At 35.1% G+C, this 144,179-nt stretch overlaps 4 protein-coding genes and 1 long non-coding RNA gene across 12 annotated transcripts; 1 reads left to right on the top strand and 4 right to left on the bottom strand.

Annotated features, from left to right (window-relative positions):
* Nucleotides 1-49,531: 49,531 nt before the first annotated feature.
* On the bottom strand, nucleotides 49,532-53,450 carry LOC115982383. 5 transcript variants are annotated; one of them, XR_004089608.1, is made up of 7 exons: nucleotides 53,222-53,450; nucleotides 52,104-52,220; nucleotides 51,775-51,940; nucleotides 51,508-51,652; nucleotides 50,780-50,892; nucleotides 50,593-50,698; nucleotides 49,532-49,817 (listed from the first exon to the last, which is right to left on the bottom strand). It is a non-coding gene; the product is annotated as an uncharacterized LOC115982383 (long non-coding RNA). The 5 variants fall into 5 exon arrangements; XR_004089611.1 differs by lacking the exon at nucleotides 52,104-52,220 and having other exon boundaries at nucleotides 53,222-53,449; XR_004089609.1 differs by lacking the exon at nucleotides 53,222-53,450 and having other exon boundaries at nucleotides 51,770-51,940; nucleotides 52,104-53,207.
* Nucleotides 53,451-57,837: 4,387 nt separating this feature from the next.
* On the bottom strand, nucleotides 57,838-82,029 carry LOC115980124. Of its 2 annotated transcripts, XM_031102406.1 has the most exons (15): nucleotides 81,688-82,029; nucleotides 80,636-80,709; nucleotides 70,607-70,684; nucleotides 66,694-66,769; nucleotides 66,094-66,158; nucleotides 65,565-65,666; nucleotides 60,749-60,838; nucleotides 60,583-60,657; nucleotides 60,433-60,465; nucleotides 60,222-60,302; nucleotides 59,858-59,920; nucleotides 59,628-59,690; nucleotides 59,102-59,170; nucleotides 58,505-58,543; nucleotides 57,838-58,422 (listed from the first exon to the last, which is right to left on the bottom strand). In XM_031102406.1, the coding sequence occupies exons 1-15, from the start codon at nucleotides 81,728-81,730 to the stop codon at nucleotides 58,213-58,215; spliced, it is 1,161 nt and encodes a 386-aa protein (XP_030958266.1). In that variant the 5' UTR covers nucleotides 81,731-82,029; the 3' UTR covers nucleotides 57,838-58,212. The 2 variants fall into 2 exon arrangements, with proteins under 2 accessions (XP_030958266.1, XP_030958267.1); XM_031102407.1 differs by lacking the exon at nucleotides 59,102-59,170.
* A 2,265-nt stretch (nucleotides 82,030-84,294) lies between these two features.
* Nucleotides 84,295-94,117, bottom strand: LOC115980123 (bifunctional TH2 protein, mitochondrial-like). 3 transcript variants are annotated; one of them, XM_031102404.1, is made up of 7 exons: nucleotides 93,671-94,117; nucleotides 91,174-91,282; nucleotides 89,023-89,313; nucleotides 88,460-88,874; nucleotides 87,715-87,981; nucleotides 84,637-85,254; nucleotides 84,295-84,536 (listed from the first exon to the last, which is right to left on the bottom strand). In XM_031102404.1, the coding sequence occupies exons 1-6, from the start codon at nucleotides 93,988-93,990 to the stop codon at nucleotides 84,839-84,841; spliced, it is 1,818 nt and encodes a 605-aa protein (XP_030958264.1). In that variant the 5' UTR covers nucleotides 93,991-94,117; the 3' UTR covers nucleotides 84,295-84,536; nucleotides 84,637-84,838. The 3 variants fall into 3 exon arrangements, with proteins under 3 accessions (XP_030958264.1, XP_030958263.1, XP_030958265.1); XM_031102403.1 differs by having other exon boundaries at nucleotides 84,295-84,523; XM_031102405.1 differs by having other exon boundaries at nucleotides 84,295-84,523; nucleotides 84,637-85,251; nucleotides 93,671-94,116.
* A 6,989-nt stretch (nucleotides 94,118-101,106) lies between these two features.
* Nucleotides 101,107-109,134, bottom strand: LOC115981937 (putative GPI-anchor transamidase). The gene is made up of 10 exons (XM_031104375.1): nucleotides 108,833-109,134; nucleotides 107,805-107,846; nucleotides 107,568-107,712; nucleotides 106,288-106,517; nucleotides 105,874-105,931; nucleotides 104,288-104,365; nucleotides 104,027-104,115; nucleotides 102,692-102,773; nucleotides 101,788-101,976; nucleotides 101,107-101,699 (listed from the first exon to the last, which is right to left on the bottom strand). Exons 1-10 carry the CDS (start codon nucleotides 108,985-108,987, stop codon nucleotides 101,559-101,561), a joined length of 1,209 nt encoding a protein of 402 aa, XP_030960235.1. The 5' UTR covers nucleotides 108,988-109,134; the 3' UTR covers nucleotides 101,107-101,558.
* A 28,009-nt stretch (nucleotides 109,135-137,143) lies between these two features.
* LOC115982289 (F-box protein At5g03970) lies at nucleotides 137,144-140,824 on the top strand. The gene is made up of 2 exons (XM_031104852.1): nucleotides 137,144-137,446; nucleotides 139,384-140,824. Exon 2 carries the CDS (start codon nucleotides 139,401-139,403, stop codon nucleotides 140,616-140,618), a length of 1,218 nt encoding a protein of 405 aa, XP_030960712.1. The 5' UTR covers nucleotides 137,144-137,446; nucleotides 139,384-139,400; the 3' UTR covers nucleotides 140,619-140,824.
* The last annotated feature ends 3,355 nt before the right edge of the window (nucleotides 140,825-144,179 follow it).

The raw sequence follows: 144,179 nt of genomic DNA, 5'->3' as shown, positions 1-144,179 counted from the left end.
TGGGGGTAAAGGAGGTAGCAAGGTCTGAGTCGTACTTGGGATTACCGACTTTGATTGGTCGATCCAAATATCAAACTTTCTCCTTTCTCAAGGATAGAGTTTGGAAGAAGCTTTAGGGATAGAAGGGCAAAATATTGTCAAGGGCGAGGAAGGAAGTTTTGATCAAAGCCGTAGCTCAATCTATTCCCACATACACTATGAGAGTTTTCCAATTGCCTGTGAAGCTGTGTAATGAACTTAACACCATGTGTGCTAGATTTTGGTGGGGTCAGGTGGGTGATGAAAGGAAGATCCATTGGAAGAGTTGGGAGTCAATGGCTAAACCTAAGAAGGATGGAGGCATGGGGTTTAGGGACATTCGGTGTTTCAACTTGGCAATGCTTGCCAAACAGGGTTGGAGGCTAATTCAGGACACAGGTTCACTGGTACACACGTGCTTCAAGGCTAAGTATTTCCCAAGGAGTAGATTCTTGGAGGCAAAGGATGTCCCAAACAGTTCGTATGTTTGGAAAAGCATTCTAGCCGCCCAAGAAGTCCTGAAACGTGGTTGTTGTTGGAGTGTGGGAATTGGTTCTGATATTAGGGTCTTGACTAATAAGTGGATACCGAGTCACCCTAGTAACATGGTGATTTATCAACCACAGGAGGTAGAATGGGAATGGAGGGTGGTGGAACTTATTGACTGGAATGTTGGAGTATGGGATAGACACTTGATAGAAATGAAATTCCAGAAGGAAGATGTCGTGGCCATTCTCAGAATTCCACTCAGTAGAAGAATGGTGGCTGACTCTCTTTTTTGGCTTCTAAATAGAGATGGGGTCTATTCTGTTAAATCAGGGTATAGGGTGGCTTGTAAAATCATGAAGGAAGCTAGCATGCAAGGGGAAAGCTCAATGGCAATGGCTGGTGAGTTGGTATGGGGTAAGCTATGGCAGATGCACATTCCCAATAAAATAAAAGTGTTTGCGTGGCGGGCTTGTCATGGGATTTTGCCAACCCATGACAACTTGCTTCGAAAACATGTGGTGGAAGACAGTGTTTGTGAACTCTGTAAAAGAACAAGTGAAACAAAGTTGCACGCGTTGTGGGATTGCAGCGTGGCCCAGGACGTATGGGCTAGGAGCATGAGGAAGTTGCAGAAAAGTAAGGGCGGCCAACTTGATTTTCTGCACTTGGTGGAGGAGTTAACGTTGAAGCTATCTCGAGAGGAATTGGAGTTTTTTTTTTTCGTGCAAGCTTGGCTCATATGGACACAGCGCAATGCAGTTATCTTTGGTGAAGTGATACAGGACCCGTCTCGGCTAGTAAAGAGAGCTAGTGAATTTTTGGATGAGTTCAAACAGTCCCAAGTTCAGTTGGCTGTTTCGACGGTCAATGCGAGAAGTTCAAATTGGTCTCCTCTGTCGAGATCGAACTTCAAACTTAACTTCGATGCGGCAATCTTTCAGGACTGTAAGGCGACAGGGTTTGGGGCGGTGATCTGGAACAATGAGGGGGAGGTTATGGCAGCTCTATCAGCAAGAGGACCACTGGTTCAAGATAGCGAGGAAGCAGAAGTGCTGGCTTGCAAGAAAGCACTGGAATTTTCAGTTGATGTAGGCTTCACTGATATTGTGCTTGAAGCGGACAACTCAGTTGTTATGGCGGCCATCTCAAGTTCACGCCTGATTCACTCTCAGCTGGGTCATTTGTATGCAGATATTCACTGCCTGGCTACAGGTCTACAAGTTCAGTCAATGTCGTGTGTTGCTCGGACAGCCAACTCCGTTGCCCATTCTCTACCCTGTTTTGCTAATTGTATTAATGATGAGATTATTTGGTTAGAGGAATCCCCTCAACCGGCCTTAGAAGCTCTGTATTTTGATGCTCGTTAATTTTTAATACAAAGTGGCATTTTCAAAAAAACTACAAAAACTTGCAATTTAAACAATTTATTGATGACATAACTATTGATCTTTAATTTTTTAGAAATTTTACACGTATGGAGGTTATAAGAAAAAGATGTAATCCAATGGTGGATTTGTTAAAATTCACTTCTAATAAAAAAAATATTGAGTAAGGTTGTAACCTTAAATTACAACCAATTTTATAGCTAAACTTTGTCTTTAATGGTTTATAGGATTTTTTTTTTTTTCTATTTAGAAAATGGTTTATAGGAACATGGATGTGAATTTTTTTTTTTTTTTGGATAAATACAAATAATAACACAAAAATAAAGAGCTAATTAAATCTTTTTTTTTTTGGCCATAAACAATTGCAAATTAAACAGATAAAATAATCAAAGATCATATTATATAAACTGAAGCAAAAACTTTATCCATTAAAATTATTTTGTTTAAAATTAATAAGCTTACCTTATCCCCGTCTTCTCAAAGAATTTAATCATTAAAAACTCAACTAAAAATTAAGCAGCCTAATGGAAAAAGTTAAATAAATTCAAATTATGACTGAAAATCCTAATAATATTAGCACCATCCATGCCTTGATACCTTTCTGGGTAGGAGCTCTTTGCTCTTCTTCATTGCCTTCTCTTTGCAAGGTACAATTTTCTAATGCAATCGAATTAGTGGGTAACAAAAATAAGCATATCCTTTAACTATAGCCATTTGTGTGTGCCAAGGTGAGCTAAAGGATATTGGGCCTAGACAAAAGTCTGAGAAGGCCCAGCTGAACATTCATATGGAGTATCTAGGTTTAAATAGTCTAAGGAAGGGGGTAGTCCAAAGAAGAAATTAGTCTAAGGAAAGATTGAATCAAGGAGGACAAAGAAATGATAAGCCATACCAAGGGTGTTAGCCGAAGAAAGTAGCAGTGGCCCATCCGAACAAAAGTTAAGGGAAGCTTCCTAACGAAGCCATCATCCCCTCCACATTAAATGCTTTGCAGTAAACAAACATGCCGTATTAATGGCTGAATGACACCTGAATAGTTTCTAAACAATCTGTTACCTACTTAACACAACCTCAAAGGAAGGGAGAAGAGAGATGAGACAAGTATCTTGCTTGAAGGATCATATCCACCCTATAGGTTGTAACGCTCTCACCCCAACTATGAAGATAATGTCCGTTTTGGAGCCCATATACCTCACGGTTTTGTTCTCTCCAAAGCACACAGCAGTGGAGAAAAAGGCCTCTACAGTGAGATTTCATGGATTACAAGACCCCCCCCCCTTTTGGGTCTCTACAATCCACCCTCCTAATGGGCACGCGTAGATATTGTTTGCTTTGGAGCCCATACACCTCACAATTTTGTTCTCTCCCAAAACACACAGCAATGGGGAAAATGTAATTACACATTAAAGGGAGGTCATTCCTTATAAACACATTCTCATGTGCTTCCCTAGGCGATGTGGGATTCCATGGAATGCAAGACCCCCCTTTTGGGTCACTATAATCCACCCTCCTTACGGGCACACACGTTCCCACATGTGGGACCCACCGTGTGTGGGGCCCACACTTCTGGCTAAGGCATAGCTCTGATACCATTTGTAATGACCCCGCCCTAGTTATGTAGATATTGTCTACTTTGGAGCCCATACCCCCTCACAGTTTTGTTCTCACTCAAAGCACACAATAGTGAGGGAAAAAGACCTCTATACATTAAAAGGAGGTCATTCCTTATAAGTGATGTGGGATTCCATGGATTGCAAGACCTCCCTTTTGGGTTGCTACAACAAGTGGATGGCAAGGATTGGAGCAATAGAGCTATAAATAGGGAAAGATCCCCCATGTACAAAGATCTAATGCAGAAACAGAGAGAAAGAGAGAGAGACAAACTCTGTAATATTGAATATAGTTGAACCTTGTATCCCTGTCTTGGAAAAAATACTCCTCGGACTTTCCGAGGAAGGTAAAACAATCAAGAATCGATCCCATATTTTATAAAGTTTGACTTGTGTTATATTGTCTTTTCCTTTCTCCACGTTGAATTATTGTTTCAACTCAACTGTTAGTCCAAACACCTATCTCTTATAAACAAATTACTAATTGTTTTGAACAAAGGCCCAACCAATCAACCAGGGTCTTTGGTTTTTAACCATACACCATTTATTCATTTTAATTTAAGTTTATAATCCTAAATACAATATCAAACCTACTACTTCCTTAAAAATCTACTAACTACAAGAAAGTTCAACATACCATGGACAACATTAAGTCTTAAAGAGCTTGGTTTTGAAGAAATATCACGAAAGTTCCTTGATTCACGAACCATGTTAGATTCCACATAATGAGTCTGTTTGGATTGAACTTATTGTTGCTGAAACTGAAAACTGAAAACTAAAAACACTGTAGCAAAATAATTTTTAAATGTGTGAATAGTACCGTGGGATCCATTTTTAGTATTTTTTAATGTATGAACAGTGTTGCTACAGTGATGAACAGTACGTGAACAATGACAGAACAGTGTGTGAACAGTAAAATTTGTCTCATGAACAGTAAATTTTGCTCCCTTAAACGCGTGAAAGCAAAAAGAAAAGGAAAAAAAAAAAAAATGGAAAACGTGAGACACGAGATTCAGCGGAAACGCTGAATCCAAACGCTCACAATAAATCTGCCCACCATCGTATACAAATTATTAATAACAATTAACACAAAAAAGAATGCAAAAGGTGCTTTGAAAATAAAGCATCTACTCTACCAAGAAAAAATCCTATTGACATATGAAGCACATGTATCTTATTTAACCAAAAAAAAAAAAAAATGAAGCAAATATCTTTATACTAATAACCAAAAAAAAAGTGGGTTTCAATTAGTTCAACTGGTAAAATCTCTGATGGTTAAATAAGAGATTTGAGGTTCAATCTCCGCCTACACAAAAAACCGATTGATATTTTGGTCTGATAATAAATAGATATTATCAGAAACGGACACTATAAGTTGAAAGTTGAAATTCTCTTAATAACCAAAAAAAAAAAAAAAATCATAATAGTCAATTCACCAATTAATATATATATATATATATATATATAGAGAGAGAGAGAGAGAGAGAGAGAGAGAGAGAGAGAGAGAGGGGATTTGAAGCATCATGTAGCTTATTAATTCGAGGATATTATCAGAAACGAACACTATAGGTTGAAAGTTAAAACTCTCTTAATACCCAAAAAAAAAAAAATCATAATAGTCAATTCACCAATTTATATATATATATATATATATAGAGAGAGAGAGAGAGAGAGAGAGAAAAGGTTTGAAGCATCGTGCAGCTTATTAATTCGCTGCTACCTTATGCATAACTCCTTAAGTTCATGAGTTACATATATACTTCGCCTCTTCATTGCATGGGAGGCGTTAGCATGTTTAGGGATGTTAAAAGACATGTCATTTATTTTTTTATACTTAGTGTATCTTTGGATAGTGCTGAAAAGCACTTGCGCCTATGTTTCACGTTTTTTTTTTTTTTTTTTTTTTTTGAGAAGAGCATTTCACGTTTTCAGATGTGGGACCCATGGCTACAGTGCAGGAAGAGAAAGCAAAATTATGCTTTTCCAGTGGGTCTCGTGCACTGGTCACGGAACCTGCAAGTACTTTATTCAGGGGAAAAAAAAAAACTTTAAAACTGGGTCCCACAGTACTATTCTTATATTTAAAAATTATTTTACTACAGTGTTTTCAATTTTCAGCAAAATAAGTGGTTTCTAAATAGACATTTATTGTACTTAAAAATAGGTAGTAATACCTTTTAGAGTTGTAGTCATCCTTCTTCCGAAAATAAAAAATAGAAAATTATAACATACATTAACTAAATTGAAAGATGCGGCTTTAAGTTTAAAATCCAAAGGTCTACTATCATGTATATGGACAACAATTTCCCTTCGATGTAACTAAATATTTATAATAATGGTTAGTAAATGTTTATCATTACGAGATCTAAGTGGGAGATAGAAAAAAAAAATTTGATGAAGAATTTAAAGGGGCTTATAGTGGTTTTTTATTAAAATAGTAGAATGATCATTAAGATTTATTTATTGGTAACATATTGCAAAAAGATTGACATGTATCTGCAGTTGTCTGCCATCTAGTGTTATTTTTCCATATCATACCTAATAGATAGAAGAAGTTACAAAAGATGATATACCTAATAGATAGAAGAAGTTACAAAAGATGATATGTGTCATTATTTTATACATTACCAAAGAGACACGTGTCACTATTTTGTGTATCCACTAGTTGTAAGGATTCAACTTTTATAACATAGATAGATAGTTTATATATTGCCAAAGAGACACGTGTGACCATTTTGTGTATTCACCAGTTGTAAGAATTCAACTTTTATAATATAGATAGATTGATTGTTTGCCATGTGATGTTATTTTTCCATATCATACCTAATAAATAGAGGAAGTTATAAAAAAAGATACGTGTCATTGTTTTATACATTGCCAAAGAGACATATGCCACCATTTTATGTATCCACCAAACTGATTCAATTTTATAATATAGATAGATATTGTGGTTTCTTTTTTCTCCCGAAAAATCGTGCAAAGTGGAGTTTATGTATAGGTGCACTATAGAGTTTAAATGATGGTCTAAACCTAATACAAGAAGGATTTGGAAACAGAGTTGAAAAACAATATTCTACAATTTCACTCAAGCAAATGTCGTGTAAGGGTCAAGTGAGATTAATGACTTCCTCGAGTAGGGTCACTCTAATTATAATAGTCTTGGACTTTATTCTCGTTGGTTATGTGAAACTTTCTTGCCCTATGGTAGCATAGTTAAATCCTTATGTCTGATTTGACTTAAAGTCCTTTTATTCTTCATAGCAAACTTCCACTTTGGAGTTTGGACTAACTTTCATCTTCCAATGCTTAATCATAACACTTTAGTTCACCATAGTCGGATTTCAACTAGCAGAGCAAGAAGGAGAATACTACCGTGTAGTGCTAGCTAGAGACTCTAGAGGATTGTCTGTGTAGACTTGTCCTGTTCATTGAGCTACAATCTATGGAATGTCCGAATTAGCCTAAACTTTATTCTACATATCACTCTTAAAGTTCCCTTCTGACTCAATATATTTATGTTTTCAGTATTAGTATCTACATTCTTGACTGTGAAATTGATATTTTTTATAAACATTTTTGTTGAATATAACGTTAATTACTTTTAATATTGTTTCGCTTTTGATCATCCTAAAATCGATAACCAAACTTATTAATGTTATAATCAATAAAAATGAATTTAGTAGACTCTAAATCTAATCTATATTTATACATCACCTTTTCATTGAAATGAAAAGAAAAAAGAATTAAAAACTATATGCACGTACAAAACACATCCAATCATTTTCACATCTGAAAGATTTACCTCTTTTCCACTCCAAGCCTACTCTAGTAATTAAGTTCCCATCCAAGGAACAGATAGGTAGTAATGTTGATTGCATCAACCCAGGAGATCTGGGGTGAATTGAAACGGATTTTCATGCTTATAGCTGTTCATTGAAACGGATTTTGCATGCGTTTTGTGATGCTATTCTTTCGAAGTGTATTCTAAACTTTTTTCATCTATTCTGATTCCATTAACAACATAGGATTTTTTGAATCTCTGATTGTCAAACACTTTATTTTCAAACATGTAATTTCTCGTTCACCATCATGGACCCATGGTTTTGTTCGTCTTTCTTACTTTTCTTGTTGCTTTTATCAATTCGAGTAAGCACTCACTCATTTGTATGAACCAACTCTACTGCTTCAATTCCCAAAAGCTCCCTTACAGAAACTAAAGTCTATAAATTTTATATCTGAAAGTTGTCCCCTTGACAAGACTATCTACATCCTTTTCTCACTCGTGACTCGTGAGTTGTGACCACACGGACTAGACTCTCCACTCACTTATATCAACAAATGCAATAGTATTTTTACTATTTTGCTGTCATATAGTGTAACACCTTGTACCCATTACGACATAAATCCTTGGTCAAGCAAATATAATATAGAACTCAAAATATTTTCAAAAATATGAAAAACCCTTTGGAACCCTAGTTTTGCGTACACAGACTAGTAAGCTTTACTTACGCTAGCAAGGTTCGGTAAGCGACATATGGAAATTTTCTCTTGAAAATTTGAGGCAAGGCCACATTGTTGGTAGTAGGCCTTGCATTAAAAAATTCTCCTATAAAAAGGCCCTATAGGCATACATTGTAAAATACAAGAATATATTCCGAGAAATACATGCTCATCAAATCACTAGAAAAGTGATTCAAGAGGGAGTTTTTATGAAATTCCTTGAGTTTAATATTTATTACTTGATCAAGACCTGTATTGTCCTAGGGTCCCTCTAGTTAAAGGTTTACTAATTCCTTTTAGTTTGTATGATAGATTGACTAATTAAGGAGAATAGTCAAAATCAAGTTTTGGCTTCTCTCATTTGAGGTAGGCTTTCTTTTATTTCTTTGAGGTCTTGTTTTAATTCTCCTTTTACTTTAGTTTTTATTGCTTTAGTAGTTTGTAGTTTTAATTTATAAGTTTAGGATAAATTTAGTTGCCTTTCAGATAGGTTAGAATATATGCTTAGGATAGGTTAGTTTTAAATTTTGGGGTTTCCGCCTCAGGGTGAGTGCGTAGACTCAACCCTACGTGCACAACTTAAGGAGCCTACGTATGTAGCCTTAGTCGTGCATACGTATGCTCACTCAAAAACATGAATTTTCATTTTTGTTCGATGTGCGCTTGATTTTTAGCTTTCAATTCCAAAGTAAAATGCTTGGGACTCTTCTAACATCCAAGAAACATGATTGAGGTATTTCAATTGATTAGAAATCTGATTAGGTTTTTTTAATTAAAATCATTAGTAGGGTTTTGAATGATGAACCTGATTACTTTGATAGATGTAATCATGAATATGATTCTATTTGGTTGTGTTTGAATGTTGTAATTTTAATTTACATGCATGATTAGGATAGCCTATTAAGTGGTCCTTATTAGAAGTAGGCTATGGAATATGTGAGTGGAGGTTGTCCCATTTAGTTAGGCGGAATTGAATGCCTAACACATTTTCAATCATGTATCCTAACTCCAACTCAATGATTGGTTCGTAGACCTTTGCATAAAGGTTAATTTGTTTCTTGGACCTAAATTAGGTGGCGACTCCCAATATTTCTCCATTCAATCTCCTTAGTGACATCATGCTCACACTATGGCGGTCAAAATTAATTTTTAATTTAATATAGTTTTATTTTTAGAATTTTATGTAGTCATTTTAATGCATTTAATGCAACATTAAACATTTACATCTATATTCTATATTATGTTAGTTACATAAATGGATTGATAAAAATTAAAAGCTTACACAATTATTTAAATAAATTAAATCGACTTAGCTAACATTCAATTTGAAACTTAACATATGCTTGCTCAACATATTCACAACTCAAATCCTAACAATCCAACATGGTTAAGACTTACTAGTATTACTTTTACTTTTTCATGTAGAGTAGACTAAACTTTAATAATAATAATAATAATAAAATGTTTTATCACAAAGACAAAGAAGACCAACTTATTTTTGCATGAGAGAGTGCGCTTTCTGTTATGGCCACCAACAACGCCATATCAAAAGTGGAGCTTCTAGGGCCTGCCAAATGGTTCAATGGAAAAAAAAAATGAATAATACCATCCTCCATTAAAAGCACTTTTGAGGAAAACCATAGATTAGGATTCCAATGTCTCTAAAATTCTAAAAACCCCACCTCAACTCAACTGCTTAAATAACTAACATATGTTTTAGCCGTACAAGGATGACCGCAAAGGATCCAACAAAGAGAGAAAATAAAATCCAAATCATAGATGTCAATCTTGCCACTTAAAACTAAGATTCCAAGTCAAAACCATAAGCAAAATATTAATAAAATGGAAGCAACATAATTTTATTAGATAAGTGGATGAGTATCTCAATTCGTATATATTTGCTTCTATGATTCTGAATCTTTTTTCCACTTTTGGTAACTGTCATTAATCTTATCAACCATTTTTTCCTCTTAGTTTATATTTAGCTTTTGTCAATTAGTCCTAGATGAGTCATTAGGGAATAAAAAAAGGTTACTTGATCGATTAGTTGTGTGTCATTTTCACTAAAGCAATACACATGAAAACTAATTCAGATTAATCGAAAAGGCAAATTGACATGATGAAAGTTGAGACTTTAGTGGTTCATCATCCTTATCCTAAAGTATGGTTGATTACAGCTATTATTTTTTACTTGTCGTACATATAGAAAGTTAAAAATCTTATAGTAGAGAAAAGTTGGACAAAAGATTCCATTGTCCCACTGAACTTCCATGGATATATATCTCCCATTTCAAGTTATTTTAAATTACTCATGCATTTTTGCATATATGTGTGGTGTATAATTGATTAGAGATGCTTAAAATATAGTAAATTCTACAACACTAGAGTGGGGTAATAATTAGAGAGAGCGCGGTATCAAAAAAGAGAAACCATGTTGATCATAAAAAAAATTGGGGCTGCTACCTTGGTGAAACTGGAACTAAGAAAGTGACAAATAAAAATGTTATTTTAGGCCACTACAAACTCAGGACTAGGGACTAGGGTCTAGGGTCTAGGGGCGTGATTCTTACTGGACCTTGCAATCACGCCATTAATTTGTGGGATTCAATCTTTTGTTGAGAGAGAAATTGAAAACTGTAATTTGAAAGATCAAAGTATTGTTGCCACCATTTTCTACTGAACAATACACCAAATCACCAACGCTCACTAACGTTTATCTAGAAATAACATGTGTTTGGTTTGATGAAAAATTTCAGAAAAGAAAATACTTTTTTTAAGAATTTGGTTGTATTCTTAAAAATGTTCAAAAATATGTTTTCAAGTGTTTGGTTGTGTTTCTCTTAAATGCAATGAAAAATATAGTTTCTACTATTTTTCCACATTTTCTCATATTCTAAGCTCATATATAATTTTTTTTTAAAATGAGAATTTTAGATTAAAAAAAATCATGATTGGTGACCGCTGATGGTAGAGATTGGCGACTAGGGACTAGGGATGTTAGTGGGGGGTAGTGATTGGGTGGCTGACAGTTGGGGGTGGTAGGTGGAGGTTCGGTTGGGTGAGACATAAAATGAAAGGACCACAAATGAAAGTGCAAAACATTTTCAATAAGAAGTGCATTTATCTTATGGTTAACCAGAAGATAATTTCATATTGACAAACAATTTCAGTTGCTGCAAAAACCCCAAAAATGCAAAAAATATTTTCTGAAAATGAATTTTTGTTGAAACAAACACAACCTAAGTTATATTATGAATAGTGTGATACTTCAAATTGGGTGAATTTGATTGGATTGGATTGTTTGGAGTGTGTGTTGTGTTGGCGTGTACTAAGTCCCATACTGAGTACTCACCTAGTGAATCTTGGGTTTATAAGTGATTGGGAGAAGCTCTAATTGGGGTTTGTTGGACCATAAGTTGTGCCATTTCACCTCAAAATTAATTGGTAATGAGGGAGAACACTCAAGTCTTTTATGACATTTGACATAGTATCCCGCAGGCTTGTTTTTAGAGAGGTTGTGATGAGTCTAATTGTGGTCCCTCCAAACAATCCCCCTCACAATGATGCTCCCGCGACTCAAACCCATAACATTGGCTTTGATACCACTTATTGGATTGTGAGTTTTGTCACTCTACCTTAAAACCAATTAGTGATGGAGACACACTCAAATCTTTTATGACATTTGACATCATTCCTTATAGGTCTGTTTTTAGAGTTGTTGTAGGGAGTCAAATTGTGCCCCCCCCCCCCCCCCCACAACACCCACACACACACACACATAGAGTCAAATCTTTTATTTACTAGTTCTTTTCCTTGGGTTGTTAAAAATGGTATCAAATCAAAGCTGGTAACACCGTGTGACTTGAGGGAACTACAGTACAACGTGATTGCAAGAAGCCCTAATTGAAACTCAACCAGTTCTTTTCGAGTGTTAGTGTATATGTGGTTAGTGCTTTCCTTAGATCATTACAAATAGTATTAGAGCCATCCTAGTAACCTTGTGTGAGCTTAGATTACCCTGCAAATTTGACCCTTATAAGGACATCAAGAATTTAAGTGGGGAAGATTGTGATATACCTCATATTGTGTGGATTTAATTGGATTAGATTGTTTGAGTATGCGTTATGTGGATGTATGTTAAGTCCCACATTTGGTGTTTACTAGGTAGATGTTGAATTTATAAGTGATTACAAAGAGTTTCAATTGTAACTTAACTAATTATTTTGAGATATAAGTGTAGATGTGACTAACGTTATTCTCAAGTTGTTATGAATGGAGCCCCAATCCCAATAGGTCTAAGATATAAAAAATCCCAAGTATATATATCCCTTCCATCTAATAATAGGTAACCCACTACTATAGTTTTTATTTATTTTTGAGGAAAACCCCACTACTAGCTACAATTAAACTAAGATAAGATGATAGTGAATTGGTAGGGAGGGGAATGAGAAATCCTGTTCCACTTGAATTTAACTCATTAGCTTTGCCGGGTTATTGTTTATGTTTATATAAATTTATTGTAAATATTAATGTTACTTTGCTAATCTCTTTTACTTAATCTTTTTTACTGAATCAAGCCTTTCATAAACAACTTGGACTTGGCTTGAAAAAAAGCTCGTTTATATCTGTTTTTCAAGGTTCTAAAAGTTTAGAACAATAGGCAAATCGTGACCACAAACTTATCTAAATATAACTTGTCTAGATATAGATCTTAGAATCTATAGGGTTTATTAGACAATGCTCAATGTGCTACAAGTCAGAATACAAGAAAAATTTAAGAAAGCTGTAGGTTTAGGAATTCGAAACATGTTAGGTTCGACCAATCGAGATGCATTTCTATAGAATTTAATTGAAGCCCAATAGCTCATTAAACCCATTAGGTCATTAGAGTTTCAGATCTAATTCTCATAGTATTTAAAGCAAACCCTAAGGCACGTTTTAAAGGGGTTTTTAGAGAAAGAATAGTGCTTCTTGTGCCTCCTATTGTAGATCTAGGGTTTTTGAACCCAAAGCTTTGTAAAATCTTCTACCGGCAATATTCTTTGAAGAAACTCAAGATCCAATGTTGTAGAAGTTGCTGCATACAAGATCAGCTATTGCTAATGATCTAAAGTTTTGAGTGGGATCTCAAAGTCACAGACGTGGGTGTTTGTGTTCAACAGATTCAGATAGAAGAGTCTGTGGATTCGGAGTCACGTGTAGTCATGTGAGTAAGTACTACAGAGGTAGCTTTAGATTTAGGAAAAAATCTATTGTAAAACTTTCATTCTATCATAGTGAATTTGTTGCCTTGATGATAGTTTAGGTTAAATCCTCCTTAGGTTTTTTACCTTGAAACTGGACGGTTTCATTGGTTTTCCTAGGTTATCATATCACTTGTCTTCTTTACTTTTCCGCACTTTGTGATATGATTGTTTGTATTTAACCTAGATCTGAATAATAAACCTAAGTATCAACTTGGTTAATTAAAAACAATCTGAGTGAACTAGGGTCTAAATAATCTAACATGTTTATTTAAAAATAAGCCAGTCTTGAGTCTTAGTTTTAGGCTTGTTCAATAAACAAGCTGAGCCCAAGCAAAAACATTTGTTCATGAAACAAGCTTGTGAGCTATATGGCTTAATGTATAACAAGTCGAGCATAGACTCATTTATAGTCTTAGTATGTGTTTGCTAAATAAATTCATTACACATACTTTAATAATGACATGACTCATATGGGACCACTAGCCATTATCTTAATTTGTCTATTTCCTCTAAACTAACCAAGCATCACTTTAGACTTTAGTTACATTTATATATATATAGTGGGCCACCTATGGACCTTCCCCATCCACCATTTAAAGTAAAGTTATGAAACATGTTAGTCATGCCCCATTCACAATTGTATTTTGAACAAATGTTGAAGCTATAGACAAGGAATGATGAAGAGATGGATTTAATTATGTAAAGTTGTAATTTGAACAATGGCTAATCATAGGTGGGACTAGAAGTATGATAAATGAGTATGTTATTTTCTCATTTTTGGAGATTTAAGTATTTGATAATGTAATTTTGTTAAATCTCAAGCTCAAAAGCTTGGCTTGAGCTCGAGTCTGAGCTTGATATTAAGCTTGCACTTGACATGACTAATTAATCAAACCAAGCCAAGCCAAACTCAAGTATTTTGGCTTTCTCATGAACTCAAGCTCAAACATAATTTTAGGCTTGTCTCGAGCTCAAGCCAAGCTTGAGCTTTTAACTTTTATTGATGAACCAAACTTAAACATGCACAACTCAGCAAAAACCAGCTCATTTACAGCCCTATTTTTGTGATACTCTTATTTGACTAGGATACATACTTTTTTTTTTTTTTTTTTTGTCTCCATTGTATACTTAGCTTTCCTAAACTTTTTTTAAAAATTTTTTTTTTATTATTTTTTTTATCTTAATTTACTTTGTAAATACATCTAGACCATTTTATTATTTTGTAGGATATATTCATTTAATCATGTTGCACTCTTTGAATCTCTTAGGGGTTGTTTCGATTTGTTATTTTCCATCACCTATCACTCTGTTTTTATCACCCATAATAACTCAAAACTGGTGGGTCCCACAGCAGAAGAGTTTGTTTGGATTTGTTTTTAGTTTTTGTTTCCATCACTTAATTTTTTTATTTTTGAGTGATGAGTTATGGAAATTGAAAACATATTTTAAGTGTTTTCAAGTTACGGAAACAAAGTTATAATGACAATATGGTAATTTCATTCCACTTATGGGACCCACAGATTTGTCTTGTTATGTCATGCCAGCTTGCACCCAACGACTCTCTCTTTCTCGGACTCTCTTTTCTCTCTTTTTAGTTTTCTATCTTTCTATTCTCCTCATCTCTTCATTCCGAATTTTTTCTTCAACACAGAGCCTTCATTTCTTCATTCTTTCTTTCATTTTTTCTGACTCGAGCGAAACAAACTTTTCGATTCAAACAATACCCACAAACTTTTCAATTCAAACAATCTCCAAAATCTCTGACCCACCACTGTGTTTTTCTCTCTCTTTCAATTTTAGATTTTTCATCTATGGCATCTATAGATGTCAAATTCCAATGCTTCGTCGGAGGGCTCGCCTGGGCCACCGATGACCAAGACTTGGAGTGTGCTTTCTCATTGTATGGCAATATCCTTGAATCGAAGGTCCGTTGATGAGAATACTATAGTTTAGAGGTTGATGATCCATAATTAAAATTCCCATAAACAATCCTCAACCCAAAACAAACACAACCCTAACTGTACAAAAATCAATCCGAATGAAACCAATCAACCCAGAATTAACCCATAAATTCCGATCTACGAGCACATCAAACTTGTCAATCCACCGTCACCACCACCAACATCAGAAGCACGAAAGAGAAGAAATAGAGATAGAATCAAACAGGGCAAGAAGCTACACCACCAGACCACTAGCACCCCTAAATCCACGACCAAACAATCATACCCAAATGACCTTTCATTTTACGAACCCCAAACCCAAAATCGACAAACTTCGGAACCCAAATTGGGGTTACCCAATCACAAAATCAGTCCAAAGAGCAAAGATGAAAACAAGAACAACAAGTTGCAGAGATGTAGAGAGAGAGAGAGGTCCTTGGAGAAGGAAACTAGGAAAGTGATAAGCTTTTTTTTATTAATACCATGAACATTAGGAAATATTTGACCAAGTGCTCGGGTATGGGTCTCACAAACAGTAAAAATATTTAAGTGATGAGAAACTGAAAACAGTATGCCAAATGTGCCGGATTTAGGAAATTAGGGTATTTTAAGTGATGAGTGATGAAAATTGAGTGAGAAGTGATGAGTGATGAGTGATGGTTTTTTAAAAACCAAACAACCCCTTATTATTGCTTCTGAGTGCTCTACGATCTAACTGCCTCCATTAAGGAAAAGTTATTTCTTTCCCTATATTTCCAAATTCTTTTTTTACATCATTTTTCATCTTATTTTACTTAATAAATATTTTATTTTATTATTAAATGAGAAGCACAATGGTAATGACCAATAGGTGATTATTAGCAAGAGTTTTGGGCTCAACTATCTCTCCGATTCTCACTAATGTGACTTCTATATCACAATCTATATAAATATACATATATATATATATATATATATATATATTTTAACAATTATAATATTAACTACTAGTAATTGGTCTAGGCATTAGACCTAGCTAGTTTGCAATTCATTTTTCATTTTTTTAGTAGGCTGTTAATGTTTTAATTTCCAAGTTCAATATTGGTTCTTTGGCACTTACAATATAACCTTGCACCATTTGAGCCCCCAATGAGTTTTATTGGTTCATTGGCTGTCTCCAGCCACTTGATCCTTTTTTCTTTTTTTTTAAATAAAAAAAACCATTAAATATAGCAAATTACGAAGATAATTCTAAGACATTACAAATTGTGGTGATTTGTAATCCAAAAAACAAATAGATCAGTATAAATTAATCTCGGTCGTCGGTAAGTTGCACAATTAGTCAGAGGCCGAGACACAAAATCTCCCTTGGGATATTGGAGTATAGATCAAGGTGAAAATTCCAATTCATAAATTTAAAGAGAGTCAGTACATCATTGCCAACTTATTTGAAGGTTTTCAAACACTTTAGAAGAAGTTGTCATGTCATGTCCCTCGTGTTTATTTTTATTAATAAAAAAGAGCACACAATAGTAACAAATCCAAATTAAGCTAAAAAAAAATTTATTAATGTGTGTCCTAAGGGCACACAATAGTAAACCAATTTTGGAAAAAGTTTATCGGAAATTGAAAAAATTTTGACAATTTTTTCAATTCCCAATAAAACTTTTCTAAAAATGAATTTGTTAATGTGTGCCCTAAGGACACATATTAACTAGACCCCAAAAAAATTAAAGGCCCGTTTGGTAGGTGTGTTTAAATAACAATTTTTAATTTTTTTAGAAATACGTGTGGGTAAAAAAGTATGTGGAAATACGTGTAATGTTATTTAAAAACTGAAAATATATGTTTAAACACATATACCAAACGAGCACTAAAGCTCAACTTTTTTTACAAATATAGTTTCAAACACATCAAATCTTAATATTCTATACTACGAAGAAGTCAGATTATTCAAGGTGGGGGAAAAAAACAATTTCTTCAAATTGTATGCGAATCATGAGAATAGTCTAACTTTCTAACTTTGTATTTAAGCAAGATATAGAACTTAACAATAATAAATAAAAGAGAGAGAGAGAGAGAGAGAGAGAACATGGGAAAAAAAGATGAAGAAAATAAGGTGTTTGATGATAGGTGTGACTTTGTGAGGGGGACCAGTAGTGTTTTACGTTGGAGGGGCCAATTCATATGGAATCAAAGCCAATCTGTATTTTCGTTGTAAGAAAATTGTGCCTTCAACACACCCACCCATATATTTGACCCCTCAACCTCAATTCTACAATGGGGGTTTTTCTTTCTTTTTCTTTTTCCTGGTGGGGGCAGTGTGTCTAGCAATATCACATTTGACACACTTGTAGCTAAGGGGTCTTACTCTTGCAACAATTTCACTAACAATGATTTCATTTGGTACAATTTTTTCCCTTTTTTTTTCTAAGGCATGGGTACAATATATCAATATGTAGATTGCTTTATCCTAACTTCTAGGAGTCGCATTACACAGCTCCTGATTGGCTTTTCTCCATTCTGGCAACTTCCAATTAAATAGGAAGACATTGAATCTCTTTTGGGTGTAAATAAAGATGTATGTTGGTATTGGAAATCACATGGTCTAGCCTAGTCTATTCTTTAATTGGAGCATGAGATTTAATTTGCCCAAGTCACAATCACTAATTATAGATGTCAATACCGCAAATAGAGAAAACTTATATAATTGGTTCACAGAACTAGCTAGCTCTCACACTGCCTTATTCTTTTTGCTCAGAATGATAGAATTGCATTGAAAATACAAAGGGAAAAAAAGTGATAGTACTAACGAATAGAGATATCTTGAGATTTGATTCTATCCAATAGGCATAATCACCAAAACAAACTAGTTACAAAATCATATTAAGAGACTCCATTCATGTCCTAGCTCGTTTGAAAGTTAGATTTGCCTCAACTATTTGTCTCTTGCCTTCGGCTTTTCACAACGACATTCACTTATACAGTAACGGTATTTAATTATAAAGATGTTTTCAATAGAGTATCCAGAATTCAAATCCTCATTTTCTTGTTGTAACTATCAAATTTTGTAAACCAATTATATACAAATTGCTCAAACTGCCTTCTTGTACTAAATGATATAGGGATTACTAATAGTATAAAAGAAAGAAAACAAATTGCAAATTATTCACACTATCTTGTTGTACTAAATGAAATAGGGATGACTAAAATTGCTTCATTGTACTAAAGAAAGAAATTATATTATATTAGTTTGTAATTTGGGGTATTTGTAGGTCCTATTGCTTGATAGAGGTTTGAACCTTAATATCATTATGATTTTTATGCAGTTCACAAAGCTTTTGATATTATTCAAACAACAAATGAGTTTCCATTCCATTTTCCGTTCAACCTAGAGTACTGCGATTGGCATGACCAACATGAACGACATCTAATTAATCTACAACAATATAAATTATGGAAAAACATGCATATACACTCAAGGAAAAATTGTTAAGATAGTAAATCAATTGATTTCAATCCCTTAAAATGAACCCAACATGCGAGCTAGAAATTTCACCTTCCAACCAAACAACTACGAGAGTTATTTTTGTACATACAAGAAAATGATTCATTTATTCATCCAAAAGAATAAATTAGAAGTAATTTAATGAACAAATCTAAGTTGAAAGACTAAGAATACCATTAATATTATAAAGTTACAACAAGAAACAAAAAAGACTACTATCAAGAGCCTTGTAGCTCAGTGATCACACTACCCAGTCTCCTCTATGAGAGAACTAGATTGTGAATCCCCCTCCCCTAGTGAGAAAAAGAAAGCAAAACAAAACACTAGCTGTGTTTTACATGGATGTTTTTGTTATAGTGTTGAAAAACACAGAGGACGCAAGAAGAAAAAGATTTAACTTTGTCTGGTTGCACACCAAGAAATAGCAAAAGTAGAGAAATTCTGGAATCTAACATGGAATCAAAGATTCCAAATTTCTAGCTCCTTCGATTTTCTTGGCAAGCAGCAAACATAAAAAGAAGAAGAAAAAAAAAAGAAAAAGAAAAAAGAGGAATGAAAGAGTAGGAGTTCTTAAGCCAAGCATTAGACTTGCCTAGAGGTTACATTTCCTCAAGTTCAGCTTCTTTGTAGTGATAAATTAGGCCATGGCTGAAAAGCAAATCCATATCCACCAAAGGAACCTTGAAACATGGCAGCAAGAAGATATTGAAATCTTGTTCTTAACTTTGAGCTGGTCATATTGATCTCCTTTCAAACACCAAAGATGTTTTCAATAGAATCAATACCCAAAAGCTAAATTCTTCATAAGAAGAAGAAGCAACAGCTAGCTGGAGAAGAAAATAGAGAGAGAGAGAGAGAGAGATGCAAAATAGTTTGGAGTTGTTGGTTATATTTATAATAAAATAGGGGGGTATGTCCATATTTCTGATTTAAGTCTTGGTTGGGGAGACGGATAAAACAAAGAGCAAAGATAAAAATACTTAGGCCACGTACATGTGGAGGCCTACTTCACATGTTTGTATATGTTAAGTTAGTAGTAAAGGGAATATGCAAATAAAATAAAGTGGCTCTTATATGTTTTAGAGTGGGAATCTGATGTGAACCATTAATTTGGGTCCATTTAGAATAATACAACAAAGTTAATATATATAAATAAATAAATATAAATAATAAAGTGATCATGGGTCCATTAGGGCTTAATAATTGTAAGCGTGGCCAGAAATCACCACTATCGACTTCATTGCCTTCATTGGCTACAAACTCCGTAACTCAGCTGAATTGACCATCGATACGTGGTCAGTTTGCTACTGTTCTGCAAGTGCATGTGCACAAACCTAATTATATATATATATATATATTCAAAGTAGATTTTGTATTAACTTGAGATTAATTCATTCAGTGCACCGAAAATTTTACCATCGAAATTTTTTCCAAAACAACGATAACAACAACAAAGTTCTAGTTTCAAATTTTATGATATAGGTTATGAATTTTCAATAAATTAGTTAGGGTCAACATATATTCTTTTCTTGCATTATATATATATATATATATATGTATATTCCAAGGTAGATTTTGTATTAGCTAGCTTGAAATTAATTCTAATTCATGACGTGTACCGAAACTTTTTTATCAAAACAACAACGACAACAACAAAATTCTAATTCCAAATTTTTTAGGGTTGGCATATATTTTTTTCTCCATTTTATTTTATCTAAAGTTATACTATGTCACTTCATTAATCAATATATAATTTTTTTTACTACTTTTATTATTATTATATTTTTGTCTTTCTCTAGTATTTTTGTTCGCTCAACTCAAATGAACCTATTCTTTCTTATTGGCACATTGTTCGCTCTTCTCTAAACATGGATGAACCATCTCAAATGACTCTCACTCATCTTTTCATCAATATGGGTCGCTCATATTTTTATGTTGATTTCCACATTCTGAATCTCATATTCCCATGTACTTTTACTTGTCCATCTTAATATTCTTATTTTAAGAAAGAATATTAAGATAAGAATTGATATTTAAAGATATCATTGGTCTTACAGTACGTAGTCTAACAAAATTTTCTTTTAATTTGATAGGTATTCTTAATGCACTTCTCCACTTCATCCATTATGCTCTTATCCTATGATTCACTGCCTTTTCAATTTATTAAAAAATATTTATAAATGATACATATATAAATATATATATATATATATATATATATGAATAAATCCAAATCCAAATCAAAGAATTTATTATAATTTGTCTAAAAGTACCAAACCTAATTTAATAAGTTGTTTTCTATCTTCAAATAAAATAATGAGTACTCTTTATTACTTTTCACAAAAATGAAAATTAGTATATATATTCGATTAAACAGATTGCTCCAATTGATCTTAAAATTTATGAGTTTTCAAAATTTTATGTAACAATAAAAGGAAGAAAAATTGATAAATCAAAAGGTTCCATTATATATATATATATATATATATATATATATGATGTTTAATAACGAAATGACAGGGAAAAAGGAAAATTAATGCAGCTCTCAGAACTTTAGTTGAATATGAACATGCTCATCAAACAGGAAACAAATAAAAGCACTTAGACGTATTTAAGTAATAAGTCGGAATCAGAAATCAGAGATAATGAAAGATTCTACCACCAGAAAAGAAAAAAAAAAAGAATCTACACATCATCATCGATCATAAGAATGATGATTATAATGATATATTGGTCAAACTCCAACACACATTCTTTTGCTCCACTTTGGTTACTAGATCTCAATAGTTTATACGTACGGCAATGACTAGCTGACAAATTATATCAGGGCTGAAAGTGAAAACAAATCTGTTAGTGCCATAGGCAGCGCTACTTAATTATATACATTTTTTTATATCTCAATATAAGTCATCATATGTGTCACTACTTAAACTATCTTTTACTTCTTTATAAATATTGGGAAAAGAATTGACATTTAACTTTTAATTTTGATAATTTTTTTCTCCCAATTCATGCCATTCATATACATATTCATAATCTCTCTCTCTCTCTCTCTCTCTCTCTCTCTCTTTTCTCTATATATATATATATATATAGAGAGAGAGAGAGAGAGAGAGAGAAACAAAAACAAAAAGATTAAGCAGTCCTACTTTTTGTGAATTAGAGAAAAATTATAATAATTAGGGCGGAAAAAGAAGACAACATAATAGGGGAGAAAAAGGTTTTATTCAAATGTTGATCATATTTTTGGTATTGGAGGAGAGGAATGTTTAAAAATAAAGAGTAGGAAAAAAAAAAAGGAATTGAAAAAGGAATTATGTATAAAAGTAGGAAGTCAATTAAATATCTTTTTAAAACAGGAATTATAACAAAAGAATACAAAATAAAATAAAAATTTTCAGGGTAAATAAACAGCCTCAAACCGTCATCAGTTCCTTCTTATCTATCAAGTCCTAAAATAAAAAAGAAGTTTATCTTAGAAAAATAAAAATAAAAACTTATGAAAACAAATGAACTCTAGTTGGCAGCAGAGGAAATCCATACAGTCCAAACTCACCGAGGACGAAGTTCTAACTGGGTGGCGGTGGTGGGTTTCCAGAAGAATTTCTATTCCATGTTGTTTAACACAATCAAAAATATAGGCGACAAAGGTATGAAAGTGAATATGCTAATAAGGGTGAGTTCAATGATCTCATACTACCCCAAAGAATATAATTATAGACTGAAACCTGAAGTACATAGTACATGTTAATAAGGGGGAGTACAATGATTTCATTCTATAAACCCCATAGAATATATTTATAGGATGAAGTACAAAGTACATATGATCCCGACTAATGATGGTTGTAACTAAATTGTTACTGACACAAGCATATGTATCCTTTATCTTCAGGTTCATCAGCATGTAAATGTTTTCTTTTTCATTGTTAGATTATAAAGAACCATATATAAATTCTAGAATCTTGAATTATCAAGATATCACAACTATACAAATTAATTATAAAGCTTACCTTGATCCATTGCTGAAAGTTTCTTTAGATCAAATCTTAGTATAAAAGACACTTAATTATTATAGATTGGTTTCTCTCTCTTGACCCTCTTTTCTCTTTAATTATTCAATGTATGTGATAGGGTAGTTGAATGTCTCTTTTATAGGTAGAAAGATAACCAAATTCCTTATACATATAACCTCCACTTGCCCATCAAAGTTTGAGTTACTTAGGAAACTTATTTCTCCATTAACCAATGTTTTAAGGACATGTAACTCTTATTAAACTATATAACATATATGAAGTTATCAAATGGGACAATTTATTCTTACATTCTCCCACTTGGCCCATATGATAACTTACGTCAAGGCTTAATAAGATTAACTATTAGGTGCACAATGGTACATATCCTTTTACTTTAAATTGGTCATCATAATACTATAATTAAACAACCCACTAATGCGAGTCATGGTAGTTCCATATCAATTATACGGCATAGTTCCTTCCATGTACTACAACACTAGCTTAATATAGCCAATCAATGAGAAGTGACTTAAAAGGTCCAACAATAATGTTTCTTTTGTTAGAGACTATTCTTGTTATTATTCATTTATCATCATATATGTATGTACATAAAATAAAACAGGAATAATCAGAAACACATTTAATGAGATCTCTAAGTGTCAAAAGCATAAAGTAACATTAAAATAACAACCATCATGTTTTACGTCCAAGACCCATTCGATCAACATGTTCCTTAAATTTCTTAGGAGGTAACCCTTTTGTCAGTGGATCTGCAATCATAAGCTGTGTGCTTATGTGTTCTATTAACACTCATTGTTTCTGAACTTCTTCCTTAACAGTAAGGTATTTCTATTCCATGTGTTTCGCACCATTAGAATACTTATCTTTTTTAGAGAAAAACACAGTTGCAGAATTATCACGTTGCTTGAAAATAGAGTTAACAATTCCAAGTCCTGAGATAAAATTCCGCAACCACAATCCATGAACTGTGGCCTCAAAGCATGCCACAAATTCAACTTCCATAGTGGATGTAGTAGTGATAGTTTGCATTAAACTTTTCCATGATATTGCTCCTCCAGCTAACATGAACAAATAACCAAAAGTGGACTTTCTACCATCAACACATCCAGTAAAATCTGAATCTGAGTAACCAATGATCTCAAGATTATCATATTTCTTAAATGTGAGCATGTAATCCTTTGTGCCTTGCAAGTACCTTATCCCTTTCTTTCCAACTTTCCTATGATCCAATCTTGGATTACTTTGGTCTGCAAAGCTAATGTTGAGCCTTGTGCATGTTTGGGCATACATTAAACTTTCTACTATAGAAGCATGAGGAATTCCTTTCATTTGTTTCCATTCCCATTCATTTTGTGGGCATTGCATAAGGCTGAATTTGTTCCCCTTTTGAATTGGGGCCCGAGCAAAACATTTCTCCATATTGAATCTTTCTAGAACTCTTTCAATATATGCTTTTTGAGACAACCCTAACAGTCCACGTGATCTATCTCGAAATATTTCAATTCCTATCACATAAGTTGCATCACCCATATCTTTCATTTCGAAGTTCTTGGAGAGAAATTTATTGGTTTCATGCAATAAGCCAAGATCACTACTAGCAAGCAAAATATCGTCAACATACAAAATTAAAAATATAAACTTACTTCGACTAACCTTCAAATAAATACACCGATCAACAGTGTTTTCCTTAAATCCAAAAAATGTAATGGTATCATTAAACTTAAGATACCATTGTCGGGAAGCTTGTTTAAGTCCATATATTGACTTCTTAAGTTTGCAAGCTAAGTATTCCTTACCTTTAATGGAGAAACCTTCAAGTTGATCCATATAGAAATTATCTTCTAAAGTCCCATTCAAGAAAGTAGTTTTCACATCCATTTGGTGCAACTTCAAATCATAATGAGCTACTAATGCAATGCCAAAATGATTCTAAGTGGGTCCTTCTTGGATACAGGGGAGAAAATCTCTTGGTAATCAATGCCTTTTTTCTGAGTGATACCTTTGGCCACAAGTCTAGCTTTAAATCGTTCGATATTGCCCTTAGTGTCACGCTTGGTCTTAAAAACCCACTTACTACCAACTTTCTTGTATCCTTTAGGCAATTTTACAAGATCTCATATTTTATTTTGGTCCATTGATTTGATTTCATCTTTCATGGCATCCATCCATTTAATAGAATCAACACTTTTTAGGACTTGTGAAAACGAAATCGGATCCTTAATTGTTCCTATATCAAAATCAGATTCATGTAGATAAACCATATAATCATCAGAAATAGAAAACTTTCGTTCTCTTTGAGATCTTCTTAATGCTACTTCTTGTGGTTCTTCTACCACCTATTCATTAGTGAGCATCTCATTATGGAGTAGTGGTTCATTAATTTTTTGTTCAACATTGTTTGGTTGTTCAACACTTGTTGGAAAAACAATTTCATTTGAAGTTATAGGTAGTGGAACTTGTACCCTAACTTCTTGAACATCGACATTTCATAGATTATCACTCCCACTGATTTCACAATTTTCAATGAATCTGGTATTACCGGTTTCCACAAAGGTATGAAAGTGAATATGCTAATAAGGGTGAGTTCAATGATCTCATACTACCCCAAAGAATATATTTATAGACTGAAACCTGAAGTACATAGTACATGTTAATAAGGGGGAGTTCAATGATTTCATACTATAAACCCCAAAGAACATGTATATAGGATGAAGTACATAGTACAAAGTACATGTGATCCTGACTAATGATGGTTGTAACTAAATTGTTATTGACACAAGCATATGTATCCTTTATCTTCAGGTTCATCAACATGTAAATGTTTTCTTTTTCATTGTTAGATTATAAACAACCATATATAAATTCTAGGATCTTGAATTATCATTATATCACAACTACACAAATTAATTATAAAGCTTACCTTGATCCATTGCTGATATTTTCTTAAGATCAATTCTTAGTATAAAAGACACGTAATTCTTATAGAATTGGTTTCTCTATCTTGACCCTCTTTTCTCTTTAACTATTAAGTGTATGTGATGGAGTAGCTAAATGTCTCTTTTATAGGTAGAAAGAGGACCAAATTTCTTGTGCCTATAACCTCCACTTGCCCATCAAAGTTTGAGTTACTTAGAAAACTTACTTCTCCATTAACCAATGTTTTAAGGACTTGTAATTTCTTATTAAACCATAAAATATATGAATTTATCAAATGGATACGTTATCAAATGAGGGAATTTATTCTTACAAAACATGGTAAGACTGTGTATGTATTGTTATATAATTTCTGTTAGAATTATGGTTAAGTGATTAAACTCACAATTTCCTAATAATTTAAACTTTTGGGACAATTAGTAGTTTAACATGATATCAGAGCAGGAGATCCTAAGTTTGATCCCTGTCTTCACTCTACCTCCCATTTAAAATTTTAAATTCCCACTTGTTGGGCCCTCACTTATTAAGGGGAGTTTTAGGCCCAGAAGTGAGGGAGAGTGTTAGAATTATGGTTAAATGATTAAACTCATCATTTCCTAATAGTTTAAACTTTTAGGACAATCGATAGTTTAACAATTTCTATGCAAAAAATTTGATTGAATGTCACCTTCTATTTGTTTGCTAGTGAAAATCTGATAGAGTTCCGATGTTTGGTGTGCTATGGTCTCATGCCAGTGTGGGCAACATACATCGACAATGTTTGGTGTTTAGAACCCTATAGTACCATATTGGTAATACAGTTTTGGGATCAAAAACATTTTTTTTTTTTATACCCTAGTCAAGTTGCAATTAGTGCTTCTCATAATCCTTTATGAATCCAAAATTCATATGGTAAACACCTGATGTGGGATTTAAATGTGTAACTTGGTACAAAACCCTTAGTCTTGACCATGAGAACAACTTGGATCTTCAAAGGACACCAAATGTGTAACTCGATACAAAACCCTTCATGCATAAACGTCGCAGTAGCTTCTCCAACTTTCACAATATTCTCTCTTTTGTTATGATGACAAAAGAAGGGCTTTAAATGTCTTGGAACCCTAGTGCACGGATTCCAAGGTCATTTAGTCCTCATGGATTGCAGACTAAAAAAACTATAAAATCAAAGCTCGACTGATCGACTAGAGTTGAGGCTTAATGAACCTCTCCTACAGTCGAGACAACAAAACCTCTTCTTATTGAGTAATTTCTTGAGTTATTTTTTTGTGCCTTCAATGTAGAACTTCAACCACTATTTAGGCACTAAAATATTACAATTCAATCACATTGAAAAAGAGTTTAGAATACGTATTTGCTAACACTTAACACAATTGACCAATAAAAAATAAAAATAAATGTGCAGCGTTCTCGAGTTAAATTAAAATATTTTTTTTATATCAAATTGTGTTAACCATCATAAGACGAATATTGTGTGATAGCTAACACAGTTTCGTCATATAACCCAACCCTCAAATCTATAATTTTAGTTCAATACATTTACCGCCACCAAGCTCATGACCTCACCTAAGTAGGATGATCATATTTTAAAATTCCGATAAGTGGTGATAATTTACCGAAGGATCGATTCTAAATAAGTATAGACAATATAAACCATTTTTTTTACTTTAAAATAAATAAATCTAAATGTCACTTTTTAACAAGAAAAGGAAACACTTCGGGAAGTAAGGTTTCAGTGTAAGGGAAAATTTAAAAAATAAAATGAAGCAAAATCAACTGAAGTCCTATAGGTAAACCATCACTTGAGATGTGAACCGCACTTCATTGTAGCCCTAGCTAGCTCACATGAAATGTGTTTCATAAAAATAAAAATAAACAAGTAAAAAAAACCCTGTTATTCTGTCTTTTCCCCTTGATTCCCAACGTCCTTTATCCTAACATGATATTTCAGGTCAATGCATGTTTCCTTGGTGCTTTGAGTGGTTAACAGACTGTCTTTACTCCAAAATAGAAAAGACTATATCAGATGACTTTGTACCCTTTTTCTTTTAGATATACATACATGCATCTCATGATATTTGAATCTATTATCGCACCCTTCATCTTACTTTTTTACAAGTTCGAATTTTTCATCTCACCCTTCATCTTTTGTTTATATATATATATATATATATATATATATGTGTGTGTTATTTTTATATAAAAGGTTAAATTTTTCAATATATGAATTAGAGTTTATTGACATTGGGCAACCTTTATAAATAATTCAAGGCATATTTATGTCTATGAAATCGCATTATGACTAAACATTCTAAAATCTGCTTCTGCCATGTGGGTATTTTTTTTTTTTTTTTTTTTTGGTCAAGTTAAAGATGGACAAAATTCTTGATAAGATGTAAATACGTGACAAATGTTTAGTATATGTTCACATCTTAACAGATCCAGTGTATAGAAATATTAGACTTTCTATTAAAGACCAAACCTTCATTCAAATGATGGAGTATTTGTTTTGATTATGTATTAATTGTAATATAAATTCTTTAAATTTGTGGAGATCAACAAGGTAAATTTTTTTTTTCTTGATATATAGCAGAGACTGAGAATGAATTTACATTCAAATAAGTGATGAAAAGGTTTAAGAAAAAAGGAAAGCTATACAGATCGAGGACCGAAAGTACTAATTTGTACAACTTTTAAAATATCGAAAGTTAAGCAGTAGTGGCACTTAGGAAACACCGATTCTTTTTCCACTGAAAATTTATGTAAGCACAGAAAAATAAAAAGAGAGAGAGAGATTGATTTGACAACCAGAGTCGGCAAGCCCTAAAGTCCGAAATGTGCAAATACTAAAGGTAGACTGTATAATTTCATGGACCACTTCTTTTGCATAGTTAATATGGAAAATTAAAGAATATTAATTAAAGACCACGGAAAGTCTTTGATTTCTTCAACAAAAAAAAAAAAAAAAGCAATTATTAAAGATGCAATTTAGAAGTTATTAATAAAGTCTCTGCATCAATTGTATAAAATTTTACATAAAAAATATGGTGAATCTCTTGTAAACCACTCTTTATAAAATTGTATTTCGGTATCCCTATACCGACACATTTTTATAATAATATGTGATTTAATTTAAGGATTTTATATTTAAAATATTTTTTTTTAGATATTATTGAGGTAATGTTGTTTTTATAATAGTGACTTCATGGATATAATAAATTTTATTATATAAACCTTATAAGTTGGTGAGCTAATTTTTTTTTTTTATATATATATATATATATATTTATTATATTGGTGATTTGATATCAACTAAAAAAAAATCTATCAACATCTATGTTGTATCACATATTTTATTCATATTTGGCATTAAGCCTAAAATAGAGAGGGGGCTTATAGTAGGTAGCATTCATTATTGATGGGAAGAGGACACCTAAAGGAGACTCTAATGTAGGATTTCATTACTCAACTAACCACAATACTTAGTATTTGTAAGGGGGTGGGCTGTGTTAGTGGTGTTGGGCTGCCTCCTACTGCACTAAACCCAAGTTTTTTGGATAAGAGAATCGGGACCGGCCCAGCTTCAGCTTAAGTTGGTCCAGCTTGTGCGCAAACTAGGCCAAATCTGACAGGGACGTGCTCATGGCAGGCAAAACTATTTCAGACAAATTGTGGCAGACAAACATAATAATAATTAAACAAACAGAAAATATCTAGCCACTTTAATGGGGAATTGACCAAATAGCCCTTAACATCAATTACAATAACAATACTATTTGTTTTCTTTTTACGGAAGAGAAAGAAAAAGAATAACAGAGAACGTCAAATGTTTATAATCATGGGTTAATCGGAACACTAGAGGAATTCGATCGGAAATTCAATCCGCGGGAGCAGAACCACAAAGGGGAGAACGTCCCTCCTTAAAGCAGTCAATCTCTCAGGAAAGAGTTCTGTCATAGAGGTTAACAGCTCTGAGGGAAACGGGCCTGAGTGGTTTTCTGCGTAGGTGTTTTCGAGTTTTTTCTTACAAAGGACCGGATTTCATAAGGGAGAGAAATGATTAATCTACCGGTGCATGCCCATCTTTCTAATTCTCACTATTTCTTTCTTTCTTCTCACTTTGTTTTCTTTGTTATTTCTTTTAAGTTTTCTATTTCCTTCTCCGAGTTCCGTTACCCCCCTCCCTTCTGTTCACGGCAAGACCCTCCTTTTATAGTGTCTGTCATGACCCGATTTTACTGTTTTGACCCTTAACTTCCTTTGTCTGGTCTGAGTGTACTAGCCGACCATCACTATTCCGCCTGTGTGTCGTCCTCCCATCGCCAAACAAGGAAGTGTATTTTGTTTGCTAGTCTGCCATGGCACCCTTTCCTGCCACGGTTTGGGTTATTTCTCTCTCCCTATCCCTCATGGCATGCACCTAATGGTTCCAACTCAGCTTGTCTCTTTTGGGTAATAAGCCATCCCAGCAGGACACCTCCCCGAAAGGGCCTGAGTCGGAACAATAAAAATAGATTTTCCCCTCTCCCCACCACCAAACCATGCCCTCTGATCCTCTGACCCCCCGACCTCACCATGCTCTGTATTGGCTGGATACAGGCTGGTGGTGCCTAGGTCTTGCGCGTGCCTTCATTCCATATGTGTCCAAAACTTGCCTGCTGCCCATCCGTCTGTCGTGGTCTGGAGGCTCGCCATCCATGTTTTTTGACCTCTTATGTAGACTGTTCTTTGTTTTTCCCACTCCATTCAAGAGCTGGGCTTTGTCTAATGATGGGTCTTACATTTTTTTGGCCCATTCCTTGGTTTCCTTTATTTCTTACAATGTCATACTGTTATTCCTGCCGTAATAACTTAATCCTGCTAGGCCTCTTTTAGGCCAGCCGTTTATTCCTTCTCTCAGTGGCTTGGCATGGCTACTAGTTTGCTTTTATTTATGGGCTCCTATGTCCCTTTTGACTTTCCTTTGGGCATCCTTGGCCCGTTTGCTTTCTTTGGGTTTCCTCAGCCCTTTTGCTAATTCCACACTCCCATGGGTTTTTTACTAATTTCATTGGGTTTCCCTGGCCCAATAACTTTATTCTCATCCTTGGGATTTATGGACCTGCCATAAACCTCTTACTTTCTTAGTTTGCATTACCTTGGGCCTGCGGCGGCCCTTTCTCGCTTTTCTACCTCATACACTGCCCATGGGATGCTATTTCTTTCTTTCCGGGCTTCTTTGAGCCCACTTGCCTCTTCAAGACCCATTTGTTTATTTCTTGGACCTGTGATCCATTATTCCTGCCGCTTGGGCCTAATGGTTTTGCTATCTGCTTTGCCAATTCTTTGTTGCCCTTGTTATTGGGCTTTCTTTCTTTCTACCTGGATTCTTACAAATGGCTCTCAACAGTATTTACACATGAATATTCCAACAAATCCCCCCCTTTACATAGGTGATCAATAAGTTCCCCTTTCAAATGGAAGCTTTTTTCTTAACATGTGGTAAGTGTTAGCAAATGCAGTAAGAAACTATAAGGGACTTAGAGCCCAATATTCGAGTGACATATGGAAAAGGGTGGGCACCCAGTGTCTTAGTCTCTCTCCTTCTCCCCTCCTTCACTTCTCTCTCAAACGAGGAGGTGAGGGACCTAATTGTAGGCAAAATGGAAGAGATCCAATGGTTGGTCAATGTGACATTTGCCACAAGATGCATTGCATCACCACATGTAAAGTCACAATTAGAGTGCGGTTTAAGGCACTAAGCCTTAAGGAGTCAACTCTGCGATGAAGCCTTTGCTTCAATCCCTCCAAACCACCATTCTCATGATGTTACCTGTGAAAGCAGTGCCAAAACCACCTTGATTTTGCCTAAGGTTAGGCAAGCACAATTATTTATCCTGTGATGTGAAATGTACAGCGCTAACATCTTTGTAGGTGACTCTAGAGTTAGGTGACATCCAGGGTTAAGTGACACCTTAAATTCGGTGATGTGCTTAGTTCGATGACATTCGGGTTAAATGATCATAGGTTACGTATGTTTTATACATAAACAACTGAGTTTGTAAATTTTGTTATAGTAAATACTGTACTAGCTAGTTCTAACATTTTTCATTTTATAAACTCTCCATCTTATATATGATTTTATTTATTCTTTTCTTCTTCTTTTCCTTAGAATCTTGCCAAGTAGTTATATATGATTTTATTTATTCTTTTCTTCTTCTTTTCCTTAGAATCTTGCCAAGTAGACGGTCAACACTTTTAACCAGATCCACCCAATGAAAGCTTTTGAAAGGCAGTGAATCCCAATTGACAAAAGATGACACGTGAATTCCCTGTTATTTTAAGCCATTGAAACATTGGTAAATGCATAACCCCAAAAGTTTATCAATCACTTCTATAAGTCTTGACTCATGAGAGGACATTCAGCGGTTACGGGGAAAAAAAAAACAGTTGTGGGATGATATTAGAGATAATAGTTTTATAGATCGTGGAACCTAATTGGTTTCTTCAGAAACAGAAAAATACTTTAAAAAAAAATAGCTTATAATTACTAATAATAAGAATCTACATTGTAATAAAATTTGCATTAGTAATAGGGTCATTCTAGAGTCAACAATTCTTTACCAATCGCATCCCTCCACTTACACCCAAAGTTTTCAAACCCGGACCGTTCATTGAACCGTAAAAGGGAGAGGTTTAAGGTTTTTGAGGTCGAACCGAGGTCGAACCGGGGTCAAACCGTGATGATGTCATAATTAATTTAATAATTAATTAAAACCTAAATATAGATATTAAATTTATAAAACTAGCAAAATTGACAATATATCTATATATGTGAGGGAAATTTAATGATTTTTAAGCATATATTTAATAATTAAATAAGAAAGTTAATAAAATAAAATAATAACAATAAAAACATTAAAATTTATGATTAATTTTTGAAGTAAAGTTGAATATCTTTGAAGGATTTTAATTATAATTTTTTTTATTCATTGTAAGAGATGGATAATTTAATTAAGTAGAATAAAATTGTGTTAAGTTTTTTTTTTTTTTTTTTTAAATTACTAAGGGGTTGGACCGCACGGTTCTCACCGGTTCGTACAGTCCACCCTCAGTTTTAGCGGTTCACGGAATTAACAAAAAATCCAGTTCTTTATGCTTAAAAAACCGGTTTTCATCCCGGTTTTCGGTTTTCATGGTCTGACCTCCCGATCCGGTCCGGTTCTGAAAACTATGCTTACACCTCTTTACAATAAATACTATTTGAATGTCTTATGATATATTATAATTTATAAATTGTTAATGGTCAACACTTTTAACCAAATCCACGCAGTGAGGCATTTGAAAGATGTGAATCTCAGAATCTTATTCGAAAAAAATAATTTTTCAAAACATTTTTCACAGCGTACGTTATTGTGATTGTTATATAATAAAAGTGATATCAACTATGGTGCCTATTAGGACATATACGGAACTTGTTAGAACATATGTCATGTAGAATTGGCTAATCTTTTGATAAAACACATTTTACTTATAATTGCGTAAATTTAGGATGTGTTTAATACTTCAAGGAACAAGAGTTATAGTCTAGTATTAAAATCATGCAAGTCTGTCCAAAAAATAAGTAAAGAAGTACTGTTCATTAAAACTCGACAGATTATCTATCAAGATTTAATGTTCAATTCTCGACAATTCTCGACAAAAGCCATATCTATCGAGAATTACGAAATTCAGATTTCCAAATCTGTTTTTCACGCATATCCAAGTTATTTGTGTAGGGTTTCTTTTCTCACAACCCTAAGCATATATAAGGACTATTTTAAGGGCCGTCAAATATGATGCAACTTGATGCAAAGTGATTATTCACTCAAATTGTGACCGGAGACAATTTGTCCTAGTTCATCTTTCTCTTGAAGAAGCTGATGCATTTGTGCGCCAAGGGTTTTGTAATCAAGGAGTTTCTTGATCTTCATCGTCTAAATGAACTGAAGAACTTTACAACCAACATCTTTCTCAAGTTGGTGTGTTAGTCACGTACTGCGATTCATGCATCAATTGGTTAGTCACGTATTGAGAGCTGTGCATTGAAATGAGAGATTGGCACTACATCACAAGTCCAATTGGGTCCAATTGGGTATTGGGATAAGGGTTCAACTGTAAGTTGGTATTAGGTACTGGAATTCCTTTTACTTGAAACCGCTTGTTTTGATAATAATGGATTTTCGGGAGTAGTGACATTAAATTCACCCTGTGAGATTTTGCCTCAATAATTTTCTTCATTCATAAACAAATCACCTGTGTCAAATTTATTTTCTGTTGCATTTAACTTAGTTGGTGATTTATTTGTACTACCACGCTTATTGCATGAAATTGAATCTAATTAATTTCACTTGGCTAATTAATTGACTAATTTACCAAAGGGGTCAATACATTCTTGGCCAATCAGTGTTGTATAAAAGTTATGTTACTCCACAGAGGTGGCTCTAAAAACTTTTGTAAGCTCACTAGCAGCTCCAAGTTAGAGTCAGGGTGGTCACAGGACCACCCTAGCTTGGAAAAAAAGTCATTATTATATATAAAATTTAAAAATGTTATGATTTTTTTACCCTAAAAAAAATGTGTGACCACCCTAAATTTTTTTAGGTCCAATATAATTAAACTTTGGACAAAATTTAGCAACAAACTTGGTTGTAGATTAAGGTTACAACTCCACTCAAAAAAAAAAAATTTTATTAGATATGAATTTTAACAATTCCACAATTAGATTACATTTTTTTTCTTATATCCTTTACGCTTACAAAACTTCTAGAAGATTAAAGATAAATAGCTTATGTCATCAATCAAATGTTTAATTTTTGAGTTTTTATAGTCTAAAATTATACATAAAAAATAAGTTAATAGATCAAATAGTAAATAACATCCAATTGATATGAAACTTGACATGTGTTTTAAAAACATAAAAAATATACAATTCAACTGTTAGATTTTTAAAATATGTAGTCATGTTAATTTTTTTAGTGAAAGTTGTATTTTAGGCTATAACTAAGTTTGTAGTCAAACTTTGTTCCTTTTAACAATATATTGGGCCTTTACAAAAAAAAAAAAATATATATATATATATATATTTAACTAAAATTTTGAAAGAGATATAGCCTGCAGTATTAATAATGAAATATAACTATCTTTTTTATTAAATATTGTACAATTTAAGTTTCTTAATGACCACCCTGGAAAAAATTCCTGGAACCGCCACTGTGTAAGGTAGTTATTAAAAAACTTAAATTGCACAAAATTTAATTAAAAAAATTTAAATATATCAAAATCACTCAAAAATATATATTAAGCAAATACATGAAATTTTACAATTTTTGTCTACTAACAAAATGAAAAAGCAAAAAGAGACTAGTGGGAGATAAAGTAATAAATAAGAATATGCTAAGATGCTAAGTTGCATGGATACCAACACGAGTACGGGTACGAGAATACAACATTTATTAATAAACTAGGGTACAACATGTCTGAGGTACTGGAATTAATTAATTCATAAATATATATTTTTAGGTATATTTTAAATATCTTTGGAAATAATTTATATTTATTTAGGTTTTAAAATTAGGAAAAGTTTTTTCTCCAAACTAAAGTTTGGAGAAAAACCCTTCAAACTCCTCTTATATCTTTTTATTAGATGTGAATTTTGAAAATTTAATCATTGGGTTGTATGTTCTTATTATATTCTCCATTCTTGTAAAATTTCATCAAGAAGACCAAATATCAATAGCTATGCTATCAATCAAATATTTAAATTTCAAGTTTTTGTAGTCTTATTATGCATAACAAATAATTTTATCGATTAAATAGTAAATAACATCCGATTTAAATGAAATTTGACATGTATGTTAAGAACCAAAAAAAAATGCAATTCAACGACTAGATTTTAAAAATTCACATCAAACAAGAAAATATATGAGGAATTTAAAGGATTTCTCTCTAAACTAGTCTAGAGAGAAAAATTGTTCTTAAAATTAGGTAACAACAACAAAATGCTTGAAAACATATATGAAAATATAATTTATTTTTATTTCAATTTAATAAATAAAAGATTACCATATTGTGGGGGCCGGTTAGTCACTAAAATTATTAAAGTCAAGTTAATTGGGCCTGTGGCCCATCCGAGGATGCAAATCTGTCCGAGGAGGCCCATATCAGGTTGTAGAGGTAACCAAACGAAAGGAAGAGTGAATATCACGAAAGGTGAGTTCAGTATTCGTCCGAGGACAAAATCCTTCTCGACAATATGAGTCCGAGGACGAACAGAATGCCACCTTATTACAAACGTACTTCGAAGCTACGTTACCACTAAAGGTGGGATAAGGGACCAAGGGTAAGAAAGAGAAGGCAAACAAATATCTATAACAACAGCTGCCTCCGCATTAATTGCCTCTCAACCAACTCTCTGGCCGCATTAATATTGAGGTGATGCCTGAACAGTGATGAAGCAGCCTTACAGCTGCTAGTAGGAGGTTCCAGAAGGTGTTAGATGAGACAGAAAGAAATCCCCTGAACCCAATCTACACGTGTGTGGGGAAAATGATATGAAGAGGGCAGTATATAACATGAAAGGAAAGCATGTAAAAAGGGGATCGGAACATAAAAAAAGACACAAAGAACACTCAAGAAAAAAGCTTAGAAACCAAAGAACTGTACTTGTTTCAAAGAAAGACCAATTGTTACATCGGTGCTAATCCATCTATAAACGTGAGGTTGAATCGTTTTACTTTGAAAAGTGAATCTAGTTCTTGAACACCCACGCTCTACAAATTTTATTGTTTGGGCCCTTAACGTACGAACCCAAGAACAGTTTGGGATCGTTATAAATTGAGTCCTTACAATTGGCGCCGTCTTTGGGAAGAGCTTGATTTAACTTAAAAGAACTCCGATGCAACGTTTATAATGGAGGAAGCAGGTCCACATCACTACGTGGCGGGACCACATCAGGAAGAGGCCAACCCGCACCAGGCAAAGTCGAGGGGCTCCCAGCATGGTAATCCCCATCGGAGTTCCGAGCGAAGAGAAGGCCGTGAGGGGAGTGTACGCACAACTCATACCACCAAAAGTCACTCTCGTGGGAAGAGTCATGTCTCCCATGCAAAGCATGACGGGAACCTGCAACATGAGATTGCCGATTTGAAGAGAGAGTTGCGTCATGCCCGGCGAGAACGCTCCCCACCTTGCTCCGAAACATCATCCGAGGAATCGGATGGAGCTAGTTATAGGCGGAGGTCAAGAACTCCGCCTAGTGAGACTTTCTCTTATGAAGAGGAGCACGGCCATCGACATAGGCATAAGAGCCCACCTAGCAGGGGCTTGGGTAACAATGCCATGAACAAAGCATTGAGCCAAGTTTCCAAATCACCCTTCACGAGGAACATAGAAGATGCAGTTCTTCCTCGGCGATTCCACCAGCCTACATTCGCCCTGTATAATGGCCGGTCAGACCCAGTAGAACATGTTAGTCATTTTAGCCAGAAAATGGCTATCTACTCTAGGGATGAGGCCTTAATGTGCAAGGTTTTTCCATCAAGTTTGGGTCCGGTGGCGATGAGATGGTTCAACAGCTTAAGGGCCAATTCTATTGAGTCCTTCAAAAAGCTGACCCGGGCTTTTGGCACTCACTTTATCACATGCAGCAGGGTTCCTCGACCTTTGGGATCCTTGCTGACTATGTCCATGCAAGAGGGCGAGACTCTCAAAACTTATTCAAATAGGTACTGAGAAATGTTTAATGAAATAGAATGAAAGCATGATGATGTGGCCATAAGTACTTTCAAAGCTGGCCTCCTCGCCGATCACGATTTAAGGAAATCCCTGACGGGTAAACCTGTTACCAGTGTACACCAGTTGATGGACAGGATTGATAAGTACAGAAGACTAGAGGAGGATCAACTTCAAGGAAAAGGAAAGGCCAAGGTAATCCCTCAGGAGATGAGAGATTTCAGGTCAGACCGTTATAATAGTAACCGACCCCGGAAAGACTTCGTCGGGCAGTCGGGTTCTGCAGACACCCAGGTGGTTAATGTAGTGTTTCGAGAGCCGGTGCAGCAGGTTTTGGAGAAGATAAAGAATGAACCCTTTTTCAAATGGCCGAACAAGATGGCGGGAGAGCGTAGGAAATGCAACCCGAGCCTATATTGCCACTATCATCAGAATCATGGGCACACAACAGAAAATTGTAGGAATTTATGGGACCATTTGGAACAGTTGGTCCGAGAAGGGAAATTAAAGCAACTCTTGCATCATTCCAGTGGTAGGGCAAGTCAAGCAGGCTCAGAGATGCGTGGGGACGCTTCTTCAAGACTTCCCCTTGGTACGATCAACGTTATTTTTGCTGCCCCAGGGAGGACTAGATCTTGCCCTTCCAGGGTACTGTCGGTGTTCCGACCTCTGGCCGAGGATCATTCCCAAGCGTCGAAGAGAGCCAGAGTGGATGTCCCCCTGATTCTGGGCTTTTCAGATGATGACAAGGTTGGAACTATACAGCCATATGATGATGCTTTGGTGGTCACGCTGAGAATTGGTGGGTACGATGTCAAAAGGGTGATGGTAGATCAAGGTAGCGCTGTGGATATAATGTATCCAGACTTGTATAAGGGGCTAGGTCTGAAGCCAGAGGATTTAGCAACCTACAGCTCCCCTCTAGTAAGTTTTGAGGGAAGGATGGTCGCTCCCAAAGGATTGATCAGACTACCTGTGCAAGCCAGTATGGATGTGGTGGAGGTGGACTTTATCGTCGTAGACGTTTTCTCTCCATACACGGCTATTATGGGCAGACCTTGGCTTCATACCCTAAGAGCGGTCTCGTCTACTCTGCATCAAAAAGTGAAGTACCCATCCGGAGGCCAAATATTGGAGATAGTAGGAAGCCAAGTGGCAGCTCGGCAATACCTCGTAGCTGCTATACAACATCGGCCAGAGGCAGAGACCTCAACTACGGCCGATAATGAATTATAGCAATTAAAACCCCCAGTATTACCCATAGATATATCAGCCGACAAGGTAAAGTGTGAAGATTTGGAGAGGGTAACTGTTAATGATGATCCGGAAAAATTCTTCCAGGTCGGGGCTAAATTGCCTTTGCAAGAGAAGGAGAGGTTGCTGGAGTTCCTCCGAGAAAATGTAGACGTGTTTGCATGGAATCCGTATGAAGCCCCAGGTGTGGACCCGAATTTTATTTGTCATCGACTCAACGTGAATCCTGCCGTTATTCCCAAGAGACAGCCTCATCGGCGACCATCGAAGGAGCACGCCGAGGCTGTTAGAAGCGAGGTGGCCAAGCTCAAACAGGCTGGGGCTATCAAGGAAGTTTTTTATCCTCAATGGTTGGCCAATACGGTGGTGGTAAAAAAGAAGACAGGAAAGTGGCGAGCGTGCGTGGACTTCACGGACCTCAATAAGGCTTGTCCCAAGGATCCATTTCCCATGCCGAAGATAGACCAGTTGGTGGATGCAACCGTGGGTCATCCTAGGATGAGTTTCTTGGATGTCTTCCAAGGATATCACCAAATACCGCTGGCCGCGGACGATCAGGAGAAGACTGCTTTTGTCACCCCTTTTGGAAACTACCATTACAAAGTGATGCCCTTCGGTTTGAAAAACGCCGGATCTACCTACCAACGGATGATGACTAAAATGTTCGAACCACAACTTGATAGAAGTATTGAAGTTTATATCGATGACATGATTGTGAAGAGTAAAGTGGTGTCCGAGCATGTGGAAGATCTCACGAATATCTTCGGGATACTGAGAAAACATAAGTTACGCTTGAATGCTTCGAAGTGCTCCTTTGGTGTAGGCTCCGGGAAGTTCTTGGGGTACATGGTGACTCATAGAGGAATTGAAGTGAACCCAGATCAGATTAAGGCCATTAACGATTTACAAGCACCTCGGAATCCAAAAGAAGTGCAGAAACTGACTGGAATGACAGCTGCTTTGAACTAATTTATTTCCAGATCAGCCGAGAGGTGTCGTCCCTTTTTCCGTCTACTGCATAAGTGGCAAGGGTTTGAATGGACCAAGGAGTGTGCTGTGGCATTCCAGCAGCTGAAGGAGTACCTATCCAGGCCGCCTATCATGTCTAGTCCTGAGGTGGATGAGGTATTGTTTGCTTATCTGGCAGTTGCCCCCCATGTAGTTAGTTTTGTCTTAATACGAGAGGATAGTGGCGTCCAAAGACCAATTTACTACGTAAGCAAGTCCCTTCATGAGGCCGAGGTGAGATACTTGTCATTGGAAAAGGCCATCTTGGCGGTGGTCCATGCAACACGCAAACTTCCGCACTACTTTCAGGCCCATACTGTGGTTATCTTGACCCAGCTACCTCTCAAGTCCATACTAAGAAGTGCAGACTACACTGGAAGAATTGCTAAGTGGGGCACGATTCTAGTTGCTTTCGATATCAAGATATGCCTCGCACCTCTATGAAAGGCCAAGCCCTTGCCGATCTTGTAGCCGAGTTCACTAAATGCCCAGAAGAAGCTAATATGAAGCAAGACAACATGGATGAAAAATCGGTTGGTCTAATATCCACACAAGGCAGATCCTTCTAGAGGGTATATGTGGACGGGGCAGCAAACCAACGGGGGGCAGGATTGGGGCTAGTTTTAATATCCCCTGAAGAGATCATCGTTGAGAAGTCCTTAAGGTTGGGATTCTCGGCTACTAACAACGACGCAGAGTACGAAGCTTTGTTGATGGAAATAAATATGGTCCAGAAAATGGGCGGAAAGGTAGCAGAATTATTCTCGGATTCAAAATTGGTAGTCGGACAAGTGAAAGGAGAGCTGGAGGCCCGAAATCCAAGAATGCAGGGGTATTTGAGCCAAGTTAGGCGTATGCAAACGAAGTTTGAGTCTTTCGACTTGTCACATATTCCCCGAGGTGAAAATACTCACGCCAATTCCTTGGCAACCCTTGCCACCTCCTCGGTACGGAATTTTCCGTGGCTGATCATCGTTGAAGATTTGCCTACCCCCACCTCTCCAAAAAATGACGTTTGCCAGGTTTATCAAGCCAATCTAGCGCCAAGCTGGATGGATCCCATATTGAAATTCCTTGAAAGTGACATCTTGCCCGAAGAGAAAGTAGAAGCTAAGAAAATACGGAGGAAAGCTCCTCAGTACTGGTTATCTGAGGACAAAAAGTTATACAAATGGTCCTTCTCTGGGCCGTACCTGGTCTGTGTACATCCTGAGACATCAGAGTCAATCCTAGAAGAGCTGCATGAAGGTATTTGTGGAAGTCATACAAGGGGAAGGTCCCTATCACACCAGGCCATCACACAAGGATATTGGTGGCCAAACATGCAGAAGGAAGCACTGGAGTATGTTAGAAAATGTGACCAGTGCCAAAGATTCGCTCCAAACATCCACCAACCAGGAGGAATTTTTAACCCTCTCTCTAGCCCTTGGCCTTTTGCTTAATGGGGGCTGGACATTGTCGGCCCTTTTCCTAAAACCCTAGGAAACAAAAAGTATCTGTTGGTCAACATAGATTACTTTACTAAATGGGTCGAGACTGAATCCTTGGCCAACATCAAAGACGTAGATGTTAAGAAGTTTATTTGGAGGAATATTGTCACGCGATTTGGAACTCCACGCACTCTTGTCTCGGATAACAGACTTCAATTTGATAGCAAAGTCTTTAGGCAATACTGTTCAGACTTGGGTATAAGAAACAGATATTCTACTCTGGCTTATCCTCAAGGGAATGGGCAAGCTGAAGCTGTTAACAAAGTAATAGTCAATGAGCTTAAGAAGAGGCTGGATGATGCAAAAGGAAAATGGGTAGAAGAATTGCCACATGTTCTCTGGACATATCGAACAACGCCTCGACGTTCAACGGGGGAGACTCCCTTTTCCATGACCTATGGAGCCGAGGCCGTCATCCCTTTGGAAACTGGATTCCCAACGTTAAGGACCAGTACGTTTTCCTCGGATAATAACGATGGGATGTTGGAGAAAAGTTTGGACTTAATCGAAGAGCGAAGGGAGAGTGCGATGGTCCAATTGGCTTACTACCAGCATAAGCTCAAGCAAGGCTATGATAGTAATGTGAAGCTGAGGCCGTTAGCCGTAGGAGATCTGGTGCTGAGGAAAGTTCTAGGGACCACCAAGAATCCAAATTGGGGAAAATTGGGGCCTAATTAGGAAGGGCCTTATCGGATTATTTCAGTAGCCGGAATAGGAGCCTATTATCTAGAAGACCTAGATGAAAAAGCTGTACTTCATCCTTGGAATGTAAATAATCTCAAGAGGTATTATTATTAATGAAAGTAGTGCAGTTTGAGTTTTTCTTTTAATTTATGTTAACCATGCATCCTGTGTTCCTACAACCTGTAACGCGTATTGAAGTGTTAAACAGAAACTAAGTTATGTCAGGTCCTCGGATCGCATACTTAGTGGAAATTAACACCCTATGATATGTATTGAAGTGTTGAACAGAAACTAAGTTATGTCAGGTCCTCGGATCACAAATTTAGTAGAAATTAACACCCTATGATATGTATTGAAGTGTTGAACAGAAACTAAGTTATGTCAGGTCCTCGGATCGCATACTTAGTGGAAATTAACACCTTATGATATGTACTGAAGTGTTGAACAGAAACTAAGTTATGTCAGGTCCTCGGATCACAAACTTAGTGGAAATTAACACCCTATGATATGTACTGAAGTGTTGAACAGAAACTAAGTTTTAACACCCTATGATATGTGTTGAAGTGTTGAACAGAAACTAAGTTATGTCAGGTCCTCGGATTGCATACTTAGTGGAAATTAACACCCTATGATATGTGTTGAAGTGTTAAACAGAAACTAGGTTATGTCAGGTCCTCGGATCGCATACTTAGTGGAAATTAACACCCTATGATATGTACTAAAGTGTTAAACAGAAACTAAGTTATGTCAGGTCCTCGGATCACAAACCTAGTGAAAATTAATGCCCTACAGTATCTACTGAAGCCTTAAATAGGAATCTACGAATATCATTTAATGTACGATCGAAGTACTAAAGGCCCAACTTCATTCAACCTTTGAACTTTCCATAAAATTTCAATTGGCTAGAACGGATACGTATGTGTCTAAAATGTCTCCCTGAGACTTCGAAGTATTAATGCTTATCACCCACTTTTAATCGCCAATTAGTGATATTTATGGGTAGTACTTCCCCATGTAAACAAAAGATAGTCAAAATAAATCCATCCAAATTACCATAACGCAGTGAACAAGTACAAAAATGACCTAAAGCAGCGATAGCGGTAAGCAAGTAAACATAAGAATCCGAGTAAAATTTCTAATCAGATTACAAAACAAGTCCTATTTTTTCAATTTAATTTGGATTTTTGGAGCTTGGCTGGCTGGTTTGTCTACCTCCGCAGTGGTGACTTCCCCTTTATCCTTAGCAGCTCCCCCAGCTGGCAAGACTGTGGAAGCCAAATCCTGTTGAAAACTTTGGGAGGCCATCTCTACCTCAGAAGCCGCTGTAGTCTTGTCCGAGGAGGCTCCTGGAGGGCCAGTATCCTCTTTAGCTGGTTCCGGCTGGCCAGGAGGGGGAAGACTTGGAGGAAAAACCTCCTCATTGGGATTAACAGTTGAGGGAATGGTTTCAGCTTGAGGGGTTGGAGTATCTGAGGGGCGGATTGCTTCAGGATAGAATACATTCTCTGGCCTCCTCAATTCGGACGAAGCCTCAACCCCAGCTCGGTTAAGGGCTTCATCCCAAGTTTTGGCACAGTAGATGTGGCACACCACTGGAACCTCGGCTCTCAAAACCTCCTCAGTCTCAGCTATACCGACCTCATAGCCTCTCTGCTCAGCTTCATTCATTGCTCGTTCGGTCTCGGCCTTTGCTTTCTCGGCTTCCTCCCTGGACTTTTCAGCTTGCTCCCTCAGCTTTTGGGTTTCCTCCAAATGCTTCCTAAGGGCTACAGCCTGTTCCCGAGCCTTCTTCAGTTCGGCATTCGCCTCGCGCAAGCGGTTCCCCTGGTCCTCGACCTGCTTTTGATAGCCTTCTAGGGCCGACTCAGCACTCTTGCGAGCTTGTTCCTCAGCCAGTAACTTTTTCTTCGCATCGACCAAGTCCTGTTCGGATTCGGACAAAGTCTGTACAGCCATTGCCCGTTTCTTCCTTTCATCATCTAACTGATCAGAGCAGATATTGAACATCTCATCCAGCTTGAAAGTATTTTGGATAATCTGTAAGGAAGAGGTTAACACTATAGTCAGTAAAAAGTACATATTAGCGAATAATGATCACAGAAAGAAAAAAGAAAAGAGTCAGCCTCTTACCATGTCCAAGTATCTTTTATTGTTGAAGATAAGTTTATTCTTCCTCACATTTTTCATTTCGGCCATATCTTTTGGGAGCAACAAGGCCTCCTCTATGGCCGAGGCTATGTGACACCCTATGCCGCCGTTGAAGTCCCTTATAGATGCATCATCTCGTAGGAGCTCCCCACCGTGCATAGGTGCTGGCAACCATGCTTGTGGCTCAGGAAGTTGGGTATCAGACCTCTCCTAGCCTCGCGGAGCTTGGTGTCTGATTTTTTGCTGCTTTACAGCTCGTTGGGCATCCTCTTCGTGAGAAGGGCGAGACCTGCCAATGTCTACCACCTCCTTACCCTTCTGCTCCCTGCGCCTTTTTAACTCGGCAGCATCAAGACGGGCTGGCAGGGGAGGTTGATGAGAAGGCTGGTGAGGAGCAGGAAGAGGAGACCTAGTGGGAAGAGATGGAGTCTGGGATTGTGTTGATTTTGCCGGTGCACTTTTCCCGGGCTGACCTTCCATCAACTCCATCAAACTTCTTTGGGGCTTCCTCTGTATCCCCATCTTGTCAGGATCTTCTTCGGAGCGTATGGATTGGTCAAAAATCCCAAAGTCGTCCGAGGAGTCAGAAAGTTCTACAACTTCTTCCTCTTCTTCTCTCTTTTCTACTTCCTCTTCTCTGAGGGTAAGTTGGGATGAAGAGACTCCTGCCGAGACGTCGGCCATGAAAAGGGGCTCGATACGGGATGTATCTTTGGGAAGGGGAATACCCTCTGGAACAATGAACCCTTTGAAGGCGACACTGATACGGTGAAGCCAAGGATCGCGGGCTCTGATCACGCACTTAGGCGCCTAGAAAGCAAATGATAAGAGGGTATAGCCGAGGATTAAATATGCTGCCTAGAGTTGGCCATCAGCTTCGTTCACGTATATCTCGGCTTTCAATACCTTATCCAAGCTCGCCTAATTGACTAACCTAAGGTTGGGCTTTATGTAACGTCTATCTGCAAAACCATTGAATTGGAGTGAAGCATTGTTAGAGATAGGAATACCAAGACTCAAAATAAAAAATAAAAAATAAAGATGTACTTATAGACCAAATGTTATGAATCTATGAATACACTCCCACCTGGTACTCCTTCCACCATGGGGCATGGCAGACCATCGTGCCATTCCCTAGAGAAAATAAGGAAATCCTCTTTTAGGTTCTTGTTCGAAGTAGGAAGACACTGAATCAGCCTCACCTCGGGATATCTTGACTTGAGATAATACCCCTGACCCTTCAAGTGGTGGAGATTATACACCCAATTCACGTCATGATGGGTCAATTTTAGGTCCATCCTCTCGTTCAAAGCATCTATACTTCCCAGTACCCTAAACATATTTGGGGCACACTGGGTAAGGGATAACCTAAAGAACCTAAGGTAGCTCCTAGTAATACTACCCATGGGGATGGTCATCCCGCCTTCTATGAAGGCAATCATGGGAATAACCACTTCCCCTGATTGTCTAGCGTCGGCCCATTCCCCTTGGGCTGCATACCTCATACCCACCGTAGAGGGGATCCTATACTTAGAGCGGAAATTTCTGATTCCTTCCTCGGACTCAACTAGACATCGAAACGTACTCTTCTTTTTCCTCATTTCTCTAAAGGATCTAGTAAAGAAATTAACGAGTTTAAGATAAAAGTGGTAACGATTTTGAAAAGACTTACAGGTTTGAAAGAGGGACCTCGGGCAAGATTTGAGTATTTGTAGACGCCAGGAAAATGACGAAAAAGGAGAAAGGTAGGTTCAATGTATGAGCTCTAGAACTGTGTGATTACTGAAGGTAAGAAAGAGATTTGATTTGAGAACGCCTTTATAGTTGTGTAGAAATTATGAGCGGTAAAATTCCCGCTCGCGAAGCGAGATAGTCCCCCTACCGTTCGATTTACATCTTACCGTTGAACGTGGGAGACAAGGGCGTCGCCAAAATTTAATGCTGTCAAGATCAGGATGCTGAAGCGTTAGAAGCATGCCCCAAAACATGAATGGGTATGGACTTATGACATCAAAATCCATCTTTTCTCCCAAGGACTCGAAAAGCAAGATTTTGAGGGGCTATTGTGGGGGCCGATTAGTCACTAAAATTATTAAAGTCAAGTTAATTGGGCCTGTGGCCCATCCGAGGATGCAAATCTGTCCGAGGAGGCCCATATCAGGTTGTAGGGGTAATCAAACAAAAGGAAGAGTGAATATCACGAAAGGTGAGTTCAGTATTCGTCTAAGGACAAAATCCTTCTCGGCAATATGAGTTCGAGGACGAACAGAACGCCACCTTGTTACAAACGTACTTCAGAGCTACGTCACCACTAAAGGTGAGATAAGGGACCAAGGGTAAGAAAGAGAAGGCAAACAAATATCTATAACAACAGCTGCCTCCGCATTAATTGCCTCTCAACCAACTCTCTGGCCGCATTAATGTGAAGGTGATACCTGAACAGTGATGAAGCAGCCTTACAGCTGCTAGTAGGAGGTTCTAGAAGGTGTTAGATGGGACAAAAAGAAATCCCCTGAACCCAACCTACACATGTGTGGTGAAGATGATATGAAGAGGGCAATATATAACATGAAAGGAAAGCATGCAGAAAGGGGATCGGAACATAAAAAAAGACACAAAGAACACTCAAGAAAAAAGCTTAGAAACCAAAGAACTGTACTTGTTTCAAAGAAAGACTAATTGTTACATCGGTGCTAATCCATCTATAAACGTGAGGTTGAATCGTTTTACTTTGAAAAGTGAATCTAGTTCTTGAACACCCACGCTCTACAAATTTTATTGTTTGAGCCCTTAACGTACGAACTCAAGACCAGTTTGGGATCGTTATAAATTGAGTCCTTACACATATAATAATATCATTCATCAAAAACAAAAGCATTGAGGAGTATAAGGCTAACCAAATAAATTACCAAATACTATAGAAGAAAATAAATAAATGCTCTCTCTCTCTCTATATATATATAGATTAAATGCATTTTTTCTACTTTAATATAAAAATTTTGCATTGTTAAGTTTTTTTTTTTTTTAAAAGGATAATGAATGCTTTCTTTAAAGATAAATAAATAAAAACAGAGGGATGGTTAAGACTTCGGTCACGCGGCGTGTTGGATAGGTGGGAGGTTTGAAAAGCTATTTTCAAACTTATAAAACTTATCAAAAACTCGTGGTGGAGGCTGACAAAATGTAAAGGTGAATCCAACTCAGGGTTTTACTGGATACTTGTGTAAACTTAAACTTATAACTTATTGCTATGAACGTAACATTACTTTATTTTTGTTGAATCCAACGTCGTGATATTCTAAAGTTAGGGTATTTAATAACTTTTTGTTGGGCATGCAAAACAAGTTAGTTTAAAATTAATTATATATTTGCAAGTATATTTCTTTTTGTAAGTCAGGTTGTTGAATACGCAGAGTTGCATGTGGCACAGCCATTGTTGCTCCAATTACAATTTACAGTGAATTCTCTATTCTTTTGAATCCTTTAAACATTGGTGATATCATCACTACCCAAAAATTGATCCATCGCTTCTAGAACACTTAATATAATCCTGTTTTAAGTTATGGACAAACAAATTGGTAAACAGACAGTGGCAATGGTTGAATGTATCCTATTGTTTAAATAATAGATCAAGCATGCAAATTAAGGTTACTTTTATTAACTGGTGCAAAGTGATTGGATTTGATTTACAAAGTAGGGGATTCTCAGAAATATATATATTTACAAAGTAGGGGCGGTCCCTAACAAAATTTAGGTCACATCCATTAATATTCCAAGTGCTGATCCAACTAAGTTTTGATTCACGTCCGTTTCTTTAATCTTTAAATTTAGACTATAAACGATATTCCGCATCTCAACTCTCAACCATAGCAGAATGACATTTCTCTGCCTTATTAACAATGGCTGCGGCCTCTCTCTCTCTCTCTCTATATATATGTGTGTGGGTGCGCGCATACGCACGCACTTATTGCCATCTTGAATTGTGTGGTTAACGATTCTGTTTGACGTTATAAGGGCATGTATCGTGCTTAAGTCTCATGTGGTGTTACACACACACACACGTGAAATAGTTTATTGTAGAGACAGGTTAAACGAAGCACGCCTTTGATAAATGATGTGATTGAAGTGATATTGGTGTGGTGTTGACTAAAACCTCTCTAATGTTAAAGTTAAAAAAAGCTTTTATTTTAAGATAAACTCACATATTTTGAAAGAATTCACTTCCATACATCAATGTATGCATGCGATCTGATTTATATTAGGCTTTGGTGGCATTATGATGCCCCAAATCGATTGGATATTGAATTGAATTAATTGAGTGTGTGTTATGTGGTGTGTGTTAAATCCCATGTCGAACGAATACTGAGTTGATCTAGGATTTATAAATAACTATAACAAGCTTAGATTGTTTCTAAATTAGTCATTTTGGAGTACTATAGTGTAGATGTGACTAATGTTTTTCCTTCAATCATTACAAATGGTATCAAAGCCATCTTGGTAACCCTGTGTCATCTCGGAAACATTACCCCACATCATGAGCCCTAAAAAAGGTGTTAGAGATTTAAGTGGGAGAAATCGTGATGCCTTGGATTGTTTGGATATTGAATTGAATTAATTAGTTGAGTGTGTGTTCTATGAGTGTGTGCTAAGTCCTACATCCGGCATGTACTAGTTCAATCTGGAAGTTATAAGCAGCTATAAGGAGCCTCAATTAGTCCTTTTAGGGTATAGTATAGATGTAGCCAGTGCTTTTTCTTGAGTCATTACAAGCATGATTTTTTAAGTCAACATTTTGAAATTATGTAAAATTAAAGGAAAAATAGAAATGAGTGACCATAATATATGCCACAAATTTTTTAATTATAACGGCTAGCATTTTCTAAAATGCCAATATTTACAAAACTCATACTGTGAGTTTGAGTTCGTATCAGAGAAATACTTTGTGGCAAAAATAAAGAACTTTGTTATAATAGTTTGAAGACTTACAAGAGTATGAAAACATTAACTTTTATGATGTTTTACTATTCAATTAGATTTGGAAACATGTACGAGCTCATTGAGGATGAACAAATGAGAACCAAAATCTAAACCCCATCAAAAAAATGTTTAGTGCTTATAACAATGATTTAAAAAACCTTTAAAGATCATAATGGTAACACCGTCACTACAACAAATTTGACCTTTTTCAAGGGTCAAAACCCTTAAAAAAAGTATTAAAAACCGTTGAAAAAAATTATTTTAAGAGTCCAATTGACCCTTGAGAACCTTCGAAATATATACTGTCGAAAAAGAAATTTTAACGGCCTTCGTGACCCTTAAAATAAGTGCTCTAATCTTATTTTGAGGGTCAAGAGACCCTTAAATAACCTTTTACCAAGGTTTAAAAAAATTATATCTACAACCCTTGATAAATAAGGTTATTTAAGGGGTCTCTTGACCCTCAAAACAAGATTTTATTTTATTTAATAAAAAAATAAAAAAAAACCACAATCATGCACAAACATATATATATATATATATATACATACACATACACAAAAATTCATAATTGTATGAATTTATATGATACCAAAAGTCAAATTAACCCGATCAATATTTATATGATCTAATTCAATAGTCAACAGGGGCAAGAGTTTTAAATTGTAAAAACAAGGTTCTTTGCACAATCTATCATGGTAGTAGTTGAACAGAACAAATCCTAATACATCCTATATAAGGCCAAAGTTGATGAAAGGAAATAAAAATCGGTTACATGCACAGCTTTATATACATGTCCCTTCCCAAATTCTAAATTCTTCACATGTTTCCTTATATCAGCAACCCAAATTAACAGCAAAGCCACCTGAAAAAAACAAAAATGAAAATTTCACAATCAGACTAAAGGAACAGAATATCACATAGCAAACTAGTACCAACAGCTCAACAAGTCATTCCAAATTTATCCAATAGTACTAAAACAATGACTAGCTTGAGATGATCTTCATACCTTAGTGATCACTACTAGATTGGGCTGATAGTGAGGTGATACAACTCAACAGAGCAACTAAAATTTGTAATGATAAAAGCAATAATGAACTAATCCATAGTAGCTTTTAGGCTAACCCATTAACTATATTCTCACACTACCAAGAAAATTATTATAGATCAAGTGCATAAAATTTGAAAAGTGGAGACGAAAGCTATATTCTTTCAAATAGCAAGAGCTCAAAGTTTTCCTTGAGTTATTTCTATAAATCAAAAATCTGTAAAATACAAGTTTAGGTTATGAAATTTAATCATTGTCTATTAGGTGACAACATGTTGGTTCCACTTTCTTATTAATATCACTTAGTACAATGAGGAAACAAATTCAGTTGGAACAATATTTCACGGAAGCTTTCAAAAGGGAGAACAACATGTAGCATGTGCAGGTATTTTTGTATGAAACACACTAATAAAGAAGTTCGGGAAAAAACACATTAAGAGAGAAATTGGAATACAACCTTTGCAGATGAAACACAAGTAAATCTACTAGCCAACCAGAACAAAGATAAATCTCAATGCAGCAAAAGATGTATAATTCACAACAACCTTATATAATGGCACTAATAGTGAAAAGACAAAAAAGAAATTATTACCCCAAATTGATGTCAACATAGTCACGAAAAGGTTCCACTCTCTTTGCAGCCTCTAACAAATGTCTGGATCATTTGCACAAAATTGGACAAACAATGGCTGATCCTCCTGCAATTAATTAAAAAAAAAAAAAAAAAAAAAGAGTATAAATTTACGAAGGTAAATTGATAAAATATTAGTTTTAAATACCTTGCAAGTGGTAAATTCCTGGTCACAGTACTTTTCAGTCTCGGTAAAAATGCGAGAGTGCAACATGGGCGTATAAGCTGCCTCAGTAATGGCCAAGGACACCACTATCTTGCCTAATACCACAACAGAAAAAATAACTGATATTAGGACTATTATGTGTTCCATGCAAGTGGAATACCACCAAAACTTATCTTACACTGTTTGGCAAGCTTGAACCAAGACAGAGAAAATTTTGAAGCATGATTCGTAATAAAATTGACATCAAGAGGCAGAAAATTCAAACATTGTATTAAACTTCTTGAACTCATTCTCTGGTAGGGAAGGTATGACATTCAAAGGGGGGTCTTTTTTGTAGATGGAATAACCTTTGGCTGGCCATAAAATGCAAAGTATACATATTAACTAGATTAATACACCCATACAGAGTAAACAACAACAACCACGATGCAGATCATAATTGGCAACCGATAGAGAGTAAATTTTAGATTTACGTTGATAAAAAGGGAAAAGGACAATTTTCCAAAATTTATGACACGACATGCCTCCAATAGTTTTTGTTGCTTGTGCCCCAAAGGTTTGAAGGAATTGTTATTTCGTCACTATGATAATACATTCTCATAATCTAATCTAGACACTTTAGAACTCCCTCAAAACTAATTTTGGTGGTGCAATCTTCCATTCCAGAAAAATATGCTATAGTACATACTTAAACTCAACCAGTAAATTACCTTATCTTTAGGAGTTTTTCCAATTGCATTGCGTAGGATCTGTAGTGCAGCCTTGAGATTTAACTGCCGGATCTCAAATTGAGTAGCTAAAAGCCATATTTTTGTGAAATAGAATTTCTAATGATGAATGAGCTTCAGACTCTCCCTAAAAAAATTATAATTTAATATCATAAGTACAATCAAATAACTTAAGAAAACATGCACAATAACTTATAAAGAGAAATAGAATGCATATAAATCTACTTGCACTGAAATAGCTTACGTAACTGTATTATCCGATTTGAATTGTCTTCTTAATGAGAAATCAATGTATCCATTGGGGAAACCTATATTACAGCTGATCCTTAATGAGAAATAGATTTGGTTCCAACTAAGTAGTACCTCCTCCATGTGCTTGAGACAAGAGGGTTTGTACAAGCTTGGATGCTCCCATCTGGAAACCAATGGATTGACTCAAATGAATTAAACAGGACTTCATTCAGCCAAATCACCAGTGCAGTATGGTAGAGTGAAAAACCTGAGTTGCACATTATATATTACAATAGACATGATAGATATTGTATTTTTTAAATTCCTAGTGCAATATGAATTCTTACTACTATAACACAAGCAGTAAGTTATTGTTCCTCTCCCAATGCCTCTTAGTCCTTTATGATCAATCAAGCGAATGGCCTTCAAGCCCCGCAGGTTCTTTTTGCATAAATGGTTTGAACCTCCACATGAAAAAGGCATTGCAAACACAATCAAAGACATTACTAATAGCACATTGGCAATACAAAGCACATGAATTCTCACATCAAGTCACTGAAGTATAAATAACATCAATCTAATCTGAAGAATCTGGCTATAAAGAACAGTACCGAAAGATCTTTTTATCATCCTTAAAAGATTCAAAATTCACAATCTAAAGCCCTGAATACTTCCATTTTGAACTATCATTAAAACCCAAAATCATCATCGAGTGAGTAGATCTGAATAATGCAATAAATCCTTAGCTATAGAAATTCAAGATCTAGATCAAATTCCAGGACTTAATCTTTCCACATAGAACCTAAAAATTCAAGCTTTACTTACTATTTTTCATCCAAAATCCAATAGCAAAATCAACCAATAATTTAAGCTCAAATCAAACCAGAATGTACAAGATAACCGAGTTCAAAATCCAACACAAAGTAACAATTTAAGCTAGAAATTTAAGCAATTGAATATATACACACACACAAAGCCAATTCAATCCCAAAATCCTCTCCAATACATCATTCTTTTCCTACAATTTTTAGACAACCAAATAGATTCTCGAATGAATCAAAGAAATTTAATAGAACTCAAATTTCAGCACAAGTTAACGGTTAGGGATTCGAGCTAGAAAATTTACCAATTGAAAACACCAACAATAAAATTATAAAAATTAAAAAAAATTAAAAAACTAAAAATTTTCAACAAAAAAAATCTCAACAAAACCGATACAATATAAACTCATTTATTTTCCTACGATTTCTCAACAACCAAACAGATTCTAAACGAGTCCAAAGAAATTTAATCGAGCTCAAATTCCACCACAAAGCTAACGAATTGAGCTAGAATTTCAAAGTAATTGAAATAAATATAACTTTTTAAATAAATAAAAACTCAAACAAAGCCTATTCATTGCAAACAATTTCTCTGAGTAAATCTATAGAAATGCAATGAAATGAAAAGCCGTAGAAGATCGTACCTATAGAATCGGATATAAGTCTCTGAGTGATTGAGAGAGAAAAGCTTGTTGTGGAAGCTGATTCAGATTCCGATATTCAAAGTACAAAAGCAATGGAAGTTTGTGAGAGAGTGAATTTTCTGATATTTGAGTTTCTGAGAGAGTTTTCTGAACGAAAATGGAAAATGACTACAGTGTGAGAGAGAGAACGAAAATGTGTGTTTATACCTCTCTATCTTTTTTTTTTTTTTAAAATGGGAAATGGGAATATACCTCTCTATCTATCTCAAGGGATGAAATTATTTTAGATATCTATTTTAAGGGTTGGGTTAGGGTTGCGTTGAAAAAAGGTAGATACTTGAAGCCAGCTCACGCGGGAGAGCAAAAACTGCCTGCTTTTATTTAAAATATCGGTGGTATGGAGTAGTTTATTTCAAGGATTCTTCTAAAAATTTGTGACCCACAAAATAAGGTTGCTTTAAATCAGGCCTGGCACATTAATTAGCATTTATTTCCATGGTGTTTTGTGAACCCTCGAAAAATGTGGGTCGAAACAAATCAAGTTTCTTGTAGTGCGTGCTCCTAAAGCTATAGAAATATAATGGATCTTGTACAAACACACAAAAGTCCCCACATATCATGGTTTCCACCAAACAAGATGTTCTTTTACACCTAACACTAACAATTTTTCAAGAAATTTGTTTCAAGACAAAGAACTTTAATTTACCACAAAGCACTATAAAGTTTGAAAGTAGGAATGGTTGTTATAAAAAAAATTTAAAAAAAAAAAAAAAAAATCTTCCAAAAAAAGCTTTACTTTTGCTCATTTTTGTCCATGTTTACTTTGGCTTTTAGCGGGCACTAAAGACATAATGTGGGACACAACTCAGAAGTAAAAAATCCATGTCTGAATGAACGCACAAATTGGTAGTCAACATGGCATGCCTTCTGGTTTATCCATTAATTAAATTACTACTTTATATTCTAGTTTTAGTGCATGTAATCTGTAAGCTAAATTTTCTTGAAGACAAACTTATGATGGCTTAAGAAAGTGATTCTTATTCTAATGACTTGACAATGATGTTGCACTAAGACTGGCTGCTCGATAACATTGATCTGGGACACACTATATATCAAGCCACCCCTGGGATTAGATAAAAGTCTTTGCTCTTTTTTGGGGTTAGCGAATGAATTTTACGCAAGAACCGGAACAATTAATCACATCAAGAAGACAAACACCTGAAGCAACTTTATGTCTCTAATGGGTAGTTTTTAGAGGGATTATTATTTATTATTAGAATCCTTAGTATAAAATTTCTAAAATCTTATCAATCTATTTTAAAATTAATGAGTAGATTAGATTTTATCATATCTTCAATAATTTATATAAATGGTGATAATAAATGTTTTTTTTTTTTAAATGTTGATGACAAGTAAAATCTCTAGTCATTTCAAAATAAATGAATAAGATTTAAGAATTTTACTATTGGATTTACCTAAGAACTCTAGAGGCTTAATCCTTTTTAAAGTGATTTTAGCTAATGAGTAGTTTTTACTTTAGGTAAGAGTTTCTAAAATTTTATCCATCCAATTTGAAATGAGTGGATTATAATTTTTTTTACATCATCAGTAATTTATAGATACCAAAATGAGAATGTTTAGCATTTAATTTAAAGGTAAATGATGTGGCAAAATCCACTCTACTCATTTTAAATTGGATGGATAGAATTTTAGAAAGTTTATAATAGAAAAAACCCTAATAACTATAGAGGATCATAGTTTAATAGGTAATGAGGAAAACCATTAATCCCACTCGTAATAATTTTTTATTACTTATGAAATATTGGTTGTGCTTTTCTCAGTGCTGTTTATCTGCTCCCCTTTGAGCTCTCATGTGATACTATGGCATTTGAAGACATCATTTATAGTAAGTTAAAACCTACCCCAGCTCTATACTTCTAGCTATCCCACTTCTTTACTGCGTCGGCTTGGCACAATTACATATGATTTTACATATCCAATAATGAAAACTAGACTAAAAAAATTTCATCGTGATGTATGTAAAAAGGCATGTAAAACTATTGAATATTTGGGGAGCAACAGGCGTGCACGGCTCACTGATGTGGACTTTAGAAACGTAATCAAACTCAGTAGCTCATCAGCATCATCATTGGAAGAATTTGGCAGTGGCGTCTATAACATCAAACATGTTCAACTTTAGGAGTTCAAAAAAAGAGGATTTGTAGTTTTGGTTTTCCTTTTGTATCGGATAATTCTACATGTACTACACCAGACAAAGCTTATCCCACTATTAATAAACTTTATATAAACCAAGCTTATGCTTGATATTTTGAACCCATGATGAATATATGTATCAAGCTGAACCTTTAAGTTTTTAGTTTAAACCCCAAAAATCTAGAAAAACTAATGGTCTAAGGAAAGAAGAACTTGCCCTGGAACCTGTTCTATTATTCCTGGGAGAAGATGAATTAAAGCTTTGGACCAATACTAGGGGGCTTACTTCTGAATATTTTGGTCTAAGAGAAAGGTACTGTAACTCCAATTGGGTCATGGAGCCAATGCATAATTTAAAAGCGGAAGTGCAATGCTTTCACAAGCAGTTAGGTTTAAGGTTTACTTCAACTCAAACCACATTGTTTATGTCTCTGCTTGCCATAGTGTATACCCGCTAGAATCATTGATAAGAAAAGTAGTCCAAAAGAAAACTGCAATAAACCAAAATAATATCCTTTTTTTTTCTTTTTTTTCTTTTTTGGTTGAGGAAGATCAATATAATATCTAAAAACTATAACTTAGTATTTATTGCTGTTACGTTCATGTTAAGCCACAGTATTAACATAGCATTTCTTCAATTTGGTTCATTTTCAATCCAATTTGGTCCATTTCAATCCAATTCGGTCCATTTTGGACTAATTGAACCCTAAATTAATTCTTTTTATAGGTTGTCTTTTCAATTTAGAACTTAAAAATAAATAAATAATTCTCTTAATTTTTGGGGTTGAAAAGTATGAAAATTTATTTTATTTGGGCGAAACTTTTTAGTTTTGGGCTTAAAAAATACAAACAAAATAGATATTAGAAATTAGAGATATGGTATCTCAAAAAAAGAAAATTAAAGATATGGTATCTCCAAAAAAAAAAATTAGAGATATGGGTCTTAAAAAGCACTAAAAATGATAATTATTCACAATTACCTTAAAATTCAAGTTTCACTAATATATGCATTATACTTATATTTGGAAATTTAAAATTAAAAATAAAATAAAATAAAAACTACAAGTCTAAACTTATTTAATAATTTAAATTTAATGTAACATGTTACATGTGTTCCACGAGATAGGGATATACATTTTTTTTTTTAATATTCTTTTATATGTTCAAACTAATCAATTGATTATGGTATAGTTTAAAAAAAAAATGTCCTTTTAATAACATCTTCATTTATAATTTTATATAAAACAATATTATAATTTTGTAATTTAAAATTTTTTTTATTAAATTACGTTTTTCATGTATATATTACTATGTATTGTTGTTGAATACAATATATTACATGTTCCAATACATAAAACTTATAAAAATAGAAAATGATTTTAAATAATACATGTTATGAAGGACCAAAGGGAAAAGCAATTCTGGAGTCCCACATCGGTTGGGGAAGCACATAGAGATGTGCTTATAAGAAGCAATCTCCCTTTAATGTATAGCAACCTTAGGAGGAGAATAAAACTGTGAGGGTCTAGGACCCAGACTTGATAATATCTATTGTTACACATGTACTATTTAGGCAACAATTTTAATGAAAATACATATTTTCTTTTCTTTTAATGTTTATGCGGACAAATGTACAACGAATTAGTCAAATTATGTAAGGTTGAATTTAGTTTGTGATCTCCAATCCGTCTCTAATTTCACTCAAATCAATTTTTCTAATTGTTGTAAGTGTTGGTGCAGATGTCTTCACATGAACACTTGACCTTCAGTGACCAGAAAGCAGCTCAGTACAAAACTTTTAAGGGGCACAAGGTCACAATAGCTTCACGAAATGTACAATGTTCTTCCATTTTGATGAAGGCAATAAAATAAGGTTTTTATACCTTTTGGGAACCTTAGTGCACAAATTCCAATTTCGAAGTCAGCCAAGTATTCATGGACTGCAGTCAAATATTCAAAAAAACTTCTCTCTTAATCAATTGAGCGGTCAGATTCATTGGAATCAAGTGTTAAGTTTGACAAAATTTAGCATTGAAAGACCAATTTAGTATTTTATCCCTATTGTTTGTTTTAAAAGGCAAGTAAATTGGTCATTCAATGCTAAATTTCATCATACTTAAAACCAAAACCAACAGTTAGGAAGACATTGGAACAAAGTAATAACTTTGGAGGGTCAATTGTGCATTTGACTAGTACAAGGGATTAAACGTTGCCAGGGTGAAATATTACAGTGAAAAAGTATATTTTGCCCATTAATTCCTTTTCAAACTTAAGGTTTAATTGATTACACACCTAAATTATAGAGTTTAAATTTAATTTTCCCCTTATTATTTTAAAATATATCATCATTTTGACGTGACTTAAGCCGTCCACATAGTTAACAATTTGCATACATATTCACATCAAGCTGAGACGAACAATTATCTTTATCATAGGGTCGAAGTTACATAAACAGAAAAGAAATTGCTTATTTTTGGAAGCCTCTCTTTGTTTGCCAGACCCTCTCTCTCCAGTAGCCACCGTTCTTTAGACCAAAAAGGGAACTGTATAATTTTAGTTACACGTCAAGAATAACCCTATTTAAACGTTATAATGTAAACAGCTCTACAAAATTCAGTACCCAGTCCTGTTTCCATCAATTTGGCATGGGCACAACCTATATTTAATGGGGGTCTCAGGCCAGCCACAAGTAACCCCTGAAATCTTTTCCACAAGCAGAGTCCAATGGTAAATCTTTATATAGATGTTCTAATTGGGATCAACACAATAGATCCTCATTATTGTTGACTACTTGAACGTGTTTGTTGTAACACTGCATTTGTCGCACTACGCGTTCTTGATAGAAATGAAGTACTAATGCTAGGAAACCTCAGCCCGAACCGACCATAACTTGAAGCCCCACCATTGGTGTCTTCTAAAGCTTGATTCCCATTAGAAACCTCATGATTTCTTGAGGCCTCTACCACTTCTGAAATTCCACTAATGTCCTGAAAACAGATTGAAAACATTCAAGAGAGTGGATGCACAAGAAAAAAGAATGCAAATCCAAAAGTAGAAGTGCAGGTTAACCTGGAGACCAGAGATAGCATTCTGCAGTGGTCGTTTAACCTGCAAAGGAACACATCAGGAAAGAGGAACAGAAACTGAAAGTCATGAAAAAGGAATAATTCTCTTTATGATGTTCAAGTTGCTCTAAAGGAGGGGCACAAGTTCCAAAGTCATTCTTTGAGGAACACTGGGGAATTTCACATCAATGATAGGAAACAAGAGCCATAAGGGGAAGGAAAAACTATAAATGGGTTCAAAAATTATATACATGTATACATCTTCAACATATTAAAAAAATCCACCTTGCTAATGATCAAATCCAGACCTTTTTAGTAGTACTTTTTTAAGCTTTCAAAACCAAATATACATATTCGTCTTGGCAAATTTACTCACACACTTAAGGGACATGAACCCCCAAATCTTAGCCACCACCAGACTTATGGGGGTGAAGGTGTCCTATGGACAAAAGAAACTTAACAATGATGGCCAAAATTCTAATTTGATAAGAATCTTCGCCATCATTGCCCATAAGAATGGAGATATGCGGTGTAAACCAGAAACTGAAAGGCCACTCTTTCAGCCTTTACTCAACCCAAAGGAGTAGAAAAGTTTTGGAACCTGGTGAGATCCATTGGAACCTGAGGAAGGCAGAGGTTCAGCAGATAAAACAGGGGGCAAAGATGCACTCTGCTCAAGCACAAGAAGTAGAATAAAGTTAGGACATCATTTCAAGAACATAAGCACATTAAGGGTGGAACAGAATCAAGGGCAAGACAAGTGAACAATGTATTTGACATCATTTTAATACTTTTCTATCTGTTGAGATGATTTTCTTCATCATTACTGTTATGTCCAGAACAGAGGAAAAGATTAAAAGGTCATCAATCAACCATTTTCATTTCCAAACTCAAGCAAAGGCAGATTATAAAACAGCTAAATCAAAATGAAAAACCAAAAAGGAGACCTTCCCAGATGTGCCCAAGAAAGTTGGGGTTTCTTACATCCAGAAACGCTAAAGGAGGTTAACACTCCCATATACATATACAAGTGGTTGTGGATGTGTGTCAGAGATAAGTATTAAACAATAAGCTCTGATGACTTAATTTTAAATGTTATCTAATCGAGTGAGTGGACAAATTTTTACCCTTGATGAGGGCAAAATCGGTGGTAGTTCAAGAGCTGGCCTGTAGGAACTGGATGGTGCCACCTACATAATTTATATAAAAAAAAATAGTTCATATGGGAGAGAAGAACTATACAATCTATAAGAAATTAACGAGATAAATACCCAAGCTTTATGCGTTCGTGTGTGTATAATATACAGATGAATATACTTACAGAGAATGCATAATCAAACCAATGTATATATCATACCATTGAAGAGGGAGTAGTAGGCGGCTGTTCAAGAGCTAGCTTGGAGGAACTGGAAGGCAATGCCTACAGATTTTAGAGATCACAATTAATATGAGGCAGAAACACAAACTGAAAAGAAAATCTGATATTGAGATGTGCCAAAACCAGATGAGTAAAGATATTTTGGTTAGCAATAATAAAATTCAGATACTGACTATTAAGTGAAGGACATAGTTTTTTTTTTTGATAAGTGGAGGACATAGTTGACTTAGTGTAATATGAGATAGTACAAATAAGCAACAGAAGTCTTGACATATAATCACTGAAGCAACAGACATGTGAAAACAGATCTGTAAATATCATATGGAAGGGGTTCAGTTCATGCCTGAGCACTTTCTGCGGTTCTGCTATTTTCCAGGTTCCGGGCATAATGACACAACCTCCTTACTCCTTCATTTGTAAGATCCTAAGCAGATAATCAGAAGCAATGACCATCAGCACAAAACATATTCGTGGGCAGAAAATAACACCATATTGAAAAGTTAACACATTATTTTTAAAGGGAATCTAAATAATGTTGGCCGCATAATAGCTACCTGTTTCCCTTCTATTCTACTAATCTTCGTTTCCTGAGGCATCAAAAAAAAAAAATATTAGACTTAAATATCACATCCAGGAGAACACTTACAAACATGATTGAGCTACAAAACCTGAAAAAATAAAATAAAATCTTGAAGAGGACTCACCAGAGTCTGTACTGCATCATGGATATTTATAACATCCACACCAACGAAATCCGTTCTTTTTCGTAGTTCAGAAACCTAAACAGCTTAATAAATGCTGTGTAAATAAAGTTGAAACAGAAAACATAGGACTACCTAAACTACTAGCTAATGTCTGATTTGGACCCACCTCTTGTTGTGTTTCAGAAGTAATTTCTGCACACTCATCCAAGGTTGAATCCATGACGTCCATTCTTGAAGATAGCCCCCTCTTGGTGGCCTAGGAAAAATAAAATCACCACTATGTAAGAAAGCAGACATGACTCTATTTCTCATATTAGATAAAATAAAAAAGATATTCCAAATACAAGTAAATTGCAAAGTATAGAATAGCAGTTATTAGAATGTTTAAGAAAGTTATGCGCTACTTAGATGACAATGATAAGCATCTCCACCAGCATATCAAGTTCACCATTAATACACTTAATCCTTTTGACAGGTTACACTTGGTTTTGCAATATAGTTTAGCTTAAGTAGCGTTTTAAGATGTGTTTGAACCAAGTGCACAAACAATTCCAAGCCCCAAAAAACAAAATAAATTTTCTTGCAGAGAAACTTATAAAATAAAAATATCCATTTGATAATCATTTGGCAGAGGTCAAGCCTTGGTGTAATGACAAGTGTCTTCCACCAAAAGCAACAGCTCATAGGTTTGAGTCAGGGAATCAACCTCTCCAAAACAAATTGAGGGTAAAGCTGCCTACCATAACCTCTTCCAAATCCTGCAAAAAGTGGGAACTTTGTGCACTTGGTATGACCATTTTTTTTTTATTTGATAGTCTTCTGTAACAAGTATCATAAGAGGAAAAGGTGGATGACATGTGTTTTTTACCATGTGACATTATCCAAATTCAAACACCAAATTGTAAAAAATACAGGTGCTTGTTATCCCCTACAATTTTTGTTCTTCATCACCATAATAATGTTTTTCCAATTTTACCCTTTCTATCTCACTTTGAATATTGACACATACCTTTCAAATTTTACCCTCTTTATCTCACAAATATATTCTATCTAACCCATTTAACATATATATTTAACTATTTAAAAGCAATCACTTGCTTTTTCCAATCTCTCATTACAGTTTCATGTTTTGAATCTATCCTGACATATCCTTTTCTTTTAGATAAATACATCTATCATTGTACATCCTTTTAGTTTTATCCTTTTCAATTGACTTTCCTCAAAATGATACCTTATATTTTTAAAGGAAATTTATTGACATGATAAAAATAATAGCATAAGATTTTGGCATGATTGTTAGAATGGAAACCTTCCTCCAAAGAATGTATACCTTGATTTGTTTGAATGGAAGCTTTAGTTTCTAATGTGTTGGACTCTCAATTGGATGGGGCGGTTAGGAGTTGGAATTTGAAGTTTCACAGAGATTTTCATTATTGGGAGATGGAGGGTGTATTTTCTTTCCTTGATCATATCCATTCTCATGTGCACGGGGGGGAGGGAGGTGACGGGTAATTGAATGGGAGTCACAATTTTGATGTATGGTCTTACTATAAGGCTATTTGTGGAATCATTGCCCATTCTTTCCCATGGAAGGGTATTTCGTGTGTTAAAGTGCCAAAGAGAGTATTGTTCTTTTGTGACAGCAGCATTGGGTAAGATTCTTACTATTGACAACCACATCAAGAGGGGTGTCACTAGTAAGTTGTTGTATGTGTCATCATAGTGGGAAATGGTGAACCGTCTTTTACTTCATTGTAATATTGCTTGTGCTTTGTGGAGCAAAGTGTTTATAGGATGTTTGGGATTCATTAGGTGATGCTGGGGACCGTTACAACTCTATTATTTGTTTGGCAAAAATGGTTTTGGAGGCATTCCTCGAATGTATGGAACCGCGAGCTCGCATGCTTGACGTGGATTGTGTGAAATGAACGGAATACTTGTACATTTAAGGATGTTCACAGACCTTTGGATCAATTGAAATCCTGGCTAATTATACTCTTTTTGATTGGTTTCAGGAATGAGGTTTTACTCATTGCTCTTTCTTTTTAAGGTTCCAAAATTCTTTTAGATCTTCCATTTGATCTTCTTGTAATTTTAAGATAGTATTTTTCATTTTCAATAAAATTTTCATTACTTATCAAAAAAAAGAAAATAAGTGGTCTGAACAGCATAATGCAAATTTTTTTAAATATAATTTATATAATTTACAGAAATTGAATCACTAACAACCTGGTGAAGAATTTAGGATACCGTGCCATAGCAAATTCACTCCCCATAATTATTGTGAGACCCTAATCCCAAGCGTAGCACAATCAACTAAAACCATGCTTATTGAAGCAAAGGTCACGAGTTTGAATCTCCCCTTACCCCTCCCATTGGGGCAAACTTAGTTATCAAAAAATATATATTATTTTGAGACCCTGTATAATAAGTTAGAATTACAATGACAAGACTATAGTACAATCTACTAAATGACATACTATACAATAAAAGTTGTGACCTACACTTGGTAGTTGCAACCAATAGATGTTCTCTTTTTTTCTTTATGCCTTTTTCCTCCTAATTCCACGTGGACAGTTTGTTGCCCCTTTTTTTTTTATTTGATAGGAAAGAAAATTTGTTGCCCCTTTATTTGATACACTTAAAAGTTTTAAGTGTAAACTACATGCTTTCATCATGTGGTGCTTTATATGTATAATTATTAACATAGATTGCTCTAAACAAAAATCTATTGCCAAGAAATTTAAAAACAATATTAAGTTAAAAAGAAATTTATAAGACCAACTGCACCTGGGAATGAGTATAAATTGCCATCAGGGGTGAATGCCCCTAGATTACCCAACAACTGGTTATGGCGGATGAGGTCAGTTGCTCATAAGTTTTACTGGCTAGAGGTGAGTCTAAATAAAATGTGCGTAGCTGAATTGAAAACGTTAAGATGGATAAGTGGAAATACATGGAAAGATAGGATTCGAAATGGGGAAATTTGTTTAAAGATAAGGGTAACCCGATGAAAGATGAGGGAGAGTCACTTGAGATGGTTTGGTCTTATTCAGAGGAGATCGATTAATGCACCAACGAGAAAGAGTGACATTAAGGGAACATAAAAAGAAAGAGGAAAACCAAAAATAATTTTATTAGTAGTTAAAAAGAACATGTCAATTAAGAAACCAAAGAGTATGACTTTGGATAGAATAGAATGGACAAAAAGAATACATTGGGCCAACCTTTTTTGAAAATCATTTGCTGACACCAAAAATTTGAAACTAAGGCAGTAACGCTTGGTTGCTATTCCTCTATTAACAAAAGTTCCTAAAAATTTAACTGAAGTTTCAATATTTATTTAAAATTATTTTTATATAAGTAATATTTACTTAAAATTATTTGAATCAGCGACCATAAATTTCTTTTTAATAAAAAAGTTCAGTCTTAAACATTATGCTTGCACTTATGAATCAACTTAAATGTTATATTGTCGTGCAACATGCTTTCACCACACACTATAAGTATGTGAAAATATTAACTCTATTTCAGTATTTTCAAGTAATTTAAATATTATTCAATTACCAAATTTCTTCAGAAATTTATAATAAGTTAAGTTTCATTATTTATTTTAAATTTTTAATAATCTATCATACTTCTCGGTTTCGATAAAACTTGGTATTACATGTTCTTTTGCCATGTAACTTAAAACAAATTTTGTTCTTTTATTTTTACTATCTATTTTATTGTTCAATTTCACTGTGGTATTGAAATATAATACTTCATTTTGTCATTCAAAGCTAAGATACAAACCTATTTGATGGCATTGGTGGTAAAAGAGAACTGCCAACGAGGTTGACCAGCATGGAATAATAAAGAACAATCACAAGCAAAGTCATAATAGAGAACAATCTCAAGTTTTTCATGGTATTATGAACAGCAGCTTTCATTAAAATAAAATAAAATTCACAAAAGTAGTATAGAGTATCGCATTATTATCTAATGCTTCATTTGTTTCAATGTAAAATGTTCACATTTTAGCATGTTTTTTTTGTTGTAAAAAGTTGGTCAACTGTAAAACTCAAGCAAAAACAGGTAAAATGTTTTATGCTCGAACAAAGGGTAAAACATTTTACATATTTCTATCAGCCTGCTCTCTCACCCATCTGCTACAAACCACCCATCTCGCTCAGCCACACAAGAGACCACCCATCAACGCCACATATCGACACCACCCACCATCATCAGCGTCAACAGTACCAAGTACCAACCATCATCACCGGATTTCAGAAGAGAAAGAAAGTGGGTCAATGAGCCAAGAAGTGGCGACTCAAATTTCAGGCAAGAAAGAAAGTGGGTCAGTGGGTTTGGGATACAAGTGATTGCTTTGGTGAAGTTTAGCTCTGGGTTTCGGTGGATGAGGGAACATTTGTTGCAGGTTTATTGTGACCAGGTTCAAATTTGGTTTGGATCAAATAATGGGACTGGGTCTTTGATGGGTCAAACCAGCGGCTTGTGAGGTTGATCGACGCAAACACCTCTACCGCCCATTGTGATACAACGCCAATCTAGGTTCATGGGTGGCTGGGTTTCTGATATGGGTTTTGGGTTCATGGGTTTTTTTTTCTTTTTTTAGGCATTCTGATTTGAATTTTTGGATGGTTGGTAGAGGGGATTTGGTCAGATTTGTGCTAACTTGGTGGTGATTGTGGTGGTTAGATTTGTGGTTGACTCTGGTGGCTGGGTTTGCAGAGGCTGGTTTGTGCTTTCATTTTTAAGAATTTGTGTCACGCCAAATACTTGAAATTGTCTTCATTGAAAATGTGTTACATGTAAAATATTTTACTTCAAAACAAACGAGTGTAAAACTAGAAAAATTGATGTATTTTTATTGTTGAGATAATATAATTTGGTTATTCTTTCACACTCATAATGTTGATTGAACAAGTTTAGATGTTATTATAAAGGCCAAACAAAAGGATCAGAAGTACAAAACTTACTGAGATTGATGAATATACACTCTCAAGCTGTTTAGCTATACTATTGCAAGCATCATTTAAACCACGCTTTGACGCAAACATCAAATCAGGGAGTTTCCAGCCCTGCAATCATACAACAGATGCACTCAAATGTTCATCAGTAACTAAAAGGAAGACGTGGTACTAAAGATACAAAGTAAAGTACATCAAATTTTTTGTATAAGAACAAGGAGGATGGAGAAGGGGGAAGGCATGATTACATCATATACTAGGAAATAGGAATGGACAAAGACAGAATATGGGTACAACACTAAACACGTTTTAATGCAAAAATCTTTAAAAATTTAGGATTTTTTTTTTTTTTGGTTGATAATTTGATAGTTACAATATGGGGGAGGGTGGATTCAAACCTTGGTTCTCATGGCTACAAGGCTCTTGGCTTAAAAAAGTAGGACATATCAAGAATTTTCTTTTATATGGGCATATAATGATAGCTTGTAGTATCAGATATCCGTTATTACAATACTTAAACAAGTAATAAAAATATTACCTTCCACCAAACATAGCCATATCCTAAAACGACCACAACGATAATAACACCATATCTGGTAGTACCTGTACATAAAGAAAACAAGTCTTCTCAGGAGCTACTACAGAGCTAAAGATGCAGCATATTTCAAGACACCATCAATAATGATGAGTAAGAAGGAAGCTGTTCTTGTCAAGCAAGTGTCACTAATGTCACTATTCACTAGGTTAAACTATAATATAATAATGCCATACAGAAAACATGGAAACAAGCATAAGATCAAAGGAGAATGTTAATGTTAGTTAAAAAAATTTTACATATAATTCAAAATCAAAGGATGATATTCTTAGTTAAAACCTCAAATAAATTTTTAATTCCAGCCAAGGTTATCGAGCAAAGACACTATATTGATGCTCATTCATCTGTGCCAATATTTATGTTTCATTTAATGAGGTAGGAAATGATATAAATGTCCAGCATGAATTTCCTTGATAACCCTTGATAAAGTTTAGCTGGAACATAAGAGTCAATCAACATTATAAATAACAAAATCTCCATTAGTGGTTTCTCAAAAACAAAAATCTCCACTAGTATGTGGGAGAACGCATATAACTCTCTAACCTCTTCCACTCGTGGTCACAATTGTAATGGGCCCATTTGATGCCAATGACTGCAACTCTTGCCGTAGGCTGTTAACCTGGAGAAGTCAAATATATGATCATGAATTACTTTTTCAATTTCTAAATAAGTCTTGAAGAAGTACAAGGTATTCTAGTTAGTTAAGAATGATAAGCAGAATTGACTAAAAACCAACATCTTGAGCTTAACAAAACCTGGCTGTTTGAAAAGCGTCTTAATGCAACTTTTATCACTCTCATTAAAAATAAATAAATAAACAAAAACTGACCTTTGGATGTGAAGGACTTACACCCTATTTGTTTGTTAGTGGGCAGTGGGCACTATAAGAATCATCGCTAAGGTCCTAGCTAATAGGTTGAGAATGGAGCCAAACAAATTCTATCAGGTTCTCAAAATGCATTAAAGGAAAGTAGATTTTAAAATTAGTTCTAATTACTAATGGATGTTTACACAATTGACCGAAATCTGGAATACCAAGGGTCTTATGCAAATCAGATTTGGAGAAATTTTATTGAAAACAGGGGTGTGAAACCCATATACACAGGAAGTGTACACCGGAAAGGAAGTGCAATTAAACTAGAAAATTACAGTGATCAATCACGTTCAATAAATGGGAAAAGGAAAATAATCTTGTCACCGTTGCAATTCAAACAATGATATAACAAAAAACAATTTAATGTAAAACTGTCCTTTCGTTCCCTTCAAAGCTTCTAGTATTCCTTCCTCTCCAAATGCACCACATTAGACAACGAGGGAATGCCTTCCAAATTTATAAGTTTAGATGTCAACCAAAGCAGTCTTGCTAACAAGCCAACATATCTATGACTCCTTTCAGCATCACCAAGTGAACCCCAAAGACACTAAACACTAGTCCTCAATTTTCTGGCAATAGGGCAATGGAGGAGTAGATGATCAATTGTCTCGCAGTCTCTTTTGCACATACAAACACCAATTAACCACAATAATACTCTTTTGCAAATTGTCTATTTTTAAAATTTTCCCCAACACCACAGTTCCCACAAAGAAAGAAACTCGGGTTGGTTCCTTAGACTTCTCCAAGGGAAGGTCAAATCGTCCTTAGGAACTAAAACTCTTGAATAGAACTTAACCTCAAACCTCCTTTGTGCAGAAGGCATCCAACAGAGCTTATCTTCTCCGTTAAACAGAGCTTATCTTCTCCGTTACCCAGCACTGCAATAGCACAAATTAAGTCCACAAAAACTGATAAGGGCTCTAGCTCCCAATCATTTACTTGTCTGGTGAAATTCCAAATGCAGTGCAAAACATCACTATGGAGCTACATATGATCTGCTACAGAAGCCTCCCTGTCCTCTGGAGTGATACAAAACCAATTCCAGGAAAGCCTCCTTCAAAGGAAGTGTGTCACACCAAATGCCATGCCAAAATTTAATCGTGGCATCACTATGCACACCAAATCAAATGAAATGTGAAAAAACCACTCCTAATGTAGTTCTAAAGGTCGACTCCATAAGGCCCATCAGCATCCATAGTGCACCAGCCACCCTACATAGTACAATACTTCTCTATAAACTCCTCCACAGAGACTCTATTCATGCCAAAACACCACAACCACTTCCCCAACAGAGCCTGATTAAACAATCTCAAATTCCTGATGGCCAACCCCTTGCTTTGAAAAGTTCACAGATTTTATTCCAATTAACAAGGTGGAATTTGGACCCCTCGCCTAACCCTCTCCATAAGAAATCTCTCTGTATATTTTTAATGCAGTGGGACACATCTGTGATCCGTAGGGATGGGGAAAAGGGAGAAGAAATATATGGGTAAATTAATGAGTGTGCATTTAATCAAGGTAATCCTACCTCCGTAAGATAGATAAAGGCGCTTCCATTCCGGCAATCTTCTTTGCATTTTCTCTAAGATAGTGTTCCAAATGGTTTTTGTCTGGAATTTAGCATCCAGAGGAAGGTTGAGGTATTTCATTGGCAATGTCACCAAAATACCCCAGATTCCGCACATTCCCCAACAAGTGCAAACTCCAAATTTCCTAATTCACCTTCAAACCAGATACAGCTTAAAACCACGTAAAAACAAACCTAAAATGCAAATTTGATTGGGCTCAGCATCACAAAAATTCAAGGTGCCATCCACAGGTGAAATCATCAACAAATTATTCTGTGTCCAACTGCAAAACCCAATTAAAATCCACCTCCCACTGCTTTATCCATCATTGACTCAAAGCCTCCATGACATTAACAATGAGCATGTTAATTGGGATTTCCCCATACACATGCTGAGAAGGTGTGGTTTTAGTAAAAAATAGAGGAATTGAATTTCTTTGCACCAACACAAACAAACACAACATGGGACATGCCAACACAACAATTCTAAAAAATTTAGGACACAATGCAACAAGGACATGACAATTAAATAATTAATAAACATATTTTTAAAAACCTATTTTATGTTTATTTTAGGTTTTAAAAAAATATGTAACATGCATCAAAATCTTTGTAAACGTATATGAAATTAATTTAAAAACAAGTCAATAATATATTGCAAAATACATTGATACCCAAAAAAAAAAAAAAAATGTAACTAAACTATTAAACTACAAATTAAGTGTTGAAGTAACAGTGTTAATCTTCAAGGGAGAAAAAACACTTAAGACATTCAAAAAAAGAAGGGAAAAAAGTGTTGACTTATCGTGTAGTTGGGTACTGGGCAACTAAAAGAGAGAGACTAGAGAATAGAGAGCATTTATAATTAAGGAAATAAAGGTTTTAAAAAAAAAAAAAAAGTGAATTCGAGAGAGCTTGAGAAGTCAGCTAAATAGAAGCCAATCAAGCAAGTTGACATCATCACTGTACCTAATAGACCAGCAATGCTACTGAGCCAAGACAAGTGCTTACGCAGACACGCCAAGCATCTTGCAATGTCCATGCTTCTTAGATGGTAGTCCTAGTAATTTCATTGACAGTCACTGAGAGTTGTGCCAAGGAGACCCTATTTCCTCAATGCTTTTTGTTATTTTTATGGAGGCATTTAGCAAGATGGTAGTGAAGGGGGGTTACACAGTAAATGGTTCAGAGAACAATTCATTGAAGATTTCTTACCTACTTTTTATAGATGACACATTGATAATTTGTGGAACTAATTCTAATACAATAATGCATTTGAGATATGTCCTAACTGTTTTTTGTCTGTTTCCTTAGTACACTGCCTGTGTGCTTTGGTTTCCTGTATTGTTTTCTTTATTCAATGAAGTTACATTACGTATCAAAAAAAGATATGTCCTTACCAGGTTTGAAGCCATTTCAAGTTTGAAAGTCAATTTGGGGAATTTGAAAACGGTTCCAATTGGTAATGTGCAAAATATGGAGGAGATGGTACAAATTCTTGGGTGCAAACTATGAAATATCTGAGTCTTCCATTGGGCTCTACTTCCAAATCAAAGAAAATCTCAAACTCTATATTGAAAAGGATGGCAAGATGCTTGGCAGGGTGGAAAAGACTTTACTTATAATATTGCATCAAAAACCCAAAAAAAGGTCATACCTAGCGCATCAAAAACCCCAATATCTCAATAATATATAAGAATGGTGCAATTAGGCAGATTTTATTTCAACTGTAAGGCAGATATCGCTTGCTCATTTGGAGGATGATGCAATTAGGACTTATAAAACATAATAGGAGAGTACTGATAAAATAAATAAAAGGAGTGGCTGCTATCATCATGGTCCTAAGGAGTGGCTTTGCCATGAGTTTGACTCTTCCCTAACCCACCCCCCCCCCCCAAAAAAAAAAAAAAAAAAAGCCTATTAAGTGGGACAATTCTTTTTTGCCTGTTGAAGACACCACTCTACTTCAATTAACCAGCCAACTTCACTGAAGTAATAGAAGATCAAGGGCAAACCTGAGCCATTAGAGAGTCATTGTGTGGTTTTTTAACTGATGAGGAAGAATCATCTTGTTTTATTTGCCTCAAAACAATCTGCATTAAAAACAGAAATTATTAGAAAACCTGAAAAACACATTAAAAAATATTAATAATTTAACACAATTTACATCCATAAAGAAAAAGGAAGAGTGATAAAGAGAGCATATTATTTGAAAGAAGAAAAAGACATTGAAAAGCCAGACTGACAATCAGCGCATTCTATCCCTGTGGTAAACACAAGCCAAGACTCTGGAGTACCCTAATACCTGTAAGAATCATGGCTACAAGATCTAAATCACATCCAAAAACTGTGGGATCCTATGAGGCTCAACAATAAATGAATAAATCACAACAATGTCCACCAAACACATGTTATCAAGTTCCCTTTCTTTCTTTTTTTCGTTTGCAGCATGTTTGAGGTATCATTACTGGTCCTGGAAGTAAAAACCCTGATTCGGAAGAATAATGCAAGCAGCTGCTTGGTTAAGTTAGTCAATTGGTTTTGGTCCTTTTTGAGTATAAAGACTCATAATCATTTAATTCATGTGTGTGAAACCATAGCATGGTTAGAGAAGAATATCTCTTTGGAAGCCTAAGGCTAAGGCAAAGCCCAAGAATAAGTGTCCATTGTAGTTAATTAGGTTTTTATATTTGATTTGGTTATTCTAGAGTCAAAGGTATTTTAGTAATTTTGACTCTAGAATAACCAAATCAAATATAAAAACCTAATTAACTACAATGGACAGGTATTTTAGTAATTTTGGTGGCAGAATGAAATAGTGGCAGCTTGGTTTGGTTTAGATGTTTAGTGGAGGCCCGGCTACCTCAAATTAGCCAGAAAAATTTTGTTCTCTTCTTTCCTTTCTCTGATTAGTATGGGTGGTTCCCGTAGTTTTTTTATTGAATCAAAGCTTTTTCAGTTGGTGGTCGAGGAAGGGGGAAATTTTTTCTCTCTAAGGATTTTTGAAAGGGGTAAATATTTCATGCAATCCGTTTTCATGAGCAAGAATGCGGCACAATGGCTTATGAATAATATTGAACCCTCTGTGATCAGAGTCAATCCCAAGCAGTTTTTTACACTCAGGGAAGGTAATACTGCTTACACGTTGCAATGTGGTTCCAACATCTATGGTCAATTCCTAGCAGTGACAGAACTCAAAGTAGGCGGGCAAAGGAGAGCTATCATTATCCCTGCAGGCAAAGCTCAACAAGGTTGGAGGGCTTTTGGGCTTGAATTAAGAAGGATGTTGGCACCCACACAATATGCTTCGGGTGGTTCGAAAGTTATAGCTCAGCCACATAAACGAAATTCAGAGATTCAATCCTCTCGGTCTTTTGTAGAAGCAGTGAAAGGTCATGCGCCGGCGAGGGATATGAAGCAGATACAGCACCCTGTTACCAGTGATCATGAGAAGCCTCAAATAGTGGAGAAGATAGCGGAAACTCCGAGATTCGATCATACTAAGTCGTTAGCAATAGAATATCCGGTTGGCAAACCACGTGATCAGGTGGTGGAAGATGATTTTCAGGTCGGTAAAGCTTGGCCGACAGTCATGGGTGCTGCGAAAGGGAGGTTTCGGAGCATTAATGTGGGGAAGAAATTAGAGGAGAAAATTCTGGCAATGAATAAAAGCAGATTTCCTTTAAGATTTAATTTGAATTCAAATGACATTAATGCTGGGAAGGGGCGAGAAATCAGGAACTCACGCTGGACAGGGGAAGGATTGGTTGTGGAATTGAAGGAGAATGGAAGAAGGCGTGTTTCATGGGATTGTGCCAGGGGAGGATTTCGTAGCTTTAAATGGGTAGCACGGGGAATTAAAGCTCCACCTCCTGAGTACGTAAGTTTGGGCCTAAAGGATTTGGAAGCCCAAAACACCTTAGTTGGTGAGACTAAGGACTCTTTGGGCCCATGTGAGACTAGCCCGTTAGTGTTTGAAATTGGTGAATGCTCTGAGCCTGGTTTCAGCCAAAATCTTTCAAGCCCGAAAGTGATTGAGGCTGAAAATATATTGTGTCCTTCAGCCCCAAAGCCAGACATACCTGGAAAGTCTCTTACGGAACATGAGAGCTCTGTTTTTGGGTCAACGGCAACTGAAATGTCTACAACGGTAGCAGAGATGTCCATATCGGTGCCAGCGGAACTCAACAATAGCGACGGTGATGCTCAAGAGATGTCGATCAGCCAGGCCCAGCTTCCTGTTTTGCCGGTTTTGACAGCGGTGGAGTCCCGGTCTTCTCCGGTTGAGTCACAAGTGGGGTGTGAAGGAAAGGTTGCTTCGGAAATTGTTGAAATTGATTCTCCAAAAGTCTTCTCCGAGGAGGGGACCCATAATTCTCGTCCTACGATTAGGGAGTTGGTTGGAGATTTGGATAAGTCATGGGGTAATTCTAAAGATTGGATGCTGGAATTGCGTGATGGTAGGCAGATAGTGATTCCACTGTCGCTTTATCGGTCTCCAGATAGTGGGTCTCTAGATAGCGGGTCGGAGTGCTCAATCATTGAAGGAGAAGTTGTACCAGGTAATAACTCTATTGCCACTGAGGGCCAAATTGTTAGTTGGGCAGATGAGTGTGATGGTGTGTTAGATTCTTTGTCTGTTGTTACTAGGTCAGAGGATGAGCTGCGGGAAGTTGATGTAAGGTCAATGACTTGGGAGAGAGATGGGAGCCTCTAGTTGTGGTACCTTTGGCCACTGAAATTCCTTTGGAGGATGAACACAATACAGTGAAGGAGTGTGGGTGTGAGGAGAAAGTTGATAGCAAACAATTATCACAGTGGGTAACCAATCGGATTAAGGCGTTTAGGAAATCTGTGGGGACTTCATTGGAAGGCTTTGAGGAGCAAATTACGGGTCTGTTGTTAGCCTTAGAGGCCAGGAAAAAGGATAAAAAACGGCATGAGGTAGATAGTCAGAAGAAGGTGGTTAAATCGGGACAAAAGGGTCATCGAGAATTGAAAAACTTAATGACTTCTTTGAACGTTGAGTATGGGTCAGCTAAGAGAAGGAGTATTAGTAGTGAGTGGGCTGTGGTGTTGTATCAATGAATGTGAAGATTATTTCTTGGAATGTTAGAGGGTTGAATGAGCAGGATAAAAGGCTCCAGGTCAGAAATTTGATTAGGAGTTGGAGGCCAGATATTGTATGTCTTCAAGAAACTAAAATGGAATTGATAACCAGAATTGTGATTCGAAGTTTGTGGGGTGGCCAACATGTTGATTGGTCATATTTAGGTTCTTGTGGAGCTTCTGGAGGGGTGCTACTGATGTGGGACACACGAGTTGTGGACAAAGTGGAGGAAGCAGTGGGACGTTTTTCAGTTTCTTGTAAGTTTAAAAGTGTGGTAGATTAGTTTGTATGGGCATTTACTGGAGTTTATGGTCCTAATCTAGCGGGTGACAGAAGGTTTTTATGGGAGGAATTATCTAGGTTGAGCAGTTGGTGGAATGTGCCATGGTGTGTGGGAGGTGATTTTAACGTGGTAAGATTCCCTTCCGAACGTGCTGGTGCTACTACGTCTACTGCTGCTATGCGTGAGTTTTCTGAGTTTATTTCAGAGCAAGGTCTGATTGATATCCCGTTGGAAGGGGGAACTTTTACTTGGTCTAATTCTCGTGAAGTTGCATCGAAGGCTAGGCTGGACAGATTCTTATTCTCTCCAGATTGGGTGGATAAGTTCCCTACTGTTTGCCAGCAAAGAATGTCGAGGCTCTTATCAGATCATTTTCCGATTGTCTTGGAAGGTGGATCCTTTCATAGGGGCAGGAGGCCGTTTCGATTTGAAAATATGTGGCTTAAGGATGAGGGTTTTGTGGAAAGGGTGCGATCTTGGTGGGAATCTTATCATTTGCATGGGGCTCCGAGTTTTGTGTTGGCTAACAAACTAAAGCTTCTAAAACATGATTTGAAAAAATGAAATGTAGAGGTTTTTGGTAATGTAGAAGAACGGAGGAAACAATTGTGGAAGGATCTTAGTGTTCTAGAGACTATTGAGGATAGTCGTGGTCTAACAGAAGAGGAAAAGTTGGAGTTGGAAAGGATCCGAGGGGAGTTAGAGAAAGCTTCTCTTTTGGAAGAAATTTGTTGGAGACAGAAATCTAGAGTTCTTTGTATTAGAGAAGGTGACAGGAATACTAAGTTCTTTCATCGTGTAGCCAATTCTCACAGGAGATTTAACTCCATCGATAGGCTTATGGTAGATGGAGAATTGTCTTCAGATCCGGAGGCCATAGCAGAGTGTATCTCTCGTTTTTATAGGCAGCTTTATTCTGAAAATGTGACCCATAGACCTGTCCTAGATGATGTGGAATTCTCTAGAATCTCGGAGGAAGATGCTATTTGGTTAGATAGGCCTTTTGATGAGGATGAGGTGTTTGGAGTGATTAATGGGTTCAATGGTGATAAGGCTCCTAGTCCGAATGGTTTTTCCATGGCTTTTTTCCAGTCTTGCTGGAGTGTTTTGAAGAAAGAGATTATGCATGTGTTCCAAAATTTCCATACTCAAGCTGTGTTTGAAAAGAGTCTTAATGCCTCATTTCTTGCACTTATTCCTAAAAAGGTTGATGCTATGGAGGTTAAGGATTTCCGGCCAATTAGTTAAGTTGGTGGGATTTACAAGATTATTTCAAAGGTGTTGGCTAATCGGTTTCGAAGGGTTGCACATGGGCTTATTTCAGATTCGCAGAATGCCTTTGTGAAAGGTCGAAAAATTTTGGATTCCGTCCTAATTGCTGCTGAATGTATTTGATAGTAGACTGAAGACAGGGATTCCAGGGGTGTTGTGTAAGTTGGACGTGGAGAAGGCGTATGACCATGTGAATTGGGGTTTTCTGATGAATATGCTCCAACGTTGTGGGTTTTCAGAGAAGTGGAGAAAATGGATAATGTATTGCATTTCTACAGTTAAATTTTCCATTCTGATTAATGGTAGTCCTTCAGATTTCTTTGGCAGCTCTAGGGGGATTCGGCAAGGGGATCCTTTATCCCCATTGCTATTTGATGTTGTCATGGAGGCTTTGAACTGTATGTTGGATGTGGCTGCAAATACCGGACAGTTGTCGGGATTTTATGTAGGTAATACGGCTGGTATTTCGATGATGGTGACTCACCTCTTATTCGCAGATGACACCCTTATTTTCTGTGATGCTGTCCCTAATCAGTTAGTTATTTTAAGGGAGATATTGACTAGATTTGAGGAGGTTTCAGGTTTAAGAATTAATTTGGGGAAATCAGAGATGATTCCAGTTGGAGATGTGCACAATCTAGATGATCTAGTGGGATTATTAGGGTGTGCGCATTCTTCCCTTCCTTTTAAATATCTAGGCCTTCCTTTAGGTGCAAAATTCAAGGAGCTCTCAGTATGGAATCCTATTTTAGAGAAGATGGAGCGGAGACTAGCAGGTTGGAAGAGGCTTTATCTATCTAAAGGGGGTAAGGTAACTCTTATTAAAAGTACTCTTTCCTCCTTACCTACTTATTTTCTTTCCATTCTTCCTATTCCAAGGAAGGTGGCTAATCGCATTGAGAAATTACAAAGAGATTTTCTTTGGAGTGGTATTAGTGGTGATTCTAAATTAAACCTGGTGAAATGGGCTGAGGTTTGTAGGCCTGTGCAGGTTGGGGGGCTAGGTATAAGACGTTTGAGAAGTTTTAACTCTGCCTTGTTAGGCAAGTGGTTATGGACGTATGGTATAGAGACAGATGCTTTATGGAGGAAGGTTATAGAGGCGAAATATGGGAATGTTTGGGGTGGTTGGTGCACGAAAAAGGTGACAAGTGCATATGGTGTTAGCCTTTGGAGGTATATTAGAAGTGGCTGGTTGATCTTTTCTAAACTCCTACGGTATGAGGTGGGGGATGGTACTAGAGTGAAGTTTTGGAAACATGTGTGGTGTGGGGATTGTACCCTCAAAGAGGCTTTTCCAGAACTTTACTGTCTTAGTAGGGCAAGAGATGCTTCGGTGGCAGAGGTGATGGGTTGGTCTGGTGGGAGGATTCATTGGGATGTTGGATCTCGTCATCCACCTCAAGATTGGGAGCAAGAATCTTTTGATCGGTTTATGGGCATTGTCTACTCTTCGACTGTGAGGGGGGTTGGCCCTGACAAAGTTTGTTGGAAAACAACTAGGAGTAGAGGTTTTGAGGTTAGAGGATTCTATCTTTCTTTCTGCCCTCCTACTCTTACTTCTTTCCCTTGGAGAATGGTGTGGCAATCGAAGGTTCCTACAAGGGTAGCTTTTTTCTCATGGTCTGCTTCCTTAGGTAAAATCCTTACAACAGATAACCTTCGCAAAAGGCATATTATTGTTCTTGATTGGTGTTATATGTGTAAGAGGTGTGGGGAGTCAGTGGATCATCTTCTTCTTCATTGCCCCATAGCTTTTGAGTTGTGGTCTTTGGTGTTTTGTTTGTTTGGAATTCACTGGGTTATGCCACATAACGTAATTGAGGTGTTTGAATCTTGGCAAGGTAAGTTTGGGCGTCACCGCAATATAGGCCTTTGGAGACTAGTGCCGCATTGTTTGATGTGGTGCATTTGGAGTGAAAGGAATGCTAGATGTTTTGAGGGATGTGAACGGTCCTTGCTAGAGATTAAATCTTTTTTCTGTCACACTCTCCTTGCTTGGAGTGTGGCTTTATCGCATTTTACTTGTTCTTCCATTCCAGTTTTATTTGAACATTGTAATTTTGTTTCTTGATTTTTGCCCCCACAGTACATCCCCAATGTACTCGGGTTGGCTACTTTTTTAATAAAATTTTTCGTTATCTATCAAAAAAAAAAAGGTATTTTAGTAATTTTATAATTGTTGGGTATGGGCCATAGTTATAGGCCATGGGTTTTATTTTATTAATTAATAAGTCTTATTTAGTTTATGGGTCTTTATGTATGGACTTTCGTTTAATTCAAATAGATGTCCAAGTACTAGTGGGAATCACTCTTTATATAAATTGTTCTCAGTGAATTCAAAGGAGATAGAGAGTTGATTAATAAAATTGAGCGCTTTCAGTAGTGAGGCACATTGGCCTATGGCTCTTTTCTCCTCTCTTTCTCGTCTTTCTTCTTCTCTTCTTCTTTTCTTTTCCCAGATACTGTTCGCATTGCATTACTGTTCAAAATTACTATTCACATATCAGAAAAGGATTTTATTTCCTACTTATTTTTCCTTCTCTTTTCAACCGTAAGTCCATTCTTCTATCTTAAACCCTAATCCTTCTAGAAAAGGTTCTAAACCCCAAATGCCACAAATCTTCTTAAACTTAAACCCACCACAAACACACAAGCAAATTCCTCAATTTGTCATGTTATGGTATAGCCATATAACTCCCAAAGGATTCCAAGCCTCTTTTGATGGTCTTACTTGAAAGAGTTAAGCCTAAGAATGAAAGAATCAATTTCCTCTTAGGAAAATCGTTCCTTCATGGTGAGACTCTAAAGAATTGAAGGACAAAACATTTAACATAAAGGATCAATTTTTATTATTATTATTGGTAAGCCAAACACACACCCAAGGTAGTCAAAGGAAAAAGGCAACTTTAACATGCCAAGGCCTTGTATAGTCCGAGGCAAGACTCAAGAGGTAACAAAAAGGCGCTAGCCCAATTGAAGCTAGGCACCAAATTTTAAATATAGTTTTTATACATATAGAACTTAATCATATGTCTATAATGTATTGAAATATTATAATCAAGTGTATTGACATCTGTTGCATGAAGAAATTGGGTTAATTGATTTAAACATAAGCTTAACACAATTTAGGCTCTATTAATTATTCTAACAACAGGTATTACAACAAGCTTCTGTAAATTAATTAATATAACAACAGGTTTTACAACAAACTTTTATAATTTTTTTTTTTTTTTAACAGTAGGTTTCACAAGAAGTTTTTGCAAATCCAATAATAAGTTCTACAACAAGCTTCTATAAATAATTAATCTACCGATAGGTTTTACAATAAGCTTCTATTAAAATAGATAAATAAATAGAGAGAGAGAGAGAGAGAACTATCAACTAAAGCCTAAAAAGCTATATGATTGAAAAAAAAAATCTAAGTGACGAGGAAATAATAAAGAGGTGATTCAAAGAAAGGAGAAGGTTGGGGGGAGAAATAGAAGAAATAGAGATGCTCAAGAGGTGAGAGAGAGTAAGGGGAGGGATAGAAAGAAAGGGATGAAAGAGACCTGCCTGAGAGAAAAGTGAAGAATTAAAGAGAGAAGAGGGGTAGTCGCTCGAAAGGTGAGAGGTAGAGAATAGAAAAAACTGAATCTCACCTTAGCACATTGATCATGGCTTTAAGGCGCTCACCTTGCTTCCCCAGGCTCTTAAGGCAAGAACCTCACCAAAGGTGCCTCCCCCTAGAGCCTTAGAAGTTCCTTAGTGGCGCCTCGGATCACCCAAGAGCCTAGGCAAGTGCCCAACTTGCCTTTGACTACCATGCATGCACCCAAATTGATCTTGAATTGAGATATAGAGCTTGCCAATAAATTATAAAGGGGGAGGTGCCGGTTGAGCTAGAGCTCATTGCCAACATAAAGGATGAGATACTGAGAACAAGTCCACCCAAGGATTTGACTCTTGCAACATTTCCTACTTCTATTATTCCACCCACAACTCAAGTAATAATTTTAAGATTTGAATTGAGAACCTAACCCAATCACTATTAATGAGGTTACACAATTATGGCAACAGGTGATTGCTACAAAATATGGAGAGGAATGGGGTGGTTGAACTTTGGGTGCAGCTTGTGACAGAGTATAAGGGCAGGCTGGGACACGTTGCAGAAATTTGTGTACTTTGAGTTGGAGGATGGCACTTGTTTAAGGCTTGGCATGATCATTGGCATGGAGGGCAAGCTCTTGAGCTGTTTCTGACTTGTATGCCTACTTGCTTGACCAAATTTCCCTATTCCATTCAGTCCTGGATTGCCTGGTAGGTGGGTAGGCTAGCTCTGGAATGTGAGATTTCACAGAAGTTTTCATGATTGGGAATCAGCAATAATACTCCCTAGGCTCTTTTTATAGTTCTTATTTACTCCAATATCCTGAGGAGAGGGTGTTATGATAGGATGCTTTGGAAATTGAAAGTGGGTGAAGCCTATACTGTCTAATCTTATTATAAGGCTCTTCTAGGTGCTTGAGCTAACCCTTTCCCGTGGAAGAGGGTATGGCAAGTTAAGGCTCCAAAGAGTTGTTTTTTGCATGGACAATGACATGGGGAAAAATCCTTGTGATAATCTTATCAATCGTGGATTTACCTTGATTGGATGGTTACATGTGCCAATGTGGTGGAGAAACAGTAGATCATTTGTTGATTCATTGTGAGGTAGCCTATGCTTTATGGATCCCACTTTTTAGAAATTTTGGAATCCAATGGGTGTTACTGAGGAGGGTGATAGACCTCTTGTTTGAACAGAGGAGGGTGATAAAACCAGCTATGTTCAATGGCACTAAATATTGAGTTATTAAGAATAAACATATTCATAAAATGAGTGTAGCTGAAATGATAATGTTAAGATTGATAAGTGGAAATACATGGAAATATAGAATTAAAAATGAAGAAATTCGCTTAAGGATAGGTGCCCCTATTGATGAAAAGATAAGAAAGAGTCACTCGAGATGATTTGTTCATGTTTGTATAAAAGCAATTAATGCACCACGTGTGAAAAAGTGAGATGAATTAAGTTAAGGGAACGAAAAATATGTATGTTAAATTAAATAAGTACCAAAGAGTATGACTACGTGACGGGGAAAAAAAGCATGTAGATGACCCTAACTAATCTATTGCAAATCCATAACTGACTCTAAAAAATTTAAGGCTAACAGTTATTTGTTGTTGTAATTGAGGTACAGATCTCAATAAGCAGTTTTTTTTTTTTTTTTTTGGGAAGTAATTGATTAGGATAAAGAGGACATCAAGCAAGTAAATGAGAAGTGAGAAATCTCACAGCAATTTTAAGATATATAAAACAAAAACAAGAACTTGCATGGTTATACATCACAGAAGTACCTTAAAAGCACCAGAGACGAAATCAGATACAGTTGACATACGCCCTTCTTTTGCAAGTACTGAACCAACAATACCTAAAAGACATGAGGTAAAGTAGTTGGTTAACAAGGAGTTTCTTTCGTTTCAAACAAGCTAATATAAAAGTAAATTAACTATTACATATTTCAATAAAGAAAATATAACCCAGTTTGGCTACCATTAAAGAAAACATAGTATCACATCCAAAATAACACTTCATAAGTTCAGAAATTCTGGCACTTTTTAGAGCAACAGTTTTGTTGTTTCATTTTCTTCATTTTGATTTTTCTCTATTCCTTTGGGAACAGCTTATCTAGCTTTTTGTTGAAAAACTTTTTGTGGATAATGTGCATACTTGTACTTTGAAAAGGCGAGATTTTAAAAAGTTGTACATAAAAGCTAAAAGTTGAACTTATAAGCTTAAGCCAAACAGACACTCAATAGTTGAGGGAGGGTGAATTTGAATGTGGGTGTCTCCGCCTCTCTTTTTTTTTGGATAAATAAAAAAGATTTGCAACCTATGGCGTCCCTTCCATGAGAATTGCTCTTTATTATCAGGTCAAAACCCCAATCGGTTTTTGTTCAGACACCCAGATCACTTATTCGACAACAAGAAGTTGAGCTACCTAGAAGCCAAACAAACACAATAGGTGCCTTGAATTTTATCAGGCAATAATAAAATCCCAATTCAATCATTATTGAATTGGCAACACACAACAGACTTCACCAGCTCCCACTTTTGGTATATATATATAAAAATAAAAAAATAAAAACACACAACAGCAACAACAGCAGGTAATTGTAGTGAACAGTAACTCCATGATCAGACCGAAGCAACACCACCATAGTAACACACTTCTTCTTTTTTTTCCAATCCAGTCACAAAAAACATACACTCAAAATTAAAAACCAACCAATAGGTAATAGTTTATCAAAAACCCTAAATCCTTCAAATTACGATAACTGAATTAGAATTTTTTTTTTTTTTTAAAAGGGGGGAGAATCGGAGAAAAAGAGAGAAAACAGAGACTGACCTGCACCAAGAAGAACGACCACCTTCCCAATCGGGAGAGCCATAGCCGATTTGGTAGTGCGGGAGAGAGTCGGTGAAGTAGTAGAGACTAATATGTGCGACAACGGTACGGCATTAAATAATGAATCCTCCTCTTTCTCTCTCTCTCTCCGAAATTTAGAAGAAGCAAAGCGTAAGCGTGAGTAGAAGTTGAAGTGACAAGAAAAGAGCTCTCTCTCTCTCTCTCTCTCTGTGCGTGTGTTTGTATATCTCTCAATCTGGGTGTGTAGAGTGAGAGAAGTGCAGCGGGATAGAGCAGTCGCTGTTCACTCTTCCGACCCTGCAGGTTGCGTCGTGACTCGTGTGCGTATATTGTGTGTGTATACGCGAATATACCTTCTCTCCTTTTTCTCTAAAATTACATAAATGCCCCTCTTCTGTTAAATACCCTTTTTTTCTTTTTCTTTTTATTTTTTAATTTCCCCTTGCACAAGTTATTGTTTTCTTTTTTTTTTTCTTAAGACATGAAAGTGGAAACTTACCAATGCAAGACAGTACTAAAAATTAAAATGTCAAGAATCAAATTGACACATTTGAAGGACTAGGGACCAAATTGAGATTTAGTGTAAAAAGTAAGAACCAAATATGTAGTTTATCCAATGAAAAATCTTATGTAAAAATAGTTTTTTGCATTTTTCTGTATTTTTTAGTATCATAAAAAATTAGTCAAAGGAAAACTATCTTTTAACTTCTCTTATTTAGTTTGGCGTAAAATAGAGTTGTTTTCTATTGAGATTTTATGGATAACAACTCTATTTCACACAATACTAAAATAAGGTAAACATTTTATATCTCACGTGCAGCTAAAGAATAGAAATCAAAAAATAGTTTTTCAACTCATTTAATGGTGGCTACCAAAAATAGGAAAATTCAAAAATTATATAGTTTTATAAAAAAAATGTTGTTTGAAAATGATTCATTTTTCAAAAATATTAATCTCAAAACAAACATAACCTATTTCTCATTTTAAATTTTTGGTAGGATGAATGGATGATCATGATCCATCCAACAACTCAACAAAGACTACAGCTTATCTCAAATCTTTTACTAATGTATACGCAATAACTTTTTTGGATTCAAACTAGGACTCCTGCAATAGTTATGGGTGCCAGGAAAAAATAAATATTAAAAAGTTAATTTCCATCCCAACAGTCTAATTTTGAAAAAAAAAAAAAAAAAAAAAAAAACTGAAGGGTAAAATGTAAAAAAGTTAAAAGTTACGTTTTTATTTTTTTCCTCATATAGGATGTCTGAAATTAAAAGTCAGCTTTTTAACTTTTCTTCTTAATCGTTCATAATTATTGCATGGATTGTAATACCTAGCCTCGGTATTGTGCTTTGATCTAAATCTCACCTTATACACACCTCATTCCTATCTAAGCAAACATCTTCAATAAAGGATGATGAAAAATGGAAGTTTGCCTTTGTTTGGTGTGGTAGAAAAATGGGGAACAGAAAAAGGGACGGGTGGAGTTTTTCACCTAGTCCCACCGAAAACCATCCTCCCAATTTGGTAGGAAAAATGGTTGAGAAAATACTGTTTACGTATAATTTTCTATCATTTCACTTTTTTATAATAAAATAAATAAATACATATCTTACTTTTATGAATTGTGTACGCTATTTCAACACAGCATGATGCTGTTTTGACAGAAGTAAGAACAAAATCACATTTGACTAAAATGAATTTCGAACTTCATTTTGGGATAGTGTAAGTCAAAATTTTGAATATTGCTCAAATTATGGAAAATCAATGAATTTGTTAGTAACATGCTTAGGATTTGGGTTCCTAAGGGAATTCAAAAGGATTCTAGAGGGCTAAGTGAGCGTTTGGTTTCAACTGAAACCAACGTTCACGTTTTCATTTCCGCGTTTCTGTCCTTTTTTTTTTTTTTTTTTTTTTCAGCGCATGAATAGTAAATTTATTGTGCAAAGAAAAAAATTACTGTTTATGCACTGTAACAATACTGTTCACGTACTGTAGCAGCACTGTTCACGCATTAAAAATATTAAAAAAATGTCCCACAATACTTTTCACACATTTAAAAATTATTTTGCTACAATGTTTTCAGTTTTCAATTTCAGCAACAATAAACTCAATCCAAACGGACCCTAAATTTAGGACCGGAAAGCCTTAAGGGTTTGGTTTAACTTAAAAATGAAATGCAATTAATGTTTTATGTGAGATTTTGGTAGATTAAAACATAGTTAAGGCGCCGGGGAATTTCAGGTGTAACATTGGAAAATTGGAGAAAGAATAATTGATGAGGGTTCTTGAAGGAATATGCAACTAGGGTTTTGGATTGCATGTGTGAGCTTCGTTGATGATAAATCATTTGAAATCCTCTGCTCCCCTTTGAGCACTCTCATCTAATAATCGTTGATGGAAAGTTAAGGCCTGCCCCCAGCTCTGTACTTCAATCCCACGCCTTTACTACCTGGGCAATGAAAAGCAGACTAAAAAACTTTTATTGTGGTATTTTAACTCCAATAGGGTCAAGGAGCCAACGCATATTTACAAGTGGAAGCTTTCACAAGCTGTAAGGTCTACTCGTTAGAATCAAAGATGAGACAAGAAATCCAAAAGAAAACTGCAATAAATAATAATAATGTAAGCTGATTTCATCATAGGCAACAATTTTTATAAAAATACATATCTTCTTTAAGCTGCCATTCCTCCCAAATATGGAACAACAACAATGTATGAAAATAAGGACATAGCACTTGAAATGTTTATATGGACAAATGTACGTAACAATCTTTGCTCTGAATCATTGCTGCCAAAAACCTCTGAATACCTGAAATGTGTGACTGATAAAATATTAATAAAAGGAGAACAATAATATGATGAAATGAGCAAAGAGGTAATAATGTCAGCAAAACAATAAGAAACTGAGGAAAAGGCAAATACCATGTTTACACCATATGCAACCGATATACCAAGATCACATCTTTGAATGATAAGACCCTGAAGAAAAACAAAAAGGGTAGACAGAAGCAAATGGGTGGCACGTAATAAAATTAGCCACCATCTTGTATCTTGTGTTGCATTATATATAAATGATCCCTTCATTCCTCATGAAGTTGAGTGCATGAGAATGAAAAATGTGATTCTAGCAACCCAAAATGAAGGCATGTATTTCAGCCCAACTAGATACTGTGTAAAGAATGCCAGATAGCCCCTTCCAACTAGAAGACTCTCCTTCACCACATTCTTTCTGTTTCTTAACTAAGCCAGGGAACAATGGGACAAAAGAAACACCGAACTGACTTGCCACTTTTCTAAGGCTTGAACTTGACCCAATCACAATTCCTATATCTGCCTCAAGCAGACAAAGCAAGTCACCAATTGAGTCTCCAATGTAAACAGTCAAGTTCCTTCTGTCATTGCTGCAATTATTTAAAATATTCTTAAAAGCTTGAACTTTGTCAATGGGAGACTCGACCTTCTTATCAATCTCACCAGTGGAAATGGATTCTATAAAAGTGAACTCATTTGAATGTATATTCAGCTCAAGTAAATCCCCTGCTTCATAGAACAAAAGGAAAAAAAAATTATAAATAACCACATAGAGAAATCGTAGACTAAGCTAGCAACTGATAAGATGCCATATTAAAAATTAGGAAGGAGTTGGAGTTGGGGATGCTAAGTTGAATTGGAATTGTAAAAATGACAACAATACCAGAGGGTTCAATTTCCACTCAATATATCAACAATAGTCCATGTTATCGGTAGATTGTAAACACATGAAAATAGCTGACAACACAGGTAAAAATTGAAATAACCCCATTTATGATAGGATGAAGCGATAAATTGAACATCAGAAGAAAATCCAACCTGACTTGATGACCACCACTATCACCACCACCACAAAAACCATAACAACAAGAAGAAAAGAGAATGTGAAGAAACACACCTTATAAAAAATGTGTGGTGTCTCCATATGTACAAAATACCAGTAAATGCTCCATTGATTTAGCTTTATACAGTCCACAAACTAAACCTTACATTGTTTCCACATCATGCCATGTCATATTAGGAATTTACAAACCTAGGTTCTATAGAAACAAGAATTAGTGTCGTGTTTCAACATAGGAACAAGATGTCAGATGTAACAGTTCACAAAACCCCCCAGCACAGTAAAATGTAATACTTAAAAGGACAAAACTTAGGTACAATTCCTTAGGTACTGCTCCTTAGGTTCCCCTCTTAAGATTCAGCCATGTGACTACTTAACTTAAAAATATACTTCCATAGAAAAAATACACATGGCAAAATCTTAAAAGGGAAACCTAAAGTACTGTACCTAAGTCTTGCTCATACTTAAAAAAGGGTCAATGAAGACAAAGAAGAGGGAAAATGTAAAAACACTAATCATCTAATCAAAAGCTATCTCAGAATCACAAGCTCAAGCTTATTGCGGGGAAGCTCAATGATATCAATGTATGCACCACATAATAGAACAAAGCTGTACTACATTCCAAGCCTTGATTTTGCTATGCCCACCAGAATCCTTTCCAATGACTATTTATTTTCTTTCTTTGATAGGTAAGTTACGCACACGCTTAGTGAATCTTGAACCCACAACATCATCCTCCACCTTATTCTTACAAGGGGAGGAGGCGTAATTTGAGCTAGAGCTCTTTGGTTCAATGACCAAAGTTCTAGCGCAATTCCTTCCATCATCCATCTTACACACCCAAAGGGATGTAAATTAAACATCTAAAGAAAATTACATATATATATATATATATATATTTTTACATATATATATCTAAAGAAAATTTCACACACACACACACATATATACATATATTTGGTTGGTAAGTTGTACACACACCCTGTGGGTCTTGAACCCAAGACCTCACTCTCCACCTAGCACTTGCAAGGGGAGGAGGTGGCAGTTGGGCAAGATAAACCCTTAACTACCTCTAATTTACAAATCCTACATGACAGCTATGCAAACCCATCTTTCTACCAGGAAAACTTATCCCAAAGTTGTTTTACTTCCCCTTGGCTGCATGACAGGGATCGCTCTTCACTTTAACGAGGGTTACTGAGGGGTTTCTTATCTACATCTTTCATAGAGTTTTTTTTTTTTTTTTTTTTTGGATAAGCAACAAAAAAAATTTATTAAGAAGAAATCAGACAAAGTACCCTGGGAGTGTACTCAGTGAGAAGAACAATCAATTCAAATTACAAAGCTCAAACATATCTAAAAGAGAAAGAAGCAGGAGAATTAAATGTGACACTCTAATCTAATAAAGTACAAAAGAAAAGTGCTTAAAGATAAAGAATAGTCCGTTCACATCCCTCAAATTTTCTAGCATTCCATTCTCGCCAAAGGCACCAAATAATGCAATGTGGCACTGCCTTCCAGAAGGCTATATTTCTATGCCCTTCCAAAAGAACCCTGTGAAGCTGCAAACATATCAATAACTCTCTTCGGCATAACCCATTGAAGCCCAAACAAACAGCAAGTCTTTCATAGAGTTTTTGATTTTTGAGGTCATCTTTGTATGAAAACAAATGTTCACACTTCCAAACTTCTGTACAACATTACATACTTCACATTTGCAAATTTCAGAGCGCCAACAAAACTTTCACAATTTTTTCCTGATAGATAACCCCTAAATAAAATTTTTGATAAGACCCCTGAAATAAAATTTTAAGACATGGACAAGATAATCCTTGGTGACATGTATATAAAGGTATATCATGGGCTCTTGCTAAGACAAACAAACAAAATATATCTCAAAGGAAAAAACTCAATCTTTTTACACATGCAAAGCAATATAGGAGTCAGACAATCCTATCAAAAGATCAAGTAAGCAACTCAACTGACTTCAGACTTGAATATAAGCATCAGAGGAATAAAACCATCAGTAAAGTATTACATGAGACTCTAATTTCCAAAGCATATAATTTCAGACCTAATATATATGCAAAGAATATCATATTCAAAGATTCTAATAGGTAAGGACATACCTGATGAAAAAGCTGACCTAATGAGATCACCACACCAACAGTATGAAAGTACATGGACATTTGCATTCAAATTTACATTCTTTACAACTTTCTGAAAGAAAGTAGTACAACCATCTTGAAGAATAAGACGTTCACCAGCTCGTTTTATGTCTTCATGATTTAGACCCTTCAGTACCCCAGACTCTATTACTCTATCATTTGCCCTTTTCTCAAAATCCGAGAGTTGTTCAAGTGCTTTTCGTAGATCTTCATACTTGAATTTATCAACTGCAAAGACACAGAAATTGAAAGCCAAAAATATATATGAGCAATCAAATTCAGGCAAATGCTTCCAAGAAAGTTTTCAAAATTTTAAACAAAGAATTCATACATCAGTTTGTCTTTGTTTTTTGGAGAATTGCAGAAAAACAAAACAAAACAAAATCTTGTACTGGGAAAAAAATACTGGACTTTATATTATGGATTTTATTAGGGATATTATCATCACTTTACACAAAGAGAAACTTAAATGAATATAAAGAATATCCAAGTAAGCCCTTGATATATATATATATATATATATATGCAAAGTGTGAACCTCTCTTTCTCTCCTTTTTCATTTTTAAGACCATGTCATCCCCAAGAAGAGCACAAATATTTTACTAACATATAACTCTCAAAGGCAAAAATTCTTCTGCAAAGTTATTTTCTTTAAAACAAAGATACCCATAAAGTATCACACAATAAATGCAGTAAGATATTAAACCTTTCTCAGGGGGCATAATGCTTTCTATGCATTGCTCAAACTCTTCTGTGTACTGCCTGGAAAGAAGGCCCCATGTGTTCCTAAGATCAGCTGATGACATCCGAGCAAGTTGATTTTCAGGTTGAATCTGATCAGATTTTGGCACTGTTACTATTGCAATTTCTGCCAAAATGGCAGAGGAATCAACAACAGTGCACGTCAGATCAAAATCAGAAAATAGCATAAGGCGGTCCTCTGCAGGGTTATGCTGTTTGGTCAGAGGAACAACAGTGGGCTGAACAACTGGCTGAGCAGAGAACAAGTCTATTTCTAGTTTCATGGCTTGGTGATAGAGCTTTTCAATGATGTCAAGCTCTTCTCCTGTCAAAGACACACTAAGTTTATCGAGCAAGTCTTCAGTTTGCACAGCTGATGCCTAAATTCAAAGATAACAATAGTTGAGTTGTTGATGTAAAGAAGACCATTTAAGTAATGTATTTTCCTCTGAGACTGTAGTCAGCAAAGGGTAACCCGATTAAAATAAGATACCAATGAAAAGCTCACAGCTCCAAAGGGTGACGGACCTGAAAACCTTCAGACGAATAATTTTCAATCCACTTCCTGTAAGGGTGACTGCCTTCATAAAGATCTAAAAGTGCCTCCAACTCCTTCCCCAGATAGGCATACAACCTCATGCATGGTGTCATGGCACCCAGAGTGTATGCAGCAACTTTTGTCTTTTCAAAAGGAGTTGCAAGTTTACCAGGACCTTTTACTCCTTCCACTTTCCCAGAGGCTGTTGCCAACAAGAAATCTGTGTACTTCACTGTTGCAGAGTTAACAGAGCTCTCTTTTGCAAGGTCTGAACCCCATTCCTGTATAAGCCATACATTCAGACATTGAAGACAATAACTTAGGTAGTGAAGAGAGACAGCAAGAGAGATTTATATGCGAACAAAACGGGAATTTATGACATAATTTTATAGACAAGAATTTGAAATTCCATAACATTTGATGGGAAAAATCCATCATTTGGAAGATCCAATAGTTAGTAGAGCCAGTATTCTTGAATAAATTGAGATGTTTGAGTAAGTGCAAGAATTGGAGCACATATCACTAATTACTTCAGAAGAGTTGGATGGGCACAGCAGCACTTGAATTAGAAATGCCCCGTTTGGGAAGAACATTTCTTCTATAAAACATATCCCAATGCACCATCTTTGTGCTTCTTTGAAAAAAAAAAATTCACACACAATTCCAAGAAAAAAGAGAGGAAAGAATGGGAAGTATGTAAGAGAAATAATAAGCTTCTATCACATGCTCTAACAATTGTTCAAGAATTTATGGACAATATACAAACAGGGATCCCGTCCATGAGAAATCAATATTAGGATGTAGAGAAATCAATGTTAAGATTTTTTACTTTTTTTATTTTATATTATAGGAATATTATTTTTTAAATGAGAGACGAGTTCGAGTAGAATTGAATTGCAAAAAAGAATACATGTGACCAACCTTGACTAGTCTATTAAGAATCCATAGCTAACCCGAAATTGTTGTGACTAACGCTTGGTTAGTTGGTTGTATTGAGATAATTAATCCTATTACCTCAAGCCTTTCACTTAGGTCAAATGTAGGTTGCAAACCTCCAATCAGATTAGTCAACTAAGGAAAATTAATTCAGAACATTTTCTTCTCTTAAGAAGTTCTAAGCTTGAAATGGTCCACGGAAAATGTCACATTACCAAGCTCTGTATATATAATTATTTCCTGTCTTTGTTTCAGCAGGAAAATAATTAGAGAGCACTGGAGTATGTGAGAAGCATCCTCTCTCAGATGTTTCCCTTGTTATTCTACTTCTACTTAATGCACATCTATGTTCCAATAAATTACAAGGCACCTTTGCCTCTATATTTCTAACCCTTAAAAATTGCTTTCAGATTTGTTATGTAAAAGTAAATTATTCAACAAGGAGAATCTGCATCAAATTTTGCACCAAATCATGTGTATAATTCTTAAATATATGGGCCAAAGCTTCTTCACAGGGAAAATATAATACCACAAAAATCACACTTTATGTTTTCCAAAATAACTTTTTGGTTAGATATGCCTTCCCAACTTGATTGCCCCACCATCAAACTTTGATATACCGCACAGTCAAGAATAGCAACAAGCTCACAAAGAACCCATTTTTATCAAACCATGTTGACCAATTTGCCAACTTATATCAGCCACAATTTAATTACGAGAAGTTACAAACCTAGGGCCCCCAATATGCTGAATCAGCCATCAAATAAATAGAGTCCTAAGAGTAATGTTCACATATACTGTTTCTTTTTCTTTTTCTTTTTTTTTTCGGTGAGGGGGGGGGGGGGGGGAGGTTGGTTCTTTATCCTAAGATTAAACCCCTAATTCCAGATCCACTTTCAAAAACCATGATATGAAAATGGAAATGTCCATGCTATTAATACAAAAGAATAGAACCCTCTATAAGATTTACAACAGCAATAGTTCAACAAAAGCTCTAAAACCACTTTTTATCTCCTCTATATTTCCCACACTCGCAAAACTAGAACCTAATATAACTATCCATCTAGTTAAATCTATCATATTTTAACAACCAAAACACAATGAAAACATAATGAATAAGATTTGGCCTCCAATTTTCTTTTGTTAACCTACATTTCTTGGCAATTGAGCGGATCATAGACAGAATAAGATAAGGTTTATTTTACCTGTACAAATGAATTATGCATTTTCAGCTCCTCTAGAACTGCCTTCCTCAATTCAGAGATCGAAATTTTTGCATCATCATCATCCGCACACTCTTCTGCTAACTCATACCTATAATCAGTGAAAAGATATAAAAAAATAATAATAATAATACTATAAAATAAAAGAGACATAAATATCCAACAAATATATAGCCCAACCCTCCAGTCCTCAATAAAAACGGGGCAAAAAACAGATAAAGAGTTATGCAGGCATTTAGAATGTTACTAAGACTAAAACTAACCTCAATTAGTAGAGGTACATATTTTAAAACCTACATTTGGTTGCAGAGAAAAACTAACAAAAAGAATTGGGGGAATGAAACTTAATATCATATGGTTTAAGTCAACTTAAACAATTCTAACTCAACCACATAAACCTATCAATCAAATTATTTAGTTGAGATTTAACATTACTTATCCTGAACCTCATACAATGAATATCCTATCATTTGATCTTTTCTTTAATTTTCCCACCTTTCCTCAGCAGGAGAGCATAAAATTCAAAAAAAGTTCATCTTTTCCTACACTTTCTCAGCAACCAAACTAGAGGAATAAATAATATAAAAAAATAAAATAAAAAATAAAAATAAAAACTAACATGTTTACTCATATACTCAGGAATGGGCATAGGTGAATTAATTTCAAAACCCCTTTTTTTTCAAAGCAAAACATTCTGAATTTGTGATTCTCTAAGTGATATAAGATATATATGTAGATTCATACCCTCACTTCATTGTGTTTTGCTAAATTTTGTTGCAACCAAACAGATCCCAAAAATGAATATTTAGATGATCATGCCTAAAAAAAGCAATTACATGGAAGAGCGCAAGTCTTTAATCAATCTGTAGATCTTTTTACACAAATCATTTAGAATATTATATTCGTAATGTTAATTTCCTCATCTCCCCCATACCCCCTATGTAAATTAAATTACATATTCCGAACTTTTTCCTCAAAGCCAATAAAAAATTAAATATATTGATGCACTAGACTCTTTGTCATTAATGTCTTATTCGGTTATTGAATCAAATTGACTATTTTAGCTCAGTGCTAAAGTTACACCATCTTTTCCTACACTTTCTCAACAACCAAACAAGGGAAAAATTTTCCAGCAACAGAATGGGTACCGAACAAATCTAAATGTGAATATAGTTCCACGCCATCTAAAATCAGCTATTATTCCTTATTTTAATTTATAAGTTTTTCTTTAGATAATTCAATAGTTGGAGATGGGGGAATTTGAACCCTAGATGTCTCCAACAGAAACACAAGGAGGTGTCAACCAGTTTAGCTCAAAGCTCATGACAGTTATTATTCCTAATTTGGTGGAATATAATTTTTAAATAACTTGGTACCATATACACCCTTGGATTCAAGGAAATTAAGCAACTATTTGGGTTAGCTACTTGAAAATGAATGTTTTGAAAAAACAGAAATTTCAAAATATGAGATTTGAAAATGTGAGTTCTATTAACACACTTGAGCATTTGGTAAAATTTGTGAATAGTTCTATTGCTGTAAAAAATTATGATTCAAAAAAATAGCTTTGCTTTATAATGGTGTTCTTTAAAAGCATGCCATGAGCTACAATTTTAAAACAATCATTTTATCTTGTTTTTAAAAACACAATTTTCTAAAAAATGCAAAGACAAATGCCAAAGTTTTCTGCATTATCATTTAAAAATTGCTAGTTTTCCCCCAAGAGATCGGGGACCAAACAGGCTCTATGTATATAAAAGAAAGTAATAAACTTCATTGAACCTTAAAATAAGAAAGTACAATGAAAACAAGGCACATAGGCAGAGTGCTATAAAGACAATACAAAATAGAAACTCAGGATCTACATTTGAACTATTAAATGGATCAGCACCATTTCAAGGAAACCCCAATATGCTCAATTCTTATTTGATTGACCATCCCATTACATCAAATGGGCAAGTAGTACTTCCCAAAAGCTTAATTATACAGTAAACTTACTAAAACTCCATTTCATTTCAAATACAAATAAAGCAATCAGCAATCAGGATTCCACAACGATATATTATTCCACTCTTTCACAGTTAGTTCTTTTTCTTCTTTACCACACTTTCCTCGCAACCCAAACACACCCCACAGATTCAAAATCCAATAAACCCAATTCCATTATCACATTTTCCTACAAACCAAACAGAACCACATGAGAAAAAGTCCCCCCAAACAAACAATATATAATCATATTACTAAATCAAGCTTTGCAACCAAAATAGAAACAACAAAAGAGGAGAGAATTCGATTAACCATTCCATTGCATCAAATGGGAAAGTAAGTATAATCCAATTCAAACCCAATTCCACACTCACATTTTCCCACCAACCAAACAGACCCACATACCAAAAAAGCTCCCAAATACAAAATAAATAAATAAAAAATCAATGATATAACCAAATCAATGAAAATTAAAAAAAGGAAAAGGACTCACGCTTGAGCAAAAGCGCGGAGAAAGTAGACATCTTGAGCGATGTAATGGCGGAAAGTCTCGACACTGAGATTCCCAGAAGCCAAACAGAGAACGAAAGGCGTGTAGAGAGCGAGCACCGATTCTCTGCGGAACTTGATCCAGGATCGTTTGGCCAGACCCACCTCGGAGTCCACTGCCGCCACGGACTTTGCTGAAGGATGAGGAGGGATCGCCATTGAAGTTGGCGAGTTGTTGAATCGAGAAGAGGAGAGGAGGCGAGTTGAGAGGTAGTGAGGAAGAAGGGGTTTGATTGGGGCTTTTAGGGAGAAGAGGAAGCGCATCAGACACAGAGAGAGAGAGAGAGAGAGAGAAGAGTAGTGAATAGGTGAATAGTACTGAATGTTGAAATTTTAGGTGCCAATGTGAGACATTGAAATACAAGTACACGATGTTTACCTTGCTAATCAACTAATGCTGTGTGCTGTGTAGGATCTTTCTTCGAAAGCAGTTAAGAGTGGTATTATGGTTACACGTGCCTTAGTAGAGAAGTCATTTTGGTTCCCCCTCTAACTATTATTTTTTTTATGATAAAGTTTGGTTACAAATTTAATTATAGGTAAGACCATAACTAGAATTTTAAGAATGAAGAGACCAAAGTAATAATATATACTAACTTTATCGCACGCTTTGCACGTGTAATGAGACTTTTTTTATTTTATTTTGAGTTTAATGTAATTTTTCAATTTGAATTTATTTATTGTTAGAGAGGTTATACTAGAAGGGAATTTTAAGAAACTAAAATTTAGGATTTGGCATTGAGTAAACGGTTGGGTTTAGTGTGTGCTAGTTTTTAGGAAAAAATATATCAAACGTGTGTGAGATATATTTAAATAAAGAGTGTGCTAATTTTTAGGAAAAAAAATTTCTCTGGTAGTTTTTTTTTTTTAATTTTGTTGAATTATAATTTTAACCCCATTTTTTATTTTTTAAGAATAAGAATTATCTGTATCAAAAAAAAAAAAGAATAAGAATTATCTAATTAGATTATGGGTATTTTTGATAGTCAAAGCTAGCTTTCTAAATCCTCTTAATATATAGAAATAATATATAGAGATAAAATCTATCCCATTTAAGAGTGTAACATGGAAATTATGTGAAAATTTTGGGGCCCATCCATATATATTTTTAAGATTTAATTAAATTTAGGGTAATTTTTAATTATTGATAATTTTGGGAGGGCTAAAGCTCCCTCAAGTTAAGGAGTAGTTTAGCCCTTAGTATATTTGTCAAAATTTACATCTAATATAAAGCTATTGCGTAGAGTTGTAGCCATTAGCCACGATCAAGTTTGTAGCCAAATTTTGTCTATTGGTAAATAGGTTTATTATATGGGAAAATTTTATCTCTCTCTCTTTAAGCCCATTAATTCACTGTTAGAAAAAATGGTTTTGCATCTCATGCAAAACACATAGCGGAAGCAACAAACACGGATTTACTTCATTCATGAGAGATAACATGTAACCTTGAATTCTAGAACAAAAAATAGAAAGCGTACCTTGATGCAGTGAAATTCAAAACCAAGACTTGATAATACCTCTAATCAATATCCTAATTCCACATGGTGCCCGAGAAGAGTGATCTCTCAATCAATCTTTATGTACGTTGATTCTCAAAGAAAGTTCTTCTTCTTCTTCTTGTAGAGAAAAATTGTTTTCTTTTCTTTTCACCATACGTACATTCTAACTACCTTGATAGTTTCTTTATTTAATAACTCTTATTAAATAAAAACTGATTATCTAATTGGGTTAGCCTTTTGGGCCTGCCCAATTGGGTTTTAGTTTGTGGTTTAAGATAAGACTAAAGGGAACAAATAAGACTCTAACTCCAATGGGTTTTGAATTTATCTGTCAACTCTTTACAAGTCTAAAGTTACCATTAATTATATTTAATACTACTATATAAATATAATTGCACTCTAAGCCTTATTAATAGATTATATCCCAAGACTCCAATGATATCATTTGACCCCTCCATGAAATATCCATAGTAAACAAGGTTATAATGAACTATCACTTTGTAAACTACTATTTTATCCTTGAGTACCCAGTTTAATCTTTTAGTTATTCATATTTATTGAAATCCGATTTCAATAAATATAAACTTTAGTAACTCCTTACTAAAGTGGGAGCCCTAAATAAGCAGTTTTCATTAAACTTATTTTAAGGGAATATTTCGTGTCTCTATAAAAAAAAAAATTATGGATTCCATCTTAAGAATATGTGTTCCCTAAACACTACAAGTGGTTACCCAACATACTAAGGTTTTGACCGTCAATATTAGATCCCACTCCTAATATATCAAAGTAACCTACATTTCAGTTTATTATCCTCTCAGGATTGAGAGTCTATGAAATTAGAAGTCGTGAAATTAATCATTCAGATGACAGTTGTTGATTGAATAATTAATCTCACAGCGGTCCAGTTCAACATGTCTTAACACTTAAGACACGTCGACACGTCAACACATCAACTAGAAGTTTCACTTCCATGATCAAGACAAACCATTTTAGTTGATGTGTTATAATCTTCGCAGATGAAATGCCCAAGTTCATCACCAACTACGAACTATGTTTTGAGTTTACAAGAAACTTGTGATTTATATTTTCTATGACTAATTCACATAAATCACATACAATACATCTCAATGACTATGATAATGTCTCATTAGTTCATTTACAAATAGTCTCATATAATTAAATAATTTAATTATTTATGACATACCAATAAATAAACCCCAACATTCACCACTTGAGTACCACCTTAAAGAATTTTCTTTAAGTTTTTTTATAAAGAAGTTTCTTCTAAATTTAGTTAAGGAGTAATGTTTATATTTCATTTCTATTTCAGTTTTCAAAATAATATATTTTTCATTTTTATTTCCTATAATAGTAATTTTGTTTTTGAAATAATAGTTTTTGAGTTCATTAACATGTCATTTGGTGACGTTGGTTTTTCTTCCGTGAAAAATTTTGTCATTGTCGAATTAAAAATAAATAATATATCATCTCAAATCTTACTCTCTTTTTTTTTTTTTTTGGGATCAAAGTGTAAATTTTGGAAGTGGAAAGGGTCGGTTTATATTCATGAATTGGAGGGCATCTTCATACTTTTGTAAAAGGATTGGGGTCTAAGTGTATATTGGGGAAAGATATGGGGTTGATGTTTGTGTGGATTTTATTTGTATAATGGGGCTAAGTTGGTTCCTTATGATTCTTGGATCGGGCTTGTCATTAAGAGAATGGGCTGGTATGTGGGTCCAAAGTGAGTTGAGTGTGTGTTATTTCTGATTAGGCCTAATTTCGGATTGGGCTTGGGTATAAGTAAGTGAAGGTTTTGGTCTTAGGTGATTGGCCGGGTCACATGGGTTGTTTCTGGGATTTTCAGGTTTTCTTTGGGTGGTTGAGGGGGTGATTTTTGGGTTGTAGAAGGGCTGGGATTTTCAGGTAGGGGGTTTTTCTTTCTACCAAGGGAGTGCCTCTATAAGCTGCTAATCATTATTTTTGGAAATAGAAGAAAAATAGGGTTTAAATAACAGGATCTTAGAGGCTATTTGGATTGGGTGGAAACTGATATATATAACTCAGTTTCCATCACCAATAATCCAAACATCGTGGGACCCATAGAAAAAGGTATGTTTTCCATAAAAAATTATACCATTTTTCGACAAATAAAAAACAAATTAGGTAAATTCTTTCATTCAATGATATCTTGTTCAAACTAGGTTCGATTTTTGCCTATAAGTAGTCAAATTTGACAACATTTCATGGTCTTAAATTAAGTTAATTAAAAAAAATTGACTTGATTTCTAATAAATCACATGTATGACCGGATATAAATAATGGAATTAGTCTAATAAAACATGGAAAAATTCCACACACACTTGATCCCAATAAAAATAGCGACATGTAAGGCTTTTTTTGGATTTCCTCGAACTGAGTTAACAAATCCTAGTTTTGTTAACTCATAACCCAAAATCAGTGGGGCCCACGGGTAGCATGCTTGTTTGGATGAATTTCCAAACCATTAACTCAATGATGATATCTCATAATTTTAAGTGATGGGTGAGCAATTTTGAAAACACGATAAGACTATTTTCAAGTTAAGAGTTTGAAGTTATTAGTGGCAGTTTTGTAAATTTCCAATAAACACGAGTCCCACAGCAGTGTCTTGTCTCATCACTATAGGCTTTTGTGAGCAACGGATATTTTTCCTTATTACTTTCCCAACCACCAAACCACACTCTTCTTCATCACTTTCCCTTTTCCTTTCTCCCAATGCTATGTGGGACCCAGTGAATGATAGAAATGTGGGTTTTTGAATTTGAAATAGCTTTGAAAATCTTCAGCCAAACGAGCGTGAGAGTGAGTTATGAGTTTTATTGAGATTTGAGTTAGAGTTGTGAGATATTGGGATATGAATTTAAGTGAAGAGATTTGAGTTATGAGTGTTGAGACTTGGATATGAGTGAGTGGCAAACCAAACATGGCCTAATCTATGAGATTCAGATAAATCCTCCAATTAAACTAACATGCAATTCTTAAGGGAATTATTAGCATAAAAAGGAACCAAAGTGACCATTTATGGATCAATCTTCTATGGAAATCACATTAGAATTCTTAAAGTTTGTTTTCCATAGAAATTATACCCTTTTCTGACAAATAAAATACAAATTAGGTAAATTCTTTCATTCAATGATATCTCATTCAAACTAGGTTTGTTTTTTGCCTATAAGTAGTCAAATTTGATGAAATTTCATGGTCTTAAATATGGTACCAAAATTATTCCAATCACATGGTCAAATTTCAGTTAAAACTCAACTAGATTTAGTTAAGCACATAAAAAATTGATAAAAAATCAACAACAAAATATGGGGTTCAACAATCAAAACCATGAAATCTTTTAATTTAGACCTAAAATTTCTAAAGTGTGTTTCCACAGAAATTATACCCTTTTTCGACAAATAAAATACAAATTAGGTAAATTTTTTCATTTAATGATATCTCATTCAAACTAGGTTCGATTTTTGCCTATAAGTAGTCAAATTTGACGAAATTTCATGGTCTTAAATATGGTACCAAAATTATTCCAGCCACATGGTCAAATTTTAGTTAAAACTCAACTAGATTTAGTTAAGCACATAAAAATTTGATAAAAATCAACAAAAAATGGGGTTCAACAATTAAAACCATGAAATCTTTTAATTTAGAGCTAAAATTTCTATCCAAATTCAAGGTCGGACAAATACAATATCAACAAAACCTTTGGAGATGCCTAAAACCCATAACTCCCATATGCTTTGGTCTAACAAATTCTTCAAGCTTGTCCTAAGGATTCTTCTTTACTCCCTTTGTTGACCCTATCAAAATTTATTCACCATTGTAATTTTTTATTTTTATTTTATTTTTATTTTTATTTTTTTTATACAAGATAGAATTCTACTCTAGCCTAATCTAAGTGTATATGTGTTTGAAGCTCCCTCCTGAAGACTTGAACCTCGGTCCTTGCCTCCCACACCCCACAAGCACTTATACTTATAGAGTGACCATCGCACCAAGGGTGTGCGGTGGTTATTCACCATTGTATTAGTTCTTTGTATAAAGTTTGAGGGAGTTTGAAACAACCAATGATATAAGTGGGGATAGTGCTACTATAATGATCATTAACTTGCACACTACCATTGATTGCAATCATTCTTTCTAGCCTTGAAACTTCTTCAATGTCATCTCCTTTGTAATTTGGAAAGCTACTTTTGATTTGCCCACTACATGGGAAATCCCAGGTACATTTCTTATTATTTTATGGGTTCAATTAACAAGTGTCTAAGCATTTGTTAATAAACCATTGTAAGATGATTTGATACCACTTGTATGAGAAAAATAAATAAAATTCTTAAATAAATCATTTTTTTTCTTTTCCAATAAATCGTTTGGTTAGAGGAGTGGAAAAGTGGGAGAATAGAAAAATGGAGGGAGAATAGAAAAGTGGAGGATAGAAGAGATTTAGTTTTCTCCTATTTGTGTTTGTTCGAGAGGATGGAAAAGTAAAGAGATAGAAAACTTATTTGTTTGGTTGAAAAGAAAAAAGAGAGGATGGAAAAGTGAAGTTGATATAAATTAACAATTATATCTCCATTAAATAAAACAAAAAAGCAACACATTTTTTTAGCAAATAAACTGTGTATGTGCAAATGGATTTAAAAAAAAAAAAAAAAAAACTAGTCAAAACCACAAAAAAAAAGGGCATTTGGGCATGGACAAAACTCTTGTGTTTGTTCGAGAGGATGGAAAAGTAAAGAGATAGAAAACTTATTTGTTTGGTTGAAAAGAAAAAAGAGAGGATGGAAAAGTGAAGTTGATATAAATTAACAATTATATCTCCATTAAATAAAAAAAAAAAGCAACACACATTTTTTTAGCAAATAAACTGTGTATGTGCAAATGGATTTAAAAAAAAAAAAAAAAAAAACTAGTCAAAACCAAAAAAAAAGGGCATTTGGGCATGGACAAAACTCTTGTGCACTTGCACAAGGGTATTTTTGTTCCATCGGGTGCTTCATTTTCTCCCTTCTAGTTTTCTCCCCATTTTGAGAATAGAATTTTTTTATGGGCCCAGTGTGAAAACACCCAGGCCCCACCATCTCTTTTCCCTCCCCTCCTCCCAACCAAACACCCTCCAAAAATTTTTCCTTCCTCATTTTCCCTCATTTTTTATTTCCATCCTCTCCAAAATCCACTCTACCAAACACCTCCTTAGAACATCCAAAACTCCTTGTTTTATTTCTGAAGCCTTGAAGAGTTCAATGTTAGGCTAGCAGTGTCTTGGATTGGATTGTTAGAAATGTAAGCAAATTTTGGAGTAATAATTGTCATTCTTGTGAAAAGGTTGTTTTTCTTTTGTTGTTACATTTTACTCGTTTATGATGGAATGTCAAATTGAAATAAAATTAATGGCTCCATATATATATATATATATTAAATTTTCTTATGTAAGTAGGAAAAGGAGATTCAAAATACATGAGAAGAACTGAACAATACCTTGATAAGATAGAAAACCTCATGCAATTATACATGTAAGTTTAAGCAGTGGTCCTCCCATTCCTGGAACCACCTAACCTAAGGGACCCAACAGGGGCTTATTTGGCTAGCTGTGGGATTGGAGCACACCCCATTTTTAATAGTCTCCTTTTACAAGCCTGATGCTGTCTTCTAAAGCCATTCCAGCCCAGCCCTTTTTCTGACTCTATAGGCTTATTTGGGCTATTTTAAGACTAAACTCGTTTGAAGCAAGTTTTATTGGGCTGCCAACCAACTCACTGTCATTCTCTGAAATAAATTCTGCAAGAGGAACTCACACAACCCACCATTGGCTAAAAAGACTAAAACCATATCCTGACCAAACTTTGATCAAAATCATCCACTTTATTCAACACATAAGCATAGAATCATGGCACTATTCATGAAATATACACAAAAAATAATATCATTAAACAAGAAAACAACTACAATGCAAGGAAACACGTGAAGTCAAGATAATAAATCGAAGAGCGTGTTTGGATGGAGAGGGAGGAGAGGGGAATAGAGGAAGCATGGATCAAGTAAATCATAACAGTAATAGTAAATTTATCAAGAGAGTGCAAACTGAAGTTATGCATCTCTCTCTCTCTCTCTCTGGTACAAATGAATACACAACCTTTGCACCTGCCCGTGGGGAAGGTGGGGGGACTACACATATCGAACCTCAATTAACCCATAGCATAGACCGACATCAAAGGTAAGGTTGGCTAATATGATATTGGACATGGGACAAGTATCTGGAAGAAAGTACCAAATCAAAGATGTTGCCTCAAAGTTTCACCAGGACAGCCACATGGAAACCGTCAGCAATGGAAGCATTATTACTAAGCCATAGTTCACAAAGGAATCAACATCTTTGACTTTCTGCAACTCCTTATGAAAAGTGCTCCATATACATTCAATATTGCCTCGTTGATCCTGCACTTTGTGTACCTCCCCTCTTTAGTACAGTTGTATATAGAAGAAACTGAAAAATAACCATAAAGGCTTATCAATAAAATTTTACCTCTGTGTTTAGCTCACCAATTTGATCCAAATCATTGGAATTCAGCAATAATATTTCCTTGTCATGGTCTGATTTCTCGGTAGACATTCTGATTTCAACACTACCGAACTCTTTTCTTGACAGGACTCTGTAAGCTGAATCAGTATGTATTGTTTCCATGACTGAGCCAAAGAAATTTGTCACAGGTACCTAGATGTAGTTTGATAGAGACACAATTTAGGATTTATTTCAAGCTGAACAAAAATTACTGATAAAGAGGTACATTGGTGGGTAACTCGGGTAAAGTAGTAATGGCTGCACCAATTATACCAAAAAATTCTAAACAACGAAAATCACTGGTCATTGCTTTGATATTGAAAGAAACCTTTTCATGCGAAGTGACGATACAAGGATACAAATTATTATAGGCTTCTTTAATCAGAAGAGGTAAATCATGCCAGGTTTAAGCCTAAGCCCTCCTCTATTGTTCAACCCATGGAAAAGCTTATTTTGTAAACATGACAATGCCCACAATAATGTCATAAGGAAGCATGGAGAAGAAGAAAACAAACTTGATTTTTCTGGGCCTAAATTAGATAAGACAGCTTAAGGGGAAAAAATTGAAGGCATTTTGAAAAATTAAAAGCTGAATAACAAAACAAATCAATATTTTAAGAAATTTTCAAATTTTCAAATCCCATGTAAGTTAGAGATGAGAGTTAAATAAGACGCTTCCTGAATGCGCTACAAAATAAACTTCCAAGAACACAGATAAAAAATATTCATGCAAAGCCAGTGGCCAGACAGGTTAAGAAGTGGCATAATATGACTCAAATTACATCACGAATTATTTAGACAGAGCAGCTTCAACACATTTACGATTAGAAGATCAATAGCATCAGAGATAAGTGTAGAACATCCATACCTCCTCCAAACGACGTTGGTACAGATCTGTTCTATAATATGCAGTTGACATCAACATACTTGGATTATATGAACCGAAAAGACTGCAAATAGCCACAAATATCCACAATGGAGCTTAATTTAAAATATGATGGGTATTTAGACATCTGCAAAATATATTAAATCTACCCAAATACCACTTTAATCATTGACAGAGCAAAAAATGATTCAAAGTATTTAACTGAAAATCAATGAGAGAACACCTATAGACAATATTATACATTCATTTAATCTCTCTCCAGCTACATGGTTGGCGTAAAAGGGTGGAAAATAAATCTGTTAGTTTCAATAGGCTCTGCCATGTTTGGATGGGTTAAACAATCTCTCTTATGATTCCATCCAGAGATGTTGTTCTGATTATTTTTACTTAAAGAAAGAAAAAGTTTAAATTTGACAAAAGCAATTCACAAAATAATCTAGGCAGCAGCCAATGAGATCTAGCTCAAATGGCACCTCCCCTTGTATGACTAAGGTGGAAGGCGACTAGGTGAGGTCATGGGTTCAAGAGCCACCAGGTGCATGTAAACTTACCCCAAAAACTAAGAGTAAACAAGTCCAATTGTATTTTTGTTTTTGATTGGTAAATTATATATTACCCCATGGGTCTTGAACCTACAACCTAACCCTCCACCTAAAACTTATTTGGGGGGGAGGTGCCAATTGAGCTAGAGCTCATTGCAAACAAGTCCAAAATATTATGCACAGTTTGATTGATTTATCATCATTTTAAAAGTACTTTTACACTTCACAATGTTTAGAACAAAGAGAGGCACCGACATACTATGCTTATTATTATTATTATTTAATAGTAAAGCACTGACATATTTACTTGTAAAAAAAAAAAAAAAAAGAAGTAAAGCACTGACATACTATTCTCCTGCTAAGAATCACAAAACTGAGTTCTTCCAAACTATATACTGCCAACCTAATTCTGCCTGAAGTAACAACATCACACTGTAAATATAGAATTAGCATTTTTTTTTTTTTTTGGGTGGGTGTGGATTTTTACCTGTTTTGAGTTAGTCCAAGTTATTTTTTAAATTGGAATAAATATAACATAAATTGCAATAGAGATAAATGACACTGCAATTGAAAGGAGATTCTTGTAAAAATCGAGGCCTTCCTAGCTTTGACAGAATTGAAACCCACAGGGGGGGAGGCTACTATTGGTAAATGTTTATATACAAAACAAAATAGAAAAATTATAGGACCAGAAAAGAAAATAAACAGGGATGCACTATGCATCAGAAGTAAAATAAGCTACCAGTGTTTTTCTATTACTTATACTTTAATGTACCTGGTCAATGAGGCATTATCATACATATTTAGTCTCTCAAAGAAGGCAAGGGTGTAAAATGTGAAACGATCCACAACTGAAACACCAACCTGTTTCAGGGAAAAAAAAATTGGAAGAGAATAAGAAGAAATCTGAATATGTGGTACCCTAAGACCTAGAATATAAAAATTCAAAGAATGTCATATTGAATTCATAGCATCCTGTCACATATGCATTATTCAAATCGTCAACAGAAGGAAACTGCAATAGAACTACACTTACATCTGAGTCCAAGTGATGTGAGTATGAGTTCTCTCCTTTCATGCTGCTTCCAATGGCTAAAGCACCTGGTGATTGAAGCTGCAGAACTTAAAAAATGACCTTCAATTCCATGATTAAATCAATTCCTACAAAGGCCACATTTTGCATGCCTCAATAACTACAATAGAAATCTTAGAATGGCATGTCCATTTGTGACAAACACGACCTGAAGTGCATAAAACAATTTGAAACATATATAAAAGTGGACATATGACATGATGCACACAGCATAATAACAGTAGCAACACATCATACTCAGAAAAATGCCACAATAATATGTAGCTCTCACTGCAAAGATAGTTCCCCAAACGTGGCTAGCAATTGGAGGGGGGCAGGTGGGGAGTTTCATGCAGCAGACTAGTTCACGGTGACCACGCTATCTTAAAAAAAGTTAACTGCAGTAGATGGCACAGGCTGAAGATAATTTTAAATGACACTAAAATCAGAGAATTATGTGAAGGGCCTACATATCAGAATGAAATAGCTGGAATGATTTAGTAAAACAGTACTATCGATATACCAATATGTAACATGGATACAGTAACACTGGAATTCATACCAATTGACCCTAGCTCAAATGGACCCTAATCCCCTTCACCCTGGGATTGTTTCTTTTTCATTTAGCAAACCCTATCTTTCAGACATGAGGAACAGTAAGAGTACGGACTCTCTGCACTGGATATTAACAACTCTCAATTTTGTCAGTCAAAATTTTTGACATTTACAACCACTGATATGGGATAATTGCAGAGAAATAACAAGTGGTAAAGGTTAGCCATTATCAATATGAGGTCAGCACAAGAATAAGGATGTGTTGGTGGCATTCGTGCATCAGCAAAAGGTCCCTATGGCGTTCCTTCTAGAAGTGTCATGCCACATTCACTACCTTGATCTCAAAGAAAAAAAAAAGATTATTTATCTAAATAAACCCAGACCAATATGTTGGGCAGGAGCTTTGTAAATAAAGTATGGTCTGTGGATTGATTACGGTGATAGGGAAGGTTTACAAGCATTCTGAGCACCAACCAACTTCATCTGTTCATAAATTAAGGCCCAGAAATCCTAGTCAAGCTCGATGATGCCTCATTTGATGTGTGTATGTGAGCCTCGTATGTTAATGTTACTAAACAAATTTTTATACGATTTTACGCTCATTATTCAGACTCAGCATATTGACCATCAATTTTAGCTTGGTTGGTCTCGAACCAGGACCTTCGTAAACCTTATTGTCACTAATAGGTCTACCCTCTGCAAGTTTCAATTGGGTAGGCATCTTTCCAAAATCCATTCAATCTTGTAATTGATTAAAATTTAATGTGATTCAGGAATTCTGGTGATCAAATCAACTCTTAAACTATAAAGTATCACTGATGCAATTCCTATATAAACAATCAACTCTGAATGCAAACAAAAATCTTTTTTTCCTAAAATGTGGATTTACCTTTAAATGGATAAGTAAAATTCCTTAAAAAAAAGATTTCATTAGGAGTTATTTCAGTTAATAATATTTCTAAGAACGTCACCCAATAATAACCCAGATTACAGACCTGAGAGAAGAGAGTCGCAGCCTGACAAGTGTCCACCATTATGAGCAGCTCCTTGAATCTAGATTTATTACATTACCATCAAGATATGAGCTTATTGTGCAGCAGTATCAGCAATATTGATACTTGGAAAGATTTTACAAACAAAAGAGAATAAACCAATTGCTCTTAATATCCAGACACGCACACACACACACACACAGAAATTTCACTTTACAGAATTTAATTCTTAATATATCTGCCTGGTATCCAAATTTTGATTTTGCAAGGTATGGTATTATTGCAGAATTCCAACCAAATGCCAAAGTTTGATGTCATTACCAGTTTCCACATATGATTTTCCTCATCCTAATTGAAACATAAAAGATTCAACTACAAATATCGTACAAAACATGCACGAAAGTAAAAGATTCCTACCTACGCTTTTCTTTCATTTGTTTCACAGCATCAGCTAAATCATGACTCTGGAGCTCTTCTGAGTCCTGAAATTTCAAAAATTCATCTCCCCCATGTCCTGTCATATACAGAAGAATGTGGCTTCCTTCATCACTTAAAAGACGCTTAGATCTTGGAACAGCATTCTCATGACGCCCAGTCAATACACGAAAAAAATTTTCAACGGTCACTTCATAGCCTCGATAATCTACCTGAGAGATTGCAGTCAGGTAAAGATCAGAGTCCTCTCTAGAGAACCAATTACCAAAAGTCCTTCAGTTATGATTGACCTGAAGCAAGAAAATGTTCCTTCCAAGATTACTTTGATAAACCAGACTTACTATGGAAATTAAGAGAAGATATGGTGGGAGTTCAAATTTTTTTTGTGGGGGGGGGGGGGGGGGGTGGGTGGGGGGGTGGGGGTGTTGGCGGCAAGGGAGGGAATTAAAAACTAAACTCATCTGGAACAACAATATATCTTTCTATCATGCCATTATCTCCTCTCTTTAGAAAGGTCATAAATTTTTTTTTTTTTTTTTTTTTTTGTCCCAAATGATAGAGGAGGGGGTTTTCTGTTGCTAGAAGTTTGGAAGAGTGACCAAACCTTGAATTTCATTTCAAAGGGAAGTTGTAAGTAATTTTATTACACTTTCAAAACTTGCATTTCTGCTTCATAAAGTATCAGTGATTAAAAGAGGCATTGGATCTGCTTAAAGCATCAAATTCTACAAGAAAGTCACGACTATTTTAAAGAAGGTCAGTTAAATAGATGGAAAAAAAGTTGATGGCCCATTCTAAACGTATTCCATTAACTGAAATTGCAATCACAAATGTGAAATCTATACCAGTCACAGTTGTCATGGATTTTATCTCCCATTGTTTCTGAATATGAATATTTATTTAAATCTTCCATTCTTAATGGGCCTATTTAAATTTTTTAGAATATATCATGGTCACAGGGAATTCAAAAGCCTCAGCCATCATCGTATGAAATCTGAAACAAAGGCAATCTATGAATATCTCAAATTGATTAGATATGGTGATCATTCCAAGTTCTTGATGGCCCTATTTAACATGATGTTTGTGTGGGTTAGACGTTAGATGTACCAATTGAGTAATTTGAATTCTAAATAACGACTAAAAAGCCCCTAAACGAATGCCGTAATTCTCAGGTTTCTAATGAGACCAGAGCAAAAAGTAACAATATAAATGCATGCACTCCTTAGAAGAGTCATAAGCCTAATTGCATACACAAGACTCACCTCAACATTATCTCCATACAAGTTAAGTTTGTGGTTTTCATTGTTAAAAACTTGGGCAGGGTATTTGTTTCTGGCATTGCAAGCCATGTCATCTGCCAGCATGAGTATTATCCTCTCATCAGGTATTCCTAGCCGCTTAACCGTCCTGGGAGACAAAAGTATTGGAAAATTCTCTATCAATGAATACCAGGAAAGATGGAGCCAAAACGTAAATAAATAAGAAAGCAATTTGCTTACCGATACAAGGATAAAGTATTAGCCATGTGTCGATAATTAAACCTGAACAAGGACACATGAAAAATTTATTCAACTGGAAAATTCATATAAAACAAAATGTGCTTTTGCTTAAGTTGCTCATAATGCATATTCAAGCTTAGCGTATTTGACGTTGATTGTATCCCTCCCTCTCCTTTCGAAGAAAAATTCAGGGAAGACAAGGATTTATGAAAAAGACTCTCACAACCATGTTGTCACTTCTTTTTAAATTCCTTTTTCAATTTTTTTTTTTTTTTTTAAAGACAGACAGTACTAAAGTTTTATGAATGAACATAGAAAAGAAAAACAGTTTATCTTTAACATATAAAACGAAATTTTTTTATTGTTATGAGTGCTCTTTAACTTGCATACAGATACCAATAATTTCATTACTGACCAGTAACAAATATCTGCAAAACTCTTCATAATGGACTTAGACAAAACCCTTTCTCATCACCACCATGAAGGGCATAGAGTTCTAAGAAAATTTTAGGATACTCCAGAAACGATAAACTCTGCATCAGAAATCTCTCATTCAATAACATTACAAGGCTCTAGATGTCAAGAATGGAAACCTCCTTATTGGAAACGCCCAAGTTTGCAAAACAATAGAGACATTAAAATTATTATTTTATCAAATCAGTCACAACAAGGTCTCAAGTTTCTCTCTTTTATAGTGTTTAATTACCGATTCTTCTAAAAGTTTAAACTGCTAGGAAATGTTGAATTTAATCGGTCAACCACAATTCTAAAAATGAAATTTAGTTTTGCCCATTATCCAAGACAATAACATGGATTTTCTCCAACAAATTATAATATAAAAAAAAAAAAAAAAAAAATTTGACATGGGTATTGTTAATCATAACAAACTATAACATGGGTATGATTCATTTTCTCCAACAAATAAATACAATTATTAAAAAAATATGACATGGGTATTGTCTAAATTATAGAAAAGAGCATAAACGTAAAAACTTTAACAGAAAGAAATGAAATGAAAGTAGAATTACCAGAAACGAGAGGTGCAGACCAAAACAGCCCAGTTGTTAGTGTGCATAGCAGTCTCAGTTTGTGATTCGCAATTGCTGAAACCCAGAAGAAGCAGAAACAAAAATGACAACGCCGTAACTTTTGAGCCCAACATGTTGAATCGCAATTGTTTCATAGCTTAGCGTTTGTCCAACTGTGACAGAGTCTCTGAGATTGATTTGCTTATGGGGTTTGATTTCTCTTCTTTTTTTTGCTTTCTGTTTATCAGATGAACAAAAATTTATTTGTTAACAAAAAGAATGTGTGATGTGTAACCCGGCAAGAAATCGGGTCACACACGGTACGGTGAGGAATATATATATATATATATATATATATATGTATTGCGTTTTTCAAAATTCACAATACAATAAAAAGGTAAGTGTTGTTGTTATTGTTTATAGTCAAATTATGGGTTACATTTTAGTCTAACGGGTAAAGTCTTTTTTCTAAACTATTATTTAAGGAGTTTCTCTTATTTAGAATCCTTATTTTTTTTTGTTCAAAAATACTCTATCCTTATATTTAAGTATAAATAAAATTAAAAAACAATCCGGTAAAAATACAACTCTAACTCCCAATAAATCACTATTATGTTAATTTTCAAATTGTTTCATTCACCTATAATTTAGATTCTTAAAATAAAAATTATATCTAAAAATAATTTTTTTTTTTGCTATAAAATAGGACCACTAAACATAATGTTTTCTCTTTTCTTTTTTTCTTTTTTCGATTTCTTTTCTTCTAAATTCTAATCTCACTTTTTTTTTTGGTTTTTTTTTTTTTTTTCAAATCTCTTCTTCTTTATTTCGGAATTATTAAAAAGAATATTTTTAATGTACTCCCTTTTTTTCTTTTTAATGATTTATATATGTTAGCATTTAAATTGTTTTCTCTTCACATCTATTTGTACTGTCTTTTTATTTATTTATTTTAATGAATGTATTTTTTATGTTTAAAATAAAAATCACTATGCGTGTAGTTTAATAGGATAGAAGAAATAAACATTTTAAATTGAGATGAATAAAAAATTATGACACTAAACTCAAAAAAAAGTCTTATTGCACGCGCAAATATATATATTGTGGGGCCAGAGAATTTGTGGTCCCGACCCACTTCCCATTAGGGCCCAAGGCCCGCGCCGAGGAGAATAGTTGCCGAGGACAAGTATTTAAATACCAAATAGCCTAGGAATGCGGCCAAGGATGACCATGTCCTCGGCATCCCAAGGCCTAAAAGGGAAGAACAACACATTATCAAAGGCAGCCTCCAAAGCGCTCCCAGAAGAAAAGGCGAGTAGAATGGGACACACACGGGAGTACAGTGTGTGATTGATTCAAGGAAAAGACGTCACCTCCGCATTGAATGCTCCAACAAACGTCCTAGCCACATTGATGAGAAAAGACCCCTGAACAGTGTGGTTTCGGTTATTGCAACTAACAGAAAGTGGGGAGAGGCGGCTGATGGGACAGGCACTCGAGTAGGTATCTGCCTGATCAACAGATGGAAGGTCAGGATCAATTGGGAAGGGATATATAATGTAAGGGCTAATGCCACAAAAAAAGAGGAAACCATGGTATCCAAAGAAAGAGAGGAAAAGTAAGAACATGAAACTTCATGGACAAGATCCATGGACAAGCTTAGTTCACCTTTGCGCGTCCACCATGAACACCATGACTAACCACTGCCCGGTGACCAAGGCCTAGCTTTTCAGCCCACGCTCTACAAATTTTATTGTTTGGGCCTTTAACGTACGAACCCAAGACCAGTTTGGGATCGTTACAAATTGAGTCCTTACATATATATTAGAAACCTTCAAAATGTATAAAACTTTGTAGGTATTACGGATAGGATTTTTATGATGTGACAACGGGAAGCTCTTATATTATTTGGTGAGGTTAAGAGTTATCTATCTCAACTAAGTTAGCACATTTTGATGTCTTTGACATTCATGTTCACATTATTTCTTCCTCCCAACTATCAAATTATAAAATAAATGTGTAAATGCCTTGACTGCTCTTGCCCTAGGAGAACAACAAATTTTGAAAATTTTGTTTTTAGGTTAGTTAAAAATGAATGAAAATCAATATTTATAATATGAAATAAAAATATACATATTTTTTTTAAAAAATCCATATTGTATATTTTTCTGAGATGAAACAAATGCCACTATTTATGTTTCTACCATATATATTTTTTTTTTGAGAAACCAGGAAAGAAATTTTATTTAAGGCAAATCAAACTGAAAAACATCTTCCAAATTATATGGTAGATCTTCTAACCACACATTAAAATCTGTAGATGCAACTGCTCTACGAGCAAGGGCATGAGCAAGCTTATTGTCCTCCCTCTTGACATGAAAAAAACTACAATTAAAATTAGATACTAAACAATGAATATCAGCAATGATATTTCCACACATAATCCTTGATGGCTTGTCTGTAGTAAGAGCTTGGATAACCCTCAAAGAGTCACCCTCCATCTCCACGGCTTGAAGACACAACTCCTGGGCAAAAACAACAGCTCTTTGGGTAGCTAGAGCTTCCACCATGTCCACGAAACCCGGATACAAATAAAGTAATACAAAAATAATATTCTATAACACAAAGTATTCATCCAACAAAATTAAGATGTCAAATATGAAAAGAAAAAAAAAATCAAGATACTTTGGTGACATCCATTACCTCTAACTTTCTTTTAACATTTACTCCATTTGTAAAATCTTTAGAATCAAACAAGGTGTTTAGAAGTTTGGCTCTTTATAAAATATTACACAAACACATGGGTTATGAAAGTAAAAATATTAAAAGGATACACAAACACAAAAATTAAAGAAAAAAAATGAAAAACAAAAGTAAGCACGAAAGATAAAAATTCATGTAAAAGATATTTTAAGGCTTGAGGACGAAGGATCTGTAGAAACAAAAGAGCAAAAATGGCAAAGAGAGGGTAAACAACATGGAGCGTTTTGGCGTAGTGCTGTGTATATATATATACATATATATATATATATATATAATAGTAGGTCAGTTTTGTTTAAAATTTTCCATGTTAGTGAGTAGTAGTTGTTTTGAAATTGTACAGTTTGTTGAGTAGTAGTTAGGTTAAAAACTGTCCCTTTAACATAATAAATAAAGTAATAAAAAATGATGAGTAAAATTGTGGGATTACCAAATCTTATGTGGCAAAATATTAAAAGATCAACTGATAGTCAAATATCTTCGGCATAGTTTAAAACACTCCATGTTTTTTAGTAGTAGTTAGTTTAAAACTCTTCATGTTATTGAGTAGTAATTGATTTAAAACTCTTCAGTCTGTTAACTAATAGTTGGTTTAAAACTCTCCTTTTGATATAATAAATAATTAACAAAAAATGATGTATATAATTGTGGGACTAATGAAACTTATGTGGCAAATTATTAGATAGTTAACAAATAGTCAAATGCTTTGATTTTATATTATACTAGTTAAAGGCCTGTGCATTACACAGTTTTATCAAAATCTTATAAAATATATTTTTTATTTGAAAAACAATAAAAAAAATAATAATAATTATAAACAAAGGAATAATGAGTTTTTAATTGCTACGCCACATGGTCCATGCATGGATCATGAATTGAGCTACTACTTCATATGTATCAGGGTCTGTATCTTTGTCTAGAATTTTTGCCACTGGTGAAACCAAATCAAAATATGTGCATAGGGCAATCCTCTTTTTAGAAATTCAATAGTGTACAAAACTACTGTGAGAGTGCTTTTTTCTTTAGCACACAGGCCCAAGAATCCTGGGCCAAATAATTGTGTTTTGGTGGACTGGGCTTGATTCACCGTAGCTAAATGGGGGCTGATTACGAACCAAGTTATGTGCAAGTCACATAAATCTCCTCAAGGCAAAAATGCGATTCCTCCTCGGGCGTACTGTCGTGGGATCCCGGGACGTACTGTCTTGGGATCTCGGGGTGTATGAGGCCTGTAAGAATCCAGAATCTCTGGTTCTCTGCACTATACAATCTTTATACATATATGTAAGTGAATTTCATGAGAATGATTTAGCCACGAGGATCCTGGCCCCAATTCTCACAGACTTAGTGCTTTTGCACAAGACTTGTGGGATTTGGAACTCAAGTCTGAGTGGCTTTGCTTGGGCAAGGACTCAGTTTTACAAGTAAGAATATATGTATTGAGCAGCAAGAAGCAGTAAAGAAAGATAATATAATAAAGAAATATGCAAAGTAATTGTTAGAAATTCTCAAATCAATATGAGATATTTCATTATTTTTCTTGATTGTGGATTACAAATGTGCTCACTAAGACGTGATACAAGGTTCAAATAAGCTCAAAAATTACAGACTTTGATGGCTATTCAAGCCTCTAAGACTTGCAAAGTTTGAATCTTTTTGAATCCAAGTATATGCTATAGTGGCTGTTTCTGGGATACCGGGAGACATTCCTCTGTTTTTCTTAAATTTTACAGAGTTCTAATGACTCTGTTATGATATTCTTCCTACTGAATAATCCTCCCCCTTTTCAACATGGGTTTTCTCTTCCTTTTATAGTGTGTTTTCTAGGGCTCCATGGTACTAGTGATTTCTCTCTTTTGCCCTTCAGAGCTCGTGTTGTGACAGTTGCTCAAGGGCTGGTCTCTTTCCCTTTTCCTCATGGTTTTCATCTTTTAATACTGTTTCTCTAAAAGTCACTTGCTGACTTTCCATTCCGGGGCGTCCTAGCCTTCAATCTCTCTTCCTTCAAGATTTCTCACTTTTCAGACTCAGCTGCGTTTGTATTTCCTTACTGTAATTATTCCCAAATAGTTGGAATCTTTTACTGCTGGGTTGAAAGTTCTCTTCCAGTCGCTTCTAAGTATGATTTTCTCATTCTTGGTTCCTTGTGGTACAGCTCCTTTGTTCATGAATGTTTGCTTTATACTTTCTGATTCTTTGCTGCAACAGTGGGTACTTGAGAATGACATCTCTGTTCTTCATTTCTTGTATTTCGTGGTACCTTTGAGTTGTCTCAATCCTACAGCAGCTGTCCTGCATTACCTGAGGATCCCGAGCCTCTGAGGATCCCGGGCCTCTGGCAGCTTCTGGGTATCCCAGCCCAGTTCTTTCACTGAATTTTGCTGGACTTTTTGATGACCTTTTTGCTGGAAATCTGAATATAAATTGGGCCTTAATGTTGATTCTTCTTGCTGTTTGAATTGGGCCTTCTTTACTTTTCATGGAATGGGCTTTTTTTGTGAAATTTTAGCCTTCAACAACTACATAGAACAATCAATGTATTTTTAATTATTTGTAAATAAGAATATTAATTGTGATAATACTTTTATATATAATTACTACAATTAACATGTAATCATGCAAAAATTGTCATTTTGGAATTTGAAGGCTTTTTATTTGATAATATTTAGTTTTTCATCATACCTGCAAGGTTGCAATAACTCTCCCAAACTACTGACCTTGTAAAATGTCTTTTATCGATTGATCCAATATTATTTTGAAGACCCTAGTCTTGATATTAGGTATGTCTTTAGGGTTTTTGCTAGGTATTTCACGTCTTTGCAAATTTGCAACAGCATTAGCAATTTAACATCCTGGTTTATTGAAGTATTCATCAAGAAGATTAATTTTACTTGGAAACAAATTTATTATAAAACAAATGTACACAATTGAAGCAAATCGATACAAATTTATTATGTAAAATAAATGTATGACTATATTGATTACCTTCAATTGTTCATTGCTTATATGATTTGTTCATAAGAATAGTGTTTCGTTTTAATCTTGCAAATGATTATAAAATACACAACCAAATTAACCGTATGCATATTTGAAAGATAGATCAAGTGCATGTAAAGTGTAAAAAAATACTTGCTTGTGGTGGTGGTGGTGGTGGTGTCTTCCATGTCAAATTGCTTCTAGGAGAGGGAGTGAGATTTTTTTTTTTTTTTTAAGCCAAGAGAGAGACTTCATTTGAAAAAGAAATCAATATATAATAGCTAAAACATTAATATTTAGAAGAGGTATCTAATGCGGATAGTGTTTCAGTTGTAATCAAATTATCTTCTTCTTTTTTGTCTTTTGTTTTTTATATTTATGTGTATTCTTCTTTTTGTTTAGGTGTCTTAGGCTTTATCAAATTAGTTTTGTTGGTCCTTGTAATTCATTTTAATTAGAATTTTTTGTATTCACGCTTTATCTCTTCTTCTTCTTTTTATTAAAGTATAGGACAAGTTAATTTTCTATAATAAAAAAAAACATAAATAAATAAAAAATTAAGTATTCATCCCACGTTAAAAATATATATATATATATATATCTCTATCTCCATCGAAGAAATAATAATAATAATAATAATAATAATAAAAATTGCCTTATACTTTTTTTCCAGCAAAAATTGTCATATACACTTGTTGTGGCTTCAAAATTTTAATTTTTTAAAATGACAATAATATTTCAATTTACCATCCTATGATTAAAAAAAGGATTTTACTAACGTATGCTTTTAGGCATTTATTACTAAACTATTTTAAGAAATTTTTATGAAAAAGTTATTATCTTTTTTGTCAATTAAATTTTTTTTTTTTAAAATAAAAGATTTCTTAAAATGGATGATTAATGAATGCGCTAAGAGTATACATTGACCGAAGCCTTAAAAAGACTGTTATTCTTTTTCTACTGTAATGCAAACTTCTATCACTATTTTTTGACTATTTTTCCAATATTAAAATATTGCTAGAATTTTGTGCTTTATAAATCTTAGAGGTGTTCCATGGGTCAAGGATCTTTTTATCACATCAACGCAATGAGTTCCCCAAAAATGGAAGTCACCTCCGTGCCCTAAGGGGTAGAAAGTCTACAGGGGAATAACAATGCAAGTGTCACAATGTGAGAGTGTTTTTTTCTTTAGCACACAGGCCCAAGGATCCTGGGCCAAATAGTTGTATTTTGGTGGACTGGGCTTGGTTCACCGCAGCTAAATGGGGGCTGATTACGAACCAATTTGTGCGCAAGTCACATAAATCTCCTCAAGGCAAAAATGCGATTCCTCCTAACTTTTATCGTATAAACATTTTAAAGAATTCCTTCACTTGGTACCCCGGGCGTACTGTCGTGGGATCCCGGGACGTACTGTCGTGGGATCCCGGGGCATATTAGGCCTGTAAGAACCCAGAATCTCTGGTTCTCTGCACTTTACAATCTTTCTCCATGCTTGTTATGCAATGGAGTTTTGTACTTTCCTTTTACCTCTATAGGTCCTACACAAGAACAACTATACAATGCACATATCTTCAAATAATTGTTAGTTTCTTAGATTGGGATATATTTATATATATATATATATATATATATATATATTAATACATATACATATATGTAAATGAATTTCATAAGAATGATTCAGCCGCGAGGATCCTGACCCCAATTCTCACAGACTTAGTGCTTTTGCACAAGACTTGTGGGATTTGGAACTCAAGTCTAAGTGGCTTTACTTGGGCAAACGACTTAGCTTTACAAGCAAGAATATATGTATTGAGCAGCAAGAAGCAGTAAAGGAAGATAACATGATAAATAAATATGCAAAGTAATTGTTAGAAATCCTTAAATCAATATGAGATATTTCATTATTTTTCTTGATTATGGATTACAAATGTGCTCATTAAGACGTGATACAAGGTTCAAATAAGCTCAAAAATTACAGACTTCGATGGCTATCCAAGCCTCTAAGACTTGCAAAATTTGAATCCTTTTGAATCCAAGTATGTGCTATAGTGGCTGTTTCTGGGATACCGGGGGACATTAGTGGCTGTTTCTAGGATACTGGGAGACATTCCTCTGTTTTTCTTAAATTTTACAAAGTTCTCATGGCTTTGTTATGATATTCTTCCTACTGAAAATCCCCTCCCCTTTCAACATGGGTTTTCTCTTCCTTTTATAGTGTGTTTTCTAGGGCTCCATGGTACTAGTGATTTCTCTCTTTTGCCCCTCAGAGCTCGTGCTGTGACAGTTGCTCAAGGGCTGGTCTCTTCCCTTTTTTCTCATAGTTTTCATCTTTTATTGCTGTTTCTCTAAAAGTCACTTGCTGACTTTCCATTCCGGGGCGTCCTTGGGCAACTAGCCTTCAATCTCTCTTCCTTAAAGATTTCTCACTTTTCAGACTCAGTTGTCGGTTGTATTTCCTTGCTGTCATTATTCCCAAATAGTTGGAATCTTTTACTGCTGGGTTGAAAGTTCTCTTCCAGTCGCTTCTACGTATGATTTTCTCATTCTTGGTTCCTTGTGGTACAACTCCTTTGTTCATGAATGTTTGCTTTATACTTTCTGTTTCTTTGCTGCACCAGTGGGTACTTGAGAATGACATCTTTGTTCTTCATTTCTTGTATTTCGTGGTACCTTTCTTGAGTTGTCTCAATCCTACAGTAGCTGTCCTGCATTACTTGAGGATCCCGGGCCTCTGGCAGCCTCTGGATATCCCGGCCCAGTTCTTTCACTGAATTTTGCTGGACTTTTTAATGACCTTTTTGCTGGAAATCTGAACATAAATAGGGTCTTAATGTTGATTCTTCTTGCTGCTTGAATTGGGCCTTCTTTACTTTTCATGGAATGAGCTTTCTTGTGAAATTTTGGCCTTCAACATTAGCCCCCCGAGCTCGTGGGTTACCTGTAGCCCACGCGCGAGAAAATAAATTGTTTTTGGACACTTTTCTGGTTTGTAGAATCAATGTGTAGATCAAATAATTCTTGAGGGAAACTCCAAAGGAATTGCTACACTTCCTTCATGGGATGTACTAACATGTTGCGAAAGATTAGAATTCACCTTCATATTAGTATTAGGCTGTAGATTGGTATTCAATAAATCAACTTTGTCAAACTATCAATAATATATGCAGATATATATGTATAACCAAATTATATTGGTATCGCATTTGATACTAAGAGTATATTTCTAGCACTAACGTTTTTTGCTAGCAATTCTAGGATATGCTTTTTTTTTTTTTTTTAAAGTAGCATACAAAAATCATGTTGAATGCATATTAAATCTTAATATAAGATAGCACAGCTTTTTCAACAAGATTTTTGTTTGTTTTACAAAATAGGTTGAATGAGGGGAGCCCCCATGAACTTTGCCAAAGATATTCTATGAATTGTAGTACATGCTTGCTATGGCTAAGGTGAATAACACCAAGATGTTTGCCCCATGGGATTTTTAGTCCATGAATAGTGACTTACCAATGGGACCATGATATCATAAATCATTGAATCATAAAAACATACTGATTTAGAGTCTAATCAAGGTTAGCTATTCTTCTCAAAATGTATTAAGAGATAGAAACTTCCCTGAGGACATGACTTAGAAGGCTTAGGAACATCTCCACGCCTTGCTTTAGCTAAAGACCTTGCTCTTCTAGTGGATGCTCTTGATCTTTGCCTCATTCTTTTTCCAAATTATGAGAGATTGTATAGTATTTCAGATTGCAGCAAAATTATTCACATACCATGCCACCAATTATATTGTTGTTTGAATTGCTATATACCATATAGTTCATAAGCCAAAGAAAATAACAGTGGCTGAACTTATGTACAGTAAAGTTTGCACTAGGCTTCTTAATTTTCATCAAGTGAAAGATATATCTAAGGAAAATTTTTAATCTTGTCTTAGCCCCCCAATGTATGCACTGGAAAAGCCAATTGCCAAATAAGATATAGCAATAAAAATTATTTCATGTATATGAAACCATGTGAGGATTTCAACCACACAAGAATTCCAAATTTGATTTTTGATAATTCGTTAAGTAAGAAGACCAAAATTTTAGAATTTTCATTTTAATCTATATGAATAAAATATTAGTGCATGGGTGATACCTCTTGCACAATATTTTGCAGTATTTTGATATATTCAAACATGGTATTAATGAGTGGGCTTACCGAAAGGGTACCTTTCTTTTGTTGAGTCGAAGTAGCTCCAGGCCTTTGGTGAGTTTGCACCTTGTAGGAGGAGGGAAATGTCGCTAGCTGGTTTGCAATGTCATTGACTAATCTCTTTGTATAGACTTGCAAAAGTATCCATGCTTGTGCGGCTTTGAGTGATATACTCTTAGAATTTTTGTTAAGTTATGCCTTCCTTGCTTCCTTAGGCTCCCTTTAACCAATTCCTTTCAAGGAGGTCAATCTTGTGGACTTTATACACCCACTTTTGGGTTTTCATACCCATTCGAGGCTCTTTCTCTTTGTACCCCTCGTTGGGCCTTGCTTACACCTATAAACTTTTGCTTTTGACCATTTTCTTGGTCGTGCTTGGAAACTTTTGCTCTTGGCCAATTTCTGGGCCATGTATTTAGAAAAATTGTTCTAGGCCAAGTCTTGGGCCCGGTACATGGAAAATTTGCTCTTACCAAGTCCTAGGTCATGTTACTTGGAAAAATTTGTTTTGGTCAAATCCTGGGCTAGGTACATGGAAAATTTGCTTTTTCCCAAGTCCTAGGCCATGCCACTTGGAAAATTTCTATTTTCCCAAGCTCATGCCATTTGGAAAATTTGTATTTTGCTCAAGTCCTGGGCTAGGTACATGGAAAATTTTCCTTTTCCCAAGTCCTAGGCCATGCCACTTGGAAAATTTCTATTTTGCTCAAGTCTTAGGCTAGGTATATGGAAAATTTGCCTTTTCCCAAGTCCTAGGCCATGCCACTTGGAAAATATATGTTTTGATCAAGTCCTGGGCTAGGTACATGGAAAATTTGCCTTTTCCCAAGTCCTAGGCCATGTCACTTGGAAAATTTCTGTTTTGCTCAAGTCCTGGGCTAGGTACATGGAAAATTTGCCTTTTCCCAAGTTCTAGGCCATGTCACTTGGAAAATTTCTTTTTTTGATCAAGTCCTGGGCTAGGTATATGGAAAATTTGCCTTTTCCTAAGTCCTAGGCCATGTTACTTGGAAAAAATTCTGTTTTGCTCAAGTTCTAGGCTAGGTACATGGAAAATTTGCCTTTTCCCAAGTCCTAGGCCATGCCACTTGGAAAATTTGTTCATGACCATTGAATTTTTCAATTTTCAGAAAAAGTTCCTTCGTAGCCCTTCATTTTCAAGTGGGCTTACTAAACTGATTTCTTTTCTTTTCTTTAAAGGGACGAGGATTTGTTTTCTTCTCCGAGGATCTTCTAAAATATCCTTTCTTGGCTGTGAACAAATTTTTTATGGAAAGAATCTTCTTTTATGAGTCATCTAAGGTTGCTCTCAATGGTAGACTGATGGCCAGGAGCTCCACCAAGATGATTCTGTCATGGTGTTTTCTTCAAGTGGAGGATCTTCGTACGGGGATCCTGGAAGAGGATGACTTCCTCTAGGCATGCTCGTTGAAGGCTTTCTTCACAAACCTCATAGTCTGTTTCTTTACAAGGATCTCTACCGCTACTACTTTTTTAGAGATCTTCTCACTTAATAGGTATTTCTCTTCTTCGGGGAACTGGGTCAATGAATTTGTTACAGCTTAGCTTTTGATAGCTCTGGGGATCCTTCAGACCTATGTTGTATTGGGAAATTAATATTAACCACCGGGCTACTCTTCAAGATTGCAAGAGTTGATTGAGGAGGGCTTTTATTGGATGAGAGCTTGTCACCAATAGGATTTGGTGGGATGAAAAGTAATGATTCAGTTGTTGAGATGCATGACTACCATACACGCCCTTTCTATGTTGGGATACCTAATTTCAGTGTCCTTCAATGCTTTGTATGCTTGGGATCAAGATCCCAGGTACAACAATAGTGATTTTGCCATGGACTAGTACCCATATGGTAGGCAAATGACTCATGATCTGTTGAAGTTTTATGAAAGACATTTGGTTGCTCAACTCCCCATATGAAAACATTCCCCTTTTTCAACAGTTTGGATAGTCCACTAATGACCAAGGTTGGTCTTGGTGTGAACTTCCTAATGTAAGAAACTCTTTCTAAGAAGCTCTTGAGTTCCCTGATCGTGGTATGCCTCTTCATGGTTGATATTGTTATTGCCTTAGTTGGATCTATGAGGAGATCGATGTTAGGCGAAGGAAATTTATCCTTTGGATGTGCCTTATTTAGTTTGAAGGAGTTCACGCCAATAAATCTTCATATATTATTTTTTTTTAATAGCTCCACCAGTTGCTTTTTTTTTTTTTTTTGGGTACTGATAACTGTTTGCTGATTAGGATGTGCCCCAGGTTCCTTGAGTCAGCCCCCAAGTTCACCTCTTCTAGTTTTTCCTTTAGTAGGATTTATGCCTTCCTTTCCATATCCGTAAGTTTCTCCAGAACCTTCATAAGCAGTATATTAACCTTCCTCCTTCTGTCTATTTCTGTCCAAAGGATCCCTCAAACCATGGGTATTGCTTCTTTCTTCTGGGATGGGAGCCCTTCGAGATCCTAGAGATGGGAGTGCCCCGGGATCCTAACAATGGGATATTCTCTAGTTGGAGTTTATTCACCATAAAATATATTTTCCATAAAGTTTACTTTATGCTGGATGAAAGTACTAGGATTGGCAGCGACTTTTGTGGGCTTCCCATTCAATCCCTCTTTCACGTACTAGTGGTACATTGAGAGGATTAGGCAATAGTTGTGATGTCATGGTTGGCCTTCAGAGCTAGTTGTAGGTGTCCTCCAGTAGTCTCTGTATCTCCTTCAAATCTTGTTATTTCCATAGGTGAGTCCAATTACTGAACTGTAAGAAATGATAGATGCATTGTATAGTTGTTGAGCTTTCAATAATGTTGATTTTGCTGCTGACTTGCAATATAGTGTTTCTATTGATTTTCTTCAAAATACATTTAAGGTCCACTGCATAATAGGCTTTAGCCCCCAAGACATGAGGTGGTTGTTGAATCATGCTTGATCCACCTTCTCTTGATGCTATTATGAAACTTCTATCCATTTTTCGGATGCCTCCATTTTTTTTTTCACAATCATTTTACTTTGCTGGATTCGTGGAAATACTTCGCCTTTGCTAGAACTAACGATCTTTTAGGCTTTACTGAAATTGAAGGTGTACTTAGCCTTGCTAGAATTAAGGATCTCCTCAACTTTGTTGGAATCAAGGATCTTCCAGGCTTTACTTTCTTGGAGTTAAGGATCTCTTAGACTTTGTTGGAATTAAGGATGTACTCAGCCTTGTTGGAATAAAGGATCTCCTCAGCTTTGTTGGGATCAAGGATCTCCTCAGCTTTTTTGGGATTAAGGATCTCCCAAGCTTTGCTTTCCTGGAGTTAAGGATCTCCTAGACTTTGCTGGAATTAAGGATGTACTCAGCCTTGCTGGAATAAAGGATCTCTTTAGCTTTGTTGGGATTAAGGATCTCTTCAGCCTTGTTGGGATCAAGGATCTCCTCAGCTTTGTTGGGATTAAGGATCTCCTCAGCTTTGTTGGGATCAAGGATCTCCCAGGCTTTGCTTTCCTGGAGTCAAGGATCTCTTAGACTTTGCTGGAATTAAGGATGTACTCAGCCTTGCTGGAATAAAGGATCTCTTCAGATTTATTGGGACCAAGGATTTCTTAGGCTTTGTTGGGATCGATCAAGAATCTCCCAGGCTTTGCTTTCCTGGAGTCAAGGATCTCTTAGACTTTGCTGGAATTAAGAATGTACTCAGCCTTGCTGGAATAAAGGATCTCCTCAGCTTTGTTGGGATCAAGGATCTCCCAGGCTTTGCTTTCTTGGAGTCAAGGATCTCCTAGATTTTGCTGGAATTAAGGATGTACTCAACCTTGCTGGAATAAAGGATCTCCTTTGCTTTGTTGGGATTAAGGATGTACTCAGCCTTACTGGAATAAAGGATCTCTTTAGTTTTGTTGGGATTAAGGATCTCTTCAGCCTTGTTGGGATCAAGGATCTCCTCAGCTTTGTTAGGATCAAGGATCTCCCAGGCTTTGCTTTCTTGGAGTCAGGGATCTCTTAGACTTTGCTGGAATTAAGGATGTATTCAGCTTTGCTGGAATAAAGGATCTCCTCAGATTTGTTGGGACCAAGGATTTCTTAGGCTTTACTGGGATCAAGGATCTCCCAGGCTTTGCTTTCCTGGAGTCAAGGATCTCTTAGACTTTGCTGGAATTAAGAATGTACTCAGCCTTGTTGGAATAAATGATCTCCTTAGCTTTGTTGGGACCAAGGATCTCCAAGGCTTTGCTGGGATCAAGGATCTCCAAGGCTTTGTTGGGATCAAGGATCTCCAAGGCTTTGCTGGGATCATGGAACTACTCCATTTTTCTAAACCCTTGGGTGGAGCCAAGGAACTTGTCCATTTTGTTAACCTGCGCCATATGATATTATTATCAAGTTGCTGCAAAATTATTTAGTCCCACAACGTGAGGAAATTGCGTTGCTATGTAATTTACATTTCATCAAATCTCTTTGATTCACTTACTTCTCTTTCTTCTTTTTCTTTTTAAACAAATGAAACAATATCATGAATTTTTTTTTTAAAAGAAAGAATACATTAGCCCCCAAATGTGGGGCCATTTCTCTATTATGTAGCTCATACAATCTTCATTTCATCAATCTCTATTTTTTTTTTGGCACACTTTTCCATTTTTTTTTTAATAATAATGAGACAATGTTTTGATTGTTAAAAATATTATTACATGACCCCTCTTACCCCCTTTTTGTAAAGAGTAGAATCCTCATGAGAAAAAAGATTTTGCTTCTTCTAGCTGTGTTCAATATTTATTTTTCAACCTTTTGGTTGTACTCTATAGGTTGGCTGTACTCTCAAAACACTTTTAGTATTAGTTAAGTTTTTATGAAACCAGTGAGTTATCTTTGGAGACCAATGGTACAAAGTGGTTTCACACCACCAATACCTCATTTAACAAGCATCTTCAAGTTTTGGACTTCAAAGTTTAGGACTAAACTAACTGCATAAATGCTAATCAAACTGACCAGCTTTCTTCTCATCACTCCTTCCTACCCTTTCTATTGCTCAGGGTGTGGAGTCATCAGTAGCCAATCCCATGCCATGTTCAAAACATTGTGATCTTTTGATCAATGTCAAAACCATTTAGCAACATGGTCTCAACCACCAAGAAGTTGAAATAAAACAATATTGCAGTATCTTTTATGAATATTTTTAAAATGAGGTCCATTTAGTTGGAGGATGAGCATGACAACTAAACTTATCTATGATTCTATATTGTGTAGAACAAGTGTCTACTTCTATTACTAAACAATACAATGCTTTTACTTTCATGCAACATAGTGAAAGCTATCCATTTGAAAACTATAGATTTCAGTCCATTATGTTCAAAGTATAAAATGGAGAAAATAATGATGCATAAAACTTATCTTGTGTTGGGAAGTTCCCCAAAATTCCATATAGAGTCCCTCGGTAGAACATTTGTTGGAGGAACCCGCACTTTTGGGATCTTAATGTTGAATGCACTAAGAGGAACTTTCCTTCCTCTAGGTGTTTCCTAGCTTTGGAGCCATGCTTGCGAAGGGACTACTTTTTCCCTCTCCTTTTTCCCAGTCCCCAGCGGAGTCGCCAAAATGTGAGAGTGCTTTTTTCTTTAGCACACAGGCCCAAGGATCCTGGGCCAAATAGTTGTATTTTGGTGGACTGGGCTTGGTTCACCGCAGTTAAATGGGGGCTGATTACGAACCAAGTTGTGCGCAAGTCACATAAATCTCCTCAAGGCAAAAATACGATTCCTCCTAACTTTTATCGTATAAACATTTTAAAGAATTCCTTCACTTGATACCCCGGGCGTACTGTTGTGGGATCCCGGGACGTACTGTCGTGGGATCCCGGGACGTATTAGGCCTGTAAGAACCCAGAATCTCTGGTTCTCTGCACTATACAATCTTTCTCCATGCTTGTTATGCAATGGAGTTTTGTCCTTTCCTTTTACCTCTATAGGTCCTACACAAGAACAACTATACAATGCACATATCTTCAAATAATTGTTAGTTCCTTAGATTGGGATATATTTATATATATATATATATATATATATATATATATTAATATATATACATATATGTAAATGAATTTCATAAGAATGATTCAGCCACGAGGATCCTGGCCCCAATTCTCACAGACTTAGTGCTTTTGCACAAGACTTGTGGGATTTGGAACTCAAGTCTGAGTGGCTTTGCTTGGGCAAAAGACTTAGCTTTACAAACAAGAATATATGTATTGAGCAGCAAGAAGCAGTAAAGGAAGATAATATGATAAATAAATATGCAAAGTAATTGTTAGAAATTCTCAAATCAATATGAGATATTTCATTATTTTTCTTGATTGTGGATTACAAATGTGCTCACTAAGACGTGATACAAGGTTCAAATAAGTTCAAAAATTACAGACTCCGATGGCTATCCAAGCCTCTAAGACTTGCAAAGTTTGAATCCTTTTGAATCCAAGTATGTGCTATAGTGGCTGTTTCTGGGATACCGGGGGACATTAGTGGCTGTTTCTGGGATACTGGGAGACATTCCTCTGTTTTTCTTAAATTTTACAGAGTTCTCATGGCTCTGTTATGATATTCTTCCTACTGAAAATCCCCTCCCCTTTCAACATGGGTTTTCTCTTCCTTTTATAGTGTGTTTTCTAGGGCTCCATGGTACTAGTGATTTCTCTCTTTTGCCCCTCAGAGCTCGTGCTGTGACATTTGCTCAAGGGCTGGTCTCTTCCCTTTTTTCTCATAGTTTTCATCTTTTATTGTTGTTTTTCTAAAAGTCACTTGCTGACTTTCCATTTTGGGGCGTCCTTGGGCAACTAGCCTTCAATCTCTCTTCCTTAAAGATTTCTCACTTTTCAGACTCAGCTGTCGGTTGTATTTCCTTGCTGTCATTATTCCCAAATAGTTGGAATCTTTTACTGCTGGGTTGAAAGTTCTCTTCCAGTCGCTTCTACGTATGATTTTCTCATTCTTGGTTCCTTGTGGTACAGCTCCTTTGTTCATGAATGTTTGCTTTATACTTTCTGATTCTTTGCTGCACCAGTGGGTACTTGAGAAGGACATCTTTGTTCTTCATTTCTTGTATTTCGTGGTACCTTTCTTGAGTTGTCTCAATCCAACAGTAGCTGTCCTGCATTACTTGAGGATCCTGGGCCTCTGGCAGCCTCTGGGTATCCCGGCCCAGTTCTTTCACTGAATTTTGCTGGACTTTTTAATGACCTTTTTACTGGAAATCTGAACATAAATAGGGCCTTAATGTTGATTCTTCTTGCTGCTTGAATTGAGCCTTCTTTACTTTTCATGGAATGGGCTTTCTTGTGAAATTTTGGCCTTCAACACACAATAAAACTCATAGTTTTTGTCACAACTTGTCCACGCAACTATTTATGAGCAGTGGAGTAAAAGTGGTTGGTTTACAACTCCACTATTCATAACTTATCATTTGGGCAAATTGTTGCAAAATTGTGGGTTCTGTTATGATACTAGCATTGTTCGTGATATGTGTGATCATTGATCAGTTGATTGTCACCATTAAAAAAAAGGGAAAAAAATAATTTCATATTCAAATTTCTTCGTAAAGGGTGACAATATTTAACTTAATCCACTAATATAAATATGACATTTTTTTATTTTTGCTATTTAATGTTTAGTCTAAATAAATTTATGTCAAAGTGGGTTGACTTGCTGCAAATTGATTAAAAAATGGGTTAATTTTTTATTTCCTACAACCTAAAATAACTTAGATCATTATTGGGTTGATCGGTTTTGATACAAACCTCTCTAATTTATTGGAAAAATTACACTTTAGCCCTCTAAATTATTACCCACTTTACACTTACCCTCATAAATTATGAGAATGCACATTTTACCCCCTAAACTATACTCCCTTCTACACCCCTTATACTATGAGAATGCACACTTATTTCACTAAACTATTACCCACGGAATAAGGTGTATAGTGTTACATGAGTAATAGATTAGGGGGCAAGTGTTACTTGGGTAATAGTTTAGGGAGTATAGTGTGCATTCTCATAGTTTAGGGGTATAAGTGTAAAAAGTAATATAATTTAGGGGAGTAAAGTGTAATTTCTCATAATTTATGTAAATAAATGTAATTTTTATTCAATAAAATTTTAATTTTATATATGGAATTAAGTAATTAAAATAATTTTTTGGTAATATTGAAAAATTCATCATTGAAAGTATAAAAATTCTAACCTTTTTATTGAAAACAAAGAAAAATAAATAAACACTTATTTCATTTTATTTTTCTACAAATTGTTTATTTGTGTATTTGAGTGGAATTTTTCTAGGTTAAAACAAAACCTTTTAGATTGAATGTTGCTTGTACTTCTATTAATTAATTTTGTACGACATAGGGTTTTGTAACCAAGTGTTGAGGTCTAAAAAAGATCACAGTACCCAAGCATAAAGAAATAAGCCAAGCCCAAAGAAATAAGTGCAAGGGGGGAGGGTGGCCATGAAAGAGAAGAAATGGTAGGCCCAAGAGGCTTGAAGCCCAAAAGAAACATCAAGAAGGAAAAAGGGAAGCCCAGAAGCTTATGAGAAAAGGAAAGAAAAGGAAAAGAAGCCCATATCAGAGGATTGAAGAAGAAAGCTGAGCCAGGATCCTCAAAAACCACCAAAAGGCTCGGATCCTCCTAGGCGTGTAAGCATAGTCAACAAAAGATTAAGACAGTTCGAAAGAAAAGGACAAAAAAGAAACACAAGAAACAGAGGAGAAGCCACGTCCTTCTTAAGCGCCAAACGACCCAGCAAGAAAAGAGGAAAGAATCAGTGACCTCTCATGGCGCAAGTGGGAAACGCCTCGGGGAACCAGAATGAAGAAGTATAAAAAAGGAATAGCAGTGGAAGACTTTCAAACTGGCAGAATGAGATTCCGCCCGTCTGAGAAAAAGGATGAAGAAGAAGAACTGCCCAAAGTGGGATCAAGAAAGGCGTGACCTCAGCATGTTCTGAAATAGGTAGTCAGCCATAAACTTTCAAAGAAATCAAAACTAAAGGAAAGAAAGGATGAAGAACAGGGAAACGGAACCTGCTGAGCGATGGGCACAATACATGCCCTGTTGACCAGAGGACAAAACAGGGGAACCAATGGTTCCCCTAGGATTTCAAAATATCACTATAAAAAGGGGGGAAGGGTTGCAAAGGAAGGCAGAGATTTTAGGAGTGAAAGAACTATTGATAAAATTCTGTAAAGAAGAGAAAACTCAGGGAAAATTAGTAACACTACTTTCCGGTATCCTAGAAAAGCCATTATTGCACATACTCGGATTCAAAAAGAATCAAACTTTACAAGTCTTGAAGGTTAGAATAACCATTCAAGAATGTAATTTTTGAGCTTGCTTGAACCTTGTATCACGTCTTAGTGAGCGTACTGTAATCATAATAAAGAAAAATTCAATGAAATACTTTCCACTGATTTAAGGATCCTTATAACGTTACTTTGCGCTTTTATTATTTTTGTTCTCTGCATTTACTTTGCTGTTTTGATTTGTCGTTCAATACAAATATCCTTGTTTGTCAGTTTATATGTATTGTAGGAAGCATGCCCTATGCACTACTTGATTCTTAAACAGCCTGTTAGCTGCGGTGAATCAAAGCCCGGTCCACCAAACTACAACTATTCGGCCCGGGATCCTTGGGCATGAGTGTTACGAAAAAAGGTACTCTCACACCAAGTACTTTCTGATCTTCATTGTTGATGAAGTGAAGAACTTTGCAGCCAATAACATTTGTTCAAGTTGCTGGAGTTAGTCACGTACTGGAATCCGTGTAAAGGGTTAGTCACAAATTGGAGGTTTGTGAATCAAAGGAAAGAAGACTATTACAAGATCAAGTCTAATTAGGTATTGGAGCAAAGGTTCAATTGTAAGTTGATATTTCGGGATAGGCCAGAGTAGTTGGTAAAATTTCTTATACTTGTAACCGCTTGATTGTTGATTGGTGGATTATTGGGAGTGGTGACTTTAAAATCACCCGCTGGGGTTTTTGCCTTGCGAGGTTTTTCCCATTTGTTAACAAATCACCGTGTCTAATTTACTTTCCGTTGCACTTAGTATTTTTGGTGATTTTTTGGTGCCTTCACGATTTTCATGCAATTGAACCTAATTAATCAACTTGGGTAATTGAATTAATTAACTAGGGTCAAGTTATCTTAACCCAACAAAATAATTCCTTTAGAATTGTAAGCTTTAAATTATGAATTGTTTGTCAGTATTTTTCAGACTTTATAATAACCAAAATGTATTTAGCAAAGTCGAATTGAAAATTACTCGTTTCTTAAAAAAAAAAAAAAAAGGAACTAAACCATTCGGTTATAGACCCTAAGCCTCTGTTTGGTATCAGAGAAAATTAAAGAAATAAACAAAATTAAATTTGCAAGCTCTAAATTTTTTTTCATTATTTATAATTAGTAATGATTAGACTAGAGCAAACAAGAAGCATTTATCTTTAGTCAAACTGATAACCATCCATTTCCCAAAAAACAAAAGCAACATAAAACAAAACAACAAAAATCGAACTTCTATTTTCTTGTTTTGCTTTCACTAGTTTCTCAAGAGCCAAACAGAGGAAAAAATTTCCAGTATAAAAACCAACGTACTTGTAATCAATGGCTGCGGGGCTTTAAATCCTAAAATAGTAGTTTACAAACTATTGTGTCAATTTTTGTATTGTAAAAAGACAGACAAAGTATTTAGCCCATAATCTTGCTAAATGTGCAAGCTTTTATAATGTTGATGCCTTTGTTTTTATCTCTCTTTCTAATTGGGTCTTTTATTGAGAAGTGAGAGATGATCTTCCTTCTTATCTTTTCTATCTTCTTATTGGTATTCAATTATTTCTTTAAAGAAAAAAAGTTACGTTTATATAAAGGTAATATGCATTAGCTAGTGGAAGACTTACTTAGGTGATATGCAAGTCTTTCCACAGAATAGTTAAATGATTTTCTAAGGAAAAAATTGCAATTGTAATTATGTAGTTTCCAGTGTCTCCTTAATTTTACACATTAATATTCTAATATATATATATATATATATTTGTTAATTAAGTTCTAATTCTTTTGTATATAGAAACCCTCAATTCAATTATTGTTAGGGACAATTTTTTAATGGGCAAAAATGAAGAAAAAGAGCTTAAAATCCCTTTGGGTTCTTAGAAAATGCAATAATGAGTAAGTCAAGCCTGAAATTCAAATATTTTGTAATATAGGCTATTGGTGCTCTATAATAGCAAGCTTAAGGTGCTAAACAATAGGAAAATGGAACAAAATATAAAATGCATAAGTCTAGAACTTTTCTTTACATATAACAAGAAGGAAAATTTGATAAAGGTGGTGAGGGAGAGAGGAAAGACTTGTGCGTGCCATTATTTTCACTTCATGACCTCATAATGTGGCTTTTATGTTGCTGTTGTATAGGCTTTCACTCAAAAGTGATTACTAATGTAAGCTAGTAAAATTGTTACTTTATAAAATTTTTAAAAAAAAAGAAGAAGAAGAAGTTCATTAGAGCAGTTATTGTTACTTTATCCAAAGAAGTTGATAAAGATCAAAAACTTTTTATTTTTATCTAAAAACTTAAGTGAATGAATTTATTGAAAAATCTAAAAATCTAAAAAAAAATTATGCAATTTGGTAAAGTCACTTGGCGTAACCATGACTTCTAAGCCTAACTTTTATTAAAAAAAAAAAATTGAAAGCAAAATTCACAATAACACACACATAAATATATATAATCAATTTTCTGTCTCAATTCTTTGTGGAGTGATGTTCATTATCATGGTTTTGGATGCTCAAATCTTGGTCTCATGGTTACCTGTGGAATCTACACATATTGGAAAACAGATCTTTCAAAAAGTGAATAATATTTTTGTTAAAATTAATCTATTAGTTTTCATGGAAGATATACAATTGATTCTGAAGACCATAATAAGCATATAAATTAGATCAAAGTTAACAAAAATAACCTAAATAGAAAGAAAAATGAGTTTACGTAATTAATAAGTTTATGTTAATTACATATTATTCTTCTTCTTTTTTTTTTAACTTTATCTTAAAAAAATAGTTGATGTTATTAGATTGTTATTAGAATTTTTTAATTTTTTAGTTTACGTTAAAGTTAATACGTATTAGCTTTTTTTGTTATTTATTCCAAAAGAAAAATATTTTGAGAAGAAAAAAATAATACTTTTAAATTTGTTACTTTATTATTAGGAAAAAGATGATGTAGGATAAATGTTTATCTGAAGAAAAAAAAAAAAAAAAACGTAAGCTAAAATTAAAAAAAGAAGAAGAAGAAGAAGTTCATTAGAACACTTATTGTTACTTTATCCTTTTATCCAAAGAAGTTGATAAAGATCAAAAACTTTTTGTTTTTATCTAAAAACTTAAGTGAATGAATTTATTGAAAAGTCTAAAAATCTATAAAAGTTTCTGCAATTTGGTGAAGTCACTTGACACAATCACGGTTTCTAAACCCAACTTTTATTATATAATATATGATATGATATGATATAGATTAGGAATCCTTAGACTTTGAAAAATATTCAAATTTCTTCAAATATCTAAAATTTTGTCATACTTTTCAACTGTACATATTATATATATATATATATTTTCTTTTTTCCTGTTTTGAACTAAATTTTGATTAAAAAAATTATATTAAAATTTGATATAAATAAATTGGGAGACCAAAATCTAGACCGAATGAGTAATTAGGGTATGATTGAAAGTTTAGGGATTTAAAAAAAAATTTCAACTTAGAAAATTAGGGTGTTTGTTTCATTTTGACCCAAAATTTAGTTTAACTTTTTTCCTATAATTATTAAATATGTTTGATTTTAACCCCAAATTCATAAATGTTTGGGTAAAATACAGACAATATCTTTAAGGTTTGGACTAATATTAGTCAGGTTCAAAATTTTCAAAACTGACTAACTTAGTCCCTAATCACTGTGAGAGAGAAGAAAAATGAGCAATCATTTAGGGACCAAGTTTGGTTTAAAGACCAAGTTGATCAGTTTTGAAAAGTCTTAGACTTTACTAGCATTAGGTAATTATTGAGTACTTCCGGAATACTATAAATGTGTACTTCCACCTCTCACATAATTGTAGGTCTTACTAATTAAATTTATGGTGTGACCTACAATTTATATAAAAAGAGAAAGTACGCATTTATAATACTCTGGAGTATTTAATAATTTCCCACTAGCATTAGCACAAATCTCATGATGTTAAAAATGTATTTTACTTTAAATTTTTTAATATATTTTTTCCTCTAATTTATTTATTTATTATTACTTTTTTGACCTTAATTAAATGTGCATCAATGCATGGTTTAGTAATTTTAGTGGCATTGGGTCACTGAGGTGGGCCGGTTTAGGTCTAGGATAAGAAGTAAGAACGGGATGAACCGTAGGGAATGTATAGGTTGAACTATATGCGTAGTATTCTTCCATTTGTTCTTCATTCATTTCCCAAACCAAAATGCCACAACCATTGCTCATTACTGATGTGATGATCATGGAGAGGAGACCCTTTTCTTTTGCTTCTAATCTTCCTGCTACTATTCCAATGCTTCCCTAACTACTATTTGCTTTTCTCTTTCTTGGGTCACCATTATTTTAGCTCATAGCCAGGGGCGGCCCTAGACATTTTGGGGCCTAAGGTGAGAACTAAAAATGTACGTGTATGTGTATGTGTGTTTATGTATGTGTATGTATTTGTGTATGTTTATGTGTGTGTATATGTATGTTTATGTTTATGTGTATGTGCATGTGTGCTTATGTTTATGTATGTGTGTATGTTTATGTATGTGTATGTATGTATATGTTTATGTGTGTTTATGTGTATGTATATGTTTATGTTCATTTATGTTTATATATGTTTATATATGTGTGTATGTTTATGAATGTTTATATTTATAAATATAAATATAAACATAAACACACATACACATAAACATACATGAACACAAATACAAACAAACATACACAAAAACAAACAAACATAAACACACATACACATAAACACGCATAAACAAACATAAATAAAAACAAACAAATATAAACATACATACACAAATATAAACAAACATAAACACACATACAGACTGAGAAAAATTAAACTCTCATATAGACTGGAAAAAATTGCAAACTAACACCAATCCTCAAACAATTTCGTTAGTTACTTTGGTGTGCTAAAAAGTCTCTGCAAGCAAGGAGATAGGCGTGCAAATGAAACGCAAGTACAAAAAAGAAGGGGAAAGAGCAGGGGAGGAAAGATACATACCCATGAAATCAGGCTCGGGTGAAGCACTCTCCTCTTCATCGGAATCAGAAATCCTCTTCTTCAGGATGGGCGCATCATTGAGATCCTCAAAAATGTCATCGGACCCCTCAGAGGATAAGTTCGTATCAGGATCACGGGTAGCAGAGCCAGGAATGGAGGAAGGGGTAACAATAAGGGAAACACCGCCCTTTGCAACCTGAGAGATAGTTGCAAAAGGGTCACTGGTCGAAATAACAAGTGGTAGAACGGAAGGAGCGGTCTTGGTTTGAACGACAGTAGGAGAAATGGCTCTTTCTGGAGGAGCGGGTGTCTCGGCGGATAAAGGTCTTTTTGGAGGAGAAATGGCTCTTTCTGGAGAAATGGCTCTAGGTACCGGCTCGGCGGAAGGGGTGGGAGGTTTGGCAGGAGCCTTATGTGCAGTAGTAGAGGGAGTGGGTGTTGCGAATACCACATCGGCCCCATTAAAAAAGCCTTCCATCGGTACACCCATGGAGACGAAAATCTCCTCGGCAGTAGGGCGATATATGGATAGAGGTTCGGGCTCCTTCTAAAAAAAAAGGGGGGGAAGAAGGTGAATACAAATACCAAAGTGAAGACCAAATGAATTATTAAGCAAAACGAATGACACATGGCAGAGGGAACACGTGCAAAAAAAGAAAAAAGAAAAAAGAAGAGAAGTGAAGAAAAGAGACTTACCTTAGATTCGGGCTCATCAAGTAAAATAGGGTGGGTAACTAACGAGTCTTCCTTATGCTTAGAAAGGAAGGAGGAAGAGGAAATTAGCAAGATTAGCTGCAAGAAAATTAAAAGGTGTTTTTTGTCAAAAAAAAGGGGAGAGATAACTTACCCTCCGTTCAGCAGCAGATACAGGATGAAAGGTCGTCTTCCTTTTGCTACCGCGAGTTTTGCTAGCTAGGGAAGCACCTATAGGTGGTAGTGGGGTGACAGGCTTGGTTTTGCCGGCAGATTTGAGCTTGGCAGGAACTTTCTTACTCGGTACAGGGATGTTTATAACTTTGACCTTTTTCTCCTGTTCGGGAGGGTAATCGCCAGCATGCCAGTACCAGCCTTTTTTCTCTGCGTCCCATTCAAAAATGGCTGACCGGTTCTGTTTCCTAGCATTCGCCAAAACAGACTTGGAAGGAAGAAGCAAGCGAAGGTTAATCAAGACAACCATACCTAGCCCATCAGGGGGAATAAGAGAGAAGCCACGACTACCCACTAGCTCATCCACAAATGTAGTCATCACCGCATGCCAATAACCATGCATGGGAGGAGTACAGAGACCCTCCCTTAGTGAACCGGGAACTGTAACGGCGTTGAAGTGCTGCCTCCGAAATTCAAAGGCAGTATGCCGCAAGAAAGGGCGGACTGAAGTAGGAGATTCCATGAGGAAGGAAATGTCATCGGAGATATCTTGATTTTACCCAAATTGCCTTCTCACCTGGTTAGCAGGATAGTGAACAAACCTAATACCTTCATCGGCTAGATAAGGCAGCCATCCGGCATTAGTGGCCGCTAGATAAGTAATTCCTGTTTCATCAAAACTAACCAAGGGGGTAGTAGTCCCAATGGTGTTAACAAACGAACCCATGACAGAATCCATACATGCATAATTTGCACCCAAGTTTCTATAGGCCTTTCTTATATATATATATATATATATATAAATATATATATAAGAAGGGGTCCACAGCTTAAAAAAGACCCGCGAAAAAAGAAGAAGAAAAAGATGAGAAGAGAGAAGGGCAAAAACGTCTTTTCATTCACATATGAATCGTAGGAACATTTCATATGTTCAGGGGGCTAAATGTTGAGGGCCATTTGCGAGAATCTAGGTGGAAAAAAAGAAAGCCCAATAACAAGGGCAACAAAGAATTGACAAAGCAGACAGCAAAACCATTAGGCTCAAACGGTAGGAATAATGGATCACAGGCCCAAGAAATAAACAAATGGGTCTTGAAGAGGCAAGTGGGCTCAAAGAAGCCCAGAAAGAGAGAAATAGCATCCCATGGGCAGTGTATTAGATAGAAAAGAGAGAAAGGGCCGCCGCATTCAAGCCTTTATGTGTGTTTATATTTATATTTAAGTTTATGTGTGTGTATATTTACGTTTATGTGAGTTTATACATGTTTATGTGTATGTGTGTTTATGTTTATGTATATGTATATTTATGTGTATGTGTATTTGTATGTGTATGTGTATGTGTATATGTGTATATGTATGTGTATGTGTATGTATGTGTGTATGTGTGCTTATGTATGTATATGTGTATGTGTTTATGCGTGCTTATATTTATGTATGTTTATGTGTATGTGTATGTGTTTATGCATGCTTATGTATGTGTATGTGTATGTGTATGTGTATGTGTATGTGTATGTGTAGGTCTCTTTGTCTTTTTCAGATTCAGGTGCAATACCCTGATGCAATTGTAATTAATGGCTGAGATTAAAAGTTGAAAAAACAACTTTCAATCTTAACTATAAAATAAAATATATTAAAAGAGAGTTAAAAAGTTAAAAAAAAAAGAGAGTAAAAAATGAAAAAAAATATTTACGACAGTGCACCTGATCTCAGTCCGTCTTTCTTCTCTCACCATTTTTCTTTTCTTCTTTCTTACGCGGTGTTTTGTTCTTCTTCCTATTATTTCTCTTTATACGTTGCTTGGGCTAACAGGAGAGGAGCGAGCGAAAGCCACGTCAAGAAAGGAAATCGAAAATTGTGCTACCGAGCCAAAGACTATGAAAATCTCTTCCTCTCAACTTAGACGATCCTCTTAGGTGAAATTGTGGCTCACGAGGTTTCACTAGATTATGGTGTGTGATTTTTGGTTATTTATTTATTTATTTGAAATTATGAAGCAAATAGTATTTATATTTTGCTTACCCTTTCTATTTTCTGAAAACACTTTTCTGGGAAATACCATTTTTTTTGCTTTGCTTTCAGTCTATCATTCTTGCTTGTGGTATGTGTTTGATTAATTTGGATCTAAAATTAGTTCAACAAGATGATTCTTCTTCTAAAATATAATAACAAAACCAATATATGTTTTTTAACGGTGGGTTCACTTCCAGTGTTTTCATTTTGTGATTTTGGTTGTTTTGTAGGTTTTGTGCTTTGATTTCGGTGGGTGTGATTTGATTTGTGATTTGGTGGGCTTCTGGGTTTTTGTTGCGATTTGATTTTGGCTGGGTTTTGGCCGTGGTGGTGGTTGTGATTTGATTTTGGCTGGGTTTCGACAGTGGTGCATGGTTGGAGGTAATGAGCTTGAAAAGTTTCGGCCATGGAGGTTTGGAAGGAGAGCTTGGTGGTTAGCCATGGAGCACGGTGTGACGTGGGTTGAGGCAGAGAGAGGATGAGAGAGAAACAGGGGCAACCCTAGACATTTTGGGGCCTAAGATGAGAACTAAAAATGAGGTCTTTTTTATACTTATATATTAATTAAATTAATGTTTATTTAATATTTTTATATTATATTTTTCATCATTATTTTCATTTTCTTCTAAATTATTTTGGTGAATTTCTTACTCATTTGTGATATTTTCATCTAAATTTTGTGTTATATTTTGTTTATTACTAATAACAAATTTATCCATTGATCCTTTTTGAGACTCAATTAATTTTTTTTTCTTTTTTTAAGTTTTTCATATCCAAATGCATATTTTTTAGTAGACATTTCTAATTAAACAATATATTTATAAAGACTAAAATAAAAAATAACTTTCAAGTGTAGAGAAATTGAGAAATAGAACCTGATTTATATAAAAAAGTATTGTTGTAGTTTCACTGAACAATAACAAATTTTTAACAATCTTAACTTGCATAAATTAAAAAAAAATTAAGTACAAGCATAACAAAAATTTAAATACAGCCATAACACTGACATAAGACTTATTAATAAGACCCACCCACCAAAAAAAAAAAAAAAAAAAAAAAAAAATCCTATCTATAAAAAAAAAAAAAAAAAAAACTTAAACCTGAAGGCCCAAACTTAACGCCCAGTCCAGGGAGGGTCCAGGCAGCCATAATGAGTGATAAACAAAGTTACAAAAGCAGCCAGGGAGGGCCCAAATAAACAAAGTTATCTTAAGTTCTTAACAAATAAAATGGAGTGCCCTGTGCCCAAATATTTATAATTTTATTTATACCTGATTCCTGAACCTCAGAACCTGATACGGTGAGGTGAGCAGTTGTGACTTGGGAGAGGCGGAGAGCAGAGAATCAGAGAGAGGCTGAGGCGGAGGAGCTTCAAGCTTGCTGCTTTGCTTGAGCCTTGAGCTGTTGTCTGTTGAGCAGATGAGAACAGACTGAACAGTGGAGACTGGAGACTAGAGAGAGGCGGAGAGCAGAGACTAGAGAGAAAGGTAAAATTTTATTTATTTATTTTAATGTAATTCTTTATCTGGGTTTTGGCTTTATTGATTCATTTGTTTGCTAAGAAAGTAGAATCCTAGAAATTGGTTGTTTTGGGTTTTATGTTTTTTAGCTGGTTTGGTATCAAAAGAAATCAGCTTGAAAGATTCAACTGTACTTGGTAAAGTGATTTTATTAGGCTCAGTTTTAGTTTTAATGGGTCTCAAATAATATGAAAAAACAAAAGTTTCAAACTTAAAAAAAAAAATTTCCTGCAGTTTCTGGGGAACCAAACAACACTCGTTAGTGCCCTTTGTGATTGTAAAGTTTGGTGGTTGTCTAGTTCTTTTGGTTTTCATTTGTTTTTCTGCAATTTAGTAATGATTGGGTTGTCTATGTTTTTTACATTTATGTCAACTCTTGCGGTGACTAATGTTTATGAACCCCGTATTTCACAAATTGATAAAAATTACTTTGTATTGCCTTTTGTAAAATTGGAACCTACTTTCTTAGAAAGCTAATCTTGATTGCAAATACAATTATATGAAGAGAGAGGGAATAATGATAATTGCTGGTTCTTCCTACAATTGGAACAGATATTCTGGAATTATGTAGCATTTTACTCGTTTTTGACCTCCTATCATCACATTTAATTTTCCTTCTTTAATGATGTCTTAGAGAAAATCTAAAAGGAGACCTTATGTCTATAAAATTAAGAGAAACATCCAGTGTTTTTAAAACCGTGCTTAAAGCTTAAAGCTCAAAGCCCCAAGGTCTAAGTGCTTTGCTTGTCTAAAAAAAAGCTCATTTAATGAAGCGCGCTTTAGGCACGCTTTATTGGCACTTCTTGAAGATGCACAAAGCACACCTAAGCGCACTTTTTTACTTTATTGCTAAAAACGATATGAATCATCAAAATTAATTGCTTGATCTTGAAAGAAATGACATGGACCAATGATTTACCATACAAACACTATTTTTAAGGTGTTGTATAACACAAAATCTTTTATTTTATTTATATGTTAAAAGATGTGAACAAGATTAATTTACTATTCTTGTGCCTTTTGGTCTTTGATTTTTAGATGTATGTTGATTGAACTATATACATCATTTCATCATAACTATTATGGTTGTATTTTTATAAAGTACAAGAGAACTATCTATCTTCCAAAAAAAAAAGAAAAGAGAACTATATAAAATGTTATGTTTAAACTTTCTACAACTTGATTATTATGATATTGTCCCTTGATAATTGTTTTCAGTTAACTAAATAAAATATTAAGAATTGAAATATCTTAATTAAAATTTGAACTTTCAAACATTCTACAATTGCACTTACCTAATAAGTAAAATATATAAATTTTGAGTTATTATGTTTTTATTTATTTATTATATTGCAAATATTTCTATTAAGGGTTATTAGATATTATATTTGAAAAATGTGTGTTTTACTTCAATTAGGCGCGCATTTGCGCTTTGTACCTAGGCTCCAAGAGGCCTATTTGCTTAAGTGCGCTTGACGCCTTTACAAACATTGGGAACATCATTAATTGTCTCTCCATTTTTGGGATCCTGCCTTTTTTTATTTTTTGATAAGTAATTTTCAGGATCCTTCCTATCCAACTATCATTTTCTGTAGTGCAAATTGACTCCATGGCAATCATGTGGCAAGATTACTATGAAACAGGCGTTAATCAATTTGTCCCAATCCTAGCATTACCAAATTTTTGTGATAAATAACATTTTTTTTTTTCAAATTCATTAATGTTAATTCAACATGAAGTTTCCTTTATGCTCTCTATTTCTCTGTTTTAAATATTTTCTGAGTGGTGTCCCATCTGTCTCTCTTCATGTCAATTGAGCTGTGTGAAAAAATATTATTATATTCTAGGCATTTTCAAACCTTGTTTAGTTGTTGCAATGATGTAGTGGGAATGTTCTTTAACAGGATATAATCTTGTTGAAATGAAGTATGAGAGAAAGGCCCACGATATTGTTCATGCTGCATTAGCCTCTGATGATATTTTATGTGAAATTCTCCTTCGACTGCCAGAAAAATCCGTTTTTAAACTCATTCTTGTATCGAAGAAGTGGCTTCATTTGATATGTAGCAATTCTTTTCGTTCTAGTTACCACTCTTGTTGGCGGGAAAATGTTCATCTTTTGGGCTTCTTTGTATGCAATTTTCTATACCTTGGAAGACCTCGAGATGGCTTCCGTCGTCCCCCATGGGAGCCTGCACTTCCATTATTGTCCACTTGTAAAGAAGGTGATGATTTAAAGTTTTCTGGGATCCTCAAACAGCTTGGTTATTTCATTGACTCTTCCAATGGCCTTCTTCTTTGTGGTCGCCACCCAATGACCTATTATGTATGGAACCCCATCACAAAGCAACCATACCAACTTCCTAAACCACAGCAGTTCTATCGAAGCTTGTGCATGGCATTCGTTATTGAGGATTCTCGTGATGATGCCATCTGCTATAAGGTCATTCGTGCAAAATGTGTATGCAAACCTGTTGATGTCAACACTGTCTCCATTGAGACTTTCTCTTCAAAGACCAGCACATGGAAACAATCTACTCTCACTTGCTCTTCAAGTTTTGCATTGTGTCCTCGAACTGTGGCTACTGTGATCAAAGGTGTTGTTCACTGGTTTGCAGTACAAAGAAATCTTGCTATTTATGATCCATATCTTGGACTGAGGCGTATATCCTTGATTAAACTACCAGCTGGTGAGTTGTCGTATGATTATGAAGAGTCTGTTCTTGGGGAGTCCTCTGATGGACTTTTGCAGTATGGTCAAAGCAGTACATTGGGCATTGAGATATGGGTTCTTGAGAAAGAACAAAGTAGTAACTCATCCATATACAAGAGTACTCATTCAGGGGAAAGGTGGATTTTAAGACACAAACTGAATTTCAGAGCAATGTGGAAGCAGAATCCAACTTTCACTGAGCATTCTAAAGAATCCCAAATATTGTCATTCCTTCCTCGGAATTCTGAATCTGTCTTCATTAGATCAGGATCAAATATATTTCTCTATGACTTTGAGAGCAAAAGGCTGGAAGTGGTTCATTATCAAGGCCGTGGCTCTTCAATTTCGTGGGAATCCAGTAAAATAGTACCGTACTTCAGGCCAACTTGGCCTTGTTCTCCTTATGTCAATGATTTAACAGTATGACATGATTACCTACTATTTTCATGGAGAAGTTTCTTATTGTGGCTCAAGAAATCCTTACCAGTGACCTTTGTTTGGTTTAGTTGATTTCATTTAAGAGTTCAGAGCTTTCCCCTTTGCTGCTATATGTTGGTCAATGCTTTAGCTGTTCATACATCTTGGTAACCGTTTCTTAAAAAACTCTAATACTACTTTTCCCTGTTTCTCCTTCTTTCAGTGCAACTGCCAAAAAAAAAAAAGGTGTGTTTAATGATTTGCTTTTCTTAGTCCATATCCTTGCAGGTACATAAGGAAAATAAATGAATTACAGAAGACATTTTAGAAATGAATAGTTACAACTTATAAGTGCTGCTTGAGCACCCCCCCCCTCCTCCCAAAAAAAAAGTGTAGATAAATCTGTAGGTAGAAGGCTTTGTAGACTGAGTTTTGGTCTTCACTGAATAGCATAGTTTGGCTTCTCGAAGTGAGATGATGAACTAGGGTTCAGCTCAGTTCACATGGTTGATATAGAAGTCTCTCATAAATCATAATGGTATGCCAAATAATTCATGAAAGCTCAGTTTGTGTAGTAGCACTTAGTATCCTTTCTTTTGAGCTAACAATAGTAGCACTTAGTCTTGGTTGCTCATTCCCTATACCTTTGTGGTGGTAGAGTTAGTGGTGTAACTGGCATCAATGGGCCAAATATGTAATACCTGCATTACCTGACCATAATTACCATAATTATAATAGTTTCTAGAGTTGAATTGATGAATTAGTTAATTTGTCTTGAAGGTTACATTATTTTATCCTATGATCACTACAAAATAAAATAAAGGCAAAAACCACAATTTTGTCTTTACATTTTTACGTGATTCTCACTTTGGTCCCTATCTTTTATTTTCACCACTTTTACTCCCTATTTTGAAAAACGCCATCCATTTTAGTTCTTTTCGTCAATGCCCTAACGACAAAGTCCTACATGGCATACGGAACTATTAAAATAATAATAAAAATTTTTATTTTGGCATTACAAAATGCCACATTAGCATCTAAATTAAAAAAATTAATTTATTAATTTCAATTAAAAAAATTAAAAACCAAAAATCACATGAATTAAGATTTAAGTGTGTCTTGAACAAGAACACAAACCCAGAAATTAAAATCCAAAAATTAAAAATCTCAAAATCACCATTTTCTCAAACCTAGCAAAATCATCAAATCCTAAAGCCTCAAAGTACCAAATCAATCCAAAAATACAACACAACTAATCCAAACAAAAAATTCTCTAACTCAGAAAAACTCATCTCAAGCAAGTTGAACTTAACAAATCCACCTCAAGCAAGTCCGAAACCCACAACAACAATGAATCCAATCAACCAACTAACCCTGCAATTTGAAACCCACATGAACAAATCAGACCACCAATCACCACCCCTGCCACCGATTAGTCACCAAACCAACGATCCACCCCACTGATTAGTCACCAAACCCATCGAAGCAGTCACCAAACCCATTGATTAGTCACCAAATCCACGTCAATCAAGTATCTGAAAATTTGGGGTTTGAATATCAGAGAAGCTAAGCAAGTAGCTAAAAATTTCATGTAGATTATTGGTTGCGGCCAAGAATAGGCCAGCCTCCCCTACATTGTTTTGCAAAGCCATTAGATTGGAGATGGTGGAAGCATCTGATGGGTCATCTCCAGACAGCTTATCCAAGAGCTACTTGAGGGAGTCAAGGTCGCTTGATCGGACGGTAGAGAAGAAGGACTGGTGGGTGATGAATCGTAGAGCCTTTGATGAGAGAGAGAGAGAGAGAGAGAGAGAGAGAGAGAGAGAGTTGTGTTGGTTTTATTTTGGTTTTTGGGTTTGTGTTTTGTGTTTGTTTTCTAAGAAAAAGAAAAAGAGAAAAATGTCAAATAAAGAAAAATGTTCTTCTTGTTCTTAGATCTAGGTTTGTATTCTCGCTGTTCTTATTCAAGATACACTTAGATCTTAATTCATGTGATTTTTTGTGTTTAATTTTTTTATTTAGTTAAAATTAATAATTTTTTTTTTAATGTAGATGCTGATGTGGCATTTTTTAATGCCAAAATAAAATTTTTTATTATTATTTTAATAGTTCTGTTTGCTACGTAGGATTTTGCTGTTAAGACATTGACAGAAAGGATTAAAATGGATTATGTTTTTCTAAATAGGGGGTAAAAGCGGTGAAAATAAAAGATAGAGATTAAAGTGGGAATCACGTGAAAATGTAGAACGAAAATGTGGTTTTTGCCTAAAATAAATAAAAGAAATATATTAATACACAAATAATTAATTAGAAGTTAAGGTCCAATTAAGAAACTTAAATGATTAAGGAGATGCCATTTATATTTTTAGTTAAATCAAAGACTTAATGTCTAAAAGTCTTGTAACTCAATTGGTTGATACTTTATGACATCTTTAATGAAGACATCTAGGATTCTTTGAGGTTTGACAAATTATCCAAAAAAAAGTTTTTTTTTTTTTGAAAGAGAAAAAAGCTTTAAAGCTAAGAGTAGAGAATCAGGTTTCAAGGAGGTTTTAGAGGCAGCCAATGATTGGAAATATCTCTGGTCTAGTGGAATGTCCAAGTGAATCTATTCATGCATTAGTTTTCGAAGCCTTGGTCTGATAATTTCCCATGAATTCTTAGTTTTTTTTTTTTTTTTTTAGTTACATTTTATTGGAAACTCAAGGGTGTGCCAATTAATTTTATGCTAAAATACATGTTACATCCTTTAAGTTTGACTAAAATTCAATGCAGTCTTCTAATTTTATTTTTGTTCAATTAAGCCATCTAAGTTTTATATTTTTTCAATTCATGCATTTTCGTTCAATGTCATTAAAAAAATTAATGTTAAATATGCAATTAACTAATGAAAAAAAAATTTGAAAAAAAATTCTCACATAAAAAATCTATAAAATATTTTTATTAATTTTATAGATTTTTTTCATGTGAGAAATATATTTTTTTAATGGAAATTTTTTAACGAAATTGGACGGAATGATTGAATTGAATAAATTTGAAATTTAGATAATTCAATTATATGAAAGTAAAGTTAGAGAACTAAAATAAATTTCAGTTAAACTTAGAGAGTGGAATTTGCATTTTAACCTTAATTTTAAGTACTTTTTTTTTTTCCCTTTTTTTGAGAGAATAGCGTTTGCTTTTAATGATAGTTCTTCATTGTCAAAATAAGACACCAATCAATTTTTGGTTAATTTTAAGTACTTAGTTCCAAGTACATTCACATCAACTAAAGCATTCAAATTCAGGGCGCTCAACTCCCAAAATGTTATTTTAGCACCCCAAAACACCAAAAACCACCCTTCATTAGTGCATTCACATTTAGAGTGTAGGGTCTCTTATTATTTCATTCAACCCATTAAAAAAAAAAAAAAATCCCAATAAAATAATAAGAGCCTCATCACAGACGCTATTTGTGTGCTTAGAGGCTTTTGTTTTTTAGGTTTAATGTCAAAACTTTACATTCATCCCAATTCAATTTTATTCAATTGTCCAACAATAATTATGGATTTCCCAATCACTAATTTAGTT

The sequence above is a fragment of the Quercus lobata genome, chromosome 3 (assembly GCF_001633185.2).
Source record: "Quercus lobata isolate SW786 chromosome 3, ValleyOak3.0 Primary Assembly, whole genome shotgun sequence".
In the NCBI taxonomy this organism is placed as follows: Eukaryota; Viridiplantae; Streptophyta; class Magnoliopsida; order Fagales; family Fagaceae; genus Quercus; species Quercus lobata.
The sequence above is the reverse complement of the archived record's forward strand: the minus strand, read 5'-3'. Positions and strand labels throughout refer to the sequence as shown.

What these genes read in the sequence shown, in the direction of transcription:
- LOC115981937 (XM_031104375.1), bottom strand. Translation starts at nt 108,987, where the DNA reads ATGAAACAATTGCGATTCAACATGTTGGGCTCAAAAGTTACGGCGTTG. An exon ending in TGTATGGAGATAATGTTGAG is followed by an intron (nt 106,518 to 107,567) that starts GTGAGTCTTGTG and finishes GCAATCTCTCAG; the next exon opens with GTAGATTATCGAGGCTATGA. An exon ending in CTGCGACTCTCTTCTCTCAG is followed by an intron (nt 104,366 to 105,873) that starts GTCTGTAATCTG and finishes TAAGTTCTGCAG; the next exon opens with CTTCAATCACCAGGTGCTTT.
- LOC115980124 (XM_031102406.1), bottom strand. Translation starts at nt 81,730, where the DNA reads ATGGCTCTCCCGATTGGGAAGGTGGTCGTTCTTCTTGGTGCAG. An exon ending in TGTGACCACGAGTGGAAGAG is followed by an intron (nt 66,159 to 66,693) that starts GTTAGAGAGTTA and finishes CTTTATGTACAG; the next exon opens with GTACTACCAGATATGGTGTT. An exon ending in ATGCTATCTCTGGTCTCCAG is followed by an intron (nt 58,423 to 58,504) that starts GTTAACCTGCAC and finishes ATCTGTTTTCAG; the next exon opens with GACATTAGTGGAATTTCAGA.
- LOC115982289 (XM_031104852.1), top strand. Translation starts at nt 139,401, where the DNA reads ATGAAGTATGAGAGAAAGGCCCACGATATTGTTCATGCTGCATTAGCC.
- LOC115980123 (XM_031102404.1), bottom strand. Translation starts at nt 93,990, where the DNA reads ATGCGCTTCCTCTTCTCCCTAAAAGCCCCAATCAAACCCCTTCTTCCT. An exon ending in ATTCGTCTGAAGGTTTTCAG is followed by an intron (nt 88,875 to 89,022) that starts GTCCGTCACCCT and finishes CTTTGAATTTAG; the next exon opens with GCATCAGCTGTGCAAACTGA. An exon ending in CATTATGCCCCCTGAGAAAG is followed by an intron (nt 87,982 to 88,459) that starts GTTTAATATCTT and finishes GTGTCTTTGCAG; the next exon opens with TTGATAAATTCAAGTATGAA.